At 36.3% G+C, this 116,402-nt stretch overlaps 1 protein-coding gene across 2 annotated transcripts; it reads left to right on the top strand.

The window, feature by feature from the left end:
* The first annotated feature begins 570 nt into the window (after nt 1-570).
* LOC112053860 (F-box/LRR-repeat protein 7) lies at nt 571-59,127 on the top strand. Of its 2 annotated transcripts, none has more exons than XM_052888440.1 (8): nt 571-919; nt 44,918-45,148; nt 45,705-45,896; nt 47,468-47,612; nt 49,579-49,764; nt 50,343-50,488; nt 52,014-52,187; nt 54,150-59,127. In XM_052888440.1, exons 2-8 carry the CDS (start codon nt 44,930-44,932, stop codon nt 54,360-54,362), a joined length of 1,275 nt encoding a protein of 424 aa, XP_052744400.1. In that variant the 5' UTR covers nt 571-919; nt 44,918-44,929; the 3' UTR covers nt 54,363-59,127. The 2 variants fall into 2 exon arrangements, with proteins under 2 accessions (XP_052744400.1, XP_052744399.1); XM_052888439.1 differs by having other exon boundaries at nt 44,929-45,148.
* The last annotated feature ends 57,275 nt before the right edge of the window (nt 59,128-116,402 follow it).

Raw genomic sequence — 116,402 nt, forward strand, 5'->3', positions numbered from 1 at the left:
CATCATGGTGACGTGACGAAATTTATTAAAGGCTTGTTTACCATAGCTTGATTAAAAGTCTTGACGTACATTTCTAAAAGACTTATTTTTATCATGAGATAACAGAGAGAGAACAACGTTTTTGTTATTAAATAAGGTCTTTAAAACTTTGTACCGCTTTTAGCTTAAGTTGTAGCGCTTTTTCGAATCATTACAATACGTATTTCAAAATTACATTACATTTAATATAATCTCATATTAATAAAAAAAAAATTGTATTAAGTATAAATCAACCACTCTACTGTTACTCTGGTACTGATTAAAGAAAACTGAAAATTGTTTGTCTTATTTTTGCGGTAGTATTTCTGTCAGTCCTCGTTGAGGAAAGTGAACTTCGTTCCATAAACAAATTATGAAGATATGTTCTAATTTGAAGGTAATCATTATAGCAAAACCAAAAGCGAGCTACAACCTTCTACAACTGCGGTTACTTGCCCCGTGGACATCGACAAAAACCGTGCAGCCTGCGCGCTTGCGTGTGTGCGTTACACCATGTACGGAGGCACGCACACATCCACAGCCGCATACCGACTGCGCTCGCGCAAGAGAAACTGTGTTTTGCATTCAAGACTCAGTTGTAAGGCAACTTTTAGGGTCATCAAACGCTTTATAGCGAACCCCTTTGTGCATTTACGTTGATTATTAACAAATGAAAACGAAATTTACTAAAACAAACACATAAATAACAACAGTGCAGTGTTTCAACGGACTTTTGTGTTATGTGAAGTTAGTTTTTGTTGTGTTCAAAACGTGTATGTGATGTGATCGGTGGCAGTGGTGCGGTTACAAATGTGCCATGGATAGATTGTCTTTCACATGAAAATGTGGGAGGACATTTTCTACGTGAAATCTGTAAGGAAAAAGTGCTGCGGGAAATAAGGTGAGTGACGTTGTCTAAACATAACCCTGCGAGTTCATGCCGTCATTATCAGTTAGCGCCAGGCTGCTTATAGGAGAGGGGATATGGAGCAAAGACCCACCATGCTGATCCAGTGCTTATTAACTGGCTGAGAGTGATAACATTTGACTCAAGTGACGATCACTATCAGATGTTATCATTATGATGGTTTCACGTGCTCTACGAGGCACGAGGTTATTGAATTAATATTTAAAAGGTCTTAAAAGAAAAGCTTAGTCTGGGGCTTAAACCTTGTAGTCCGAATTAAATAATGAATCCACATACTAAGAATTACCTAGTTAGAAGAAGAAAATTTCAGTGATACCTACATAGGATTCGAACTCAGGACCTCATGATCTATATTCTATATACACAGTGTAACCACTGGACTAGAGAGGCAGTTCGACTTCGTGCGACTGCGTGGAATTCCGTTTGAAATGCAATGTTGAATGTTGCTCCATATTCTTTACTTAAAGTCCATAGCTTCCCAAACTTTTATGCCTACATTTGAGAATATTTCATAGCGTTTAATTTATTTATATCACACAATTTTATGTCTGAATTTGAATTTTCATTTAATAATACTGATAATTCTAGAATGTAGACTTATTTAACAATGGATCCATTACTGACACGGTATTTGTGAATTTCATGCGAACAGAGTCGCGAGCGTTTTAAACGAAAAATTTCAAAATAAATAATGAAAAATTTTTGAAAATGGCGTGTGTACCATTTGTTTGTGTGAGTTTTCTTTACTATTTACCTATAGTGCAGTCAGTTTTTTTAGTTTATGGTAGGTATATTTTAATTTTTAACATATCTATTTATTTTGTTAGAATTTTAGTAAGTTTAGTGATCTACGTAATGCAGGCTGACCGGCTAACATGACGTCAGAAGCACCATTAAGGCTAAGTTACACGAGGACAGTTTCCCAAATGCCAACGAGCAATAGGTACCAGCTGTTAGGAAATCATCTTTGAAATTCGTGTTCGAGGGTTGATTATCGAATATGAGTGATTGTTATATTTAATGTAGACTCCATTTACCGCTACTACATTTAATGAAAAATCAAAATTATGTATAGTGCTTTGGTTAGTTTACCTTCCTTTTAATACAACGATTTCTTTACTTCATTTAACGATAGTGCCATAAAACGTGCAGTAACTTAAGTGTCGCTAAATTGAGTTTAAACTGTAAGCGTAACTAACTGTGGGAAATATTTTCATGGAGAGCTATCGCATATGAACTCTTACTCTCCTAGTGTTGCGTAATCGAACTATACGTTTATTTATAGCTTGTAATTTAAACCAGATAAAGGACGCAAATGTATGTGTTTGCTGTATATAATTTATAGAAAAATATGTAAAAACTTTGAAAGATATTCAGATTTTGGGTGCCTAAATTTTTTTACAACTTAAAAACTTACTAAGTCTTAGATTAGTCGTCAAGGAAGCCGTTATTTTTAGATATTCGCTATAGTGCGTCAGTATTGGATGGATGCAGAATTGCAGATCTGCACCGCTAGATGTAACCGCTAGATATATTTGTACGTAGAGTTACACGTTACGCATACAAACCCTTACTTTCATTGTGTAACTTAGCCTTTAAAACGGCTACTGTTTTTACTCTCCTTGTGTAAGTTAGCCTTTAAAGCGGCTACTGTTTGGAAGGCAGATAAATTCGATGCAATACCAGTTTGCGTGATCGGGCTATACGTGTATTTATAGCGTGTAATTTAAACCCGATAACGGACGCGGGGGCGGGCGTTTGTTGTTTTTAATTTGTGAAAAGTTATACACAAAATCTGGATCTCTTAATAACCTGTGCAGTTGGGCACCTGCTTTACATTATAAGTGTTACTTTTATCGGCATGGTTTATGTGTTCAGGCCATTTTTGGCCGATTTGAATAGAAAAGTGTATCAGTTCGTTGTGAACAGAGATTATGCATATTTAATCATCTTTAGATCGATTTTTGGCAATACACAAATAAAAGTAATATACCGAGTTAAAATATTATTATTTCAGTAAAATAAACTCTTAAAATATCTGACAACATACGATTTATATATGCTATGCGAACGCGGACTATGACGTCACAAATGTCAAAAGACTTCATTATCTGAACTCATTACGTCACTTTTCGAACGAACCAATAGTGGATGTGTTTCGATATGATTGAATTTCTGAAATATATATGCCGCTAAAATATTTCATGTGTGCTAGTTGTAAACATCGAATGTAACCTATCTACCTCTTTTTTCTTCTGACATCATTGGTTTAGGTTAATCCTAATTTATAAAACAGAACCTTAAACTAAAGAATAGACATTTTAAAGTCACAGACATTACTTTCCAACAGAACAAATTCCACGCTAAATAACGTATCCATTCCAGTCCACGGCGAGTCGTTGCGTGCATTTGTAGTAAATAACAATGTAAGTTAACGTACAGCATCTGCAATGCAAATATATTGTGCGTTTAGCCACAGGTTTAGCCCTTGAGTTGTTGAGCAGACACCGGCGTTTAGATGGAGTATTTCCTTGAATTTTCCCGCTAATTTTCTAACGACAGGTTCATTGAAGCAAATGACATAGACTCCATTCTTACATAGTCAGCGCCGGCCCGAAGTAAATTTTAAAATGGAGCGAGATCCAATTATGGCGCCTCTCCTGTTTGCTCCTAATAATACGCAGATACCTACATCATATGTGGGTAAAGTAAGAATGGAACGCGAAGATCTCGACCATACTCTGGGATCGTCGTCATCAACCCATATTCGGCTCACTGCTGAGCTCGAGTCTCCTCTCAGAATGAGAGGGGTAAGACCAATAATCCACCACGCTGGCCCAATGCGGTTTGGCAGACTTTACACACGCAGAGAATTAAGATAATTCTCTGGTATGCAGGTTTCCTCACGATGTTTTCCTTCACCGATTGAGACACGTGATGAATGAATTTCTTAAAATGCACACAACTGAAAAGTTGGAGGTGCATGCCCCGGACCGGATTCGAACCCACGCCCTCCGGAATCGGAGGCAGAGGTCATATCCACTGGGCTACTCTGGGATGACCAATTGAAAACCAGGCGCAGTACCGTAGATGGTACTGCGCCTGATTTTCAATTGGTCGTCCCAGAGTAGTTCATCTCATCACATCCCAGTGGCGTTGAATACCTTAGAGGGGCCCTGTATCAAAATTAGTTGGCGAACACAACACCTAAATATTGTCAACAATTCGAGTTTTGTGTTTTTAGAAGGTTATAAACTATATATACATAAATATATAATGAAATTAAACACAATATTGTGCATATGTGCGCTCAGTGAAGTTGCTAAATTCGTATCACTTTTTGTGATCATTTTACGTAACATATCTATTATCTATAGTATAAATATTATGACCTAACAAATGAACTAACTAAAAATGGCTATGTAGTTAGTCTGTACGCCGTAGAAGTGGGTGCGAGAGGATTACCAGCAAAATCTCTCTATAACTTGCTTAAAGACCTTGGCCTCTCTAGAAGTGCAGCTAGTTCTATATTAGTCGAGTATCCAAAGCTGCTCTAATAGGATCTTACCAAATTTGGATAGGTAGGGAGAAGACACGAGCAGAAAAGGGGAGTGTTGATCGATCGTCAAGGAATTCCTTAACCCTACATCCAGTAGTCACAAGTCCTGGACTTTGCTTGGTGTTTTTCTCTCTACCACGCGATGGACCCGGCACCTGCACTGTGAATCCATGGAATGCTAAGATATTCGTCTCTATATCATTGGCGGAAAATAAAAATACTAGGTATATTTCACTTTGTCTGTGACTAACATAGGTCGAAGTTGCAGAATTCAACTAGTACCTAATATAGGTAAGTGATTTAATTGAGTATCATGATTTCTCTACAAGTTTTCAATGTACCCTATTTCCCAGCAAACACGTTTATATGTATATTGGAGTGAAACCAATGAAGATATAAAGTGACAGGAGAAACTGTGTAATTATGAAACTTTTCATACTGATCTATTAATTGGAAATAACAGACATTTATTGCTGCGTAAGTCGGGCTACAGACCTTCAGTTCTAACTGTACAGTTTTATCTAATCGAAATTTCGAAAATCAAAATCATTAGAAATGAGTAAAAATTTCTGAAAAACTGTACAGTTAAAACTGACAGACATTACACACTTACTATTTAACAGAGGGCCTAGTGGCAGTTTGATACTGTTACCGTCACGTAACGTAAACGCGAATTTCTAAGGAATTGAAACAATGCCATCTAGTGGCACTACTGCACAACTGTTTCAATTCCATATAAAATTTGCGTTTACGTCAACGCGATAGTAACAGTATGAAAATATTGAAAACTCCCACTAGGCACACTGAACAGTTTAATTAATTTATAATTAAACGTCTGCATGGGTAATAGGACATTCAAAGGAAGTGCGTGGAAGAGAAGCTATTCTATACAACTAAACCGATTTTAATCAATTTTAATATAGAGATAAATGGAACCTGAACAAAATTTTTTGTCGCGTAAATATATTTTAGAGGAGATACATGGGTTAAAATTTTATAACAAAGTTTCAACATTTAATTTTATATTGTACGAAAATTAAAGCTTATGATTATGAGATAATTAAAAAAAATATTGTTATTGAAGAATTTTTAAAATTTCACATTAAATCATAATATAAATAGTTCAGAGTGTTTGAAAATTTGTTTAATACTATAAATCTAGATATTTTTTAAAAAAATATAGACGAAGAGGAGAAGAATCATAAAGCTTAATGTGTTTTTAAGAATTTTGAAAGTTTCACTAATATGGGGTTAAATTGCCTCAATTTGTGATTATGAAAGAGTAGGTATTGTAAACCGTAAGTCAATGGAAATGTAAGCCAACTTTCGATCAGTATACCGTCTTTCAGGTCAGCTGGCTTAAAACAATATTAACAAACATGTGTATTAATCTATACTAGTCTATACTAATATAATAAAGCTGAAGAGTTCGTTTGTTTGTTTGTTTGTTTGTTTGTTTGATTGAACGCGGTAATCTCTGGAACTACTGGTCCGATTTGAAAAATTCTTTCAGTGTTAGATAGCCCATTTATCGAGGAAGGCTATAGACTTTATATTATCCCTGTATTCCTTCGGGAACGAGAACCACGCGGGTGAAACCGCGCGACGTCAGCTAGTGTAAGATAGATATGTAAAACAAGCTCTATACATACTCAATTTAGCTCAATTGTGTTCAGGGAATTGGCAATCTCCTCTCCATCATGTTTCGTTAGAGATAACAAGGCGGAATTTGCATATAAGTATACTTAATCAAGATGAGTTGAAACAGACGTGGCATTCTTCATTGTTTAAACTGCATTCTGCGATTTGAAACTAATGCCTTTAGGGAATTTGGCATTCGTCTCGTCTTTATAAAATCGTTAGAGACAAAACTAGTTTTAGAATTAGGTGGTGACGTAATATTTAAATGTACTTGATAACTACAACGCCATCTGGCACCTATTTAGAAGCAGTGGACTAGAGTTCTCAATCTGCTCCTTAGACTAAGGATTTGTGTTCCTAAAGTGAGGCATTACCGAAATAAAGTACAATAATATTTGCTAAGACTTTATTCAATAACTAGCGGACGCCCGCGACTTGGTCCGCGTGGTTTTCTGTTTTCACAAATCCCGCGGGAACTGTCGCGGACTTTTTAGAACTTTTAAAGGGGAACAATTCTATCTTACATGATTATTGCGAAACTCACCGTTTACGCAGCGCACGCAGCTTAAGCTCTCAATAGGAAAAAATCCCCCGATTTTGAAACATTCTTCATTGATGCTCCGCTCCTATTGGTCGTAGCGTAATAGTATATAGCTTATAGCCTTTCTCGATAAATGGGCTAAGAATTTTTTAAATCAGGCCAGTAGTTCCTGAGATTAGCGTGTTCAATCGAACAAACAAACTCTACAGCTTTACAATATTGGTATAGATTTTCGCGCTTTAGCACGCTTAAAAGAATTATCTATCATCATCATCATTATCAACCCATATTCGGCTCACTACTGAGCTCGAGTCTCCTCTCAGAATGAGAGGCGTTAGGCCAATAGCCCACCACGCTGGCCCAATGCGGATTGGCAGACTTCACACACGCAGAGAATTGAGGACATTCTCAGGTATGCAGGTTTCCTCACGATGTTTATCCTTCACCGTTTGAGACACGTGATATTTATTTTTTTAAAAATGCACACAACTGAAAAGTTGGAGGTGCATGCCCCGGACCGGATTCGAACCCACACCCTCCGGAATCGGAGGCAGAGGTCATATCCACTGGGCTATCATGGCATGTATGCACAATACGTACTTATTGATAACGGACATGTCGCTCGACTCACATATGCCAGACTGCCAGAATACCGGAATGGCCGAGCCTAAAGGATCAGAGGCAGACCATGTTATCGGTGGGTCGACGACATAATGAATTTCACCGGCAAAAACTGGCTACTGAGGGCAAAAGACCGATCAAAATGGCAGCACCTGGATGAGGCGAAAGAAAAAAACAGTAAAAATCATAACACACTTATAAAATTAAATACTTATATAGTAAGTACCTAATCAATTGTAAACTATTAAGCAGAAATAAAACTCTTTTTTTATTTATTTTATTTATTTATGTATTGATATATGATTGATAGATGGGCATGTCAGAACAACTACTGGATCAGAAACGTTGACGCAAATCGTTTCTGATCCGTACAAATTATACACTCTATGGTATAAATGAACTGCTCCAAATATCTCTGGTTCTCACGGTTAGCGTGAGGTGGAAAGTAACGAGTCGGACCACGCGAGGCGAATTCTAATGTACGGACTATCAAAATAATTGAACTATTAACATGTTGGATGAACAGGAAAACAGTGGCGCTAATATGGTTTTAATAGATTTTAACTGACTTATAAATTGAGGGGTTATGATTTTTTTTTTATTATATCCTTTACAAGAATTGTATCGGCCACGGCGGCCAATCTCATGGTGAGATTAAGTAGGTACATGTTTAATCTCATCATGCAGGACATCGATCGTAGATCGTTAGATGCGCCCCGAGGCGTCGCGGGACCGTCATTTGTTTCGCAAATACCCATGGAAAGTAGCACCTGTCCTCTTTATTCGTGTTGCGACTTGTGTTTTTACATTAACAAAATGAACACGAAGACATAATTAAGGGACGAAACAAGAAAAAACAGTAAAATATTTTTTCTAGTCCACGTCCACTCACAGCATGCATTCGTTGCGTACTAAAGTAAGATGTGCGTGCACGTCTTTGAGTAATGACATAACATTGTGTGTTCTTTATTATGTAGGGGCCCATCTAATTATTTATATCGATGATGCAGGAGATATTAAAGAGCATAAGTGGGTGCGCAAGCACAGGTGTACTCTCTGTTTTCTCACTCTCATAATCTGACCGACCGAAGACCGAATGAAAGATCAGGCTCAGGACCGACTGTTTTACATGCAAAGGGGTGTACCAACATCGTCAATTTGCCAATTGCAGGCTTGTAAGAAAAGTCCCAATAACATATTTTTTTGTTGGCTTGATTCGAATCCTGTACCTCATTTTCCGTACCTGAACCAGCTTACCACGAAACCACTGAAGCAGTTATGATAATAATTACAAGGGATTTGAATAACATTCAATAAAATACTCAGTATTATGAGACGAATATCTTAGCATTCCATGGATTCACCGTACGGATGCCGGGTCCATCGCGTGGTAGAGAGCATTTCTCCGAGCAGAGTCCTGAACTTGTGACTACAGGATGTAGGGTTAAGGAATTCCTTGACGATCGATCAACACTCCCCGTTCTCTGCTGCCAAATTTAGTAAGATCCTATTAGAGCAGCTTTGGATACTCGTTCTAATATAGAACTAGCTGCACTTCTAGAGAGGCCAAGGTCTTTAAGCAAGTTATAGAGAGATTTTGCTGGTAATCCTCTCGCACCTACTTCTACTACTATTCACAAATTATTGCTGAATTTATTTTGGGCTTATTTATCTTGATTGGCTTGCTTCTAAAGATTTTGATATTACAACAAAGTGTATAAAATTGCATACACAGTCAGCAAAATTTACGCGAAAGTTTTCCTAGAACTTTAATCCGAGGAAATTTCCAAGTTATAGCTTAATATATAAAGTAATATCTCACAGCTTCCAAGAGTTATCTTAGTGATATGAAAAATTTCGAGTCCGTTACAAAGCTAGAGCTCTTGTACGTTAGCTGTGAAAGGGATGCAATTTTCTTAGAGTATTGAGTAGGTACTTATATTGAAAACTTTAGTAAGAATTCCTTTTTTTTTTTTTTTAATACACTTTATTTGTACACCACAAAAATAAAAGAAAACAAGCAAAACAGAAACACAAGAAAAAGTAGAATACAAAAGGCGGCCTTATCGCTTAGTAGCGATCTCTTCCAGGCAACCTTAGGCTTAGGAACTTATTAGGACAACTGTAGGTGGTGTGTACGTAATAATATTGTACATATACATACATACAAATAACTACACACTAATACATAAACCATAATACACAAATTATAAAATAATTATAAATATCATAAAATAAACTAATATATAAATATATCATTATGTCGTATGATAAATATTCTAATAAAATAAAATATGTAACTAGTGACTAAGATAATATGTCTTAACGGATTCCTTATCAATTTTAAATAAGTGAATAGATCTGTAAAGTGGTTATAAAAATATTTATGTACATAAATAATAAATAATTCAAAGAAATACAAATTTCTGAAAATTAAATACACAATAAATAATATAATATCTTACAAAAAGTCGTTATATTGTTTCATATAACAAACTAAGTAACAGTAATAACTAAATTAGTTCGAAAGATAACTACTACAAATACAAAACAGTTAAAATATTTATGTACAAAAATAATAAATAATTCAAAGAAATAAACATATTTCTTAGATTTGAATACACGATAAATAATATAATATCTTACAAAAAGTCGTTATATTGTTTCATATAACAAACAAAGTAACAGTAATTAATAAATTAGTTATAAAGATAACTACAACAAATACAAAACAGGTAATATCATCCTGTTCTGGATAATTTAATAAGGTTTAATGTCAAAATTAATTATTATCTGTTATGAAAGGTTGTAAAATTAGTTCTTTCTGCTATAAAACAAGTTAATACGAACAGGCTTCATGGTTAACGATCTTTGCCCCAAATTGATGAACGATGATTAAGTTACATTACATCCGCAGACTATAAAATGGTTTTCTAATATTTACCTACTTTCAAAAATCGAATTCACTTTCCACTCCAACGAGTAAAGTAGACTTTTGCACGCTATATATGTGTGCTACAATGCAAACTTTTCCGAGCTACTGAGATAAAAAATAATGTGTATTAGGTATATAAAAATGCTACGTAGCTTCAAGTTTTCTTAAGAGATATCTTAAGTTACTTAACTTATTAAATTTTGTTCCTGCATATCGGGTAGGTCTGAGAATCGGCTAACATCTATCTTTTATACCCCTAAGTGATAATTGGTTGCAAATTAATAAAATTATTTCAAGACTAGCTGACGCCGCGCAGTTTCACCCACGTGGTTCTCGTTCCCTCAAGAATATGGGGATAATATATAGCCTATAGCCTTCCTCGATAAATGGGATATCTAACACTGAAAGAATTTTTCAAATCGGACCAGTAGTTCCTAAGATTAGCGCGTTCAATAAAACAAACTATTCAGCTTTACAATCCTACTAATATTATAAACGCGACTACAGAACCGAATTAGATGAAATTAAGTATTAAGATATATTATAGCCTGGATTAACACAAAGGCTACTTTTTATTCCGAAATAATCCATAGTTCCCGAGGGATTTGTGTAAAACTAAATTCCACGCGGACGAAGTCGCAGGCGTCCGCTAGTATTAGTATAGATATCGAACAGTCGCATGATGTAAAATACTTGCATTCTAATGTCATACAGCGGTGGTTAAATCTAAAATGAATAATCACAATACAAACCGGATCCCGTATGCTCTTGGTCACATAAATGAAAACGTCAAAGGTTTCGAAGCCACCTAAAATATGTGTCTGCGAGGTCGTAAAGCAGTATTGTCCGTCCGTTGCCGTGAGCGAGGCGAGATACCTCCTCGTGTCGTTTACCGCAAACTTGCTACTTTCAGAAGAAAGTATGAACTTACATTTATTTATTACTAGTGGACGTCCGCGACTTCGTCCGCGTGGAAATCAATGTAAACTTTCAAGCCCTATTTCACCACTTTAGGGATGTGTCTTAAATCGTGCCAAGTTTCATTTGAATTCATTCAGTAGTTTCAGCGTGATGCCCGAATAACAAAAAAACACGGACAGGCAGACAAAAAATCGACAATTTTTTTTTTAACTTCAGTAGGCCCCCAATAATCATTTTCAAAATATCTTCAATGTACAAAATGTACAGAATTCGAATTATAAGTATCGATTCTAGCTGTCACTGACGTCCTTTATGCCACGCTAACGTTTGTTGTTTGATTAGTCTTTAAGCCCAGTAAGCTCTAGCTTTAAGTTGCATTCTCAGATCATTGCTTAATTTATCAGACACCATATAAATATTGGTCTGGCTAAAAACTAAAGCAGACGGTAAAAAAGCGTTGTTAATTATAAAAGTGGTTATATTTTAAGCAGGCATGTTCGATGGTGCAAATGAAACTATAAAAAGTTGTTAGTAATAAAATTAAGTTACAAGTTATCAACTTTATGTAGGGCATAAGTTAATTACGTAAAACTAGTATACAGGGTGCTCGGGAGTATGTCCCATAACTTCAAGAAGTTGACGAGTCCACTTAAAGGAGCCGAACTGTAAACTAATATTTTTTAACTAATAAATTAAATAAATCTTTATATTATGTTTAATACAATAATAATAATAATAATAATAATAATAAGCCGTTTATTCCCAAATCACACATACAAAATAATATAATACAAACAATTAAAAAGGATAAAGAACTTAAAAACTAACTTAAATTAACAAAACTTAATTCTAAAATAATAAATATTTATTGTAGGTTGATAATTTTCTAATTGTTTTATTTGGGTACCCATTTTCGTGTAAAGGCCTTCTCCATCGCGACCCAACGCTCTCTGTCTGCAGCAAGCCTCGTCCATGTACGACCTGCGACCTCTTCGATATCGTCTCTCCAACGAGCGTGCGGTCTGCCGCGCGGCCGGATGTGTTTAATACAAAGTAATTCAAATAATTCCGACTATCCATGTAACACACGAGTTTATATATCCTTGCATTTTAAAAAAGTATTTGTAGTGCTAAGACTGTCGATATCGACGAGATATTGCAATTGGCACTCCGCACTACTACTACTACTAGTAAGCTACTTCTTGATATTTATCAATGAATAAGTTTGGCTAGGTCATAATATAAGGATGCGATATATAAGACACTGTAGTCTGTAGGACTGCAGCAACGGTCTGACTGTTGACATGAAAGAGTTCAGTGTTTTTACCGGATGTTATCAATATTCTGACAACCAAATACAGCCGGTGACACATGGTCATGCCAGTGACGAACACGATGTCAATATACCAACTATTGCAGTAATCTAGTGTATAAATACAAGCTTCTCGTGACAGTAGGGCTCATTTCACAATTACAGCAATAACAATAGGGATTTTTTTTTTTTTTTACAAGTTAGCCCTTGACTACAATCTCACCTGATGGTAAGTGATGATGCAGTCTAAGATGGAAGCGGGCTAACTTGTTAGGCGGAGGATGAAAATCCACACCCCTTTCGGTTTCTACACGGCATCGTACCGGAACGCTAAATCACTTGGCGGTTCGTCTTTGCCGGTAGGGTGGTAACTAGCCACGGCCGAAGCCTCCCACCAGCCAGACCTGGACAAATTAAGAAAATCTCAATCTGCCCAGCCGGGGATCGAACCCAGGACCTCCGTTTTGTAAATCCACCGCGCAAACCACTGCGCCACGGAGGCCGTCAAAAGAGGTATTAAATGGAAGTAATTAATTGAGTGAACAAATTAGTGATTAAGTAAATCACTTGTGTGTGCATGTACATTACAGACACAATTTAAGATCTACGAATATTTACAAAAGACATATTTTTTACTCCGAAAATATTCATTTTAAAACACTATGGTTATGGAAAATACTCCCCAGCACCCTGTATATACTATTAATTGCCACATCACAGTCGCAAGTCTGCGACACCTAGCTTTTTATGCAGCCTCTAGCTGTATTAGGGGTAATTTTATTAAGTCCCGTAATAGTATCAAAGCGGTCATTTTATGTCACCTCTGATTTACGACGCGGAGCGGCATTCCAACCGCGTTGGATACTAGACTTGGCTTTTATGGAATTTCAAAGAAATCTAGCGCTGATTAGTTTTGTAATTGTCTAATTGTGTCGAATCATTGTAGATATTTATTGTTACAGTTGAATAAGTTTTTAATCCCATAAGACTCTTCATCATCATCACCATCATATCAGCTGATGGAGGTTAACTGCAGGACATATCTATATTATATTGTAGGGACTTTCCAAACATCACGTGCCTGAGTCGCTTGCATTTTCACTTTCCAAATATCTGGCCAGCATTCAGAAAACTTTGCGATATGCTTGAAGAAAAGTCTTCATAAGACCTTTACGGGGTTAAAAACGTTTTTTTTAGCTAGGTGCAATCTTATAAGTGTTTATGCATAATTGCATAGGTACTTTTTATACTACACTTATGACGGCCTCCGTGGCGCAGTGGTATGCGCGGTGGATTTACAAGACGGATGTCCTGTCGATCCCCAGCTGAGCCGATTGAGGTTTTCTTAATTGGTTCAGGTCTGGCTGGTGGGAGGCTTCGGCTGTGGCTAGTTACCACCCTACCGAAAAAGACGTACCGCCAAGCGATTTAGCGTTCAGGTACGATGTCGAGTAGAAACCGAAGGGGTTGTGGATTTTCATCTAACAAGCCCGCTGCCATCTTAGCTCATCTTTACCATCAGATGAGATTGTAGTCAAGGCCTAACTTGTAAACAATTTAAAAAAAAATAACTGTCATATACTTACTTCCATATGAAGCCACGGTCATGTCTCTCAAGTTTTTATTAAACCCAAGCTTATAGAAACATCGATTTTTTACAGACAGCTTTACAACAGAGAATAAAAGCTTTAGAGATTATAATTATAATAGATAATATACGAGAATCTCTTTAAGTAATGTATAATGGACGGAGTTACGAGCTCTCAACGCTAAGAGCTCATAATACTCTACTCCAAGTAATACTACCCACTGTAAATAAACAAGTAAATCTAAAACAGTATAGCCTTATCGTATAATAGTCGTATAACAGCTGTATATTAAGCGTCAAAATATCCAGAGAGTGTAGATACAAACAGCCTGCAATAGCCACACATACCTCACCTTCTATTGTTTTATTTACTCTCACATTTTATTTTCTTGGGTAATTGAAATAAACTCTTGAAACCTGAAATCTTCAAAGTCATCACACTCCAAACTCCATAATTGGCTACCGTAGGTAGGTACTTACCTATGATAGGAGCATAAACTGACAAACTCTCATTTATTTCTTTGTCGTTTTTTAAAAACGGAACCCTTATAATCTCACTCGCGCTCATTTTAATATCTATCTGTTTTTTAGAGAACACTATTAAATATTTATAAAAATAATGAACCCTCCCGCAGCGGGACATTTAAGTGCCCAAGCAACCAGTGGTCAGTACTCGATGGAGGAGCATTGTTTAGTTTAGCGAATTTATTTCAGTTATTTATTATATTATACAAAACATGCGAAAATATAAATAGAAGGGAGTAAAATAGGGGTTGAAATTTTACATCGATTTTCACGCCGACGAAATCGCACGCATATAATATGTAGATACTAGATATAGTCATAATGGGGATGATGACTAGGTTTGAATATATTGATTTTTATGATACATTCGGGTAATTAGGATCAATGTTAACTAATTTATACATAAAAAGCAAAGATTGTCTGGGTATTTGCAAAATAAATGAGATTATAAAATTTCAAAATCTATTAAAAATATTTTATCGTAATTAGATGAAAATTCGATCGATTCGATACAAATCTAACGATCGTTACATTGCCTACGACGTCATTAGTTCGTGCCATTTTGTATTGGGCGTTTTTCAGAGATCCGCGGCAGCGCCGCAAATCTGACTCTTTAAACCCCTATAGCTCCGGAAGTAATGTTCCTTTTACAAAATTGCTTTACTATTAGTATACTCTTAATTTATATACAGTTTAAAAAACTGTCATCATCCCTACTATATGTAGATATAGTCATAACTATATGTAGATATAGTCATAATAATAATTTTAGGGAGGCTAAAAGTTTGTCAGAACTCACCTGACAGTACGAGTACATGTAGACTTACCATCAGGTGAAATCATGGTCAAACGAGAGGTTTTTGTTTTGCATAAAAAATAGGCTGAGAAACTTTAATTTTTTCTAAAATTAGGTATATCTGGCATTGCAGGCTCTCGGATAGATAAAGTTCTATGTAAATTATAATCATGGGGATAATATACAGTTTACAGCACTCTTATAACGCCTGAGGTATATAGAAGCTCTGTTGAACGGCCAATGGCGAATAATAAGCATACATTATTGGCCTTTAGACGAGATTATACTGATGGCGACATTGGGAATAAATTGTGGCTTTTTATTTTACGTGAACATCGTTGCTGCATGTCTGAGGCCGCTAAGATGTTGCTATTTTAATAAATAAATAATTCATCATTATTAGCCTATTTTAAAGGCCCGCTACAGGGTCAGGCAAGGCCTTTATTCTTGATGGACTTCATGGCTCAGTGGTATGCGCAGTGGATTTCCAAGTGGAGGTCCTGGTTGGGCCGATTGAGGTTTTCTTAATTGGTCCAGGTCTGGTTGGTGGAGGGCTTAGCCGTGGTTAGTTACCACCCTACCGGCAAAGACGTACCGCCTAGCGATTTAGTGTACCGGTACGATGTCGTGTAGAAACTGAAAGGGGTGTGGATTTTTATTGTTTCATGAAGGAGTGTAGATTGCATCATTGCTTACCATCAGATGAGATTGTAGTCAAGGGCTACATTGTAAATAATAAAAATTAAAAAAAATGTGAGGTCATATGAAGCTTGGGCCCACCAGGTTTCAACGATTATTTTTAAATGATAATGTTTATAATCTACATTAACGTGCTCTCCGAGGCACGTACTCCGAGGTCTGTCTACCACCAGACCAGAGCCAATTTAAATTCCTAAACTGACCTGACCTGGTAATCGAATGGGAACCTTTTCAGAACCATAGACTACCAACCGCGTCAGAGAGGCAGTCATCACATAGTATGTGACAATGTCTATAGGTATTTCAACATGGAAAGTATTTCAAACTTCAATAGTTTTGGCTGGGTGTTAATGTCTGTCAGTCATTTACCCTGTAATAGTTACAATATATTTGTAGATATATATATATACGATGAAAGTAAACAACAAAAATAGCAAAATCAACAAAATGCGAATCAAAATCCTTGTAGCAATCATGGTCTGAATGCCATCGAATCCTATTAACAATATAGGTTTTGCCCGCGGCAGATTTATCCAATTAATTTTATAGCAGACGGATTTTTATCTCTCTTTCCTTCAGGAATTCAATGTTTTTCTTGATGAATGTGAGAAACGACATATTACACAAAGCTATTGTTTTAAGCTCTTCTTTAAAGTCACAATAAGTAATAAGGGCTTAAAAATAATTACAAGCGCGACAGGAATATATAAATAGAAAATATTGACTTCCATAAATATTATGCGTTGCAAAAACAAAATATGCAATACGCTTGCAAAAAGTCGATCCCGTGTGAGCCTATTTGAATTTCATCCTTAGGGTAGTATGCAAATTGTTCGGATAAATTTTCCATGTGAATTCCAATTATATAATTTATACGCTTGTTAAGTTAATTCAAATCAATTTAACTGCTCGTATGGCTTATATTTTAATATTTTATATCATAACTAGCGGACGCCCGCGACTTCGTCCGCGTAAAAATCGATGTCAACTTTCAACACTTTCACATTCTATTTTGCAAGTTTTATAACTTATACCTAATAAATAGTCCACTTATCATTTTACATTTACAAATGTACCTAGAAAAATAAAGGACTTTCCGTACAAACTTTCTACCCCTACTTCACCCATTTCTGATTTTGTTTTCGCGACAAAAAGTATCCTATTATCCTTCTACGTATTATGGTCTCAAATCGTCTTAAGTATCATTTGAATTCATTCAGTTTCAGCGTGATGCCCGGTCAAAAAAAAGGCAAACAGACAGACAAAAAATAGAAAATAGGCTTCAGTATCGATCTCCTACCTCTACCCTACTGCTACCTTACCCGTACCCTAACTGTATCCTACCCCTACCCTACCCGTACCCTACCCTTCCCGTAATCTTCCCTTTCCCTACCCCTAGGATAGGGGTAAGCCCTACCCCTACCCTACCCCTAACCTAAGCATACACTCCCCTACCCTGCCCTACCCCACCCTATCCCTACCCTACCTTTACCCCTACCCTACCCTTACACAACCCCTACCCTAGCTGTACCCTACCCTACCCTACCCTATACCTTCCCTACGTTACCCCTACCCTTAGCAAAATCGGTCCATCCCTATGAGCGTGGTGCGATGACAAAGGAAAATAGAGACTTCTATGCTAAAATTATAATCTTTGGATCTACTGGACCGATTTGAAAGATTGTTTTACCAATAGAAAGCTACGTTATTTGCGAGTGTCATAGGCTATGTTTGATTCCGATATTCACACAGGAACGGGAACTACGTAATTGAAAGCGCGGGGCGTCATGTAGCGGAATTTCTGCGTAATTTAGAAATTTTGTATTATCTCCGAAACTATTTAACTAATTAACATACTATAAAGGGCAAATCTTATCTCCATAATATCCTTGTAATTATTAAATAATTTATTTTGATAAGGATTTAAGTTAAGTAGCATAAATAATGACGCAAACCTAAGTATATAAAATTTATAATTTTTAAAAGACAAAAGGTACTATATCTGCTAATATATAGAAGATAGATATATGGTGTCGCGGACTTTTTTGTAGAACTTTTAAAGATACATAAAGCCTCCATACATTAATTTCAATTTTACACAATGGTTAAGGCAGCGCATGCGAATAAGTCTGCTTAAGAGGATTTTCGGTCCGACCTGTATGACAAAAACTGTGTTAACTCGGCGAATATATATCATACTAATATAAAATATAGCCTATAGCACTCCCCGATAATGTAGCATTCTACTGGTGAAAGAATTTTTGAAATCGGACCAGTAGTTCCGAAGATTACCCCATTTAAAAAATGTGACAAACTTACAAACTTACAAACTTTACCTCTTTATAATATTAGTATAGATTATAAATTGTCAGCCTTGTCAGCTATTAATTTATTAACGCGTTCGGACGACAAGTAATTATATTGAGTAGATAAAATTTTGCCCATCAAATTGATAATAATAAACAAAGCCAATGCTATTTTAGCTTTAATAAAGAAGGATTTCAATTGACTTAATTGATCAAATTAAGAATATCGAAGTCCACGTATTTAAAAATATCAAGGCTATGGCAAAGAGAAGAAAGAAGTATAATTTATTACGGTAATTACATACGTAATATATTCCTGTTAATCTTAAAAAATCAAATTAAAATAAATTAGAATTTAATAATTACCACGGAATCTATTTGCAACTAAGCGATAGCTTTAGCGTTTTCTATGTTCTTTGTAAGTAACTGAAGGCTGATACTTTAGGGCTCTCTAAAGGCGTGCAAAGCCACATGCCCAAACCTCCACGACGCTATCGTCTCATTATGGAGATTTTAGCAACTATACAAAAACAACTTTAGTATGACCTTAGCTGCTAGGTATTTGCAGCATTTTAGCTGCCCCGGTATATAAAGAGAATGTAGGTAATAGGTAACGACTATCAAGGAATATCGCGATGGCTTTTTGCATAGAAATCGACGCAGCGTCATAAGCCGTACGTACGGACGTTACAATTTGTTTGCATTGCAGTTAACCGCTGCATTTTACATACAAAGTAATATAATACTGACTTGCAGATATCGGAGCCATTTATTAGAGTTAGGGACCAAGTCTATGTTATTGGAGAGTAGTTATTAGCATATTATTGACCCTCTAGGTTGATGAACAATAATTATTGCTTTACTTTTAACATTTGGGAACTAGAAAGTTCACGTGATCAAAGTGACCAGAAGATGTAATAGTTAGTGAAAGACTAAGATTAAGTTATTGGACATTATCTTAGAATAATATATTATAAGTTTAGTTTAAAGTTAAATTACTAATTAGTCACATAAGTAGGCTAGATCGTAATCTCATGAAGTACCAAATTGGTACTTTACAATAGAAAAAAAAAATTTGGCTTTCTCTCCATACAATTTCCCATACTCAATCAAAATCGAAGATCATTTATTTGTTATTTTACAAACACTTTTAGACCACCAATTTTGACTATTCGTGTCTTCTGTCTGTCGTGAATCTTCACTATAAGAGCGTCCTTTTTTAACTGTATAAACAATTTTAAAACTGTGAAACTGTAATAATTATAGTACTAGTAGGGTTCATTTACACAAACAGCAACTGCTACTGACGACTGCAGTCGATTGCCGTTGACTGCAGTCGGCGACAGCCGTCGACTGCCGCCGAGACGTCGCCGACTGCAGTCGACTGCCGTCGTCGGTAGCAGTTGCCAGCTGCCGTTGGCAACGTGCTGCTCGTGTAAACAAACCTTTAGAAGGAAAGCTAAGTCCAATACGATAATAATCCTTCAAATGAAGATTTTTTTTTTAAGAAGAGGATCGATTTTATCTATGACGTTATCGTCTCGCAGCAGTCTTCAATATCTTTGTGTATAAGGTTCTTGCAACTGGAACCAAATAATGTTACTAAAAACGTCGTCGTTTCTTTGTCGTGGCATGAACACGAATATTAAGTTTTCAAGTCAGCTGTCCGCACCTATTAAATTTTTGTCGAGATCTAGGGTTATAATAATATGTCGAGCAACCACGAAATGAGTTTAAAATAATTAATTTAAGAGAAGGTACTTTGCATGGATCAACTGTCGTAGACCAATTTGAATAAAGAAAGTTTTGAAATTGAATTCGAAGATCTGTCATGAACAAGTCTGATAACATAATTAAAAGATTATTCCCGCTTTATTCGCTCTTAAAACACTGGGAATATTCAAACAGATGTCAGAACGTAGACAGAGAAGTAAATAGACAATTGCAAGCATGACACCGAATATTCAATTGCCTTGTCAGGTTTCTTCACATATTCGATAGATATGTTTTTTTTTGAGTAAATGCCGACAATGATAGATAATTTCTAGTGGTAAGCATCGGTCGTGTCTAGTTAAAACCCTACCCTACCGCCAAGCGATTAAGCGTTACAATGCCGCTTAGGGGTATGGAAACATCAGAGGTACGGAATAAAATAACTAGTAACTTGTAACACTTCCAAGTAAGCCCGCTTCCATAATAGACCCTTGCATCGTCATTAATAGCCGGTTCGTTCTATTTTCGATAATTCGTAACCCGCTTGATGTTATCCATCCACCTATTGGAGTCGCCAGTATCTGGTTTGCTACGTATTTTACATTTGGCGGTCCAGGATTTTTTCTCAGCTCTTCCTCTTCAAGAGCTAACTTGTCTATATGTACTAATATTATACAGGCAACCTCTGAATCGACTGAACCGATTTTGAAAACTTTTACCACTAGAAGCCACGGTATTTCTTATTTGTGAGTGTCATAGGAATTATTTTATCCCAGTATTCTCACGGGAACAGTTACTACGCGGGTGAAATTGCGAGGCGATTAAATAAAAAATGCGACATATGCTATCACAGCACATATAAAACGTTTAAGCTGATGCTTTATGCTATCAATGCGTCTATTACTTTCTATGTCTACGAAGTTTTAATTTCAAACGACACCTGTCATTACGGAGCACAGATATTGATGAGCAAACATTAAAATCCATCGAAACACGGCGATTAATTGACTAAATTATGTGTGAAACAGATGCCTCCCAATCTTATCTATTTACACGCCACACATAATTAAGCCGTGTTCGATTCCTTGGCTACTTTAAAGCTAGTTATCTAATCGAAATGTGTACACGTTTTTAGTTAACATATTACAGAGTTAATTTAACCGGACCTTGGCTTCGTTCTACAAGCTCGCAAGTTCCCTACTGTGGCTAGGCAGATTGAGATTTTCTTAATTTGTCCAGGTCTGGCTGGTGGGAGGCTTCGGCCGTGGCTAGTTACCACCCTGCCGGTAAAGACGTACCAAGCGATTTAGCGTTCCGGTACGATGCCGTGTAGAAATCGAAAGGGGTGTGGATTTTCATCCTCCTCCTAACAAGTTAGCCCGCTTCCATCTTAGACTGCATCATCACTTACCATCAGGTGAGATTGTAGTCAAGGGCTAACTTGTAAAGAATAAAAAAAAAATAACAGTCTACAGAGGTACAATAGGACTTTGCTGTTACAGAATTACTTTATTTCTTTAGTTGAGTTAAATACTTATATTTAGTATTTTACATAGTCCATTTCTTTATTTGACGATAGTATTATTAATTCACTATCATCATATTTTTATTGTTTACTATGTGGCCTCCTTACAAGGGTTCTTTTTAAAAGAATATTTGCCATATCTTTTAAATATGACCAATATTCCCATTTCCCTCCAACTAGTTAGTAAGGACTGTGGTTTGGACTGTTTAGACTGTTTGGAGTTCAAATTCACCACTTTCCTTCATTGCGCGTTGGCGGTTTAAGGCTAATAACTCGTAACTACCACCTATAGATGTTAATAATAATAACCAGGACCGATGGCTTAACGTACTCCCCGAGGTGAATTTCCCGGAAGGAGGAAAAGCTCAAAACTACATACTCTAATTGATTACAGGGATCGAACATGGTCCGGCCCGGTTCAACATATCGTAAATTAAGTAGGGTAAGGTTGCCTAAAGTCGTACTTCAGCAATATAACAGTATAATATCCTTAGGATTACGATTTAACCAACCTTACACTACCTTTTTAAACGACTTAAAAAAGGAGGATGTTCTTATAACTTAGACATTTCTTAACCAATTTTGATTCTTTTTTCTTTAAAGTACCTATACTTTCAGATTGGTACCATTTAATGTTCTTGTAAATCGGTTTAGTAATTTTGTGTCGAAATGAAAAAAACTAAATTGCCTGTACTGTGGCGTTTCGTTCAATATACTAGGTCACACTAAAAACAGATAAATAAAATATTAAAAAAAAATCGGTGGTCTGTAAAGTCGGTTTACTGACGATAGTTGAACGTGAGAACGTCATAAGAAAATACTAATGGAATGGTTGCATTTTACAAAAGAAAATATTCGTTTTTCTAAAATACTGTTTAATAATCTTCATAAATCTGAATATACTTTATTTCTTGTAAAAAAAAGTTGGCAACCCTAGACCGAGGGAACGACGCATGACGTCATCATTTTTCGAGGTTGCAGCTCCATCGAATTATAAAACGTTGTCACGTCAAAAAAATTCAACCGGCTCCAAAATCGCAAAAATAAACTAAAAAGCGAAAAATAACATAGTATATGCTACCTTCTGATGATGATGATGAAGTCGTCTGATTTTGTTTTGTTAAAAAAATTTATTTATGACAATATTATTTTGTGTGCGGGGAGCCTAAAACGTTTCACTTAAAAACTGTAGCTAACGGATCGAATCACAGTGCCTCGGTGTTATGAAGGCATTGCGTAATGGCCCCTTGTAAAAACGTTGTTTATTTTAAGCCCGAATGACATTTTATATTTTTATGGTGCCGCTATAACGTTATACACACTATATATAGGTATACCGGTACGACACCGGTATGCAAATGGGTCTGTGATTTATTCCACTGCCATGTAAATTATGAACGAAAGGTGATAAATTACTATTTTGTTGTTTGGAAAGTCTGGACTGGCGTTGTAGATTTATGAGTGATCAGAAAAGTGTATTATCTATGCATATAATAAAAACTGGCTAAGTGCGAGTCGGAGACACGGGTCTCGATGATCTTTGGATTATCAGCCGATGGACGTCAATTTTAAGGATTTCTAAATACCTCGTTCTTGAGCCGCCAGCAACCAACGACTCTCCATACAAGCTTGATGTCATTGATCCGTCCACCTGGGTGGCTGTAGAAAAATACTGATGTTACCGGTACCTCAATCGCCTCTAAACCGTATAAAAAGTAGAAAATGTTGGTAAATATTTTGGTATACTCTGTGACCGATTGACCGATTGATAAGATTCAAGGTATTGCACTCTGTATCTTCTAAATGTTTATCATGCATAAGAAACCTATGTAGATAATGCTTTTTCATGTTAACCACCAAACTGTCACTGTTAATCTAAACGGACTTTTGAATACTATCATAATTATTAGTCGTCTTTAATCCACGACTTCTAATGGTTTAGTTTTATGTTGTACCCAGTGTGTGTTGCCAGTGATGACTTACGGATCCGAAACTTGGTCGCTAACTACGAGCCTTATTAGAAGGCTCAAAATCACACAGCGGGTGATGGAGCGAGCTATGCTTGGAGTTTCTCTGCGTGATCGAATCAGAAATGAGGAGATCCGCAGACGAACCAAAGTCACTGACATAGCTCAGCGAGCCCCGAAGCTGAAGTGGCAATGGGCAGGCCACATAGTTCGAAGACCCGATTCCCAAGGTGCTGGAATGGCGACCCCGTGCCGGAAAGTGCAGTGTTGGTCCACCCCCCACTAGGTGGACCGAGGACATCAAGCGGATCGCAGGAAACCGTTGGATGCTGCCGACTCGAGACCGTTATGCTTGGAGGTCCATGAGGCCTATATCCAGCTAGACGTCCATCAGCTGATAATGATGATGATGATGGATGATGTACCCAGTACAATAATAATTAATTAGTATATTGATAGTAGCCTTTGTACCTTCGAGTCTCTACAGAAAGCTCTACTAAATTACAATTCAATCAAAAGTATCAGTTAGACAAACATACAAACATTGATTTTTATATAAGTAGATTGTTCTCCCTAAGCCACACCGCTACTGTTATGTCCATTCAATACATGGTTATATCGAGTATTCTGATAAATGTAGTAACTGGCAGCTAGTTTCCTACTCGTAAACGATTTCGCAACGCGAGATTGAAGTTAATCGGCGATCGTGGTAAGGGCCTCGATGCAATTGGTCCAAATATGGCGTCGGTGCCTATTGTTGAAATAGAGCCTGCGTGCTCTACCGTCGCGACTTGACTTATGACAACCGATTTTATTTATCAGATAGGTATGCAAGTGAAAGAATATTACAAGGTTTGTACATTTAAATTCGATAACTTCAAGATACGTGAATTTCAAAGCTATAGTCATAGAAAACATTTGAACACCTAGAAAAGTTTTTAAAGGCTTTAAAACTAAAAAGTAAGGTAGGTAGTTAGGAGTTTAGGTCCTAGATTTAACCCGTAAAAGTAGGCACAGACAAGTAGCTAAAAGCCATCTTGAACATGACAACTTTTTAAACGAAAATACCTCAGATAATCATCATCGTGACACTAGAACAACCAATGGACGTCCAATGCATGATGATGCATAATTTTTATTCATGGACTTTAAACACCACAAACAATTCCGACTATCCATGTAACACGCCTTTATCTATCCTTGCATTTTAAAATACGTAAAACTTGGCTACATAATAATTATAAGGATGCGTTTATTTTTATTTTTATTTATTTATTTATTTATTTTGTACCAATAATAGTAACACACAAAAGTAAAAAAGAAAAACAGTGGACAAGGAAACACTTATCTCTATAAGAGATCTCTGCCAGTGACCCTTGGCAGTGGGAGAGATTTTAAACAAAAGAAATGGATAGGTACAACAGAAAAAAAGTGAGAAAACATATTATACTTAATACATAAATAATAAAAGTAAAAAATATTAAATACATTAAAAATAACACTAATAAATAAATTGAAATAAATATATAAATTATAACAGTACATATCAATACTATATATAAATAATAACTAAATAAATACATATATACATACATACATATAATATATCTATGATGATAAAGAAAGATAGTGTTCACGAAGTCGATGTTTGAAGGTATCAACAGATGGGTTTTTTTTGAAAATGGTATCTGGTAGTGAGTTCCACAGACGCGCTGCGATAACTGAAAAAGATTTAGCACAAAAAACAGTGTTATAGGGAGGCACAGATAGAGATTTTAATTTTACACACGAACGCACCGGTCTGAGACGGCGTGGGGATTCGCGGAAGAGCTCCCGCAAGTAGGAAGGAGAAGAGGTATTTAAGATTTTGAACAGTGTCGTGAGTATATGGATATTCCGGCGATGACGAATAGGGAGCCACTTCAGTTTATTACGGAAATAAGAAATACGGTCGAATTTGCGCAATCCGTATATAAATCGGATGCACAAATTCTGAAGTCGATCGAGTTTGTCGAGTAGCTCCTCTGTCGCATCTAAATAACAAACGTCAGCGTAGTCAAGAATAGGAAGGAGAAGGGATTGGGCAAGTAAGATTTTAGTACGTAAAGGAAGAAAATTTTGGAAACGCTTAAGGGAATGAAGCGAAAAATGGATCCGCCTACTAACCTCATTTATGTGGCCAGACCACGATAAGTTACAGTCAATTTTCAGCCCAAGATTTTTTGCTGTATTTGACAAGGGTATTGGTGTGCCGTCATATACTATAGGAGATAAATTTTTAAAATGAATACGACTCCGTAATTGTCGACCTCCTACAATCATGGCCTGCGACTTTCCAGGATTTACAAGTAGGCCATGTGCATCAGCCCATTTCTTGACATTTTCCAAATCCACATTAACAGAATCCACTGCCGAAACAAGATCCGTGACAGAAGCATGCCTATATAGTTGCAAGTCGTCTGCATAGAGGTGATAGTGAGAGGATATTACTTTGGTGATTTGATTTATAAAAATGGAGAATAAGAGAGGAGACAGGACTCCACCTTGGGGTACGCCAGCCGAGATGTCTGCCCACTCAGAAAGAGTTTCATCAAAGCTGACTCTCTGCCGTCGGCCAAAAAGATACGACCTGAACCATTCAATTACAGGCGGTGAAAGGTTTAAAGAGTGGAGAATGCCGAGGAGAACATCAAAATCCACCGAGTTAAACGCATTGCTAAAATCAAGAAGTATGAGTACAGTCAGATTCTTGTTGTCCATAGCAATGCGAATGTCCTCGGTGACCTTGAGAAGTGCGGTGGTGGTGCTGTGCATTGGACGAAAACCAGACTGGTATGAACTCAAAAGATTATTGTGACAAAGGAAGAAGGAGAGTTGTCTAAAAACGGCATTTTCTAAGATTTTTGAGATAATGGGCAATATAGAAATAGGTCGATAGTCCGAGAAAGAGGAAGGGTTAGATATTTTAGGTAAAGGGATAACATGGGCTAGCTTCCACGCGGTAGGAAAACATTTAGAGGTCAGGGAAAAATTTAGCACATGGCTGATAATTGGTGCTATAGCCTCACTGATGAGGCTAAGCATGTCTCGGCTTATGCCATCACACCCAACGGCTTTTGTGGAGATGTTGCGGATTGCTTTTTTAACTTCATCAACTGTGATATCCTGAAAGATGAAGTCATCGCAATTGTGAATAACACTAGCCAAATTTTGAAGAGTTTGGGATTTAGTTGAGGAAGGGATTTTGATTGGAGGGGTTGAAAAGTGTTTATTTGGGAGTTAATGTCTACAGAAAGTTTGCAGGGAACAGATGATTTCCCAATTCCTTGAGAATTGAAAAACCTCCAGGATTGTGAAGATGAGGATTCTTTGATAAGGGAAAAAATATAACGGCGCTTCGCATCTCTGCACATCCTATTGCAGCGATTTCGCAATCTCTTATAGGCTGCTACATTGTCATCGCTGGGATACTTTTTACAAAGACCTTTTGCTTTGTTTCTTTTAGCCATGAGCTTTTTAATTGTCGGAGTAAGCCAAGGGGCCGGAAAATGTTTGACTCTTATACGTTTAATAGGTGCATGTGAGTCAAATAATCGTATAAGAGTCGAGCTAAGTATTCCAACCTTGTCATCTACAGACGATGCACTGTACAAAGGTGACCAGTCGAGTTTTGATACATCATCATTAAAAGAGGCAAGATCAATCCCCTTGTAATTCCGTCGCAGAATAATCTTACTTTTACGTCTAGGTAATGATAAATTATAACTTAAAAAAAGGAGGTCATGGTAAGAAAATGGAGCTGTTAATTGACCGTGGACAAGAACTTTATCAGGTTTGGAAACAACAATGAGGTCCAGTAGAGATGGAGTGCAATGCGGGGAAAAATGAGTAGCAGAAAGAGGTAGAATTTTCAGGTTCATTGAAGATATAATAGACTTCAATTGTAGAGATCGGTGGTCATTTTTCAATAAACAAGTATTTAAGTCTCCCATGATAATTATGTGTTCATAGGAAGGGCTCAAATCGTCGAGTATATTATCGAACTCATTAAAGTAATTAACATTCATAGAAGGACTGTAGACAACCCCAAGAAGAACTTTGGTATGATGAGAGGAAATTTCTATAAATAGGTACTCAAAGTTCCCCGAGTAAGTACTAGGCGATTGAGTGATCACGGTAAAAGTGATGTTATCTTTGAGGTACATGCATACACCTCCTCCGCGTTTGCAGTTTCTGTCATTGCGAATTAGTGTAAAACCTGGAAGGGTGTATAGAGAAGTAGGAAGGGAAGGTTTTAGCCAGGATTCAGAGATCAGAATTCCATCCACCTGAACGTCACTAAAAGATGCGAGAAGATCAGAAAAATGTGCCGGAATACTCTGTGCGTTAATGTGTGCAAAATTGAGACAGTGAGAATTATTTACTAGGAGAGACTTCAGTTTGGCATCCAGCGCACCTGTAGAACTATCACTATTGAACGATAAACTACTGGCAGCACTATGAAACTCTTCGTTGTCAGAAGAACAGGAAAAATAATCATCATTAATAATATCAGTAAAATCTATCATTATTAATAAAATATATAATATAATATAAGTTAATAAACTAAAAAAATATAAAATACTTACAAATAAATAATTATATATTATTACTTATTTAAAAAAAAAAAAATAATAATAATCAAAACTGCAAATTAATTAAAAAACATAAACTTCCTACACTGACTGGCAAGAGTCACAGGATAACAATAGTATAATGTAAAAAAACAAATATATATATATATATATCAATCTTACGCAATCTTACGAACACAAAGTAAAAGAATTGATAATAAATTATACGAGTTAAGACAAACGCACTTTACACCGTAGACTGAGAAAGTCCGCGCTATACACTGCCGATTCAGAACGTGACCTACATGTCACTGTGACAGCGTTTTGGTATGACGTTAAAAATGTCAGTTGTCACTGTCAATCAAATAAACGAAGTTAAAAATATTGACTGAAAAGTTATTGTCAGATAATGTGATAAAATACCTTATAAAACTGTGCTTTCACAAAAATAAATTTAACTACCGGCCATCACAAGAAAAATATACGCTATTTGCCAATCTGGGCAGTGTATAGTGCTCCTCATAAGATCCAGACATCTTACTATTGCCCGACTACTTTATTTGGCTGTATTTTTATTACCACGCCGAGTTGTTCTTAATAGCTTAGGTTCCTGAGAAGCAGTATCTTGCGGATATTTACTAATAATCTGCTGTAGTTCAGACAATGATACCATTCTTGTACGAGTTTTATCCGGGAGGGCGACTATTATCACACCATCAGACGACCAGCAGTTCTTGATGCCGAAATGTTTCCGAGCTGCAACGAACGTCTCCTGTCTTGGCTTCGTTAAAAATTCAGACATATCATTTCGTTAAAAATTCAGACATATCATTTATTTGGGACAGAAAACATTTACATATTAGAGGTTAGTAAAGGCTTAAATTACCATGCAATGCATGTTTATGAGACACATTTTAGTATCTATTTACAAAAGAAATATTATTTACCCCGAAAATATTCATTTTAGAACACATGTTCCTTGAACATTTTTAATTCATTTTCGGTAAAGAATATAACCCCAGAGTAATGGGAATTACTCCCAAGCACTCTGTATATAAAAGTTACTACAACTGCAAGTCTAAACATTCGTGTATTCGTTCTCGTATTTCAAAATGTCACTTGTTAGATTGGCACAATTTGCGCTATGGCGGGGTATTGCTACATGGCAATATGTAAAAGTAGAGTTATGGGTATTGAGAGACAAAACTAATTTGTGATTATTCAATCGTTTGACTGTAATCCCGCAGTTCAATTAAGCTCTTGGAATAGGTAAATTATGTATTCATATTACCAATGCAATCGTACTGTAAGCTTTTCAATCAAATACTGTTTTAGCACTGCACATTACAATGTTGCCTCATTCGCTACATTCTATTGTAAGTGTGTATGTTTGCATTATTTGAATTAACATTGTAAAAGAGAGAGATTATAATTTTGCTATAATTATATTATCTGTGGAATTAATCGGTATTTATAATAGAAAACCGTTTTTGGGGAAAAGTTTCTTAGCTACGAGTAGCTAGTACTGTAATACCGTATCGTAATTGAAAATGAGCTATGATAGCCCAGTGGGTATGACCTCTGCCTCCGATTCCGAAGGGTGTGGGTTCGAATCCGGTTCGGGGCATGCACCTCCAACTTTTCAGTTTTGTGCATTTTAAGAGATTAAATATCACCTGTCGCAAACGGTGAAGGAAAAAAATCGTGAAGAAACCTGCATACCAGAGAATTTTCTTGATTCTTATCCCTTTAATTCTGAGAGGAGACTCGAGTTTAGTAGTGAGCCGAATATGGGTTGATAATGATGATGATCGAAATTGTAGGTATATAAGAAAGATCTGATGAACACAATATGATGATATGATGAACACAATATGTTATAGTCTTTTGGACTCGAACCTAGACGTCTGCTATAGCTGTAACATTCGACCTAAACCACCATGACACTGGTGTCCTAAGGATAAGTTTTCACTTCTTAGTTCACTTTTCACTTCCTATTACACTTTTCACTCGAACTTGGTTACGTTCACTATAAGCTTCTTATTAAATACGAAAAGCACTTTGGTACTTTTTATCTTTTACAGAATCGGATATGTTAGCTTTTAGGAAGCTAGTGAAGTAAGTGCGGATGTAATTCAATTTATAAACCTTTTTAGAACCAAGCTTTTATCCATCAGAATCTTGCCCAAGAAGCCCAAGCATGACTTATTCATAATTTTAGATCAATCGAAAGCTCTGAATGAATTCAATATTTGATCAAATCATAATATTTTATTACGTACAAGCGGACGCTGGCGACTTCGTCCGCCCTTAGACCTCTTTAATGCAGCCCTTACAGTAGTATCGCTGTAAAAATGGAGTAACTTCTCCCGTTTTCCCAACATTTTCCTTCACTACTCTGCTCCTATTGATCGTAGCGTAGTGAAAAGTATACTATATCCTGCCCAGGAGTATGAAGAATAATTTCGTTAAAATCCGTCGAGTAGTTTTTGTTTCTATGACGTTCGTCATAGAAGTTATTTTAGAAATATATTTCATGTACAGAATTGACCTCTCTACAGATTTATTATAAGTATAGAAGAGGACTAAGTAAATCTTTAATAGCCCGCTACGCCATTTAAGACACAGCTCATCATCATTCTCAGCCCATATTCGACTCACTGCTGAGCTGGAGTCTCCTCTCAGAATGAGAGGCTAAAAGTCCACCATGCTGGCTCAATGCGGATTTGCAGACTTCATACACGTAGACAATTAAGAAAATTCTCTATTATGCAAGTTTCACAGCGCCTTTATATGCTCCAATTGCTCAATGCAGGTTGGCTAATGGTGATAATGTTGGAATTTGTATAGATCACTATTTTATTAAAAATTATTATCAATTATCAGTTGACATCTGTAATTCTCTCTCGCGGGCTATATCCATACCGGCACTCCATTGACGAAGATTATTTTTTTTTAATATATGAGTATTTCCTGATCCTTTGCTCACTTAGGCCCATTATGTCATCTTAGAAAATTAACCTTATCATCCGATTATCATCGAAATTAGTCCAAGCTGGAGATCGAACTTGAGACCTTCCATTAAGAAAGTTCCATTGCGCGATATTTCAGAATGAACAGAATTGCCAGATGTTTTGTATTTCCATTGAACGATTAAATATTACGTAGCAAAAAATGATTTGTAACAAATTGCCGTGGCTAATCAATTATTCATGGAACTTTCAATCAAATCGTCGAGTATTTATCTTTAACTTTTTATAAACTACTATTATCTATTGGTTTGCGAATACCAACGAGTAACTGTTAAGCTAAAGAAGGAATTAATTGATCGATTATATTATTTAAGTACCTACATTTACGATACCGAAATCTATACTAATATTATAAATGCGAAAGTAAGTCTGTCTGTCTGTTACCTTTTCACGGCTTAACAACTGAATCGATCAAGATGAGTTTTGGTATAATGGTAAATGGGACCTTGGAGCAATACATAGAGTACTTTTTGACCCTACAATAGAAATAGAAAGGGATGAAATAGGGGTTGAAAGTCTGTATGGAAAGTCCTTTATTTTTAAAGTTGCAGTTTTAAAAATTTGTTCATAAATCATAAAAAATACGTAATATAATGTGATTCAAGATTTTTTAAAATCCAACCCATAAGGAAGTGAAATAGGGATTGAAAGTTTTTACATTGATTTCCACGTGAACGAAGTCGCCGGCGGGCACTAGTAAAAATATTCCAAAAATCTTGTATATTTTACTAAATTACTCCATTAGAATCAGCCGAAATAATATTCGCGAACAGGGAAAATAAGCAGATTTCATTATTTTCACACCGCTCCAGCTTTGCAAACGCATATCGTAGTAATTTATATGTATACTCGTATCCTCTTTGATGCGTTATTCACTAATTGTCAGTTGTCTTTACAAACGCGCGCTGTCAAGAAAAGCCTCAAACTTTACAAGGGTTTCTCACGAAGAGGTGCTACCCGTACGAAGCTAATTGACTGATAACTGACTGTCGATATGATTTCTCGTGATATTCTTTGGAATATATAAAACAAATACGTTTTAATCCTTAAGCCTTTGAAACCAGCTACCTCTTTCACCACGATCCAAGCTTCATAATTAGATACCGTACTTACCTATGAAGCGAGTATATATCTATACTAATTTTATAAAGAGCAAAGATTTGATTGTTTGTTTCTTTGCATTGGATAGGCTCTGAAACTACTGGACCGATTTGAAAAATTCCTTCACTGTTGGGAAGCTACACTATCCTAGAGTGTTATAGGCTAAATTTTATCTCCGTATTCCTACGGGAACAGGAACCACGCGGCGTCAGCTAGTAAGCAATAAGCTGACAAACTTTCTGCTCTTATAAAACAAGGTAAGTCCAGCCTTGACAGGCCACAATTGAAATTCAACCCTCAAACTAAAACCATATTTGTTTACTCATAGCTTAGAATATTCTAGACACCTTAAGTGCGTAGGTACATCGCAATGTCCCTCGTATATAACGCCTGACACTGGAAACTGCATACTCCGGGTATATTTCCAAGAGCGAAAGCAGACACCCATTATGAGAAGTGCAGATGAAAATATTACCCATAATAACAATATGCGACTTCAAAGCAATATAACTTTTAAGTACAAGCGCATAAGGGGTTTATTCCCATGGTTTAATGGCCTATTGTGTTATCCGCCTTTGAGGCATAACTCCATTAGCTAAGTGAAGTCTAATATGCATTGTTCAGGTATTTTTTGAAATAAAGGCGTGACATTTGAAAGTACACCTACATTAAATACATGTGCATCATAGATATGTTACGAGAATACAAAGTCACCGCAAAAAGTGTTCCTTAGCGACTCATAGCGACATAAGTAAACCCAAAATTATGCATGTGTGCGCTCGGTGGAGTAGAAAAGTTTAGATCACTTTTTTCGGTGAATTTGTATTCACGTAACACATCTATAGTATAAAATCCAGTGGCTTAGCGAGCCTTGGAGAAAACAAGAGGTAAAGATTTATTCATAAACGAAACAAAAATGCTTCTTTAAAAAAAAATTAAAATAAAAAATATGACAGTGGTTTGACACCTATGTCGGACAATTTTATGTTGGGCGCACCCTTAACTCGGAAAGAACGTTTTTCTTTACTTTTCTAAAGTTTTAGAAAAGTTTTCTCTTTAGGCATTTTTTTATAATAGGTATTTTTTTCGGGACGCACCAGATTTTAAGAGAGATTGTGGATTACATTTTACTAATTTTTATTTTCACACGTAAGGGGCCCCTGTAATCTGGGGGCCCCCTATCATTGCTACGGTTGATACGGTGGTAGCTACGCCTCTGATAAAATCATTGACCCTGATAAATGAGAAAAAAGCAAAAACTATAAAGTACACCAAACTAACATGGACAAAGTGCCGAACATCACCTTATGTTTTGGTGATAAAAGCGACACACAGATAAATACCAGTAATTCAGTGCATTGCAGCTCTATGATAATGCAAAATGTGGACGTTGCAAACAAATTGTAGCGACAGCTTATTTACATTTTAGCCACTTGGAATATGTACCAAATTTGGTTATATGTAGTTAATTTTAAAAGTTCAAGCTTTCTATTTTAATTACCTGACGTCGCGCGGTTTTACCCACGTGGTTCCCGTTCCCGTAGGAAAACGGGAATAATATATAGTCTATAGCCTTCCTCGATAAATGGGCTATTTAACACTAAAACATTTTTTCAAATCGGACCAGTAGTTCCTGAGATTAGCGTATTATAACAAAAAAGAAACTCTTCAGCTTTACATATTTATATAGAATATAGATAAATATTTTGGTTTCTGTGGAGCATGGTGAGTGTAAGCTACATACGTAGAAGACAAGAAGGAGAGTCTAACCCTGTAGTGGGCGGTCAAAATAGGCAAAAAATTGCAACAAAAAGCATTCTATAGCTTACTTCGTGTTATGTTCTCAAGTCGTGCAAAGTTTTATTTAAATTCATTCAGTAGTTTCAGCGTGATGCACGGTCAACATAAAATACGGATAGAATGTCGGTCTGTTCAGTGTTCGTAGTCAGACAGACAGGTAGACATACAAAAATATTAAAAGTTGCCAACAAGTTACTGATAAATACATATGTACTTACATATGTATTTATCAGTAGTGTGGTAACTAGCTACGACCGGCGCCTATGAGGCTTTAGGTAGTGTTGTTGGTCGCTTTTAAATTTACATGTTTTTAATAAATAGTGTAGGAAATAGTAGTCTGTGACGGATAGGACGTCGCTCGATCTCGTGTTGGCTTCAGTTCAGTGTGCTCGTGGCGTTCGAGCCGTCCACATCTCTTGTTGTGTAATTCTTTATGGGTTACTTAGGATAGGCGGGGAGAGTGACTTGAGTGGAAAAGGGGAGTGTTTGATATCAGTCAAAGGTACCTTTAACCCTACACACATCGTTCACAAGTGCGTGACTCCACTCAAGGTCATTCTCTGCCATTCTAGGGTCTTATTTTGGTTACAGTTTGATTTATTAATTAAGTTGTCCTGACATCGTTGTGAATCATAACCTTTGTTCGACATTAGTTTTCTTATATTTGTAATCACCATTTGAGTACTATAATAGTTGGTACTTAGAAGAATTTTGAAACCATATATTCCTAATTTGGGAATTCAAATGAACCTTTGTTTATAGGCTATTAATACTGCGTAAGAGAAATCAAACGTTATTATTATATTTGGCTAAGCGATTCAATACATCAATCTTAATAGGCAATTTGGATTCCCTTTAGTTCGTTCCGACCAATTAAATACGAAATTTATCTACAGTTAATAGATAAACTACAAAATAGAAACAATTAAACAACCAAATAACATGATAGTACATTACATGGACAGCCATTTTGATTAGTTTGACGTTTCGATAAATTCTAATTCCAAAATACACTTTGGCGCCACCATTCACTAAGCCCACGCTTCGCCCTTGTAACTCCCGGACTTATTTGTACATTCAATTTTAAACCTAAATTGAACAATCGTAGAGTTTAAATTCCAATATGATTTTGAGTTGTATAGTTAATGCCCATCATAGCATAAGTCAATATATCAATTCGAAGCAATAATATAAGTGTCAACAAGTGATTAATTAGATAATGCAATAGTTGCATGCAATGTTAATGTTATACAGACTGTACAAATAATGTTGTAATTTACTTACAAGCTTCTATTTCGCTGTGTAAATTCAGAACATAGTAAGTGACATTTATTTACAGGTTTTTTTATTTAATTTCCCTGTTAGATATGCCATTAAGTACGAGTGCCCCATCCAGTGGGTGGGTGGTTTATGAACTTTAAAGTGACAGACTATAATTTCAATTTTTTTGTTTTTTTTTTTTTTAATAATTCTTTTATCATCTTCTCTTATTTAATAGCGCCCGTTAGTTGATAATAAATTGAATTGCTAGGTTACTGTAGTTGACAAAAAAGCTAGACAGATCGTCCGTCGGCATTGACTCGACATTTTAACGTCGCGATGGGACTGATTGCTTGTATGTATGTTTATATGGATATATGTTTGGTTGTTTATTACTCTTTAACGCCGCAATTAATGAAGCAAAATGGCTGAAATTTGGAATGGAAATAGATTTTACTCTTGATTACCACATACACTGCTCATCCCGAAAACAGGTTTGCGAAAACCTGATGATTTTGATGGTTTATTATACTAGAATATATAAATATAAATATTATATATTATACCAGAATATATAATATCTACATATAAATAAATAAGGAATAATATTAATAAATATAAATAATAAGGTAGATTGTTAGTCAGTTAGCCAATATATAATATAACACACGGCCATAATGTCCGTCGGTACTAACCCGACACTACGAGTATAACGCGATGTGTCACCGGTCAGCCATGTGAAACTGATAGCATCGTTAAAGCTCGCTATTATATATTATACTATAATATATAAATATAAATATTATATATTATACCAGAATATATAAATATAAATAAATAAGGACATATCTAGATTGTTAGTAAGTTAGCCGATATATACTCGTAATATAAAACACAGTCACAATGTCCGTCGGTACTAACCCGACATTATAACGCGATGTGTCACCGGTCAGCCATGTGAAATTGATAGCATTGTTAAAAATCGCTATTGTACCCACGAGAATATAAATATATAAGGACAGATTTAGATTGTTAGTACGTTAGCATAATATATATATAATATAACACACGGTCACAATGTCCGTCGGTACTAACCCGACGCTATAACGCGATGTGTCACCGGTCAGCCATGTGAAACTGATAGCATCGTTAAAGCTCGCTATTCAGATCAGGGGCGCGGGCAACATGTGAATGACAACTTTCACTGTATCGACTAATAGCTTTTACTATGGACGACGTTTTGAAACCATATTATATTACTAGCATACCCGACAGATGATATCCTGTCTAAACGAGAGCGATAGCTTGCAATGGCCAGACTTTCGAGTTTTATAGAATGGCTGGCTAGGATATTTATGACCAGTATACAGGCTGCTCGGGAGTATTTCCCATAACTCTGTTTAAAATTAATTAAAAATGTACCTATTCTAAAATTAATATTTTCGGGGTAAATATATTTATGTACCTAAATATATTAAATCCTTATAATTATGACGTAGCCAAGTTTTGCGTATTTTAAAATGCAAGGATAGATAAAGGCGTGTGTTACATGGATAGTCAAATTATTTGAATTACTTTGTATGAAAACATAAAAGTTTTTATTTTTTAGTTAACAAATACTACTGGGAAATGCTCCCGAGCACCCTGTATAGACTCTTAGACTGCTAACTTATGTTGATTTATAGTAACTATTTTATTTTTTATTTTTAAACTTTTCTTTATTTAAACTGAAGTACGGTTTACCTTTCTTTATTTAAATGGAGCACAGCATTGCTGTGTTTAGGTCACGAGAATACCTAACCGACGAACTTGAAAAGGGTGATGAGAATGGAACAAGTAACGGAGATATGCAAGAACCGTAGCAAATTAAAGGACGTGGTCTTCTTTTTATTCTTATATGGCAAGTTAGCCCTTGACCGCCAACTCACCCGATATTAAGTGACGATATAATCTAACGGTTTATGTCATAGACGTTATAGGGAAATCCCCAGGGGATCATTCAGCCGCTGAGTTGTCGAATTTAACCTCTAGTGTGACCAAAACGCGTGCTAAGTAAACACCTCGTCTTCGTGACTCGTTGTAAAGGCATTCAATTTAACGCCTAAACGTATCAAAACGTTTCATAACAAACCCATTATGGCCGGTTTATTAAAACACGGCATATTGGACAGTAAGTGCGAGTTAATTTAAGCAAATACTAGTTGTGCCCAAGGGCGATGCGTGGGCCAATTGGCGCCATCTTAAAGTGTGTTATTAACCTAAATACGCGGTTAGTAGAGTCAGCACTTAGACATGGACTTAGCCGTCAATTGGGCATTATAATCTTGAGGTATTGATCAGTTAATTATTACTGGAGAGGTTAAGCTTAATCACGATTATGAATTGATTGGTGAGGGCTTTATGCGACTTGGAAGCAAAGGATTATGTATTTTACCGTATTTATGTTTATGTGTCATTGAAGCATTGGCAAACAAACTTTTAGCATTGGCACAGAATACATACTGGTAAAATAGTAAAGGTCTGGTCATAAGTTTTATTATATTATTAGTCATACGCTCCATTTTTTTATCTATATCCTACTAATATCATAAACGTGAAAGTTTGTATGGATGTTTAGATGTTTGTTTGAATATTTGTTACTCATCAACGCCGCGACTTCTGAAGCGATTTGGCTGAAATTTGGAATGGAAATAGATTTTACTCTGGATTAACACATAGGCTACTTTTTATCCCGAAAAAATACATGGTTTCCCGAGACTTGCGAAAACTGATGATTTTGATAAAATTAATGTTTGTTACTCTTTCACGCCTCGATTACTGAACTGAGTTGAGAGAGAAAATTGGTATTGACATATATTAAAGCCTGGATTAACAGATATGCTACTTTTTATCTCGGAAAAATCCATGGTTCCCGAGGGATTTGTTAAAAACTAGGGATTTGTTCCACGCGGACGAAGTCACGGGCGTCCGCTAGTAATCAATTAATCAGAAATTTATGGATCATCTAAACTGATTTTAAAAAGTGTCATATGCTATATTTTATCTACGGGAACGGCAACTACTTGGGTAAAACCGTAGACGTCTGCGAGTAAACAATAAACCAATTTTTTTACAAGTCAGACATTTTTAGCGGTGCCTCTCCAAACTGGACATACCCTACGGGCATGCGAAGATTGCCGACGATAACATAATTATATTATGAAGATGGCCAACGACCCCGTATCACTCATCGCCTACGATCCTGTCTTCACTATGATTATAAAACGATTTATTGCACTCGAGTGTTCGGAATACAGCGAGATTGATGTCGATAAATATTACGAGACACAACATTGTCTTCGAAAACCATTCGAAAGTGACCCTTATGTTCTAATCTTTAAGGGTTCCAGGAAATTATGTGGTTACGTAAAAATCGCAGCCTCCTTTCCTTTAAACCGAACCGCCATCCGCCTACACTCGGTATTCGCAATTTATACGATTCTAGAGACGTGATCTCCGAGCCCGGACGAATTATATAGGGACCTGCCTCGTTAGCCAATACCTTCGGTCAAAGTATAAGATCAACGATCTAACGTATTTATAAAAACTGGATCTATAGATTCGATGTTTCATTGTTGTAATCGTTTTCGTCGGGTAAAGAGTTCCCTAAAAAGTGCGGTTTGTGTAATGTTATAAAAAGCGGTCAACAACTTCTAGTTAACTAAAAGACGAAGTAACGTTACATTTGTAAGTATTTCTAACTTAATTATATCAAAATTGTAACGAAAACAATATCTAAAAAGAATAAATGCTTCACCCAGAACAGCTAAACATCGATCAAGCAATCGAATGTTAAGTGTACCGAAACTAAGCGATGTGTTTGTCTATGTAAAATTTACACGTGTCTGTTCCTATTGGGCAATTAAATTTATAGTTGTGTGCAGCGTAAGCATATTAATAATATTAATATTATTGGTATTAAATATTTGGCGATGTGTAAGTTTACCTAGTCCCCCTCAAAAACAACAGACAATTTAGTAGAATTTGAGTGCGATACAGGTCCATAGGCATTCGGTCTGAGTCTCCGAGACATCGATGCTAAAATATCGCGTGGCGATTGTTTCCGATTTACGATCGACTCCGCTATAACGATTCCTGATTATTCACCCGCTTCGAGATATATTTCTTCTATTGCCCTTTATAAATCGGTATCCACTAAATTAATGTTCCTTCAAACTAAGTTAGAACAACGGAATAGATAGAGCTATCAGTAATTTAAATAAGTTTTCGACTTTTATTATCACCATTATCTAATAACTTTACCTGACGTTTCAAAAGTGCTTGTAAAGTAAGCCTAACCCAAATAAATGAATTTGATTTTGACTTTATCATGGTTTGAAGTTGCTTCACGCGGTCTAGGTAGAGCAAACTGACAAAAATCGTCACGTTAATAAATAGCGTTACGCGTTGCTCATCGCGTGTCTTTTTCGTCACTATGGGACGAAAGAGAAAGCGATACGTAATCTCCCCGAACCAGGAATATATTTCACGGGCGATACCCATCAAAACTTGTGTAGTCAGTGTTGTTCTATGCAGTAGCTGTGATTTCTATGGTGGGTTGAGAAATAACGTTTCAAAGGTAAAAAAAATTCAGTCCTTTCGATTAACCAGATTATAGTTAACTTGCAAAAAAACTGTCATAAGAGTACGTACCTACATAACGTAGACAATTAGGTATCTCGTAACGTGCATCCCATCCTACTATAGGCGATTTTTCTCTTTTCATAAAAACACATATAACTCCATCGCAACATTGTCTTTAAATCCTTAAAATTTGATTTTTTACTGTGTTTTTCTAAGGATTATCACGAAGCTAGTAGATTAGCGACTGGAGACACTAGGTATATCTCATATTATGCCCAGGAAAATATAAATAAATAACTAGGATAGTCTAGCCAATAGTCCATGAAATAACATCGCCAAAAGACCGTGTGAAACCGCCGGGCCTGGCTATACTATACCGAGTATAGCATGGTTATTAAGTTGATCCTGTAATGTTTCACAATGGATGTATAAATCAATCGCGGATGTCATCCGTAGCTGGACATCCCATCGAGGGTGCATCGACATCCGTATTGCATAATGACAAATCGATGTAGGTCTACTGTTTTGCTTAACCGATTATGGCAACATTGTTGAAATAATTTTCTCATACGTTATCTGGGCGGATTGACAGGGGCTCTCAACCTTTTCCACTAACGTTTTCTTTAGCAGAAAAATAAACATTTTTTTGTTATTTTGTAATAGTGGACCCGGTCAAGCTTCGATTTGACTTATGTGCACTTTTTCTCTATCCCTACCCTACACTACACTACCCCTTTTCTACTCTAGCCTACCCCTAGCCTATCCTACCCTACCCCCATCCTACCCCTGAATTAATTTTACATTGTTTTTAAGATGTAATCTGCTTTTCGTCGCGGAGGTAAATCCAACGAATCAAAAACCATGAAAATTGGTCCAGCAGATCTCGAGTAATAACTGTTGAAACAATTTTTGTTTTATATATCTTTGTATATACAGGATCCATATTTAATTATTATTTTTATCTTAACATAAATAGTCATTAGTCAATCTCCTAATTTTGTGAGACACTAAAATATTACTTAATCGTTTAATAGTAACTTACTCGTAATTATCTGTTATGTAATGCTAATTCTAATCCTTGATTATAAGTAAAAACAATTATTTAAACATTGTTTCCTATAGCAATCCCTGCAAAGTGTTTCTCCGATCTTTCCCTCATGATCCAAGCTCTTTGCATTTTAAAGAAGTTTGTCCTGGGTTTTCTGTAATCTAAATACCTTAGAAAATTATACAATTCATAGTCTATTTTCAGATAGTCTAGGCTTAGAGTTAGATTAGGTTCTAAATTCAGTATCCTGTCTGGGCAGCAAAAATTGACTTTTGTTCGCTGATTTCGCTGAGCAAAGACATTTTTTCTGAGCTAGTGAGATGAAAAATTACTTTTCCAACCAATCGAGCTTCCATCACTGAGATTATTATACATAATTTATACTAATATGTGAGGTTGTAGACGAGGTAAAAGATGTGAGGTTGTAGGCAACCTATGGATCGATTAAACCGATTTTGAAAATTCTTTTATCAAAAGACAGACCACGTGTGGGTGTCAATGGTTTGTTATCCCTGTGTTCCTACGAGAACGGGAACTATGGGAAAATGCGGCAAGTCTGATAGTTAGTAATAAAAAAAGCTGACTTTTTTATAGAAGGTTATTTAACAAGCAATCTAGAAAAATGCTAATAACCGGCAATCCAAGCAACGCCGCAGGCTGGAGCCTGTACACAGCTGAACCGACAGACCGCAATTACATCGGTTTATATCTGTACAGCAATTTGAAAATTTAATTGTCCAATAAATTATGTAACCAGCATCTTGACAGCCTTATAAACATTACCCGGGTGTTTTATTCTCATAATCATAACGTTGGAGCCGTTCTGTCGTATTTCATTGAATATTTATGTTGGTTTAAGTCCTAGCGGATGCTTTTACGGTGGGATTCTTTTGGAAAAGTGCACAAGGAACCACTAAAATTATTATTAAGGACTAGCGGGCGTCAACGACTTCGCCCGCGTGGAATTCAGTTTTTCACAAATCCCGCGGGAACCATGGATTTTTCCGGGACGAAAAGTGGCCTATGAGTTAATCCCGAGTAAAATCTTTTTTCATTCTAAATTTCAGCCGAATCGCCGCAAAATTGACAAAGTTTCATACAAACTTTCTTTCCCTATTTTATCCCCTTGGGGGTAGAGTTGATCATAATCCTTTCTTAGCGGATGCTACGTCATAACATCTACCTGCATGAAAAATTTCAGCGCGATCCGACCAGTGGCTGTGCGTTGATAGATCACTATGATATATATATTTAAATTCATCATCTAAATCATCTTTTTTCTCAACTAAATGAAGAACTTTAACTGTATGTGCTTGTAATAATAGTTCGGGCTGTAGTCGAACGCAGACCTTACGGATTTGAATCCGGCCTCTTAAAAAGGGATGCTTAAAATATAAGGTGTTTAGTCTCATAAATCATAATGATAACGTTGGTATTTCATTATGTATTTATGTTACTTTCAGTCCTAGAGGATGCCTTTCAGTCCTAGGGGTGCATCGGGAACCATTAAAAGTTTTAGTGGGTTAAGCACATATTTAATTGCACTGAAACAAAAACATAGTCTTAAGAGGATTTTCAAAATTTTCAACTTTTAATTGCGAATGAAACAACGTCTGAGTTATAAATAACACATCACATTATTTAACCGACTTCAAAAAAGGAGTTGGTTCTCAATTCGACTGTATGTTTTTTTTTGTATGCATGTTACCTAATTACTCGAAGACGGCTGGGCCGATTACAATAATTCTTTTTTTGTTTGAAAGGGTATAACTCCTGAGGTGGTTCCATTGTCACCATTTTCGGATCTGATGATGGGATCCTGGAGAAATCGAGGGGAACTTTCAAAAATAGTACGGGATACTTTAGCGTTTTATATTTTTTTTCTGCAACGTGTCCTATATCAAAATATCACCCTATTATATAACTATGTTTGGTCGAGTTAGAAGATTACGAGGTGTCGTAAATAAAAACTTTTTATTATCCTTCCAGAGATATAAACTATTTCAAAATTTTCTGAACGACTTTATAAAGGACTTAAGCTTTAGTTTCGTCGTAACGACAAAGTTAGCTACAAGTTTTGCTAAGGTAATTATAACAGTAAGTTAATTAGGTTACTTTGAAAAGTCGGTATTTCATAATTAGTTTTCTTTGATAAGTAAACATGTGAGGCTTACTAATATTTTGACGGCCTCTGTGGCGCAGTGGTATGCGTGGTGTATTTACAAAACGTAGGTCCTGGGTTCGATCCCCGGTTGGGTCGATTGATTTTCTTAATTGGTTCAGGTCGTGGTGGGAGACTTCGGCCGTGACTAGCACTTAACCGGCAAAGCCGCACCACCAAGCAATTTAGCGTTCCGGTACGATGTCGTGTAGAAACCGAAACGGGTTTGGATTTTCATCCTACTCCTAACAAGTTGGCCCACTTCCATATTGCATCTTCACTTACCATCAGATGAGACTGTAGTCAATGGAAAACTAGGCAGAGCTAGGTATTATAAAAACGTATGCAATTACCCTTATGTCAATTATTAATCATCAATACTACATAGTCATATTGCAGTCAAGGACAAACATGGCATTTCATAATTGAAAAAAAAACATGAGAGGTGTCAAGGGACACCCGGGTGGAACTAAGTTCGCTTTAGATATCATCGTTATCGCTATCGCTATCGCTATTGCATCCCATCCCATCCATCCCATCTCAACACATCCCATTCCATCAAATCTTTGAACATTCATCAAAAGGAACTTCGTTCCAAGGATCGGGGTCGGAGGGCTTTTTGGGGTCGGGGGGCCTTCTGAGATCAGGGGGGCTTTTTGGGGTCAGGGGGTTTTATTGGGGTCGGGGGGCTTTTTGGGGTCGGGGGCCCTTTTGAGGTCGGGGGGCCTTTTGTGGCTTCTGGAGCTCACCAGCTGCCTTCAGGTTACGGCTTACAACCATAGCAAAAACATTACCCTCCTTCTTACGCAGTCAGGTTAAAAGTGTCGTTACAACTTTTTGGTCTTAATTTTATCCGACTAGCCTCCTTTCGCAACGCGCGCTAAGGAACTTTGTTCCAAAACTAGCACTTTTAATCTTGAGCTTTTATAAGGATATGACCTCAACGCTAAGTTACCTCAATTCCGTTTTTACGAGGGCAGGGATATCGTTACCCTAACCTACAACGAGATTACTCAGCAAATCCTCCAGGTTACTTTGAACCTCTCATATATCTGATAGTGGCTATCCGATTTAGGTAAGACGTCAGACTGATTGATAGACATCTTTTTGGTAGCATGATTTATATTAGGATAAATCCAAAGGAATCTTATGTTTATTGGAAACATATATTATTTAACTAGCATACGCCCAATACCTATCTACGAGAAATTTAACTTTTTTTGGGATGTATTTATTTTCATCAGTTCATGTGAGATAGAGAGACGTGTTGCTCGAAGATTACCGTTAATAGACATAAAGGCAAAAAAAGTAGGAAGGCCATATATTTTCATACTTAAAATATTGAATTAAGTCGAGCTGTTTAGGAGGAGTGCGACCATTACACAATACTGACACGAGACTTTATTAGAACTTTTGCTGCTATTCTTCCATCTTTCCAATTACATTTTAATGTTATACAAGGATAGTTATTTCCGAATAAATTTATCAATTAATCGCAGATGTCATCTGTAGCTAAACGTGTAAGGGTATATCCACTAAAGTTCTAAAGTTATTTAAAGTTAGTGAATATGCCGGTCATCCCATCGAGGTTGATCGACATCCAACATATTACACAATATAAATCCATATAGACCTACTGTTAAACGTAAATACACGTTAATTTTAACATGTGCTTCCTTTCCAGATTTCCTGCAGCATGTCAACCGGAGGCTGCGCCGGGCCCGGCGTGTGCGGGGGCGCCCGGCGCCGCCCGCCGCCGCCGCCCGAGCCAGCGCTGACCCTCGCGGCGGACTTGAGCGAGCTGAGCCTCGACCAGGGCTACCACACGCTCGCAGACTGCGGGCCACCATCGCGAAGGCGGCGAGACAACACGTTGACTGATGCGCTGTGGCTGAAGATATTGTCTTATCTTGAGGTAACAGCATAGTCATTAACTTTAGCAATGACATGTGTCGCGAGCAAGCCCTGAACCTCGCGGTTGACTTGAGCGAGCTAAGCCTCGACCAAGGGTAGCCTATGTTTTGTTACAAGGTCTGATTTATTTTTATACCTAAATTTCTTAGACTTCCAAGGAAGAATCCTTTAAACCTATAATATACTTTTAGCAGACTCAGAAGTGTATTACAAAAATAAGAAAACCAATGTCGAACAAAGGTATTCGACATTGGTTTTCTTATTTGACATTTTAACGATGATTCACAACATTTGTCATATCGCAAGGCGTTCCCGCCAACCGATCGTTACCCCTCTCTAACTCCCTAATCTTTACGGAAACAAGTGGCGCGATCTAGCGTCGGCACAAGCCAACACGAGATCGAACGACGTCATATCCATCTCTACTATATATTTCCTACAATATCTAAGGTCACAAGTCCTGGGACCTGCTCGGGATGTTTCCTCTACCACATCATCTGAGGGTACAATTCTTGACGTCGCTACCCGCCTTAGATTTGTTTTTTACTTTATTCCAGGTGTCAGATCTGTGTCGCATGTCGCGCGTATGTCGGCGCTGGTCGCGGTTCGTGGCCCGACTGACGGCGCAGCCGGAGCCGTGGCGGCGCATCCGAGCGGCTGGGCCATTGGAGGTAGCGGCCCGGTGTGCGGGCGCTAGGGCCGGCCCGTGCGTCAGCGATGTGCGGGAGTGGCGGACCAAGACTTGTGCTGTGAGGAAACTTTTTTTAAGAGTATTAATTATCATCGCGTGCGATTAACTCGCATAACTCGTGGGTCTAAGCTCCATATCTCCTCTCCTATAAGAAGGGAAGCCTGGTTAGTAGGCAGTTAAAATAGGCTGATGATGATAAACTTATCTAAACTAATATTATCGAAGTAAGTTTTCATTTGTTTGTTTGTTGAGATTTAACTCAAAAACTACTGCGATGGTTTTACAAATTCATTCACCATTGGAAATCTACATGTTCAACGATTAACATAAGCTATATTTCATCCCAGTATTTTGTCGGAAACGAGAACTACGCACGTAAAACTGCAAGACGTCTGTTACTTTATATTAGCTCAGGCTTACCTCTAAGATATTGGGAAGGCATCCAATGAAAACTGTTACTTCTATAGAGAGGGTTATACTCTGAGACACGCTCATCGAGTATGCGGTTTCGTTGATTTGAGAACAGATAGACAAAGAGGGAGAACGGGCAAGGTGGATGTGCAAAGAATTATCACACGCATACTATCAGGAGACCAGGAACGGGGAGAAGTATTTAGAGAGAGAGCGAGAGAAAACAGAACGAACCGAAAAGAAGGATAGAAAGAAATAAGAAATAGAAAAACTTATATGCTTATGGAATATCCAAGTTGGAACTTAGATTTCATATATTATCAACCCATATTCGGCTTACTGTTGAGCACGAGTCTCCTCTCAGAATGAGAGGGGTTAGGCCAATAATTCACCACGCTAGCTCAATGTGGATTGGCAGACTTCACACACGTAGATAATTAAGTAAATTCTCAAGTAAGTGTACAGGTTTCCTCACGATGTTTTTCCTTCACCGTTTAAGAAACATGATATTTAATTTCTTAAACTGCACATGACTGAAAAGTTGGAGGTGCATGACCGGGACCGGATTCAAATCTTTGCCCTCTGTAATCGGATGAATCATATCCTCTGGGCTATCACAGGTCTTAGAATTATCAACAACATATTTTCTTTCATGATATGCTTCATCTCATTAGTAATCATTAGTAACGGTATAACGCCCCCGAAATCTTGCCAAGAATAGAAAAAACTGCCTCGTACATAATAGGCATTAATAAATCTAATTCATCTAGACTTGGCAGGGACTGTGGATGATCAAATGAGTATCGACATTTTTACGATATCTGAGCCTATTTTTGTCTTTGACGGCAAGTTACAGGTAGTTAAGTAGTATTTATATTAAAGGACCTAATTTTTATATCCTAATAATGAAACAAAATCAATATTTATATTCATAATACATAATAGAGTTAGCTTTTAATTATACCTGTTTTAATTTATTTTTAACTAGCTGTCACCGCGCGGTTTCACCGGCGTGGTTCCTGTTCTGGTTGGAATACGGGGATAATATATGGCCTTCCTCGATAAAAGTGATGTGTGATTGTGTGTGTACGTTTGTGTGTGTGTGATTGAAGCGATTTACGGAGAGCGTGATCGTGTGAAAGATAGGTTACTTATCACAGGCTCTCGTCTGAGTAAAGATACTCTCGTTCTATTAAAACTTTGTTTTATTTGTCTCAGGTGACGGTGGCAGGGGCCCAGCTGCTCGTCGCGACGTTTAGGAACTTAACCCACATAGCTTTGACCGGCTCCAACACTATGGACGCGCGGGCACTGGCGCCGATTATCACGGATTTGGTCGACTTGAGGCATATTGACCTTACAGGTAAGTTCTTTTGAAATATGCTTGCAAATTAATTTAGGAAAACATTTAAGACTCACGTGATACAACGTCAGAGTATGCCCGACTAGTTTCGAACCCATGCGGGGCCCTTACTCATGAGCTGGTTCTTCCATCGCGGCACGACTCAAACTTCGCAATTAGGATTGCGCCCCGTTTTTAATCCCCGACTCAAAAAGGGTGTTACAAGTTTGACGTGTCTGTCTGTTTGCCAGTCTGTCTGTGGCACCATAGCCCCAGAACGGATGAAGCGATTTCAATTTTTTTTTTAAATGAAAAGTGACTTATGGGGAAGTGTTGTTAGACACGTTAGATAAAAATCGGTTAAGCCGTTTAAAAGTTGTGGGGGTTGAAAGTGGGGAAGAATAACCGAATGTCTGCAAATATACTCGAGTGTGTTAATCATTTCATGGTTTTTTCAAAATTTTCATTCGATAACACTCACGATAGTTTAAATTCTAAAATGCTTGAAAACGTTTTTGTTCAGGTTTGTAATAGGGCCTTCAACCGTGGCTATGAGTGTGCATTTATCCAAGCACATAATAGGCGCAGCCTCCGGCCGCGCACTTCATTGTTCACCAACCTTTGGCCGGGAGGTTGTGATTTTTTTTCAATTGGTTGTTTGTGATTTTGTATTTATTATATATAAAACATGCTAAAATATAAATAGAAGGCGCGAAGGGGTCGAAAGTGTACATCGTTTTCACGCAGACGAAGTCGGGGACATCTGCTAGTCTGAAATAAATTATTATTTAATATTATTATTATAAAATTGATAGAGAGTATCGTAATCGGAATAATCGGAAGTCTATGTTATGACGTTATTTTTGTTTTTTAATTACTACTTTTCAGTTTTTTAAATAATGATTTAATTGGTTAAGACAACATGTTATCATGGTTATAGTTAGATTAATTTCGATATACGGTTTTTAGGATTAAATATACCTAATAATTGAAAACACGCTTGATAAAACCGACTAATCGAATTTTACTCTATTGTCACCAAGTTAAGAATTTTTGTATAAATTGTCTTTCAATTTCGTCTGAAACGTTTTAGTCAAAATACGTCTTGCCAATGAAAAGATAACAACAAAAAGTTTCAAGAATAAAACGGATTATAAATTGAATTTATTAAATAAGTTTTTGCGTTCAAAATTAAACCGCTATTGTTTACGAACAAGTTACTAATCAAGAACTTTACGAAAGTCATATCAGGGAGATTTCCAGTGATTAATCCGAAATGTTAAACTTAAATATTGTTTTCAAAGTTCTGGAAAAGCCTGTCCTAATTTTCAAAGGCGAAATCTTATTTTTGGTTTATTTGTTTATTCATCCCAAAAATTGAATTAGTTGAAAACCTTGAATTTAATTCAGGTGTTAAATATCTCGTGTCTAAAACGGTGAAGTCAAACATCGTGAAGAAACCAGCATACCAGAGAATTTTCTTGATTCTCTGCGTGTGTGAATCTGCATTGGGCCAGCGTGGTGGACTTTGGCCTAACCCTTAAGACTTGAGCTCAGCAGTGAGCCAAATATGGGTTAATAATGATGAAGTTAATTTCTAAGATACATTTTTTTCATTGTCTTTCATAAGTGGTTCGCAGCTGCTATATGCTGGCGACTCGAGACCGTATAATTTTGTCAAATATTAAACCATTTGGTTAAAGTTTAGTGTTTACGACCCCAAGTGACGTCATGAAACAGATAAAATATAGCCCATCATTGCCGACAACTGTTTGCCTCGTATTGTTAAAAAAAAATTTAAAAATTAAATTTTATATACATATAATAATGTCTCAAAAAATACGATATTTTTTTCAATTTAGTAGAACGATAATGAACAATTAAAGGCACTTTAAAAAAAGTGTCAACTAGCCTATAGCCGTTTTAAATAGGCTAATTATGACGATGGTGATAAAAAAAGATTGTTAAAATTTCACTTTCTTTTCAGGTTGCCCAAACGTGGACTGGCCAGAGTGGGCGTGGTTGGAGAGTAGGTTGACTACGAGACGACCGCCCATAGAGTACATAGACCTGACTGACTGTGGAGCGGTCACAGACGCCGGTCTATGCGCCTTGCTACATACTTGCCCTTCGCTGCAATACCTTTACCTCAGAAGATGCACTCTAGTCACGGGTAAGGTTTCAGAGAAAAAATAATAATAGACATTGATAAAAGTTAATAATATAATTGAAAAAAAAAATCTAGTTTAAAAGCTATAATGACTAAGCGAATAGAAAAGGTATCAACAATAACTAAACAAGATAATAATTCAGATAGTAATCGAGAAATGCATAAGTACAGAAGTGGCCACGGTAGAACCCATCATTATCAACCCGTATTTGGCTCACTGCTGAGCTCGAATTTCCTCTCAGAATGAGAAGGGTTAGGCCAATAGTCCACCACGATGGCCCAATGCGGATTGGCAGACTTAACACACTCATAGAATTAAGAAAATTCTCTGGTAAGCAGGTTTCCTCACGATGTTTTTCCATCACCGTTAGAGACACGTGATATTTAAATTCTTAAGACGCATCTCCGGAAAAGAAAAGTGCATACTCCGAACCGGATTCGAACCCACACCTTCCGGAATCGGAGACTGCTCCCGTCTATCAATGTCGTATCGTATAGTGCAATTAAATACCAAGTTTTTTATCATATATACCTAAAGCACCCTGTATAATCTTTGACATTATAATATGATCTTTTCCCAGATGCTGGTGTACGGTGGATACCTTCGTACTGCGCACTCAAAGAGTTGAGTGTGTCCGACTGCACCGGGGTTACGGACTTTGGGTTGTACGAGTTAGCCAAGCTAGGGCCGGCCTTACGATACATTTCTGTGGCTAAATGTTCACAGGTAAGTTATAGTTTGATCATAACCATAGGCAATAATCCAGTGCCCACCCTAGGATTGTTGGCTACCGATTTGAAATTCTAATACGGACTCTAAAATACTGGTAGTTTACATAGTATTTAATTAAATAGTACTATAATAATGAATCTTGACTCTTGTCATGTCGAGAGGCCCATCCCAGGAAATAATCGTAGATACGCCAATGGTCATAATCACAATTATAATCATAATTGTAGTCATGATAGTAATCGTTTCAGTCAATGGTCTTATAGCGAAAAGCTTCCACCAACAAACAACCTTAAGAAGCTTTCGCTTAACTGCTGGATCAAGGGTCGTATTCAGAAGGCAGTGATTCTTAGGACGGTGCGTATTGTGAGGTGGTTTCTTACTCTGGAACCCTGACCACCGGTTGTTTGGGGACTCAAAAATGTCCCGCAGCGGGAGGGTTGATTTTTTTTCATAAGTTTTTAATTGTGTTTTGTATTTTATAAACATTGTTATAAATTTAACAGACTTCAAAAACATAAAACGTACCGATTTAACTAAAAAGCGAAAAATAACATCATATTATGTTCCATTATCATTATCATATTACCTACTGATCAGTTTAAAGGCGCTGCTAACCCGATGATGTATTAATTCACCTTGACCTTCCTAAAAAAAAAAAATAATTTTCAAAATTGGTTAAAAAATTACGAATTTCTGAGGTAACAAACATAATAAAAATAGGCGTCAAACTGAGAATATCCTCTTTTTTTGAAGTCGGTTAAAAAAAGGGACGTACTTGTATAAATAAATGCTATAAAGAAAAATAAAAAGAGTAATAACCAAGTTGACGATAAAAAAAATTAAAACGATCGAATTGAGAGACCTCGTCCTTTTTTTGAAGACGGTTAAAAATTAACAATATTCTTATCATTGAAAACGAAAGAGACGACAAACAAACTACGACGAAACGAACGAAATTTAATATTGTCTTTAATGATCGTATTCTCGTGATCTTATTTGAAACGTGTGATAGTGCTCAATAGTGCTTCAATTGAAAGATGCGAGCACAATTTCAAACATATAGAGTCTGTGAATAGTCATAAAACGAGTGCCTGTGAAGGCTAGACCTTCTTTTTATAAAAGCTGAAAATTTGTCAGTCATTTGTTCATGCCATATCATACGATACTCAACTAATACGATACTTAACTGTGGAATTCGGACTTTGGGAGGTAATAGGTTTTTTTCTCTTTTTTTAACTGACTTAAAAAAAGAAGGAGGTTGTCAATTCAACGCGTATGTTTATTTTAATGTTTGTTACCTCGTAACTTTGTTTACGCTATAGTCACAGTATGAACATTGAAAACTGCCATTATAGGTGATATCGCAGTCAAAAGCTGTTATTAAATAGCAAAAAAAAAACAGACTTATAAAATGTTGAAGGTATGGCCACTGCAGCCTATTAGATCAAGATAAGAATAGAGAATATTACACGTATATTGCTCCATTTGAAGTGGCACTAAAGGGTTGTTAATATTCCAGGTATCAGACTCTGGAGTGAGGACTTTAGCGCGTCGCTGCTATAAGCTCCGGTACCTAAACGCGAGGGGGTGCGGCGCGCTAGGGGATGATGGGGTCGAGGCGATCGGCAGGGGGTGCTCGAGGCTACGGGCGCTAGATTTAGGGGCTACTGATGTCTCAGAAGCTGGACTGCAGGTATTTTTTTATGTCGTCATTATGTTTTCCAGCATTTTTTTTTATAACTAGACCAGTGGCGTGCACTTCATAGATACATAAACGCAATGCGTACCTTGAGGATTTATTAAGTACCTGTATTAGAGGAGGATTTTCGCATTCTATACAATTTGTACCTATAGTACATACCCTAGTTAAAACCCTTGTGCACGCCACTGAATTAGATGCCCCACTTAATGGTAAGTGGGAAAGCATCGTCTACAAACAGAATAACAACTTCGAAGGGTATGAAAGCAAGACATCTTAATCTGTGTAAAGAATGAATTTTATGCGATTTTCTATACTAATATTACGAGTATAAAGAGGAACGATTAGATTGTTTGTTTGTTTGCATTGAAGGCTCTGAAACTACTGAACTTTTTAAATAACTCTTTCAATGTTAGGAAGCTACACTATCTCCGAGTGCTTTTATCCCCGTATTCATACGGGAACAAGAACTACGCGGGAACTAGATACGCTAGGAACTGCGTAATGTCTGCTATTACTTATACTCGCAGATGTAATGTATCATGAGGATCGTTTAGGCATATAATTTATCTAGGTTTTGTGTAATTTAGTCAAAATATGAACCTAATTGTTTGAATGGATAAAGTCACCACCCGGGGAAGTCCCTGGCATGTAGTATATAAATAATATGAGCATGGGTCATTAAATTTTTTTTTTCATTCGAAATGTGGGTTTTGTGAGAGTACTTATATAAAAGATTTAAATTGTGGGTTACCTGGTAATGGCAATCTAATCGGCGTTTACCGACCCTTGTCAAAAGCGAACCTGTCTAAAGTTAGATTAACTTTTACGTACAACTTTTTTGGGAAAAATGTCCACTTTTTCCAAAAAAGTTGTTGTTGTAAAGCTGAGCTTTTTTTATTCGTTAGCCCTTGACTGCAATCTCACTTGATGGAAAGTGATGATGCAATCTAAGATGGAATCGGGCTAACTTGTTAGTAGGAGGATGAAATTCACAACCCTTTTGGTTTCTACACGACGTCGTACCGGAACGCTAAATCGCTTGGCGGTACGTCTTTGTCGGTAGGGTGGTAACTAGTCACGGCCAAAGTCTCCCACCAGCCATATCTGGACCAATTAAGAAAACCTCAATTAGTCCAGCCGGGGATCGAACCCAGGACCTCCGTTTTGTAAGTCCACTGCGCATACCACTGCGCCACGGAGGCCGTCAAAAGCTGTTCACCATCTGGTGAAACACAACAGCTCAGCTGTGATAGCCTTGTTCAGTTAACTAAGTTTAAAACTACTAACTCCCTCATCTTGAGTAGTCGAGTTATAAAAACTAGCAGATACACCATGGTTTCACCGGCGTAGTTTTCGTTCCCGTAGGAATACGGAGATAATATCACACAAACAGCAGTGGAATTTTCAAAATCGGTTCAGTATCAGGTTGTAATCTTAAGATTACAACCTCATTCATCATCAATATCAACCCACATTCGGCTCACTGTTGAGCTCAAGTCTTCTTTAAGAATTTAGGCCAATAGTCCACCGCGCTGGCCCAATATGGATTGGCAGACTTGGCAGACACACACGCAGATAATTAAGAACATTCTCTGGTATGCAGGTTACCTCACGATGTTTTCTTTCACCGTTTGAGACGCGTGATATTTAATTTCTTAAAATGCACACGACTAAGTTGGATGTGCATGCCCCGGACCGGATTCGTACCCACACCCTCCGGATTGGAGGCAGAGGCTATCACGGCTCACAATCTTTTTAATAATGTTAGTTCAGATATTGGCAATTTTTCTAAGAACTTCTTAGTAGGAGCCCAGAGTTGAGAATTCATTTGTTATGGACGAGAGAGTGAGTTACAACGTCCCGGGCATTAACTTCACCACCTTATAATGATCGTTACAAAGTCTAACATTATCATCTTAAGTGTAAATATATAAAAACTTTTTCTCCTTTCAGATACTAGCCCGATGTTGTCCAAACTTGAAGAAGCTGGCTCTACGAGGCTGTGAACTTATAGGCGACGACGGTTTAGAAGCAGTAGCCTACTATTGTCGGGGTCTCACCCAATTAAACATCCAAGATACGCCTGTAACGTTGAGAGGATACAGAGCTGTGAAGAAATACTGCAAGCGATGTGTCATAGAACATACGAATCCTGGATTTTGTTGACAGAAACTTTGGGAAACGGAGGTACAATTACCATCTCATTCTCATTGAGATAGACAAGATTGAAACACTTGGACTAATATTACCTAGCTAAGTTAGATTAGGACAATAAAGCGGCTGTGGGTGGGCCATAGTGGTCGCAGAACAGATGGCCGCTGGGGCAGACGTGTTCTGGAGCGAAGTCTACGTACCAGGACGCCTTTCAGTTTGGTTGTCTAACGGCCTTAAGAAGGATGTGGCTGGATGAGGAAGGCGGAGGATCATGTGTCATCACTCTATGGACTGTTGTCCTTTCCAATAGCGAAACTCATCGAAAGCTTTTCGCTTGGTTGAAGGAAAGGCATGGTGGATAAGGGAGTATTGTTTAGAAGACATGACTTCGGAGCTTCGGCTTTTGAGATACTTAAGTTCATGTCTTTAAGAGTCGTTTATGTACAAACTAGTTTTGAGTCCGTCCAAGTCCTTGTTTCTGCTCTAAAGAGACATTGTAAGGACTAAGCAGAGAATAATATTTGAGGTATTCCTCTGATATTTTAATACCTAATTGTTCGATGCAGCTAGATCACTTAAACACTTACGAGCAATGATCTTTAACGACGTACATCTTGTTTAACTAAGCTTCTTTAGTACCTATTAGTTAAAGTTTGATAAACTAAGCTAAGCTTATTTAATAAGCTTAGCTTAGTTAGCAAGCTGCCCAAGGCGATAAATGTGTCCGTTATTATTGTATAAATTGATAAGAAATTTTAGAAGATTCTTAAAAATAATATCTTTATTGCTAAGAAAACAGAAAGTTATAGGCAATTATAAAAATATCTGTGTTGTACAAGTTTTTTATCAATTACAGATAGTCGAAGTATTTTTTACTTATTAACAAAATCCTTGTTAAGAAATGTTAGAACTTACCTAAGGTATGTTATTACAACTTATTTCTACTGTATAGGTACTTTCAATTGTATTTATAGGTAAATTCCTAATATTCGGTGCATTCCGAATATAATAAAAGAGGTGCTTTCGATAACTTAGAATGTACATGTTGAAAATATTATGTAGGTTTTTTTATATAAGTTCATAGCTCATTAAAGCCACACTGCGTCCAACTTGCATTCATTTGCAACTTCATTTAGTAATTACTTGGAAGCGTGGCGATCTATTGACGCTACGGGATTGAACTCCATAGAACTTTATAATCCAAGATTAGAATTAGAAACGACGTTAAACCATCTATATAATTAATGTAAAGTGTTTCAAATTTAAATATTACAATTATTAATAGTTTAGATTGATTAAAAATAGTTTCGCCAAAAAACTTTTAGGCAACCTGCTTGCAATATATTTTTAACAATTTTAAACACTTTTCATTAAATAAGCAGATGGGTGAAAGTTGTTTCTGATTAGGATATTGTACTTTTATAAAACAAGTCCATATTAAAATCACAAGAGGCGTGGCAGAGTTGGTAGCGTGCCGTTTAGCTCAAATGAGCTATGACCCTAATGTGAATCTTAGTTATAGTTTTTGTATATATCATAACCTTTAATAATTGTAGTGATTCTTATAGTAATATAAATTACAATTAACATTAAAGTTACAATGCAATTTGCGGCGTGAAACAAGGTCCATTTACGAGCGTTGTACTTTACATCAAGTATGTGTTCTTAACAAAATTGGAGTAATAATTCTTAACATTCAACGCTTTCAAGTTAAAATTTCAACATAACAAATTCGTGAAATGCTAATTAATTTTAGGTATTACTGTTTAGAGCTTTGAATTTATCTCCTTTTGTGGCATTAAATTCGCGTTGTAAATGATTTATGTTTCTTATAATGTTTTGAATGGATCAAGAGCTTGCAATAGCCATACCTACCTCATTTTATGAAGGCTGAAAGTTTGTCAGCCTGTGGTCCGTAGGTAAATACGGTAGACAATTATGGATGTTAGGCTGTGGAGGCTTTGGAAGGGAGCAGATTTCAAGGTTCAAGGCCTTAACCGTCAAAGAGTAAAGTGTGTTTTTTTATATTTATCACGGAATAATATGAGAAATTATGTCCCCAATCGCCAATCATTTAGCTTTGCGGCACCTTTTTTAAAAACACCGCTTAAGATTTATTAAAGAAAATTATTTATTTTTTTTATTTAAGTTAAGGATTTCAACGAAAGAAATGATGTCAGGACATGGGAGAAATGATTCCTCATGACCAGTGACATGCACCTGCAAGATGCAAAAATGTACTGCATACTCTGATGATCGATTCTGTTGGACAAACATTATACATAGTTTGACAAGAAATTACCCAATTTTTACTTATAGTGCATACCCCAGATAAAAACCTTATGCACACCACTGCAGTCATGACATCCTTCACTCTAATATTTTCCTAAACCTAAGGTTGTAAGAGATCGCTATGAAGCGATAAGGCGTCCTTTTGTGTCCTACTTCTTATTTTCTTATTTGCTTGTTACGTTGTTCCTTTCTTTGTTTTGTAGTGTACCAGTGATGTGTATAAATACATAATTCCTGGAGAAATTATTCAATAATTACGTTTTATAATTGGATTATTGAGGATCTAACCCTTGATACTTTCCAAAGTCACTACGGTTAAACTCCATAATCGACTACCGTACTTACATATAGTAGGAGCATGAGCTGATAAGTTTTCAGATTTCTTGAGATGAGGTAGGTCTGGCCGTCGCAGACTTTTGGTCCAGAAGAACTGACATTCAGAGTTCTTGCCAAAAAACTCGCATTAGATCTAATAAAAAATATCTCAAAAGAAAGTATGAATGGAAAGTATAAATTAGCATCACGCAACGGAATAAATCAACACTCTATAGAACGAAATATCTAAAGGACTTCGCAGTGAATGTAAAAAAAAAATCTCTTTTATGTGATTTTTGTAATTCTTTTATTTAATAGGCACACTTTTTAATGCTTTTTACTTTTATCATAAGCTGTTTTTATATATCATGTTTACCTACCTAATATTGAGTATAACATGGATAAGAGACAGTTCGTAGGTACCATTGCAACATCTGTACCTTTATGCTCCGAAACTTCCAAAATACCGGCCAAGAGTGAGTCGAACTCGCGCACGAAGGGTTCCTTACAAATCCATTAAAGGGAAAATAATCAAGGGCAAAAAAATAGGGAAGTGGGTTGTTGTATAGTAAGTCCCTTATTTATTCTATTTTGTTTTTTAGAATTTGTTGTTGTGCTTCATCTGTGAAAACTTCAACTGTCTAACTATTACGGTTCATGAGATACACTTTTGTGAAAGACGGACCGACCGGTTTCAACCTTTGGCTACGGATCCCTAAAAATATAAAAATCCTCATCTCCATGAATCTTTGTTATAGGAAAATTATACACTGACATCATAATGTAGGTGGCAATATTGGTACACTTTATGGTACAATCAGGTTAATGTCACTATAAAAGATTTAAGAGCTTCTCAGTTTATATTGTTGCGCTCGTTAAATATATTGGAGGGAATCAGTTGGACTTATTTTATAATCATAATCTAATAAGGCTTTATCTTTCCTTTCTACAGCGGTAATTTCTAACAAGAAAACACTTTTAGAGAAAAACAAAGGCTCAATTTACATTGCTACGGTATGCAATAAAAGCGAATTTATTGTACAATGCGTAGTGAATTTTATGTCAATTGTATAACATACAATCTTAATACTTGCGCATTCTTGAGAATTCCCCTAGGTAATATTAGCTAGGGTAATTCTCGAAAATGAGCAATTACAGCGGTGCCTTCTGGGCAATACTCGAGAAGTGGCGCGAAAAGCTCGGTCGGTCGATAGTAAAGGTTGTAAAGTAGGTCTAAATCCTTTAAAATGTCTAATTATTTCTCTGATATTCCTTTACTCATCATTGTCCTCTTCTTCTAATGAGACAGAAATAAGTGATATAAAAATAGGATTAAATTTTAATCATTCTTGTCATCGATATAAATCGTTAGATGGGCCCCATATTAAAGAACGCACAATGTTATGTCATTACTTAAAGACGTGCACGCACATTTTAACTTAGTATGCAAGAAGCACATGCTGTGACTTGAAAAATATTTTACTGTTTCTCTTGTTAAATCCCTGAATTATGCCTTTGTGTACATTTTGGAAGTGTAAAAACACAAGCCGCAACACGAATAATGAGAAAGTTGTTACTTTTCATTCGTAAGTATTTGCGAAACCAATGACAATTCCACGACGCTTTGGGCCCCATCTAACGATCTACGATCGATGATCCTTGTCAAGTAAAATCCTTGTCAAAAAATCTAGACTAACAACTGACCGTGCCTCAAGGAGAAGCCGCGAGAATTCGCGAACATTACCGCGGATTCTTTGACCATAAGAAGAAAAACTTTAAAATATGTATAAGTAATGTATACTAGGAACAACCTTAATGCAGGATACATAGGAGTTTATTTTTTGTATATTAAAACTTATTAAATCAAATTATTACTTTCGGTGAATATAATTAGAAAAATATAAAAATATTATTAGGTGCAAAAAAAACTATATTTATTCTGTGCCATAGAACATAAGTGCAACGTATTCTATAAAATACCTAAACTTTAAGTTTGTATTATTTAATAATGTGTAAATTTTTTGAATAAATATTGTAGAAATGCTATAAATATGTAATTTAAAATTGTAGATTGTGTCTTTTAAAGATGTTTTTGTTTATATACAACCTATTTAATAACAATTATATTGTTATTTGAGTTTTTGAATTATTAAAATATAATTTATATGAATATGCATTGTTTTCTTTGTGTGCCTATATACTTCATATTCAGAAACTGGAAGATAGAGGAGATTATTGGGCTTGTTTGTAAATATTCATAATGTAAATTGTAATTCAAAATTTCCTCAATTTGGGTTGGTACTTTTGTCACTGATTTTGAAGGTATTAACAGTCCTTCGTCTTCATCACCAGACCCCTCATGACAGTCACAACCCATCTAGGTGGAAAGTTTTCATCAATACAAATTAATCAAGCCCAAACACAAGGTAGCTGCTGTAAACCGTTAAGGAGTTCCCTTAATTAACCTTGGTCTTTATTACCAGACCCCTATGATAATCACAACCCATCTAGGTGGAAAGTTCTTCTCATTACAAATTAATCAAGCCGAAACACAAGGTAATTGCTGTAAATCGTTGAGGAGTTCCCTCGTCTAAATTTTGGCTCCATCATCAGATCTATTCCAAACCTTAGTGCTTAAAAATACATAATAATAAAAATTATGAACAAACTAGTCATCCATACAATTTTATAAAGTTCTCTTCGTTTTATCCAAGTTTCCATCGGGATCCCATGGAGCGCGGCTTCAAGTAATCGATGTAAAAAAATACCGGTCAACTTGAGAACCTCCTTCTTGAAGTCGGTTAAAAAGATGTTATACGCACATAAAAGTGACAAATGGAAAATCAATAGTATCAAATGTAATCAAGCTAACACGCCTATACTGGCTAATAACAAAATCGATGCCTTCTATACATTTATTAAAAGCCTGAAAACCAATACCACAATCATATATTGGTAACCTATTAATTAATTTTTAACTTTAAATCAATTAACACACAGCTTAAATTCGATTGAAAAGGCTTCGCATTTTTCATCATATCGCCTGATTAACCTTGACTGGGTTGAGGTTAAGCGTAAATTGAATTGCCAATTGTTGGACCTGCTCTTCATAGCGGGGGATAGATAAGAGAGAGCTTTACAACGTAAATTGGACCCTCGTTACTCGAATTAGGGTTCAAAATTGAATCAAACAGCGTTTCTCATTGTCGCTGTCACAATTCCTTTTGTACCGTTTAAGCTCTCTTCGATTTCTGTACCTTTGTAAGGATTTCCGAATGTATCCTGTAATAAAAAAGAAAAAAAAACGTTGACTTTTTGTTGTGAAAGTGACTAAGCTAAAAGCTTTTAATCTGCTACAAATTACTCGAGTTTCCCTTACAAACTTTTTTAATCCGTTTTCCCTTAAATTTTCTCCAAATCAGGGTAAAATCATAGCTTTTAATAAGCTTTTAGTTAAGTTTTAGAGAACTATTAAATAAGGTTTTAAACTCTAAGTTTTTTTTTTTTAATTACATGACATTAATGACAGAACAACAGGTACGAATGCTTTTAACCATATTTTAAACGATTTTACAAATGGATCTGTTTTCGACTCATAAATACGTAAATGTATTTGTATGTATGCGATTTTCTCAAAAACTACAAATCCCTTTGGTGTTTTTGTTATTTAAATGAGTATCAGTAGTTAGTATCAGTAGTATTGTGTCACAGATTTTAATGAACATGTAAATATGTAAATATCATGAGATCGAATTTTTGATCCTCCCAACTCCCATGATTTTGATCGTGATTTTAGTATTTTTGCATAAAAGAAATTTATATGACACAACATTATTTACCATTTTTTACAATTAACGGGTATTTGACTAGGAAACTGAAGGCGATTTTTTCCTTTAAAACAAAAGTATCGAAGTAGGTACCTACACAGTTTAAAACATAGATCTATAATCTACACCTACTCTTAAATCTATGGTTTCAAATGAGTTATTTTATACAAATGCGTATTAATTTTTTCCACTCAAGTTACTGACGACCGCTATTTGGCAAATTAGGCAACAAATCACCGCCGCTCGTAGATTTGGTAATGGCGTCGTAAACCTTAGGGCAAGCCTCGCCGCCCACATGTTCACGAGTAAAATATTAAATGCTTGCCCCATTAAACACTCTGTCGATCTAATTATTGGATTGGCTGTTGATGGTAATAAAATACACCTGTTGCCTATTGGTGTATTTTATTTTTTGCACATTAGGCATTTGCACGAGCAACGGCGGAGGCAACTGGAACCGACGACTGCTACTGTTGCCTCTACCGTTGGCATTGTGCTGCTCGTGTAAATGAACCCATAGGCTTCACGCATTTCACAGTGGGCGATTGAACGAGCTATTTTCGGAGTATCTCTGCGTGATTGAATGAGAAACGAGGAGATCTGCAGAAGAACCATAGTCACCGATATCGATGTGACTATTGTTAGCTATTGGCTAGCAATTGTTAATAATAGTTTCAATATCAATATCATTCATGTTTACCTATTTTTATTAAATGAATGTAATGGAACAAAGACTTCCGCCAATATGGCGACTGAATGTAATGAACACAGTTGAACAATAACTTCCGTCAATATGGCGACAAACGCCATATTGGCAGGTACACAGAGTCCGGCTATAAAAGACGATGTTGGCTGTCATAGGAGGCTTCATTCTTTGTTCACCTGTCTTCGCGAGAACACCTATCAAGTTATTGTGGGTATGTATTGCAATATTATTAAAATATCAATTAAATAATCAAAAAATATCAATTAAATAATCAATTTATTTAGAGTATATTGTATTATGTAATGAAATAAAGAAATTATAGTGTGATAAATTAGTTTGATTTAACACTATGGTTCTTCTGCAGATCTCCTTCAACGAGCCGCGAAGCTGAAGTGGTAATGGGCGGGTCACATAGTTCGTAGAGCCGATGGACGCTGGGGCCCCAAGGTGCTGGAACGACGACCCCGTTCTTTAGGTTAAATTTTGCTTACATTATAATTTAAATCAAAACTCAAAACAGATAATATACCACTCAGACCGCAGACGTGAGCTGATAATATGGAAATTCGAGTGCGTGACTCTCTCGCAGGGGTGACAAAGCGGGGCGCAATTATTAACGCATTTTTTAATTAAACCCAAAGGTGACCCTTCCCGATTATGCTAATAGACATACTAATGCATGTCCGTGACTTCGTCCGCGTGGAATCCCTTGACAACCTAAAAAAAAGATATCTAGATAGAAAGCTATCGCGGACTATTTTTTAGAACGTTTTATTTGGTATAATTTCGTCAAACATGTTTTTTTTGTAATTTTACAGCACAGCGACAGAATGATTTTTGCGTAACTTTAACAGCCTTGCAATGGAATGATTTTTGCGTAACTTTAACAGCACAGCAACGGAGCTATTTTTGCGTAAGTTTAACAGCGCAGCAACGGAATGATTTTTGCGTAACTCGAATCAGTAGTTGTCTGATATAAGCGCGTTGGACCAGACAATCAAACTCTGCAGCATTATAATATTTATAGTACACTGGCTGACGCCGCGCGTTTTCACCCACGTAGTTCCTGTTCCCGTGAAAATTAGGGGACAAAATGACATTCACAAATAACGTAGCTTAAAAAATCTAAATCCGTTTAGCAGATTACCCTCTACAACTTCGTAAATCTTTACCTCTTTATAAGTATAGCAGAAAAATATAACTAGAAATAAAATCGTAGAAGAATCCGATTCTTCCAAAGATTATCCTTAGAATTTAAGTTCTTAATATTTATTAAAATAAAACAGTATGAGTAATATTACCAGAGCTATCAAACCCTCAGGCAGGGGTAACAAAGCGAGGTAACGTAGTGCTATATATTATGTCCGTATTTTTAATTAAGCTCAAAGGTGACCCGCCCGGATAATGCTGACGGTGATATTTTGGGTGTCACGTTCAATACAATATTCAATATTCAAGCTTCTAACCGTTTTGGTACCAACTGGCGTCTGTGTGTTTAGGTTTTGTTGATTTATAGCATAATCCTAATTAATATTAAACATTCATACCTGTTCAATCGATCATTGTAGAGATTTACGTACACATTGTCGAGAGTAGGTACCTGTTATCCAATAAAGAAGTTGTTCCCAAGGGTTTGCAGTGATGTTGTATTAGCATTAATAAAATTCAAATTCATTTTATTCAATTGGAAGAGATAGAATTTAATCTGAATTAATTTACATTTAAATTATTTTTACATTACCGTGATGTAATATTGAAAATAAGTTGTTATTTTAAAATAAAACCTCTAATCTAAGGTTTTTACCAAGTAGGTATACGCCCAATTTGAGAAGAAGCATTGAAGAAGACACCAAGCCAGATATTTTTATTATTACCATCTTACAATACTTAACATGTTATAAACTTAAAGGTAATGTAACTTAATAAATTAAATATAATAAAGTTTAAATAAAATGCCATATTTTTAGATATGACAAATATTTTTTTTTTATTCTACATAAGTTAGCCCTTGACTACAATCTCACCTGATGGTAAGTGATGATGCAATCTAAGATGGAGGCGGCCTAACTTGTTAGGAGAAGGATGAAAATCCACACCCCTTTCGGTTTCTACACGACATCGTACCGGAACTCGCTCGTAAATCGCTTGGCGGTACGTCTTTATCGGTAGGTGGTAGTAACTAGTCACGGCCGAAGCCTCCCACCAGCCGAGAATTCCCGTTCCCCTCCAATTAGTCGTAAAGACTGTGTTGGGACTATGAATGACATTAGTTCATCGAGCGGGAATCGAATCTACAACCAGTGTAGTCCAGCATCTTTACTGAAGAACTATGCGTTGAGCATTACTTGACACTTGACAATAAACACCTTGATGAGATTTTTTTACGATCGATGTCGAGGGCGAAAGCTAGAATACAAATAAATACCTATTGTAAGCGCCTATTTAACTGTAAGTACTTAGCAGAAGGGCAGATTAAATGATACACGCGTTTGTAAGGCGTTGTCTCCACTAACGAATAGTATTATTACAGATTATTTTTAAGCTCTATACAGGGCCAAATACAGGTCTCAAACGCTGAAGGAAAATCATGGTTATTATGCACGCCATTGACGATCATTCTCACGTTTCTGCAGCACACACGACTATAACTGATCGTGTATTGGTCACTGCATGACGGCTCGACTTATGAAAGGTCTTCGCTGCCGTTTGCGCTGCAGAAACGTGACAATAATTGACCGTCAATGGCTGACTTTAGGAGACCTGCGTACCTGGGATTTTCGCAATTCTCTACATATGTGAAGTCTGCTAATCCGCATTGGGCCAGCGTGATGGTCTATTAGCCTAACTGCTCTTATTCTGAGAGGAGATTCGTATTCAACAGTAAGCCGTATATGGATTGTAATAAACCTACATGTACATACAGGACCAGACCACACTAGACGTTGTCCTTGTAAGCAAGAAGTGTAGAGCTGTAACGATCCAAATTTGAAAAGGAAAAAGTATCGAAATACTTGGATCCTGTTCACGAGATTAACGCCTTGTTGAATGTTGAGTCAACCATTATTGTTCCGATAGTCGTTTTCATAAGGTTTCGCACTTTTTGTACTCATTAAAATATTACTACAACGTTCCGATAGTCAAAATTTACAATTATCACGTTGTGCAATTGATTAGATAACAATGTCGACCAACAATCGATTAGCCCATGCATGGAAGCGACGCCTAATTACACTAAGTGCAAGTTATTTTAGTACGCAGTCTATTTATAGTTGTTTATCGTAAGTACTGGAAAATTTCTGTTTATTTTTACTTATCTATTTGTAGATTCAATCGACTGCGCGCTATCGCTGTGTGCTCAAATTGTCACACTTTGGAGTGCTTTTCACTAGATAACGATATTTTTGTATTGACCGTATCATCTGCAAACACGTCCAATATTATTTTATAGAAGGTTATCTTTTTGGAGTTACGTAGTTGTAGCGATAAGTTGTGAATAAATTGTACGCAGATTCGTCGCTGTTTTATTACAATAGGTGGCCCATGCATCTATCGTAGATCTTTAGATGGGCTTTAAAGCGTCGCGGAATTGTCATTGGTTTCGCACATTGAATACGTCATCACTCGTAACACATTTCTCTTTAATCATGTTGTGGTTTGTGTTATTACCCTTCCAAAATGAACACGAAGGCATAGTTAAGGAATTAAAATAAAAAAAACAGTAAATATTTTTTTAAGTCTACGTCCACCCACGGCATGCGCTTGTACTAAGATAAGATGTGCGTGCACGTCTTTGGGTAATGACATAAAATTGTGCGTTCTTTAGTATGGAGGGGCCCATCTAACGATTTATATCGATGGACCCGTGTCGGTGTTTTTATAATTCCGTTCCTATATTTTCACTCCCAGGCATTTGGTGTATCAGCTCAAATAGACATATCAATATTTGTATCAATCATCACCGTCATTATAAGCCGATGGATGTCCATTTCTGGGCATAGGCCTCTTGTAATGACTTCCTAACACCTCAATTCTGATCTGCCTGTAACAATATTGTACCTTAAATAAAATCTCCTACCGCGTATCGTATTCGAAAAATCAGCGGGGCATGACATGTTTTAACCGACCTAAAAAAAGGAGGAGGTTCACAATTCGACGCGTATTTTTTTAAAGGTTTATTACCTCATAACTTCATCACTGGCTTGGCACCGCCTTCAAAGTTGTTTTGACGGCCTCCGTGGCGCAGTGGTATGCGCGGTGGAATTATTGACGGAGGTCCTGGGTTCGATCCCCGGCTAGGCCGATTGAGGTTTTTCTTAATTGGTCTAGGTCTAGCTGGTGGGAGGCTTCGGCCGCGGCTAGTTACCACCCTACCAACAAAGACGTACCGCCAAGCGATTTAGCGTTCCGGTACGATGTCGTGTAGAAACCGAAAGGAGTGTGGATTTTCATCCTCCTCCTAACAAGTTAGCCCGCTTCCATCTTAGATTACATCATCACTTACCATCAGGTGAGATTGTAGTCAAGGGCTAACTTGTAAAGAATAAAAAAAAAAATAAAAAAAAAGTGATCAGAAGGTAGCACGTACGATGTTATTTTTCGCTTTTTAGTTTATTTTCTGATTGTGAAGTCGGTTAAATCTGTTTATGAAAATTTTGTGAAGCTTATCATGCATCACGAAAATGAATTCAGCCATTGGTCGTTATTTCGAAAATTAGCTTGAAGAGAAGGACAGGACGCATAAAAATTGTCTTTCGTGTTCTTTATGCATAACAGGGGAGGATCCTCTCTTATTTATGTTATCTAAGTACAGACTAGGTTTCTGCTATTTAAATATATTATAGATGTGTACGGACCCCTTTGTAATGCGTGTTGTAATAACCACTTGACAAGCTTTTATTGTTATCTTTGACAGTTAGTCGCTTCACTACTATCAGATGGTACCATAGACTAAAACCCACCAGCCTAATTTGTACTGTAGCGCGAGTCTGTGAAAATCAGAACATTGTTTTTTATTCTTTACAAGTTAGCATCATCACATACCATCAGGTGAGATTTTAACCTTGAATACAATCTCACCAATAGTAAGTGATGATTCAATTTAGTTTACTTCCAAACATCATGATTCTGAGCCGCCTGCATCCAGCGAATCCTCACGCTTGATGTCTTCGTGGGGGTCGACCAACACAACGCTTTCGGGTGTGGGGTCTCCATTCCAGCACCTTGGGACCCCAACGTCCATCGGCGTTTCGATCTATTTGCCCCACCCATTGCCACTTCGGCTTCGTGACTCGGTGACTACTTTGTTACGAATCTCCTCATTTTTAATTCGATCACGCAGAGACATTCCGAGCATAGATCATTCCATCGCCCGCTGTGTGACTCTGAGCCTTCTTATAAGGCCCGTATTTATCAAGAGCAATGCATAAACAAGTGATTATATAAAAAGGAATGTATGTTTCATACTTTCCACTGTCTTCACTATCGACACTTTATATCCAAGGTTCTCAATCTATACTAAATTATAAAGCTGAAGAGTTTGTTTGTTTGTTTGATTGATCTCGCTAATCTCAGGAACTACTACTGATCCGATTTGAAAAATTATTTCAGTGTTAGATGGCCCATTTATCGAAGAAGGCTATGTGCTATATATTATCCCCGTATTCCTACTGGAACGAGAACCACGTGGGTAAAACCGCGCGGCGTCAGCTAGTAATTAAGAACGTAACGAAAACGAAGCCTTTTCACGTATCATATGAGATAAAAGTGTAGGGTAGTAAGTATGTTATATAAGGCACCTACACAGTTAAAAATATATTCCGTACAATTCTGATGTTTATTTATCTCGAACAAAAGCATTTGGGGCAAACATTGAAAAACAAATCCACTCAAGTTGTCAAGAAGTTTGAGTTCGAACAAAATGTCTGCTCAATTGTGAAGACGATTCGCATCTACTTTGGAAAACATTGTTGCAGGTGGAAACGAAATCGGATGAAACGCCGAACTTGGGTAAAATGTCTCAATTCAAATGGAAAGTCAGATTTGAGAAACAACTTTGAATACAATCTTTTGAGAATACCTTCTTTGCACAGATGAGTATGGGTTTAATTTGAATTGGCACGGGTATCAGAGCATTTACCCTATTTATTTTTTTGTACTTTATAGATTTATAGTAGTATATTCTGGAGATTCTAGAGGCATACAATATACATGCATATTGCTATGAGATTTATCATATTTTTTGGAGACTCAGAAGTAGATTACAAAAATAAGAAAACCGATGTTTATGGTTATGGCTCACAACATTTGTCAGTACAAGCAAAATAAGACCCTAGAATGACCTTGAGTGGAGTAACGAACTTGTGATCGTTTTATGTAGGGTTAAGGAATCCTTTGGCAGTTAACTAACACTCCCCTTTTCCACTCAAAGCACTCTCCCCGCCTATCCCAAGTATAAAGAGTTACACAATAACCATACGACGACCGACCGTACAACGAGCGCCTTATATAGCAAGCCATTCCCGCCAACCGATCGCTACCCCTCTCAAACTCCCTACTCTTTACGTAAACAAGTCGCGCCACCTAGCACGAGCCAACACGAGATCGAGCGACGTCATATCCGTCTTAGACTACTATTTCCTACAATATCAATATCACTGAAGAAAATATATGTATAAATTTTGTTTTTTTTAGCTGGTCATAAGTTCGATCCACGATGCTGTACTTCTCTTACCGACTCCAACACATTTTATCTACCTAGTTAGAGGGAATGGGAATTAGTGAAATAAAAAAAAAATGGCAAATATTCTATTTAAAAAGATTGTGATTAAAATGTACATACATATTGTGGCTATATAAAACTTTATATTGCATTGAAACCTAATATCGGGAGAGTTAACATTGCTACTCACACTACAAATAAATATTTTATTAGAGTAATTAATAAGTACTTTCAATCAAAGAACGTTAGGCCGATTTTATCCTGACATTAAAGTTCATGAACAAACACACATTAGTAGTAATTAAAAACGAAGTGCATTAGGTCCATTTTATTCTGGCATTATTTTTATGAACACTCAGGAAAACCAGTAAAGTTAGGAGTGTAGATTATCTAGAGATAGAGCATTTTCCATTGGCATACGGCATAAATCTCGTTAGCAGTAAAATGTTGTACGAGATGGGCTAACGAAGTACATGACCTATACATGTTAAATACATATATCTACGTACGAATATATTAATTTTTTTTAGTCTCTCATCTATTCTTTTAATAAATCTGTAAATAGGTTAATTGAAACGAAATATATTTCCAAAATAACTATCAGGGGGTGATTAGTGATAGATACTGATGCCAAAAATGCAATCAATAAATTTTTTGTATGTCTGTCTGTATGTTTGTTATAGAATAGAAACAATAATTTCTCAACGGATTTTAACGAAACTTAGTATAAATATTCTTCATACTCCTGGGCAGGTTATAGTATACTTTTCATCACGTTACGATCAATAGAAACAGAGCAGTGAAGCGAAATGTTGGGAAAACGGGAGAAGTTACTCCATTTTTACAGCGATGTTGTAAGGGCTGGATTAAAGAGATCTAAGGGCGGTCGAAGTCGCGGGCGCCCGCTAATTATTATATAATTTAAAAGTATTTTTATTTATTATGACGCTTTGAAAAATTAATTAATTTATAAAATTAATCACCCATTTTAAACAAAGTACATTAAGTGCATTTTATTCTAGCATTATTATATAGACACTCACGAACACCAAAGGTGTGTAGACCAAGAGATAGGTACCCTCACCGTACAGCATAAATCTAGTTAGCAGGAAAATGTGCTACGCGACGTAGCTCCTGCTACGTGAAGTGAAGTTAGTCGTAATACCTTTTACTTCGAGTTAAGGGTTTAAGTGATCAAGTGAAAGTCTCTCTTGAAATAAGGATTTATTATGGCTATATTTTAGTAGTTTAAGGTCTTTTTGAGAGAGATTGTCCGGGGAAAAATTGATAGTTACCACGCTAACGGCAATGACGTACCGCCAAGCGATTTAGCGTTCTGGTACGATGTCGTGTAGAAACCGAAATAGGCGTGGATTTTCAAGTTAGCCCGCTTCCATCTCAGATTGCATCATCGTTGTAAAGAAAAAAAAAAGAAAATATCGAAGAAGAATTTTCGTTATCATGGTCACAGTTATTGCTACCGCCAATCAGTTAAAGTTTAAGAAAACCACAATCGACCCAGCCGGGAATCAAACTCGGGACCCTTGTCTTGCAAATCCGCAGTTTTACGGCCTCCGTGGCCGTAAAACTACCTGGTATCCCATTCCTAGCAGAAGGCAATTTTAAAATTTCTGAATTATCTGATGGGCTTCGGTAAGGTGCCACCCAACAGTATGAAACAAGCATGCAACATTATTTCTACATTAATAGATGTTCTGAATTTTAAATTTAAAAGCAATTCGTTGAATCAAGTAAAAGTCAAAGTCAAAGTTAATTTATTTCAATTACAAGGCTTACAAGAACTTTGGGAATGTCAGGTCTCGTCAGGGAACGTTATTAAATAATGGTGATAATCTAAGGGTTTATTAAGTATAAATTATCTCTTTGACGGGTATTTTATATTTCACAAGAGCTTTGTGTATAACAAATAGAACTCTTACGATGGATTACAATATAGTCAGTAGCGCGGCATCTTGTGTACTAGAGCTTATGTATGCTCGACTCCCTCTATGAAAAGATCAAAGGAATTTTGTAATATCATCTTTTCGTGAGGTAATACCTACATAATACAGTACGCAAAAATATTTGTATGAATAGAGTATGTATCCAAGCGTTATTGAAATGGCAAGATGTTTTCGTATTTTTTTTTTCAAAAATGGATCGTATTTCTTAAGATAGTTTAAAAATAGAATATTTTCATTGTTCAGGCCTACACGTTGTCAGGGGTATAATTGAAAAGGGCGTAACGGTAAATACCTATCAGAAAAAAAAAATTTTTCAATATCTTGAAAAAAATATTTTTTCCTGATGATTTGATTTCAAGGTATTGAAAAACATATGGCATATATTTAAAAAAAAAACAAGCTGAACCGAATTCGATGCGGGTGGAGCAGTGAACAACAACTAGTTTTTAAACATAGCCACCCTTCTAATTATAAAGAATTTTCAAGTGTCAAGGTTTATTGTTGTACGTTAAGGTGGTTTTCGCTAGCATTGTTATAACGAATTTATTTCAATTTATTGTTTTAAAATGAAAGTTACGTGCACCATTTGTCAGACTTTACACGGGTCTGGGCTTAAAATTAATTAGTTTTTGTCAAAGTTTGTTTCATTCCATTTGTACTGATATAGCTGGGGGCATTTTGCTTGACAGCGAAGTTTTGAAAAAATGTAGTCGTTAGGGAATACTCGTATGTTTTTTTGTTGTACCTGTAGCGATCTTCTGTAATTGTGTTTGTAATAGGGTAGTTGACTCGTATCAAATTTAATATCATCATTTCATCATTATCAACCCATTTTCGGCTCACTGATGAGCTCGAGTCTCCTCTTAGACCGAGAGAGCTAAGGCCTTAGTCAATGCGGATTGGCAGACTTCACATACACAGAGAATTAAGAAAATTCTCTGGTATGCAGGTTTCCTCACGTTGTTTTTTCACCGTTTGAGACACGTGATATTTAATTTCTTAAAATGCACACAACTGAAAAGTTAGAGGTGCATGTCGCGGGCCGGATTCGAACCCACACCCTCCAGAATCGGAGGCAGGCGTCATATCCACTGGGATATCACAGGTCACAAATTATCAAATTTAATATAAACAATATTAATTGCGTGTAGTACATCGAACAAGAAATTAATAAAAGTTAAGGATTTCTTATAAAACACAATTTAAAAATCATGTATTTTATAAATTTTTTCAAACGTCAAAAACGCTGTTTACCATTTTGTGACGTCACAATGTTATGTGAGGTACTTAGCGTCATACTGATTGTTAGCTAATATTTATGTCAAACGCTCCGTTTGTAAAGGATTTGTTAACGTGACGTCATGAAACAGTTGAAATATAGACCATCATGGCCGAAAGGCGTTTTCGCTCGTATTGACAAAAGATATTTAAAAATTAAATTTTCATGTAACCACGTCTCAAAAAAATATAATATTTTTTTTCAATCTAGTAGAACGATAATGAACAATTTGAGACCAATTCCTCTATGTACTTATCTATCCCTCTCTATATTTGGTATGGTGTTAAACAGAGATAGATGACAGATAAATTCGAAAATAGGGATGATGACAGTTTTTTAAATTGTATATAAATTATGAGTATACTAATAGTAAAGCAATTTTGTAAAAGTAACAGGGTATCTGCGATCATTTTATTAAAAAATGTTACATCTAATGTAAGGGAGATTAAACTGTATGAATTTTCATCTAATTACGATAAAAGATTTTGATTTGATTTTGAAATTTTATAATTTTATTTATTTTGCAAATATCCAGTCAATCTTTGCCTTTTATGTATAAATTAGCTAACATTGAGCTTTTTTAACCGAATGGATCATAAAAAACAATATATTCAAACCTAGTCATCATCCCCATTCACGGAAGAGTATAAATATCGTTATAGCCTACCCTATATGCATAAATATATATGTATAAAATAGCCTTGCTCATTGCAGCTAAAAAATGCAACTGCAAATTGAAAATAATAAACTAAATATCTTTATTATTTAAGCATCAATAGTTTTACGGTAAATGAGCCGGACTTACATCGATAGGTAGTTGGTTCGTTGTCATACCCCCTAACATAGTGTTTCTTAGTTAATTAGTGGGGGAAAGGGAATAGTGGTCACATTAAAAAATCAAATCAAAAAATGTAAAACAAAAAAAAAACTCTAACTGTTTTTTTCTAGTATCCTGTACAAGTAGGATGTTTTTTGGAGTTTACTCCATAAAAATCGATTTTTCCTATATAGCCCCTGGTATGAAAATAATATGGGTAGTAAAATTCAATGAACGAATGACAGCGTTACGTTTTTGTGCGCAACCTATTCTGCGCACCTTTCACCGTGCGCTACCGCCAATAGCGTGCAGATACGTGCGGGCGCGCCGCAGTCTGCTGCTCCTCGGCTGCGCACGTTTTACTTTTCAGGCATAAGTATTTAGACGTACATAGTGTATGCTGCGGGGCAATATACACCTATTTAGACAGTCGATCTGAAAGAGTAAACTCGTCAGAGCTGACACACTTTTTTTTAAATATTAGATAGAAGCAGGCGTTACTTTGCGGAAGTTCATCATGATTATATAATGATTTATTTATTTTGCTATCATCCGCGAAAAGTTGACGAACCCATGCGACAACGTCACGACCGACAAAATACTCTCTACGTACGTTTCACCCCGAAACCGGAGCATCCTCAGGAGATGTTGACTCTACAACGTGCAATTGCAAAGTTGTAGAGTCAACATCTCCTAATGATCGTTCGTCGATCGTTGTCGCATGGGTTCGTCGACTTTTCGCGGATGATAGCAAAATAAATAAATCATTATATAAACACTTTTTTTTGCGCTTTTTAGTTTATTGGGTACATTTTCTTTTGGAAGTCGGTTAAAAACGATAGTCACTGGTGTTCAATTATCCCTCCGGTCGGGAAAACAGCCAAATAATAATTGGCAGGGAAAGGACATGCGAAGTTTTCCGCACTCCAGCTATGTGCGTAAAGGCGACGTGACCAACTAAGCATGTAATTGGACTTACAAGACATTTTTTTCATCACTATTTAGGAATGACTATTTTGTGTCATTATTTTGAAAGGACTCTTTTATATCACTATTAGGAAGTCATTCTTGCTATCACTATTTATAGTACAATGAATGAAAGTTTTCACCTCCGTTTTCGTTGGACCTTCATCGATTTTCATGAAAATTGGTGAGTAGGTGGGAGATACCTTAAGAAACAAAAGTGACATAGGGCTAACTTGCGGTTTTTACCTGGGGGTGGATGCCACCCCTTCTCGGCGGTGAAAATTATTTTAATAAATCCTCAGGAATCCATAGACAAATTTAAGCAAATATTACAGAGTAAAAGACAAATTTAAGCAAATATTACAGAGTACAAATGATTGCTTACTAACACTATTTAGAAACGTAGGTTTTCCATTATACCTACTATCTAAAAATTATTTCTTTCTATTCTCTACTCCATTTTCTATCTATTTATTATTTTTTTATGTTTTATGAATATCAGGCAGAAACGACAGTGCTATTGTGTACTTAACAATAGAAAATCTGGGGTATAATCTGGAAAATATTATTCGAAAAAATAGAAAACCTATTTTGGTTTTATTCGTATTAAAGGCTTTGACAGAGTTCATTCAGTAAAATACTATTCTCATGATGTCATTTCATGCCACCGCACAGCATTGATAAAGAAGAAGAAGAAATACTTTATTGCACAATTATAAATTAAAACAATAAAAAGATAAATTAAACTTAGCATGCAAAGGCGGCCTTATTACAAAAAGTAATCTCTACCAGGCAACCCCTGACGAGAGAACTTGCGAAGAAAGAGCGGGAAGGTGCAATACATTATATGTAATTATATAAATAAATAATTAAATAAATATAATATAATATAATATATAAGTAAATATAATATTAAAATTTACATATGTATAAAATAATATAAAGCAATGGTGGCTAATAGTATTATTATCACTATCGGGAATTTTTCAAAAATTTCAATTTTAACTCGCTGGAACTATTTTTACCTTGTTATCGCTGGTCAACCAGTGATAAAAGGGTGAATAATTAAAATTAAAAGTCATTATCTTGTGGATATTATTTAATTCAGTGACAACTATATCTTATCACAACCGATAAGGTAAATATTGTACATGGGATAGGTTACATTTTTAGTTTCCGAATACGCTCAGTAAACTGCGTACGTGCCGCGAGTTGTATATGTATTAATTTTCCTGAATTTTCCTAACTAGGGTTGTTTTCAGACGATCCTTTCAGTGATCCGTTCGTCAGTAAGGTTTGAACCACGGCACGGGAAACACGTGTTTGTTGTTGCCGCATAATTCGCCGCGAACTCGAGTTCGTCGATTTTATTTTGTGTTGCGAAAGTGTGATACTGTTTTTATCTTTTTGATTTTTTGTTTACGGATTTTCCTATTTCTATTTAGTAAGTATTGTTTTTATTATTTTCTACAAAAATTAAAGGTATTTTTATAATAAAAACAATAAATTTAGTTTTAAAATATAAGCAATAAGTTTTAAAGTAGCTATGTTATTTTTTTGTTGATTAATTGACTATTGTTTGGTTTTAAAAAGTTTATAGATTTTTATTTGAACTGTAGATATAAAACGTGAATAAGTTTTCAGGGCATCATAGACATAATACACTAAAATGTGAACATTAAAAAGTTTTCAGGGCATCATAGACAAAATACACTAAGTATTATATAGAAACTTTTAAAGCTGGAATATAGTAAAGTTTAATTTCATTGTTAGAGGTACAATCAGCTGTTTGAGAGTAAGCTCATTTACTTTTATTGTCATATTTCTTCTACGACTATTTTTCTAAAAAAATCTGTAATTTATTACAATTCTGAATACAATTAATGAAAATTCTCTAACTTAATACAATTCTCGCATTTATTACGTACAATATTTTTACATAGTTGTGACAAAGGACTTCAAAAATGTTTTTAACAGTTCATGATACTGTGAAGGTAAAAGTTAAGTCTCCTAATATATCTAACAACTAAACTATGGACCTACAGCATGTCGATATACAGAACCTTTCGTAGCTCGTGTTCTGACTCGATCTTGGTCTAGTGTTTCTTAAATGTTAGGGCTTAATGTTTTTCTTTCTTATCATTTACTAATGGACGCTCGCGACTTCGTCCGCGTGGAATTCAGTTTTTCACAAATCCCGCGGGAACGATAGATTTTTAAGAGATGAAAAGTAGCCTATGTGTTAATCCAAAGTAAAATCTATTTTCCTTCCAAATTTCAGCTTAATCGGTTCAGTAGCCGAAGCGGAAAGGAGGTACAAACATACATACTTACACATACAATTACACACAAACTTTCATCTTTATAATATTAGTGTGATTGTATAAAAAGATAATAATACTTTAATTACGCTCTAGTAAAATGTGTGGGCGTAGTAAATATTTATGTAAAATCAACAGAGATGTTAAAATTATTCTAAGGTTTTACTTCCTATTCCTTCCTGAGATCGGTGTTATAAGGCATATCGTTTATTTTTTTTGGTAATTATGTTATAAATATAATTTACAATATTAAATTATTAGTTATGAGTACTTCATAGGTATATAAATGGCAATCAATGTAGTCTTTGTTCGTAACAATTCCCTCCGTAGCGTTTTAGCTTTTCAATTCAGGTTTTTCCGTAAAAAAGGAATGCAGAATATAATATTTATTTTAAGCTATCGGACGTCCGGACGAACGAAATTTAGTTTTTCACAAATCCTGCCGTAGATTTTTTGGGAAAAAATAGCCTATATATGTTGCACATTTTTCTAAATCACAGATAATACTTGAATAATCTAAGAGACTACTACACTACACAACTTCAGTGGAGTATTCGTATCTATCATCATTAACCCATATTCGGCTCACAGCTGAGATCGAGTGTCCTCCAGAATAAAAATGGTTAGGCCAATTGCGCCTGGCCCAATGCGGATTGGCAGATTTTACACGCGCAGAGAACGATGTTTTTCTTTCACCGTTTGAGACACGTGATAATCTTAAAATGCACACCACTGAAAAGTTGGAGGTGCATCTTTCAGCATCTTAAGCCACCAGTCTTCGACATTTTTTTTTCTTTAATATTGTCTATATTTAATATTATAACGCTGAAGAGTTTGTTTATTTGAACGCGCTAATCTCAGGAACTAATGGTCCGATTTGAAAAAATCTTTCAATGTTAAATAACCCATTTATCGAGGAAGGCTATAGGCTATATAATATCCCCGCATTTCTACGGGAACGGAAACCACGCGGGTGAAACCGTGCGGCGTCAGCTAGTCAACAAAACACAATTATCTATTCAACACAACTCTGCCCAAGTGTAATGTGCACGTGTTAAATGGACCGAGTAGTTTTCAATTTGCACGCAGTACTGACTTTACCCGTTACATACAAACTTACTACATCTACACTATAGTCTGGCAAGTTCGTTGATAACACTCCCATGATATGCGAGCTTATACTTGATACCCATAGTTTATACTTGGAGAAAATTGGATCGGCTTTTATCTTCACACTAGAAGTAGAATTAATTATTCCATGTAATGTTAGTAATTATTTTAAAGAATGATTATTTTAAAAGAGCAACAGTTGAGTTTGTCGGCTTTTCTCACCTGCCTTCTGCATCAATATTAGTTTTCTAATTTTAGTCTTTACAAATAGTCAACTTGACTTTTCAAAAGTTTTAGTAAAGTAAGCTTACTAGAAATAAATGAATTTTGATTTTGTATTCTTATACGCAATCAATAGGTACCGCTAGGGTCTGGTATTATCTTTCAAATTCTGCGTTTCTTGGGCATTTTCAAGTCAATAAATAAATTTGACTTTGACACTTAACATCAGGTGGGATCGTGGTAAAGTTATTCATAAAAACAAAGTGGTAGAACGCGGCTTCTAGATTATTTATATTCTTAGAATATAGACGTGATTTGATAGACAGTACACATGAATGGATAATTCGATTACGCAAACGTCAGTCAATACATCAACATTCAGCCTAAGTGGAAAATTCGGGAGAGGCGGATAGGTTAAAAATAGATACTTCCTTAGAAATTCTTTCGATAATATTAAAATTGCTAATTTTACTTGGATGTTGGAAGATTGATATTTAGGTAAAAACGCATACGTGTGGCACTCGGGGACTAAAACGGTACAGCTATTGCATAGCATTTTTTATCAACTTAAGTAATAATAATTATTTATTTATTTTATTTATGCAGTAGGTACTTTTTTTTTTAGAAAATAATAAAAACTAAAAATTAAAAGTATAAATAAATATTTTGTCGGCCTCCGTGGCGCAGTGGTATGCGCGGTGGATTTACAAGATGGAGGTTATGGGTTCGATTCCCGGCTGGACCGATGGAGTTTTTTTTAATTGGTCCAGGTCTGGCTGGTGTGAGGCTTTGGCCGTGGCTAGTTACCACCTTACCGGCAAAGACGTAACGCCAAGCGATTTAACGTTCCGGTGCGATGTCGTGTAGAAACCGAAAAGGGGTGTGGATTTTCATTATCCTCCTAACGAGTTAGCCCGCTTCCATCTTAGACTGCATCATCACTTACCATATGGTGAGATTGTAGTCAAGGGCTAACATCTTTACGGTGAGCTGGAACGTCGAAATGTGTTAACTTTATGCACGTCTTAGGTGTTAGGTTTATTTTCGTTACGCAATTTCTTGATTCGGTCGCCGCACGCATAGCCCGCTATAAGAAGGATGTATTTGAACAATTTCTTTTACATTTTTAGAAATAAAATAATCCAAGAATAAAGCCGCAAAAGACTGAAAGCTCAAAAGAAAACTCACTTATCTGTGAGAGCTGGCGTCAAAGAAAGTTACAAAGTACGTGTTGGTACTTGAAAATTTCATCATAAATAAAACATCAAAGATTTATTTACGAAAGTTTTCATTGTTTTTAGGATTTTCATTGTTTTTAGGCTATTATTATGCTTATACTTTAGTTATTTTTAACGCGACTTTGTCCGCGTGGAATTCAGGTTTTCACAAATCCCGCAGGAACCTTAAATAACTTTATTTTCTTTTAAACTTAATGTTATTTAATTTTAACTTATATAATTTTAATTTTATTAATTATTTATTTGTATACCTGATAATGGTGATGGTGATAAGAACATCTTTGTATAACTAAATTTAATGTTCCTTGCAAATAAACGATTCTGATTCTGAAAGACCATGGACTTTTCCGGGACGAACATACACACAAACTTTCACCTTTATAATATTAATGTGATAGGTTTGCGCTTGACTTGCACATAGAAATTGGCGTGGTTTGAAAGTTTCAGTGTGATTGGTTAGACCAAACTTGGGTATCACATCAGATGTAGTCATAAATAACTAAATCAAAGTAAATATTCAAGAACACTATACCTTTGTGATCACTTAGAAATATTTTACTGATTATTTAGAGATAAGTTATTTATTCCTAAAATATGTATTAAATGAATTTATGTTACAATAAAGTATCTCTTTATTACCGTGTTATGTTAGAAATGTGAAAAATCGTATTTATTAGGTAAAGCTTTCGTGAATGAAATTAATAGCCAAAGTTGTTGCAAAGTATGTTAGCGAGCTTTTAAGTTGATTTGAAAACATGTTTACCTTCTATACCTTGTTTCATGACTCATTTACTTATTGGGGTAACTAATAGTGCTAAGCACACAGTAATTTGGATCACTTTTTTAATGTATTTTTGCATTGTGCTTTTCATGCAACTTTTGCGGGTAGAACTAAAAAAATTTCATGACCTCCGCCTCCGATTCCGGAGGGTGTGGGTTTGAATCCGGCCCACGGCATGCATTTCCAACTTTTCAGTTGTGTGCATTTTAAGACATTAAATATCACGTGTCTCAAACGGTGACGGAGAAACATCATGAGGAAACCTGCATACCAGAGAATTTTCTTAATTCTCTGCGAGTGTGAAGTCTGCCAATCCGTATTGGGCCAGCGTGGTGGACTATTTGGCCTAACCCCTTTCATTCAGAGAGGAGACTCGAGCTCAGCAGCGGGCCCAATATGGGTTGATAACGACGACGATTAGGACTTTTCCTCTATGATTACAAACTGAACAAGAGTTTTCCAATAAAAACAAAAAGACGACTAACTTAATTTCCCGACTAAAACAGCCCAAGTCAGTAAAGTTTGATAAATTGTGCGATGTTTACAGCAAATTTTACATAATTTGAACCGAGAGCCGTCATCAATCTTCTACGAAATTTACTGTATGACCGGATCCTGCGTAAAGTAGGCGTAGCTACGCTTAAATAATACAGAACACTGTTAAATATTTAACCAACTTACTGTAAGGAGGGTCTCTAACGAAAGATTGTAAGAGTAGCTTTTTATTAATAATTTTATTTATTTAATTCAATAAAGGATTTAAGAGAGAAAGGTGCAATCACAACCTTAATTAAGTTTTTCTGTACATCTAATTTACAATACTCGTAAAAACAACAAAGTAGTAGTTTATTAAAATTCTATATTTACAGCCCTAATATTAAAATCATTTTTTGTGATGCTACTCGATTTTTCTATTATTGTAACAAAAGAAAATATTAGGTATATCAGGCGCAGACAACAAAGAACTAATCGTTTTTTTGTTATTCGATAGCAATAAATAATCTAAAAAAACGGGCAAGCGCGATCTTTGATGGTGTGTTAAATTAGAAATGATTGAAAATTGAGATTTTCTCTTTAATTAGAGGACAATGTCTTGCAGAGTCAGTCCTTTTCATGAAAGAAGTCCCTCGGCTAAAACCTGACCTAAAAATGACAGCGTCTTACACAAATTACAATAAGACCGTCATTATCAAACGACAATTAGCGCCGATAAGATATTAGCGCCGCGTCTGGGGGACTTATTTCATGAAAAGGACTTATTATAGTTGAAGTTGTCACGTTTGACAGTTGCACTTGACTGAGCGAAATTCGGACATATTTTATAACCACAGACTATTTTAAAAGTTTCTATGTTGTTGCTGTCAAAATATTCTTCACCGACGATAGAGGATTCTTAATTAAACCCAATAATTAATTAGATTCAATTAATTAAAGCAATTAGTTTAAGTTATAACTTCTGTCGAGCATCTTTTTTTTGATATTGCAACCAGAAGAGCGCAGAAAATAATTTCTCTAATCTAAAATAAAACATTACCGTCTTTGTATTATAGAAAGCGGTTAAGATTGCATCCATGCATCACTGTCATTAAGAAATTTTCAATTTTATTAAGGGAAGTTTCTTAGCTATTTAAGAGCGCGCAGCGCGTCGGTACGATATGGAAAATCAAAATCAAAAATCATTTATTTCAAGTAGGCTCAGTTTACAAGCACTTTTGACACGTCAGTTGACTATTTGTAAAGATTCTACCACCGGTTCGGAAGGCAGGTTCTGCTGAGAAGATACCGGCAAGAAACTCAACAGTTGCTCTTTTGAAAAAGTCATACAGTATTATAATTTACAATTAATAACAATTACTGTTTACATTTTTTATAGTTTTACTTTCTGTGTGAAGGTGGAAGCTGATCCAACGACCTCCAAGCATCTTTATCATTAAGGAACTCATCAATGTTGTAGTACCCTCGACTAAGTAGATGTTTTTTAACACATTGGATTGGATAAAATTCGAAGCGCAAACGGGACGCCGAATTATGACTATCACGTGAGTGAAAAGCACGGAGCAATTGACGCGCGACGCAAATTTTATGACGTGAGCGCCAAAACCATTTTTACCTTTTTTTTTGCAAGTAAAACAACATAACGAAAAACAAAATGGCCATGTTGAAGATATATACCTAATTTTCTATACAAAACAAAAATTTAAGAAAATAAGTTTGCTTTTTCTGAGATTGAAAGCAAATTGGAGCAAGACGTGAATAAACTATCGAGAAAAGTTTTACAAATTGTGTATTTTGTATAGTCATAACGAAGCTAACACTTTGAAATATCATTTACCCAAATATCAGGCTCCTAACTTTTCCAGAATCTGAGATCCAGAACCATTTGTAACCACCAAATTAAATATTGCACACTCTTAAGGAATTGTTTTATCACTTTCTTTTGCATGAACGAACGTACCTATTTTTTATACTGTACAAGTTAGCCCTTGACTACAATGAGATTGTAGTCAAGTAACTGTTGGTAAGTGATGATGCAATCTAAGATGGATGCGGGCTAACTTGTTAGGAGGAGGATAAAAATCCACACCCCTTTCGGTTTCTACACGACATCGTACCAGAACGCTAAATCGCTTGTCGTCACGTCTTTGTCGGTAGGGTGGTAACTAGCCACGGCCAAAGCCTCTCACCAGCTAGACCTGGACCAATTAAGAAATCCTCAATCGGTCCAGCCGGGGATCGCACCCAGGACCTCTGTCTTGTAAGTCTACTGCGCATACCATTGCGCCACGGAGGCCGTCCAATACCTTTATGGAATACTAGCTGACGCCACGCGGTTTCACCCGCGTGGTTCCCGTTCCCGCGGGAATGCGGGGATAATATATAGCCTATAGCCTTCCTCCATAAATGGGCTACCTAACACTGAAAGAACTTTTCAAATCGGACCAGTAGTTCCTGAGATTAGCGCGTTCAATCAAACAAACAAACAAACAAAGTCTTCAGCTTTATAATATTAGTATAGATGATGTCGTCGGTCTACCTAGTAGATGCATCACCAATATTACGCTTTCCGGTGCGGAATCGTCATAATACCTTCATGCAAAATTGACACCTGCCTTGTGAATGTGTGAAGTCTTCTAATCCGTATTGAGCAAGCGTTGCAAGCAAGCGCAACATTTTTCTAGTTTTCGAAGCGTTAGCGATCGTAGAATGAGAATCGACGTTCCACTTGGCTAGGGGGGTAGGTGAGATTGTAGGCAAGGGTTAACTTGTAAAGAAAAAAACACTGGCTCATCGAGGTAAACTAAATTTCTCCTGACTACTAGTTAGAGGCAAACAGAGATTGTCGTGGCCATATATACACTAGGGAGAACATTTTAATAATATAGTTTTCCACCACACAATACCCAGTCTTTTGACGGCCTCCGTGGCGCAGTGGTATGCGCGGTGGATTTACAAAACGGAGGTCCTGGGTTCGATTCCCAGCTGGGCAGATTGAGATTTTCTTAATTGGTCCAGGTCTGGCTGGTGGGAGGCTTCGGCCATGGCTAGTTACCACCCTACCGGCAAAGACGTACCGCCAAGCGATTTAGCGTTCCGGTACGATGACGTGTAGAAACCGAAAGGAGTGTGGATTTTCAACCTCATCCTAACAAGTTAGCCCGCGTCCATCTTAGGCTGCATCATCACTTACCATCAGGTGAGATTGTAGTCAAGGGCTAACTTGTCAAGAATAAAAAAAAAGTCTAAATAAATATTAGAACAACTAGACCAACATCAAATTAATTATATTATCCCCTAAAGACTTAACTTTTAATAGAATAGGATATTTATAATTGGAAAAGTTTATAATACCTATTTGTATAAAATTCATTAAACTGCACCCAAATGCAGTACGTGACAAAAGTTGTCAAAATTAATGACGTGGACCTCTCATTAATTTTTGATTAACTTTTATTATCATTGTTATTTATTTATTTATTTATTTATTCATTTAAGTTACATTTCCACATGTCATAAATAAAATTTCATAATTATTACAAATGGAACCCAGTGAGGGTGTTGTTAATTTACCAGTTAAAATGAATATTGTACCAAAGCCGAAGTGGATACAGAAACCACTTTAATTATTATAATAGCTTGATAAAATTGCTCCCTTGCGAGGTCATTATACCTTATCACTAACAACCCAAATTCGGCTCACTGTTAAGCACGAGTCTCTTCTCAGAATGAGGCTTAGGCTAACAGTACATCACGCTTGCTCAATACGGACGGCTAGCGGGGCTGGACTTCATGATCCGTAACCGATGAGTCCAATCACTAAGTCGAAACACAGATAATTAATTTTCCTGTTGTCACTAAAGCTAAGGTCACAGTCAAATTATATAAATTTTGATTCATATTTCGTACTGAACAAATATTACGGTATTTATGACCGTGAAAAGATAATTAGATCTCTGTAGACACACCTGCTTATTTTGTTTGTTTAAGAAGTGAAATGATTCATTCACTTTGTATTTTCCTATTTATGATTTTTAGGTACGTTAATTACGTTATTTGTGAGTATCTTATTGTATAATTTATCTCCATATTCTCATTGCAAAACTAACTACGCGGGTAAAACCGTAGCGCAATGGTTAATAGTTCTGTAATAAATTTAAAACATAAAAAAATATCCTACTAATATTATGAATGGTAAATTATAATACTGTAATATTATGAATGGTAAATTATAATACTGTATGACTTTTTCAAAAGAGCAACTGTTGAGTTTCTTGCCGGTATCTTCTCAGCAGAACCTGCCTTCCGAACCGGTGGTAGAATCTTTACAAATAGTCAACTGACGTGTCAAAAGTGCTTGTAAACTGAGCCTACTTGAAATAAATGATTTTTGATTTGATTTGATTTGAAACCCGAAAGTTTTGTTTGGATCTTTGTTACTCTTTAACGCCGCTACTACTGAAGCGATTTGGCTGAAACTTGGAATGGAAATAGATTTTAGTCTGGATTAACACATAGGCTACTTTTTATCCCGAAAAAGTCTATGGTTTCCCGAGATTTGCAAAAATTGATGATTTTTATGATATGAATGTTTGTTACTCTTTCACGTCTCCACTACTGAACCGAATTAGCTGAAATTTGGTATTGAGATATATTATAGCATGGATAACACATAGGCTACTTTTTATCCCGGAAAAATCTATGGTTCCCGAGGGATTTGTGAAAATCTAAATTTCACGCGGACGAAGTCGCGGGCGTCCGCTAGTATTAATTAACTTAACCAACAATAATAATTTTTTGAAAATCTTTTTAAACATTTAAATAGATCTAGGGGATATATTTAGTGATGTGATTATTTTATCAGGGTGTCAAATTATGTTGCTCAAACGGCTATATCTTTTGACTGCCAAGCCTTTGAATAAAAGTTTCGTTTGTACTTTATTTTGGATTGTAGAACTGAATACGTGGGTGTGAACTACAACTTTATACCTAGAACTTCCATGCTTTTCTGAAAAAAAAAAATCGTAATATACAGACGGACAACCGAGAGTTCCTATAAATTCCTTTTTGCCTATTCAGGTACCCTAAAACGTTATAAAAGAAGGGATGTTTTCAAGCATTTGCCTAATATTTATATAGACTTGAAAGCATGGTACTCAAAGTTTACAAAGTACTTCACACGTAACACTCCACGGGAGTGTACGATTATGTATGACATAACTGTTACATATGGTCATATGTATTTGTTGAACAAACTCATGAAATTCAGAAACTAAAACCAGTTGAATTTTCAACTCTATTATTTTATTTCAAAAGTGATGACCACAGTTTAAAATGGATGTAGAATATAGATGAATATATATTGTGTTGTGTAACTGTAAATAGTGTTGTATAATTGCCATCCCCTACAGGACGTAGGGCCTTCACAATACAAGGGTTCGTCCGTAAAAAACCCGCAGATGTATGGGTAGAATAAACTTCTACCTCTTCGAAGTATTCTTAAATCCGCTTCTATTTTCTCTAGACTGCATTATCGCTTAAAATCAGATGAGATCAAGGGCTAACTTGTCAAAGAATATAAATAAACATCAGCTAAAATCGTAGTCAAGAGCTAACTTGTCATAGAATAAAAAATAATTCTAGAACGACCAGTCCAAGTAATCTTGGAAATATAAAATGCATGTCTAATCCACGTCATGGCTAATCAGACATTCATTGCACTGTGACGTAATTTGCTATTCCATTACAGTAGGGCTGTGGAGATCTCCTAGCAGTAGGACGTTGATACACGACACTTATTGCATTTCTCACGCCGACTGAGCGCAATTTGCATACTTTAAGATACCCATTCGTATACTGCGAGCCTGGGTCTGCAGCCATATGGCACGTCGATTCTCTTTCTACAAACGCTTCGAAAACGAAAAAAGTATGTGTTTCAATCGACAACTTGATCACGTGACATGTCGATAGTGAATAGTCATTTTCACACATTGTATTAGTTTTCGCAGTGTTAGCGTTCATAGAAACAGAATCGACGTGTCACATGGCTAGAGATCCTGGAGTAGTAGTACCGTGTTACTTACTTAACGACGACGTATCTCAATAGAGAGGGCGTGGGATCGATTCCCAGTTCGGGTCACTTTAGGATTTTATAATTTGGCTCATATGTCTGGTGGTAGGCTTTGGCCGTGGCTAGTTACCATCGTTCTAGCAAAGACGGATTGCCAAGAGATTTAGCGTTCTGGTATGACGCCGCGTAGAAACCATCAAAAGTATATTTATTGGTAAATCAATTTGTAACTCTTACAAGTATATCCGCTTTCATCTGATACTGTATCACCACTTAACACTAATTTACAGGTGTGATTGCAGTCAAAGGCTAATTTTTAAATAAAAAAAATATTAGGTACCAGCGGCGAAAGATGGAATTTTGACGAAGATAAGCCGTCCCAAAGATATCGCTTGAATCAACCTCCGGTTTTTTCATACAACCATACATATTACATATTCATTATTGTAACGAATATTATGTATGTATGGATTTTAAAACAACATTGCTTAGTAGTAAAAATAAAAAGAAAGAATATTCTAAAAACCTCACATCTACCTATTAGGTAATAGTCATTCCATGTTAACCTGTTTATAAGGTGTTTTTTTTAAGGCATCGGAGCTTCTAGGCTGATGATGTTGATTTTCTTTAAAACGTGATGGAGATTGTTGAGATAGTTTTCAATGATATCTTAATCCTCGATAAGATGATCCGTTGATATCAGCGTTTTTCTATTATGAGGAAAAATCATCTGAAAATTCAAGAGTGTCGGGAGAATATCAAAATTCTTAAATTTTAAATATTTTCATGTTAGTCATTAATATCAGCCTTAGATTAATTACATAAGATACCTGTCTCGCTAGACATTACTTTTCTGTCAAAGTATATGTGATCAAAGATCTAATGCGATTAAAAAAACTGTCTCTATAGTATCAATGGTTTATAGTCGTAGTCGGGTTCGTCGGTTAAAGAGCTCCTTAAAAATATTTAATAACTTCTAGTTTAGTATAAGACGATACCTAATCTAAGCTCGTTTTCCTCGAAAAATGACAGATAATTTTGAAAATTTCGGTGCGATACTAGTCCTTGTGTGCATTTTAAGAAATTAAATATCAAACGGTGAAGGAAAAACATTGTGAGGAAACTTGTATATCAGAAAATTTTCTTAATTATGTGCGTGTGTGAAGTCTGACAATGCGCATTGGGCCAGCGTGGTGTACTATTGGCCTAACCCCTCTCATTCTGAGAAGAGATTCGAGCTCAGCAGTGAGCCGAATACAGGTTGATAATGATGATGATTGTTTAAGTATATTGCTAGCTCCCATTTCATACTATAGCTTGGCAAGTTCTTTGATGCCACTCCCATGATATGCGGGCGACGGGGGGAAAGACTGCACGGGTGTGAAATTGTGCGGGGAAGTGAGGTGCATCAATCGTGGGTTTTTCATTTATCGCTACAAGCCCCCGGCACGCGCAGAGCATCGGGAGAGAGAGGGGAGATATCGCAAAGCTATAGTACTCAATTTTTTATCTCCATGAGTCACGAAGTCACCGCGACATATTGAGTGACGTTGTAATCCACATCTTTTGTTCCTTAGTCATAATACATACTATCGTATCATACTGCTCAGTAATATCACACTACCGTCCTCTATTGTTAGCTTCCTGATTTATTGACCGCAAAATCACCACACTTTGCTTGATTAAGATATACTTACTATAGCTGTAGGGTATTCTGTAACGATATTTTTATAACTCGCAAGTGCGAGTCTCGAATTCACCTCTATCTCTCTCTGTTTAACACGATACTATAGAATGAGAAAGATAGCTGTAAATTCGAAATTCGCAAGTGCGAGTTTCGAATTTACAGCTATCCACCACCTGGTGGGGGGTCGACCAACACTGCGCTTTCTGGTGCAGGGTCGCCATTCCAGCACTTTGGGACCCCAACTTCCATCTGCTCTTCAAACTATGTGCCCCGCCACTTCAGTTTATTAAACAATACTATATTGTATACCTATCAATGGTGAAATATTGTTACCTAATACATAAGAACATCTTTGTATAACTAAATGTAATGTTTCTTGCAAATAAATGATTCTTATTCTTCTTATTCTTATTCTTCCGCTTCGCAACTCGTTTCTGATTCGATCACGCAGAGATACTCCTAACATAGCTAGTTCCATCGCCCGCTGTGTGACTCTGAGCCTTGTTATGAGGCCCACAGTTAGCGACCAAGTCTCGGAACCATAGGTCATCACTGGCAACACGCATTGTTCGAAGACTTTAGTCTTCAGGCACTGAGGAATTTCGGATGAAATATGTCGCGAAGTTTCCCGAATTAACCCCAGCCGAGTTGGATTCGGTGAACTCCTATATATTAATATGAATATCAAGTAGGTAGAATATAATGTAGCAAAATCAGCTTAACAAAGCTTTCACTCTGTGCTCTTTACCTAAATTAATCCACTCACAAGACATGGAACACCAATTACATAGCCGAGGGCAAAAGCAAGTTACGCATAAATTAATTAGACATACAGATGTACCACTACCATAATAATATTAATGGACCAAGAGTCTGTCACAGCTAGACATGCCTCATTATATGAATGCTTAGCGTCCCGGTTTTCCCGCGTTCCGGATTTCAAGGGCCTAGGTAGAAGAAATAAAGTGACTGGCAACTGGAGATATGATTTTTAATTTTTTTGTTTTTTTTTTTATTCTTTACAAGTTAGCCCTTGACTACAATCTCACCTGATGGTAAGTGATGATGCAAGCTAAGGTGGAAGCGGGTTAACTTGTCAGGAGGAGGATGAAAACCCACACTCCTTTCTGTTCTACACGGCATCGTACCGGAACTCTAAATCGTTTGGCGGTACGTCTTTGCCGGTAAGGTGGTAACTAGCCACGGCCGAAGCTTCCCACCAGCCAGACCTGGACCAATTAAGAGGAACCCCAGGACCTCCGTCTTGTAAATCCACCGCGCATACCACTGCGCCATGGTGGCCGTCAAATTTGGCCCTGCGCTGACCAACCTGCATGCCTAGCGTGGTCAGTATCGGGCAATTCTTTGTAGATGGACCTACCTATCTACTATTATTATTATTATTATTATTATTTAACAAACAACACATTGAAATTAAGCCTAACCATAGTGCAACACAAACCACAGTTAGTTTTACTGTGCACTGGTTATTATTGCATACAATAAATACAATATTTAGGAACAAACAGAACATTATTAACAAACAGAAGAGGATAAATAAACAGATTAACAAACAGAAGAGGATAAATACCAAGAATAAACATTATAGGGTAGTTAGAAAAAAAAAAAAGTGTGAGTGAACCGGTGCTGCGACGCTACACAGGCTGTCCCAAAAAATAATTCTTTAGTTTCCGCTTATGTACGTTCGTGAGTATATTGGTATCTTTTAGAAGATTCTTTACCGCATCCGGAAAATCGTTAAAGATTGTTGGAACAATATATTCCAGCCTTCTCTTACCATACCCATTTATGAAGTTCGGTACATACAATTTAGATTTTTTGAACTTCTTAGTTGTTTATTGTATGTAATTTCCTTCAGTTTAGGTTTTATTTGAAGGTACTGCTCTGTTATTATGGAATATTTTGTTTTTACGTCTATTGGCATTAATTTACAGTAATTAAATAAGACATGATAATCATTTCTATATTGTTGTTTTATTTTTCTAGGTACAATGGTTTTTAAAAGGCGTAGTTGAAGTTGATATATTTGATTAATATTACTTTTATACGTAAGACCATAACTACTCAATCCATATGATATTATTGATTCACCTAGTGCTTTGTACATCATTAGTAAGGTGGAAAATGGAACTTTTTTATTGATCAATGATAGTTTAGCCAGGAGAGCACGAAGCTTATCGCACACATAATTAATGTGTTCTTTCCATTGAAGACGATCATCGATAATTAATCCTAGGTATCGTTGACTGGAGACCGTCTCAACGGAAGCACAACTACAAATATTAGATGTCCGTTTTGTAAAATGTTGCTCGTTTTTATGCATACATTGATGGCTATGTGCTATAAGCTTTGTAATACCATTGTATCTGTTATGACTCGAACTAATGTACATCATTTTAGTTTTATCAACATTAATAACTAGGCCAACGTCATGCGACCATTTTAATAGTGAATCAAAATCTGATTGAAGCTGGAACATAGCTTCGTGGATGTCGTGATGAGCGGACACTAAGCAAGTATCATCAGCAAATTGAAACATTTCGCACGTTTTAATTTTATTTGCAAGATCATTTACATACGTTAAAAAATGCAAAGGGCCAATAACCGAACCTTGTGCTGTTCCCTGTGTTACAGTCACATCTTTACTTAACGTTTCTTCAATTTTCACTCTATACAACCTGTCAGTCATGTAATTTTGACACCATTGCAGAAGTGGGCCCCTTATTCCATTATCTTGTAGTTTTTCAAGTAGGACGTTGTGTCGAAGCATATCAAATGCTTTACTGTAGTCTATATATGTATACAACCAAGACATGTTTTTTGTTACTATCAGGCTTCATAAAATGAAGTAGGTCTGGCTATGGTTTCTCGGTCTATAATAATATTAATGTATGATGTATATCAAACTATGTATGAAGTGAGCTCAGGCACCAAACATTTTCCATTAATTACGCGTGTCTAGCCGCCTATGATCACGTTCGGTTGTGGGTAGATTTTCGTGTACTCAAAGTTTATGTTTAACTAGTCTAGTACATATTTAGATGAGTATATTACCTTAAAGCTACTGTTACACATGCTCATTTCAAACACGAGCTAGTATTGAGCAGTTGCTTCTTATTAGCATGTGTATCGCAACATTGCTAATAATGAGCATGCTTATTTCGAGCTTGCGATGAATGAAAAACCCACGACTGATGCACGTTACTTCCCCGCACGCACGATTTCACACCCGCGCAGTCTTTCCCCCTGTCGTCCGCATATCATGGTAGTTTTACCAACGAACTTGCCAAGCTATTATATCGTGATAACCCATTAAATATGGCCTATGCCTCCGATTCGAAAATTGTGTTTCTTTTGTGAGATATCTTTACCCTTCATTTAGACTGGAATGAATATCAAACTTAATCTAAGCCTTAACCCTAACTCTCACCACCAAGTAAAATTGGTGACTAAAGAAGTTTTTCGAGATTTGTCGCTCGTCTATTGGGCTACCGTAGCTAATTCTGATACAGGACCCCCAAGGCACCCTACGTCACTAACTTGTGCCTACCTCAGTCATAACCCCTATGCACGTCACTGAATAATCATCATCATGATTCAGTGACGTGCATAAGGGTTTTGACTGAGATCTATTGGACCACCCTAATTAATTCTGATACAGGGCCCTTCCAACACACCCTATGCCACTTACGTGTGCCTACCTCAGTCAAAACCCTTATGCACGTCACTGAATATAAATATGAAAATATGAATTCTGTGTGACCGGTCACTGACGAGTTCAATCAGATAGCAAAGCGTTGGATGAAATCAAACGTAATCCACGCAACAATGTCAGTTCCAACCGGATCGTACATTTCATAAACAATACTCTATTTTTAGTTTGTATTTAAACAAAAATCTTCACGAGATCAAAAATAGTGTGGCAGATACTGGGATTGTAATAACTTCTGTTTTCATACTGCTGACATTTACCAGACCTTGTCTTGGGTTGGTGTTTTAATTGAATGAGTACTTAATATTGTTTTTCTACTCCCATTTCGTAATCTCAATATAACACCTCAAACTATATTTAAAAAAAAAATTCAAGTAGGCTCTTAATACCTAATATTGTGTATACCCTAGTTAAATACCCTGTGCACGCTTCTGCTTACATTTATGTAACATTTGTAGGATTCTTATGACATGTAAATAAAGAAAATGGCCAAGGATATCCGCAAACGCTCACAATTGAAAAAATTAAATATTCTTTGCAATCCAAAAAATGATCCACCGGCTTAGGTGCTTATTGGAAATCGTGCCTAACGCGGGCCCGCATTATTCATGACCTTATTAAAGTGTTTGCACACCGGCACTGAGGTGGACCCAGATTTAAAAAGATATCAGGGGTAAAGGTCCGCAGATAGAGAGCCTTAGTTTTTGTTGGTTCTGGGACTAGTTACCGCTTGAGTTTGATTTAAAGATCCCTTGGACGGTTTTTAGAACCAATAATTATATCATGTAATTATTGGTTATTGACTATTTTTTACATTGCTAGCAACTAAACTTCGTGGCAACCCTGTCTATACATATACGTTAAAGATCAAAAAGACCTTGAAGGTCTCGCTCTTAAGAGTTGCAACGAATAGTCATGATATACCTACCACATATAATACAGAAGCATCAGCAAACCTACACTTAAAGAAAACTTAAAAGTTTCTAATACAAAAATGTTACTACTCCATAGAAAAGTACTTTGCTGATACTTCAAAAAAATAGCTGTAATTATATTTCTTTTAAACTTAATGTCATTTAATTTTAACTTATAATTTTAATTTTATTAATTAAACATTTGTATACCTATGAATGGCGAAACATTGTTACCTAATACAGAAGAACATCTTTGTATAACTAAATGTAATGTTTCATGCAAATAAACGATTCTGACTCTGATTCTGATATGTAGAAAATATCAAAAAATTGCATTTTATTCCTAGAAACTTGAGGATCTGAGCTCTTGAAAGTTGTTACTTTCAAAAGCTACCACAGTCCCAACTACCTTAGTTACTTAGTTATGGCAGGAGAATGGTCTGACATACTTTCAGCCTTTTTAAAGCAAAGTAGGTATGTCTGGCTATTGGAAGTTCTCGTTTAATATAGGTATTCTCATGTTAAAAATAATATAATAGTTTAAAAAACTAAAAAACACGTTTATAGCCAGTCCGCTGTCTTGGGGAGGCCGCAATATTGGATTTGTGACGTTTCTTAGCTAGTCATGTATTGTCATCAGAACTCAGAGCGTGTGCAAAATGTCATCCTAATCGAAGATCGGGAAGTGAGTCTTTCTGAATGAAGATTTTCTTACATACTTAGTTACAAGTGCTAATAAGCTAATAAAAGCCTGTTAAAAAAAACAACACACAGATAGATCCTATGCTGGTTCTTTTCTATAATCCCCTTTTTTATCCCTGTTTTCCTGTTGAGTTGCATACAACAAAATCCTTCTACGCAGAAGCTATAAATTCTCACACAGACCCTTAAATGAGCCAAAGAGATTTACATACATTCTATTTAGGTATACGGGGACGATAAATAAAACTCTCATCCTGCAAATGGACGCCAGGGTTCGTAAACCCTTAAACTCTATTATTAAACCACTCAGCTGGAAATGGTTTACCGCCCCACGCTTTAGAGGTGAAAAAGGTAAACATTTTTGCCGTCATCGCGTCCCGATTTTCCTAAATGATATGGCATTTAAGCAACTCCATATATTTACAAAATATGTTCTATTGAAATCTCCGAATGAATAACTGTTAGTTTGTAAGTCTGAAGGTTGGTTTTACAACATTATAATGAGTATCAGATATACTAAACGTAAGTTTAGCTACTTTCATAATTAGTTCGTGTATAATTTTGGAGACAAAACAAGTGTGAATAAGCTATTCGACACATCAGAAGGTGGGGAAATCGGGTCAAAAACTCAAGAACGGCTTGAGAGATTTGACTTTTTGTTTTTTATTTTTTTCACTCTTATGCATTAGTGATTAGTTAGTTAGCATTAGTGGTAGTGGTAGTTATAAATAAAGAGATCTAGGCTAAGCCCTAAGAAACAGCCGAAACCTCGAAACCGACGTAGGTTATTTTGTATGCCACTTAAATTACACTAATAACAATTTTTTTGTAGGCTAGATCGTAATTATTTTATGAAGTGTAAAATTGGTATTTTAGAACAGAGAAAAAAAATAATAAAAATTTTAATAAAAAAAATACAACCGACTTCAAAACCTAAAAACGTACCCACTAAACTAAAAAGCGAAAAATAAAATTATAATATGTTCTACCTGCTGATCAGTATGAAGGCGGTGCTAAGCCGGTGATGTATTAATTCAAGCCATGTGATCTATCAAGCCAAGCCATCTTATAGGTTTAGATTTTGCAGACAGTGTTGTTTCAAGTGGTCCTGTCAGAAATGGCCTCCATCATCAGATCGATTTTAAACCTTCATGAAATTATAGTGCTTAAAAGTATTAAATGGAAAAGTTTACGAACACACTAGACACCCATATAATTTTCGAAAGTTCCCCTCAATTTCTCCAGGATTCCATCATCAGATCTTGACATGATGGCAATGGGACCAAATGGGGACTATACCGTTTCAAACAAAAAAAGAATTTTTGAAATCGGTCCAGGCGTCTTTGAGTAATCGGTGTACATACATAAAAAAAAAAAAAAAAATACCGACCGAATTGAGAACCTCCTTCTTTTTGAAGTCGGTTAATAACAAATTTTAATTAAGAGCTATGATGGCTTTAGCTATATCTAATAAAATATACCTCATCTGTATTACCAAAAAATAATATATATTTTTTTAAATATAATGATTTTTTAAGAGCGAAAACTTATCTAAATTAGGTACTTACAAAAGTTCTTTGAACATAAATAAAACCGATTTCAATTAAATGCAAATTCAGAACTTTTATGAAATTCAAATAGCATCGATTCTTGGGTATTTTCCCTTACGATTATACAACAATTATTCAAATTTTCCGGCAATGTTTTGGAATGATGGGTGTATTCTCCTTTTGATATTGGGTATAAAGCTTTAAGGTTTTGAGTTGTAGAACTTCTGGTGTCAGAACTCAGAACTGTTAAAGAAAGTACTACTGTCATGCTTATTTTTGCCTGTGATAGCCAGATCTTCGTTATTTTATTATTAAAAATAACTACCAATAACATAAGCTAAATTTTGACAGACAGCCGTGAAAACAGACAGTTTTCACGGCTCAAGCCCTGCCGTGATAGCCAAGTGGATATGACCTCTGCCTCCGATTCTGGAGGGTGTGGGTTCGAATCCGGTCTGGGCATGCATCTCCATGTCATGTGCATTTTAAGAAATTAAATATCACGTGTCTCAACCGGTGAAGGAAAACATCGTGAGGAAACCTTACAATAAGCAAGAATGTCAAGTAGCCACTTATACAGTGACGTTATTGTACTCGTGTGTAGTGTGTTGGCGCCATTATATGTGATAAGGACTTTAATTAATAAACGGTTTTCCCTTTGCGTATAGATTGATAGACATTAGGAAACTGTAAGTTACCTCCTTACCGACAAAGATGTACCTCTAAGTGATTAAGTGTTCAGCTGGCCTATCCACTAATTTAGTCTTTATTAACAACCTACTAAAATAAACATCAAATTAACTGAAAAATGTCATCTACCTACTGTATGATATCCACGAAAAGTTTTCACTAGGCACTGAATGACATTTCTAACATAGAATTTCATATAGATGGAAACCCACATCCGGATGACGTGGGAAGTCTGGTACCTTGACGTGTGTTAGTGTGGACTAATAAGCTTTGTCGGTAATTATGTCCTCGTCAGTATCGTTGCGCTTTTTGGGGGTGTCTTGATCTACAGCTCAAAATTCGCATTCATCTTTAAGTGTCGCCGTACACGGGCCACACGCGACAGCCACAAACGCCGCTACAAGAAGCAAGAAGGGGCCACAAAAGTGGCTGAAGCGCGCGACAGCCACTTGTGGCCGGTGGTCGACACTTGTGGTCGGTGGCTGCTACTTTTTTAACCCATACGTGTAGTATCATAATCGCGTGAGTGTCGTGTGGCGGCGTTTTGTATCGGCCAGTTTTAGTGGCCAGTGCAGGCCACAAGAAGCGAGTAGCGATGAATGTAGCGTGTGGTGGCCATCGGCGTCGACCGTGTGCGGCGAGTCTATATAAAATGTATGAAAACTACAGGAAATATACCGGTAGCGGGGTGCTGTGGTGTGTGCGGGAGCCCTAAATATTAGACAGAGAGAGAGACGAATTCAAAACACTGCTGTGTTATATAATAAAGTCATTAACGTGCTACTATTTTTTTGACTTTTACTAAATGAAGAAGGTCTGACCATGACACGCTCTATGAAATACTAATTATGAATGACTGTACATACCATTTTATCTGATTATCTATATATCAACTCAATTAATATTTTACGGATTAAGATAGAAAGTATTTTTAAAAACATTTAAAGATTACGATTACTTGTGACACAAATATTTGAACAAACATCCACAATTTGTTTGATTGGCTAATTTAGTTAAATATTTTTTTTATTTTGTTGAAGCTTTTAGATCGAAATTACATTTTTTTTTCAAAGCTTTGTATCGGATGATCAACTCTTTTTAAATGCAAATTGGTTCAAATGAATAATCAATTGAATGTCGCTTTTTTATGCAATTGTTTTTATTGATGTTTTTATTCTTTTGTCCAGTGTTTTTTAATTGTGGTGAATTTGTGTTTATTCTGTAACCTACCTAATAGTAATATCTTTGAAGTACTGCCAGTTGCTGTATTGGCATTTATTTGTCGAACGGTGCAGTTTTTTCATTTGATGTTTTTATTTTTTGTCCAGTGTTTTTAATAGTGAATTGGTATTTATTCTGTATTCTGTATAGTCGGAATATCTTATGTAGTATATGCCAGTTGCCGTATTTATATGGATATTTATTTGATGACCTGCAATGGTATCAGCGGCGGCCGGCGCGATGGTTCTCATGAGAGGTTCTGGGTTCGAATCCACGCTCAGTAGCGCTATTCTGTAATGATGTTTCTCAGACCAAATAGAAGGATCAGTATCGCACCCAAATTCACGAACAAAAATGTACGTAACTTTCTGAGGAAAACGAGCCAAGTTATTTCTAAGTGTCATCCTACTATTATTATAAATGCGACAGTTTGTATGAATGTCTGAATGGATGTTTGTTTGGTTGTTTGTTACTTGACTGTCGCAACTACTAAACCGATTTAGCTGAAAAATGGAATGGAAATAGATTGTACTCTGGATTAACACATAGGCTACTTTTCATTCCGAAAAAATACATGGTTCCTGAGGGAATTGTCTGGAATTTCACGCGGACGAAGTTGCGGGCTATATTTTATACTCGTATTCTCACAGGAACGGGAACTACGTGGATGAAACCGTGCTTGTTTAATATACGAACATAATGTTTTGTTTGTTGTCAAAGTTCTGTTTATTCCTAATTTGAATAAGGACCACTCTCACCTTGTTTTCTTCCATTGTTAAGTGCCTTTACTTTGATTTCCCTAATGGGTTTTATGGTTGCATGAATATTAATGATAGCATTTTTACGATTTGTAGAAACTATTGTTTTAACCCTTTTAAAGAAAAGAGTACAAACATAAACTGTTTATATTATTTCTTGATTGGTTTTGTTTAATTTTATGTACAACAACAAAGTCAAAAATCTGCAACCTTCAGTCAGAGCCAATCAATTCACAACTAGCAGACGATTTGCGGTTTACTTACAAAGCTCTGGTTCCCGAGAGAGTAAGGGGTTAAATGTGATACTATGTTACTCGCTGAGAATGTAGTTTTATATAGTGTAAATAAAACGCAACTAACGCTTAGATTTCCTTTATTTATCAGTAATACGTGGCAGTAGACGGTACAGTTGCAGATTAAGATAAATGGCACTCAAGTGGGAGAAAATAGTTAAAAAAAACGTGATATTAAAACCTCTTTTAAGCTCTTGTTTTTTTTTTGTGAATACCTACGTACCTATTAGGTATAGTAGGTATAAATAAAATGATTTATCGTTAGGGTCGAAGCTACCGTCGTATCTGCCGTGTCAAAGATATGGAGCCCCCAGACTACATGGACCCTTACGTTCGTTCGTTCGTTATCAACCCATATTCGGCTCACTGCTGAGCTCGAGTCTTCTCTCAGAATGAGAGGGGTTAGGCCAATTTTGTGTTTATTTTGTTAATTAAATTGTCCTGACAAATATTGTGAATCTTTGTTCGAAATTGGTTTTCTTATTTTTGTAATCCACTTCTGAGTCTGCTAAAAATAGTATAAAATGTCGTTGTCATAAGTCTCTTGTCCTTTTGTACAATATAATAAGATATTACTGAGCGCGTACTCTTTTGTTTTCATTCTTTACAAGTTTGCCCTTGACTACTATCTCACCTGATGGTAAGTGATGCGTCTAAGATGGAAGCGGGCTAACTTATTAGGAGGAGGATGAAAATCCCACCCCTTCCGGTTTCTACACGGCATCGTACCGGAACGCTAAATCGCTTGGCGGTACGTCTTTTCCGGTAGGGTGGTAACTAGCCACGGCCGAAGCCTCCCATCAGCCAGACCTGGACAAATTAAGAAAATCTCAATCTGCCTAGCCGGGGATCGAACCTAGGACCTCCGTCTTGTAAATTCACCGCGCATACCACTGCGACACGGAGGCGTCAAATATTGTGAATCTTTGTTCGAAATTGGTTTTCTTATTTTTGTAATCCACTTCTGAGTCTGCTAAAAATAGTATAAAATGTCGTTGTTATAAGTCTCTTGTCCTTTTGTACAATATGATACGATATTACTTGGCGCGTACTCGTACTTCCTGTTCGTCACAAACTTTGCCAGGCATTACGGAGCGGGGGTAGCAATATTTATTTTATTAGCAGGTTTATGTCCAAGCAGGAAAGTATAAGGGTAGAAGTGGGTAAATTGGAGCAAAAACTACACATAAACAACTAAATTGCTTGCCTGTTTCTAGTACTACAAAGTATCCTTTGTGTAGATAAATTGTTGATAAAATTCTGGTCTATAGTATGGTACTTTTGCTGAAGACCGTAATACAAAATGAAGAAAATATTTTGTTATACAGCCATTTTATTTACATACGGATAAAGATTTCCTACTAGCTGACGCCGCGTGGTTCCCGTTCCCGAAGGAATACGGGAATTATATATAGCCTATAGCCTTTCTCGATAAATGGGCTATTATCTAACACTGAAACAATTTTGAAATCGGACCAGTAGTTCTTTAGATTAGTGCGTTCAAACAAACAAGCAAACAAACTCTTCAGATTTATAATATTAGTATAGATGTTACACGTTAATAATGTAGCTTTTAATTGGTAAAAGAATTATTTAATTAAAAAAAATGTTAAGTGGCTTAGGTGTAAAAGTGTCTCAAACAAATAAACGAAGTAACATTACTGAGCTGTGTCATTGGTCTAATACTCAATGCTCACGAAGGCTTTGAGTTTTGGGGTTTTCTTTCCTAAAAGTTAGCTAGAAAGCTTATTTAACTGCGCATGCATACTTCTGTGCTAATTGTGACCTACAAAATGACTTTGGAAATCTTTATGACTTTGGAAGTTTAACGTATACCATAAATTACTTAATGAATTAGCCGTGATAGCCCAGTGGATATGACCTCTGCCACCAATTCCGTAGGGTGTAGGTTCGAATGCGGTCCGGGGCATTATGTGCATTTTAAAAAATTAAATATCACGTGTCTCAAACGGTAAAGGTTAAACATCGTGAGGAAACCTGCACACCAGAGAATTTTCTTAATTCTCTGCGTGTGTGAAGTCTGCCAATCCGCATTGGGTCAGCGTGGTGGACTATTTGGCCTAACCCCTCTCATTCTGAGAAGAGACTCGAGCTCAGCAGTGAGCTGAATGTGGGTTGATGTGGGTCGAGTTTTTACGTAACCCGCCCTGCAATAAAAACGTTATTCATGAAGTAAACATCTCGTCATATTTATCGTTCAACGTAACAAGTGATATCTTATCAACTAATTCCATTTATCGGTTTTGTGTTCAAAAGTACCCATAAAGATTAATGTTATCTGTGTTTTCCTATATTTATTAAGTTCCACAGGAAATTGATACTGTTTGGAAAATTGATTTTTGGTTTCACTAACACATCGAGCTTGCATTTTTGACTAGAATGTTTAAAATTAAATTTTTCTCATACGGTGATACAAAGCATGGTTTTTAATTGGGATAAATTGGGAAAAACTTTTATTCAGAGATCGCTTTAATTTCAAGCAATTTTATTTTTAACCGACTTCAAAAAGGAGGAGGTTCTCAATTCGGTCGGTTTTTTTTTTTTTTTTTATTTTGAATTAATACATCACCGGCTTAGCACCGCCTTCATACTGATCAGCAGGTAGAACATATTATGATGTTATTTTTTGCTTTTTAGTTTAGTGGGTGCGTTTTTAGGTTTTGAAGTCGGTTGTATTTTTTTTTTATTAAAATTTTTATTATAATTTATATTTTCCCTAAAATTTGAATCTAAATATCTAAAGTTTCAGATCAGTTTATAAATAAAGTCAATATCAAAACTCATTTATTTACTGAGTAGGTAAGTACATTTTAGACAATAGCAACAATAAATTCTTAAAAATTTTAATTTATCAAAAAGTACTACGCGACTTTTTCCGCGTTTAGTTAGTTTTTCACAAATCCCTCGGGAACCATGAATTTTTCCGGGATAAAAAGTAGTCTATGTGTTAATCCATGCTATATTATAAATCAATACCAAATTTCAACCAAATCGGTTCAGTATTCAATGCGTGAAAGAGTTACAAATATTCATATCATCAAAATCATCAGTTTTCGCAAATCTTGGGAAACCATGGATTTTTTCGGGATAAAAAGTAGCCTATGTGTTAATCCAGAATAAAATCTATTTCCTTTCTAGATTCAGTCAAATCGCTTCAGTAGTAGCGGTGTTAAAGAGTGACAAACATCCAAACAAACATCCAAACATTCATACAAACTTTCGCGTTTATAATATTAGTAGGATTAGTGATAAGTAAAATCGCAAACATAAAACAAAACTACGATGGTTCCAAACGCGTCTTGGTTTAAAAATAACCCACAACTTTTTCATTATTAATTTCTAAGTATATAATATTATAATTGAAGTAAGTTATTTATACTCATATTATAGGACCTAAAAGTGAGTATAAAAATATGAAAAGTAATGTCAAACAAAGGTTATGATTCACAACACTTGTCAGGACAACTTAATTAACAAATCAAACTGTAACCAAAATAAGACCCTAGAATGGCAGAGAATGACCTTGAGTGGAGTCACGCACTTGTGAACGATGTATGTAGGGTTAAAGGCGCCTTTTACTGATATCAAACACTCTCCTTTTCCACTCAAGTCACTCTCCCCGCCTATCCCAAGTAACCCATAAAGAATTACACAACAAGAGATGTGGACGGCTCTAACGCCACGAGCACACTGAAGCCGAGAAGATCGAGCGACGTCATATCCGTCACAGACTACTATTTCCAACACTAACCGGCGATAACACTCACAATTCCCACTTGATATTTAAACGTATTTTCACTTTTTTTTCCCTACATTCTTGCTTGGCTTGGCATTTTCTTGTGTAATATTTTTCCCTGCCGCGTCTAATAGATTCCAAACCCTTACCCGGCGTAACGAGTCGCAACCGTACCGCCATAAAGGAATATTGATTACAAGCACATGTACAACGCAGTTGTTTCACACGATGGATCTGTTTATATATTATTTTTACTAGCGAACGCCCGTGACTTCGTCTACGTCGAAACCCTTGAAAAACATCAACCTTAAAAGATCAACAGCTGTCGCGGAATTTGTCTACTTTTCATCATAATCATTATCAACCCATATTCGGCTCACTGCTGAGCTCGAGTCTCCTCTCAGAATGAGAGGGGTTAGGCCGATAGTCCACTACGCTGGCCCAATGCGGATTGACAGACTTCACACACATAGAGATTTAAGACAATTCTCTGGTATGCATGTTTACTCACTCTGTTTTTCCTTAACTGTTTGAGACACTTGATATTTAATTTCTTAAAATGCACATAACTGAAAAGTTGGAGGTGCATGCCCTCGACCGGAGTCGAACCTGCACCCTCCGGAATTGAAGACAGAAGTCATATCCACTGGGCTGAGGGAATAAGTCAAACCGAAGCTAAGCAGGTCCGCTAGTATCTAAATAGTTATCCTCGATAAATAGACAATTTACCAAAACAATGTTGTCTGTTTGTTATGATTAGGCTCCGAAACAACTGGACTGATTTTAAAAAATCTTTCAACAATGGAACTCTACATTATTAGCAAGTAACACAGGCTATATATTATCCCCACGAGAATAGGGACTACGTAGGTGAACCGTGGGACGTCTGTTAATTTATTTATGTATTAGCCTCACCCAGGACTCGAATTCTGGACTCCAGTATTCGTAAAGGAACTAGCTGCAAGGTGCAGGATTAATGAGGAAGTTTGGCCCGATATCCCAGTACTACAAGATCTTTAACTGAGCACAAACAAACAAAGCAAGAAAAGCAATTACATGTTATTTTTACTTTTGTTTGAGTTATATTTTGTTTGTTTTGTACGTGTTTATGATGCGATCAATTTCTTTAATGGCCTCTCGTAACCGTTACTACTGGCTATTATTTTGAGTTACGAATGTCATGGACCAAGCCTGTGATGGTCAGACATGCCCCATTTTATGATGGCTGTCAATTATCCTACTTCCTACTATCCTAACAATATTATTAACGCGAAATATGGACGTTTGGATGGATGTTTGTTTAATGTTATGTTTGTTTAATGTTTAAAACTATTTAACTCCGCTACTACTGAAGCGATTTGGCTGAAATTTGGAATGGAAATAGATTTTGCTCTGAATTAACACGTTAGCCACTTTTTATCCCGAAAATATCCATGGTTTCCCAAAATTTGCAAAAACTTATGATTTTGATGATATGAATGTTTGTTACTCTTTCACGTCTCGACAACTGAACCGAATTAACTGCGATTTGGTATTGATATATATTATAGCATAGATTAACACATAGGCTACTTTTTATCCCGGAAAAATCCATGGCTCACGAGGGATTTGTGAAAAACTAAATTCCACGCGGACCAAGTCAATGTAAACTTTCAAACCCTATTTCACCACGTGAGGCACCACGTGAGGGGTTAAATTTTAAAAAATATTGAATAACGTTGAATATCTTATTTTTTTTTCATGATTTATGAACAAATTTTTAAAACTATTACTAAAAAAATTAAGGACTTTCCGTACAAACTTTCAACCCTTATTTCATGCCCTTGGGGCATAGAATAGGGGTTGCAAGAATTATTTATTTATTAGATTATTTTCAAATCGAATCGATTAAAATTTGATCAAAATTCTTTCTTAGCGCATGTCTACGTCATAACATCTACCTGCATACATCCAGTGGTTTAAGCTGTGCGTTGATAGATCACTATGTCAGTTAGTCAGTCAGTCACCTTTGAGTTATATATATTTAGATTTATATACGACATATAAATACTTATATAATGTATAAATACACCTAAACACTGTAAATCACCCATGCTCAGCACACAAACATTTTCCAGTTATGGGAATCGAACCTACGGCCGTGGATGTAGAAGCAGGTTACTGTGCCCACCCACTGTGCCACGTGGCCACCAACATTCATCATGAGGTAGGTCTGGCTAACGTAGGCTATTTCTATTAAATGGGTTGAATTTTGTTCGGAAAAATGAGGACGGTGAAACGCGAATATGATAAACGTCCAAAAACAAATACTTTCTGTACTCGGTCTAATTCTAGAGATTATTTATTTGGGGTTCTGTACCTAAAACGGAAAATAAAATGAGTCCTTTGTTTTCTCTCCTTTCTCCTTTGTCCTCTTTTCTCCTTTGTCCTTTTTTTGTCTTGACAGACAGACAAATCTGTCTAGCGTCTTGCTAGACAGATTTGTTTTTGATAATATAAAAAATCGTTTATCTCGAGAACGCATGAAGATATTGAGTTGAAACTATTATCAGAACTATTTATTATATTACAAATTAAATTAAATTAAAACTAAGAATTAACAGTACCTATATTAAATTTAAATATAAGAAATGCCCACCGTCTAATTGTTAATAAAAATCGTTGTGAATTCAAATTATTATTTTTGGTGATTTTTAATTATAAAATAATAAAGTCGTTCGTCATTTACCCCAAAATGGTGGGTACTCCTTTAGCAAGAGTTTATTAAAATTATCATTCTTGTTAGTGAAATATGAGAGCTATTACATTCAATAGGATAAAATTCAATATCGAATCCCGTTTTTTTAAATTTATTTGCATTGAAATACAAAGGGTTTCTTTCAAAGCTAAATTTCTCATTTTTCTTACAGAAGGGTCAGGAAAACGGGTCCCATATAGCTGTAATTTCAACAATTTGGACCATGAGGCAGCAGAATAGTGTTTTCTTTCCTCTCGCAACATCTGGTCCCTTTAAAGGATCACTTAGCCCCTTCTCACACTTCGATGTCATTCCATACGAGTTTCGAATAAACGATTTGTTAACAAAATCACTGTTTACTTTTTTATTAATTAGTTCAACGGTAAGAGCGGTCGGACTCATCACCGAGGAGTGGTGGTTCGATCCCCGCCCCGCCCTAGTCTTGCCTGACTAGTTGGAGGGGAATGGGGATATTGGTCATATTTAAAAAGAAATGGTAAATATTTTTTTTCTAAAAAAATATTAAGTACTAGCGGACGCCCGCAACTTCGTTAGAGTGAAAATCAGTTTTTTTGTATAAATCGCGCATGAGAGTGGATTTTCCTCCTCTATCTACTAGTGAAAGTCCCGTTTTAATCGGTTCAGCCGTTCCAGAAATTAGCCCGGACAAACAGACAGACAATTTTAAAAATGCTTTGTTTGTTTTTAGTATCGCGTAAAAAACTATAAACACTTAAAAAACACAGTTATCTCCGTAAATACCGTAGGAATACGGGGGTTAAATATATGTAGCCTTCCTTTATAAATGGGTTATCTAACACAGAAAAAAATATTTAAATCAGGCCAGTAGTTCATGACTTTTTAGTTTTATAATATTAGTATAGATAGGGATTATAATTTTGACGGTTGCGCCTTATAATATGCCACATGACCTTCGAAGTATACTGTGCTTCAGATCTAGAGAGTGGCTCTAAATAATTGTTATTAGTTTTATATTTATAACTAATCGCTCAAAACCATTTGTATCCCATTAATGCACTAAATTAGAACACAGATTTATGCATCACCTTGATAATACGAAGGTAAATAAATTTGTTTGTAAACATTTGTCTTCTATACACTACTAGCCGACGCTTCGCGGATTTCATCATTATCAATCCATATTCGGTTCACTACTGAGCTTGAATCTCCTCTCAGGATGAGAGGGGTTAGGGCCAATAGTCCACCACGCTGGCCCAATGCGGATTGGCAGACTTCACACACGCAAAGAATTAAGATAATTTTCCTTCAACGTTTGAGACACGTGATATTTAATTTTTTAAAATGCACACAACTGAAAAGTTGGAGGGAGGTGCATGCCCAGGACCGGATTCGAACCTACGCTCTCCATTGGGCTGTCACGGCTCTTCGCGGTTTTACCTGCGTAGTTTCAGTTTCCATGAGAATACGGGGATAAAACATCGGCATATTGCGTCGGATTGTCAAAAAATATTTAAAATTAACAATTTAAAAAAAATGTCAATTATCCTATTAAACAATTACGATATACGTGCGGTAAGTTCCAAATTACAGCCGAAGCGATATTGCAAGCTCAAGCCTTGGCGAGAGCTTTAGTAAGGAAGCAGAGGCTGTAATTATCAAAGTGCACGTATGTCATACGATGTTTTATAACACACTTGCGAGGAAACACACTTTTTGAAAATAAATTTGCATCTTTGCCTGTTTTCTATATAACATTTTTTTTATTTATACTTTCCCGTAGGGAAAAGGCAAAGGTATTACACCGTACAGCCACCATATGATGATATTTTGGTAAGCTTGTCATTTTTGCACAGATAACGAAGTGCGCCTTTGTTTTTTTAGACAAATTCACCAAAAACAGCCACTATTACTAATAAAGTAACTCAATATTTTTGTGTTCCTGTTACAGATAAATGGTTGTCATTTATTGTCAAAATTATTAAAATGAAATAATTAAATGTTTTGTTATTATATTTTATCTCACAGAGTTAATTTTATTCATAAAACGTTGAGCACTTTTCTGACATAAAAACTCTTTGCCAAGATTTAAAAAGGTACCGTTCGTTATTAGACGGATAATAAAGGCATTACGGCACATGTGCGTAATGAGATACATTACGATATTAAAATAGGTGAAATAAGCGATACTTTACGAGCAAATGTGTTATAAACAATGATACAAGTATCTAGCTACTCCTCACTCCGTTATATTAGCACGTAACGCGATCTTAACTGATATCGTCTTTGTCGGCTTTCGTAAATGAACACGCGCGCCTTGTATTCACTTACAGTATGTAAATGATAAATTGTTTGTTTTGCATGTAGACAGACGCGTGTAGAACCTCCGTCACTACTACAGAATACATGACAGTGTCTTTACTCATAATATTTTTTTATTTTTTTTTATTCTTTACAAGTTAGCCCTTGACTACAATCTCACCTGATGGTAAGTGATGATGCAGTCCGAGATGGAAGCGGGGCAACTTGTTAGGAGGAGGATGAAAATCCACACCTAAATCGCTTGGCGGTACGTCTTTGCCGGTACTTACTTATACAATCAATCACATCCAATCAATACACATAAGTAAAATGGAAAGTTGGTTGGTTGGTTGGAAATTCGTAGCAATTCGTATATCGAGTTTTTAAATATTTTCTGTTTGTCTTTCTATTTGTTCGAGCTAATCTCTGGAACAGCTGAACCGATTTTAATGAGACTTCCACTGGACGATAGATGAGGTTATGGAGCAACATAGGCTACTTTTATTAAAATAAATATACTATGTAGGAAATGGTAGTCTGAAACGGATATGACGTCGCTCCGTTACATACGAGAAACAATCTTTGCTACTGGTATAGAGATATTAAGAAGAATTCGAATAACAGTGTGGAGTTCAAAAATATCTCCTCCTGCTTTAAAATTAAACGGATTTTCTTGCGAGTTTTATTAGTACTGGCTTCACTGCTCTAATGCAAGTTGTTGTACAGCAGAACAAAGTTTATACTGGTAGGTTTTGCCCTTTTTAAAACCAACTAATTGGTAGAAAATAATATTCTATAATCTATAAGATTTTTCACCAATAACTTCAAGACCAGTGACATAATCTAAACTAATTTTCATTATAATATTTTAAACAGCAAACAGTGGAAAAAATACAAACAAGAAAAAAATATTGACTTAAAATGGCGAGCACAGGCAATATGCAGAGAAAATGTCACCCCACGGGGAATTAAGTTATGAACGACACAAATTGTATTTCTGCAATTATGTATTATGTCAGAGAAATGAACGGCCAAGTTTAAATACGCTAAGCTGTTCAAATTGAGATTTTAATCTTTAATGCCACTTTAATTTTACTGCCATTGCCGCTTGGGAATGGAACGAAATCTTTTTGAGATCGCTAACTTTTATTAACTTTTATAGCGATGGAGCGGATGCTCGAATGATAATTTTCTCGTTGATATATATAGTCGTTTATCTCGCATCATCTCATCGTTATCTATTATCGTTATTTCAATCTATCTATATTTATATCTGCTAAGTGACTTTATCATCATCATTATCAGTTGATCCATCAACCACAGGGCCTCTTTTAAGGAGTTCCAAATACCACGGAGGATCTTGAGCAACATGCATTCAGTAGTTTATAGTTACCCGCTAGATGTCATTGGTCCACCTGGTAGGGGGTTGAAGACTGTGCTTTCTGGTGACGGTCGTCATTGCAGCACCAGGACCTGAACGTCCATCAGCTCTTTGAGCTGTGTGCCCCGCACATTGCCACTTCAGTTTACGACTCTTTGAGGCGAACACTTAGGATCTGTCTGTTGAGAATGTGATTCTCACTACCGTGTCAAAGAGGACGTCAAAATAGAATAGAGCTATTTTAATTACTTATTGTAAGTCTCAGACCAAATACATATGGACTTGTACCTGGCTCTTTACACGACGAAAACGATTATAACAATGAAAATAAAAAAAATTTAAAATAAAAAATAAAATTGATAATGAAAATCTAGAAAATATACAAAGAGCCGTGAACACCCAGTGGATATGACCTCTGCTTTCGATTTGGAGGGCGTAAGTTCGAATCCGGCTTGGCATGCTCCTGCTAACTTTTAGTTATGTGCATTGAAATTAAATTTTACGTGTCTCTAACGGTAAAGGAAAACCATCGTGAGAAAACCTGCATACCTGAGAATTTTCTTATTTCTCTACGTGTGTGAAGTCCGCATTTGGCCAGCGTGGTGGACTAACACTAACCCCTTTTATTCTGATAGGAAACTCGTGCTCAACAGTGATCCGAAAATGAGTTGCTAATGACGATGACGATGAATGAAAATAAAAAATAAAAAATAAAATTGATTCAATATAAACAGTTTTTAAAGATACATTAGATCGTTGATCATATACTTTAACAGAAGGGGTAATCTAGCGAGGCAGGTCCCTATATAACTCAGTTGTAAGTGGAAGTCTTTAGAAGGAAGTTAATTCACCTAAGACGCACATTCTCCTCACCCCCGAACTCTCAAAAGCCTAAACTGTCGCTTGAATGATAATGAATAGCGACGTAAATGCCTTTTGTCGCTTTTTTCACAAGATTAAGCATGTTCATTTCAGATATCTCTCCAACTATATTAGACTTGAGAGGTGGATTACAGCTGTGACGTAGGTCAGCGTTGGCAAAAAGTTGACCGATGAATAAAATTGATGATACAATGTTACGGTCCTTTTTTATTTTGACTATGGGCTGACTATTTAACTGCTATCACGCCTGATGGTAAACGAAGCGCGGTGGATTTACAAGACGGAGATCCTGGGTCGATCTGAAGCTGGGCCGATTGAGGTTTTTATAATTGCTCCAGGTTTGGCTGGTGCGAGGTTTCGGCCTTGCCTAGTTTTCTACCTTACTGGCAAAGGCGTACCACCAAGCGATTTAGTGTTCCGGTACGATGTTGTGTAGAAACCGAGAGGGGTGTGGATTTTCGTCCTCCATCTAAAAAGTAGGTCCGCTTTTATCTTAGATCATCATCACTTACCTTACTTAGGTGAGATTGTACTTTTTTTACAAGAGCTATCTTGTAAAAAAAGAACTTCGTTCTTTTCCTTTCCGTTCCGTTCTAAAAAAGACTCCGAGTCCTAAACATGAGGGCTAAAGAGCTCGAGTCTTTTGGAACACTAGGTGAGATTGCAGTCAAGGCACAGAAAACAAGGCTTGACTTGTAAATAATAATAAAAAATCATAGTCTTCTTTACAGGTCGGTAAAAATAAAACAAAGCGTACCGTTTTAGTTTCGCCGCGGGCTGAGATCTCAATCAACCTGATACTCAATCTAAATCTCTATTATTTATCTTATCATATAACAGAAACATCGATGATTTATCTTTGTACTTATTCTAGGTCATCATTGAAATTGAGTTCATTTTTATATTTTCTCGTTTGTTTTCTGCTATTTATAGTTTAGAGAGCCGTGATAGCCCAGTGGACATGACTTCTGCCTCCGATTCTGGAGGGCCTAGGTTCGAACCCGGTCCGGGGCATGCACCTCCAACTTTTCAGTTGTGTGCATTTTAAGGAATTAAATATCACGTGTCTCAAACGGTGAAGGAAAACATCGTGAGGAAACCTGCACACTAGAGAATTTTCTTAATTCTCTGCGTGTGTGCAGTCTGCCAATCCGCATTGGGCCAGCGTGGTGGGCTATTGGCCTAACCCCTCTCATTCCGAGAGGAGACTCGAGCTCAGCAACGAGCCTAGTATGGGTTGATAATGATAATTTTGTAGAAGTTTTACGATTTTGACACTATAGTCTGGCAAGTTCGTTGATAACACTCCCTTGATATGCAGGCGACAGGGGGAACGAGTGCGCGGGTGTGAAATCGTGCGTGCAGGGAAGCGACGTGCATCAGTCGTGGGTTTTTCATTCATCGCTACACGCCACCCGGCCCGCGAGCAACATCGGGAATGTTACGAACGAAGTTGCCAAGCTATAAGTTTCAATTTGACAATCTAAAAATAATAATTGAAATTTTGAAAGTGGTTACGGTGACCACAGCGCTCCGCAACCACACGCTATTTGAACCCGGAATAGAGATCGTCAAGGTAGCTCAAAAGACCTGGATCCAAGCGAACCCAACAGCTTTCGAGAGACCCCTTGTAACCTACGCTTCTGACCCCAGCTTCTGAACTCAAGCTAAAGTTGGGAGCAGGTAACTACTAATGGACTCTCAAGCGCACGCAAAAACTTTCGAAAGCTCAAAGCACAAAGTAAATTGCCATGAATGGAACTCACTGTACTTTACTAAACTTTGAAGTCGGTGCCAACACAGTGATGCATTAACTTAAGCCGATTAAATCATAAAGTTTTAGGATTTAAAGACAGTTCTTTCCCGTGGTTCTTTCAGAAACGGCTTTAATTAATACGACACTGGCTTGGCACCGCCTTCTAAGGCCTGAAATGACCTAAGGAAAAATCCGGCTGAGTTTGTTGTGGGCTTTTCTTGGACCAAGGCGCCTTTGGAACCCTTGTAGCTTTAATTATAAGTTTTCGACTAATTATTATCACCATTATCTTAAGTATAACATTATTAGCTGACGTTTCGAAAGAGCTTGTAAACTAAGCCTATTTGAAATACATGAATATCGATTGATAAGTGATCAGAAGGTAACACATACGATGTTATTTTTCGCTTTTTAGTTTTATGATATAGAAGTCGGTTTAATTTTTTTGTTAAAAAGATTTTATTATGGTGTACAAATAATGATATACGAAAATAAATACATTAAATTGTTTGCTATAGGTAAATGCCGTACTAACACTGGAAAGCGTTAACCAATGTATGCACTAATGCGAAGCTATAAATAATGATAATTATACCCACGTTGATTTATATTCTGATACTCGTCCAAGTAAATTCAAAAAAACAATTGTCACTAAAAATGTAAGAATCTAATGTAAAAGTAGAGTAGCTTAAACTTTCAATGTCACTTCACATTCAATATTTCACTTTTCTTGTATATTAATTAATCTGTGGTTAACGGTGTAGGTTGACGAGTTAGTTTTTATGTCAGTAATTTATTTTTTTGAATTGTAATCTTATGGTTTACTGTTTGTTGACCCAAATAAAAAAAAATAGTTATTTACAGATATGTTGAAAAGAATTGAGTACGATATATTTATATTCGTTATTTTAGCAATATCAGGCTTCTATGCGTTGAGGTTGAACAAATTGTACATGAAAATGTAATATCGTATGATCGTTGATGCGTGAATATTGCCAATCACCACTACATAGAACGCGAACTCTTTCAGATGGATGGATTTGAATATATAAATATGTCATGTTTGCATGTCACTGCAAAATCTGAAACCTATTTTAAATGTGTTCAAATCAAACGCATTAGTTGTTTAAAATATCTAAAACAAATCTATAACAAGAAAATAAAGAATAACAGCTCCTTTTATAGCAATTTAAAAGCAAATTAATTTATTCAAATATAAATTCTAGAATACTTTTAGAAGATTAACATACGTAGAAAATGAAAAAAATGTTTTTTAAATTACCCATATTTTAATCACCAAAATTCACCTTCCTACTGTTAGCAGTGAGTTCAAAAATTTTTTTTCATTATGGTTTATGTACAAGTTAGCCCTTGACAACAATCTCAAAAATCCACACCCCTTTCGATTTCTACACAACGTCATACCGAACATCGCTTGGCAATATGCCTTGCCGGTAGGGTGGTAACTAGCAACGAAGTCTCCCACCAGCCAAAGATATAATAACAATAATAATACTTATAATTTAAACACCTTCAAAGAGTGAATAGGCATCTTCTAGGTAAACGCGCTCCAACTTAGACCACATTAATGCTTTCCATCCGGCCTAATTGTAGTCAAGCACAAGCCTATATTGCATAAAAAAAAAATTGAAATGGCAGGGATCAAACCCGTGAACCTCTTATGTTGAATCCTACACTTTGACCTTGGAACTTTTACAGTTTAAACAATCAAACAATCTTCTCCTGATTTGCCCTTAGCCTTATCACATCATACTAGTATTATAATGGCGAAAGTTTGTGTGTAAGTGTGAAAGTGTGTAAATGTGTAATTATGTTTGTTTCTCTTTTACGCTGCGGCTATTGAAGCGATTTGGCTGAATTTGGAATAGAAATAGATTTTACACTGAACTAACACATTTTGACGGCCTCCGTGGCGCAGTGGTATGCGCGGTGAATTTACAAAACGGAGGTCCTGGGTTCGATCCCCGGCTGGGCCGATTGAGATTTTCTGAATTGGTCCGGGTCTGGTTGGTGGGAGGCTTCGGCCGTGGCTAGTTACCACCCTACCGACAAAGACGTACCGCCAAGCGATTTAGCGTTCCGGTATGATGTCGTGTAGAAACCGAAAGGGGTGTGGATTTTCATCCTCCTCCTAACAAGTTAGCCCGCTTCTATCTTAGACTGCATCATCACTTACCATCAGGTGAGATTGTAGTCAAGGGCTAACTTGTAAAGGATAAAAAAAACACATAGGCTACTTTTCATCCCGGAAAAAACATGGTTTCCGCGGGATTTCTGAAAAACTGGATTCCACGCGGACGAAGCCGCGGGCGTCCGCTAGTTTGTTATAAATAATATATAGATTTTAACGTGAACGAGTTATTGTAAACAAGGCAATTAAAATTTTCCTTTAGCTTTTATTAAACGTCCGTAATTGTTTTCAGTAAATAATGAGAACAGAAATTCTATTATCTTGGAAGCTTAAAGCTTAAGATTTTTGTACACTGCAAGCGAATTATTATTTTTTGTTTAACTTATCGCTTCACTGGCGACTATATACTAATACTAGCGGACTCGCTCAAGCTTCGCTTTGACTTATTAATTTATTTATTTGCACTTCTTCCCTATCCCTACCTTACACTACCCCTACCCTACCTCTACTCTACCCCTACCCTACCCTACCCTACAACTACCCTACCACTACCCTACCGCTACCCTACCCCTACCCTATCCCTATACCATACCCCTACCCTACCACTACCCTATCCTAGGATTTAGGGGTTTGAAAAATAGATGTTGGCCGATTCTCAGACCTACTGAATATGCACAAAAACTTTCATTAAAATCGGTCGAGCCGTTTCGGAGGAGTTCAAGTTCGAACACCGCGACACGAGAATTTTATATATTAGATTATAAAGCTGAAGAATTGGTTTGTTTGGTTAAACGCGCTAATCTCAGGAACTACTGGTCCGATTTGAAAAATTCTTTCAGTGTTAGATAGCTCATTTATTAAGTAAGGCTATAGGCTTTTAATTAACCCCGTATTACTACGGGAACGGAAACCATGCGGGTGGAACCGTGCGGCGTCAGCTATTCAGATGATAATAATATAGTCTACTGTCTTACTCACAGTACATAGAAAACGCAAACGCCAGTGACGTAGCGTGCCTTTGGGGGCTATATTAAAGTAGTTGGGAGGGGGGGAGGGGAAGGCAAAATGTAGGCTTCTCACAACAGAATTAAAATGCGCGCTTACTATGGTATGACTAATATAGAAGAACAAGCATGTTCTTTAAAAACCGGTAGGTAGTAAATGGCGTAGTTTTATAATGCGTAATAAACAAAAAATATGCGTCTATTAAAGAACCTTCTTTTCTTTTAAAATCGGTTATAAAAAAAGGCGTCTAACGATCCAAAGTTCCGTTCTGATATTTATGATTATAATTATGAATTATGCCAGTTTGCTTGTCTGTCCTTTTCACGGCTAAGCCGCTGAATCGATTCGAATGAAAATTGGTAAAGGGATGAATTGGACCTTGGAGCAAAAAATAGGCTACTTTTTATCCCGGAAAATTCATAGTAACAGCGAGATTTTTCAAAATCAGAATTTCGCGCGAATGGAGTCGCGAGCGTCCGCTAGTCTATACTAATATTATAAAGAGGTATAGTTTGTGGTATTTTTATATTCATTCGCTACTAGAAAGCCACGTTATTTGTGAGTGTCATTGGCTATATTTTATCCTCGTATTCTCACGGGAACGGGAACTACGCGGATTAAACCGCGGGGCGTTAGCCAGTATAGACAAACTACAGTTACCAATCTCAAATGCGCTATTAATACTGTATTTCAAATAACAAAAACAAAATTAAAAAAAATGAATAGCGTATGTTTAAAATCCTCAGCGGACGCGACGTACAAACAAATATTTTCCAAGACGTTAAATAATTACATCATCTGCTAAAGATCAACCAGTAACTATTCTTGCAGTTTAAATAGCAAAACTTGTCGAATGTAGATAGATTTTTAACAGGCAAAGAAATACTTCAGCATTAAACAACAACCCATTTACGGCTCACTGTTGAGCACGAGTCTCCTCTCAAAAATAAGGGGGCTTAGGCCAATTGTCCACTACGCTGGCCAAGTGCGGATTAGTTATGTGAATTTTATGAAATTAAATATCACGTGTCTCAAACGGTGAAGGAAAAACATGGTAAGGAAACCTGCATACCGGAGAATTCTCTACGTGTGTACGTGTAGGGCCTAACCCCTCTCAGGAGAGAGAGGAGACTCGTGCTCAACAGTGAGCCGAATATGGGTTGATAATGATGGTGATGACAATGATGATGATTATCAGGAACATAAACAGGAAAATAAGGAAAGAAAATTTACACCGATTTTTACGCGGACGAGAGAGATGGCTAATGATAATGTAAATTGTAAAAATGATAGGTACCTGAATGAGTCCTGATTATTGACCAATTAATAATAGTTTACATTATTAAAAGGTCGTTGGTTTTTAGGATGTTGAACTGTGTACGTGGAGGCAACTGAACTGGGTCCTAACTGAAAACCAGGTTTTTCTAGGTTATACCACATATTGCAGGGCGTTCTTCTTTATTGCTCTGGCTATAAGCTAAATATTTAGAATTTAATACTTATTGCAATATGTGACACTACTTAAAAAAAAGACATTTCTTTCTTTCTTCTTTTCCTTCTTTCCTGTACCAAATGAAATAGATTCAACATTACCTTTGTACCGAGTAACTCGAGATAGGTTGACCTAAAATAAACGATCAGATAAAACACAGTCTGAAGTAGCTCTTAGGATAAGATAAATAATAGAAACTTGAACACATAGTATGATTGAGATCTTAAGTTTCTTCGCTGTGATCTAAAAGATATTTCCTCAATGCTGCGCTAACTTTAGTACCTTTTCTTTATTCTTTACAAGCCCTTGACTACATACAATCTCACCTCATAAGTGATGATGCAATCTAAGATGGAACCAGGCTAACTTGTTAGGAGGAGGTTGAAAATCCACACCCCTTTCGGTTTCTACACGACATCGTAGCGGAATGCTAAATTGCTTGGCGGTATGTCTTTGTCGGTAGGGTGGTAACTAGCCACGGCCGATGCCTCCCACCATCCAAAAGTACATATAAGTACGCGGGGTACAATTTGATCAATGCACAGAATACTTGTTGAGATCATGATGTTTGTATTGCATTTAACAACAATTGTATATAACAGCGGCGTAGCTACCTGCGTATCAGCCGTATCAATGATAAGGGGCCTCCGGACTACAGAGGCCCCTTACGTGTGAAACAAAAAAATATACAAGTGAGATTTTGTTTATTTTGAGAAATCTTTACTCTTCATTTAGATTGGAGCAGTTAGCAAACTTAATCTAAGCCTTAAACGTAACTCTTTCACCGCAAAATAAAATTGCTAACTAAAGTAGTTTTTCGAGATTTGTCGTTTGTCTATTGAGCCCCCCTAACTAATTCTGATACAGGGCCCCAGGCATGCTACGCCACTGGTATATAATAATCTTCAATCCTCCTTCAGCATTAATCTTGTACATTTAAAAGTTTACTATCAAAATTTTCATTTTATATTCACGAAAATAGCAAGTTGTTGTTTCATCATTAATTAAGACTCGCTTGCAGACTGTTAATACTTTGTTCTCAAATAAAGAGCTACATCACTCTTTGTTTTTAACACAAAATGGCACTTAATTTGTACTTCAAAGTTTTCAATGAAAATATTAGATATATTTTTCACTTCGTAACCACTAGTAATTTCGATACCCGGTTGAAGTCAATTTAACAACCGAAATTATTATGGTAGACCTTACAATTTACATAGTATATTAATTTATATCTATCTTTAAATTATATAATCTCATTAGCAGAGGCCTGCGACTTTGTCCGCAAGTAAATCGATTTGGAAGAAATAATGAATGCCATTTTTCTTGAATATTATTGAAAGTTACTGATGCGACGCTTGGTGTCGAACTGACACGAGAATGTATTAGTTTTTGAAATTTGTATTTGGAGCGGCTACGACACCGTCGTGTTTCGTACGCTCCTATTTTTCTTAATCTGTGTAAAAATATTATATAATTTTACTAGATTATTCCTTTAGAATCTTAGCTGAAATAATAAACTTAGCTGAAAATAAGCTGATTTCATTATTTTCACACCGATCGTAGTGATTTCTATATTCTCTTTGATGGGTATTTCACTGATTATGAGTTGTCTTTGTGAACGCGGGCTGTCAATGTCAAAGTCAATCAATGAATGAGATGTCATTGTCAAATATTATTAATATCTTATGATGAGATATGTCAAGTTAGTGGCAAATCCTTATTAAAACTTTCGCCTGTTAAACACAGATGACAGAATACGATACATTTTATGTTAAAGATACGAATTATTGCCCACATAACAAGTAATTTAACTGATTAGGCAAATAGTGTTCTTTGAAAATTGGCCTTAGTAATTGCCTTAATTTATGACCAATTTTTAGCTCTGTATCATTTGTATAATTTGTGCTCGAGTTTGTGTGGAGACTGGGTTTCTCCTTT

Source organism: Bicyclus anynana, chromosome 22, assembly GCF_947172395.1.
Source record: "Bicyclus anynana chromosome 22, ilBicAnyn1.1, whole genome shotgun sequence".
Taxonomy (NCBI): domain Eukaryota; kingdom Metazoa; phylum Arthropoda; class Insecta; order Lepidoptera; family Nymphalidae; genus Bicyclus; species Bicyclus anynana.

Coding starts and splice junctions, on each gene's coding strand:
- LOC112053860 (XM_052888440.1), top strand. CDS start 44,930: ATGTCAACCGGAGGCTGCGCCGGGCCCGGCGTGTGCGGGGGCGCCCGG. Junction 50,489..52,013: donor CTGTGGCTAAATGTTCACAG/GTAAGTTATAGT, acceptor TTAATATTCCAG/GTATCAGACTCTGGAGTGAG. Junction 52,188..54,149: donor TCTCAGAAGCTGGACTGCAG/GTATTTTTTTAT, acceptor TTCTCCTTTCAG/ATACTAGCCCGATGTTGTCC.